The 144179-nt window shown below is 40.0% G+C and overlaps 1 protein-coding gene, 16 pseudogenes and 2 gene segments (V, D, J or C); 5 read left to right on the top strand and 14 right to left on the bottom strand.

The window, feature by feature from the left end:
* Positions 1-4184: 4184 nt before the first annotated feature.
* Positions 4185-8763, bottom strand: LOC146313503 (Ig kappa-b4 chain C region pseudogene; annotated as a pseudogene).
* Positions 8764-12369: 3606 nt separating this feature from the next.
* On the bottom strand, positions 12370-12880 carry LOC146313502 (Ig kappa-b4 chain C region pseudogene; annotated as a pseudogene).
* A 4353-nt stretch (positions 12881-17233) lies between these two features.
* LOC146313501 (immunoglobulin kappa variable 4-1-like) lies at positions 17234-20558 on the top strand. The segment is given in 4 exon segments: positions 17234-17285; positions 17393-17418; positions 18545-18774; positions 20315-20558. Coding segments are annotated over 4 exon segments (552 nt in total).
* A 1042-nt stretch (positions 20559-21600) lies between these two features.
* On the bottom strand, positions 21601-27196 carry LOC146313500 (Ig kappa-b4 chain C region pseudogene; annotated as a pseudogene).
* Positions 27197-31320: 4124 nt separating this feature from the next.
* On the bottom strand, positions 31321-32072 carry LOC146313499 (Ig kappa-b4 chain C region pseudogene; annotated as a pseudogene).
* Positions 32073-33111: 1039 nt separating this feature from the next.
* Positions 33112-35423, bottom strand: LOC146313498 (Ig kappa-b4 chain C region pseudogene; annotated as a pseudogene).
* A 4859-nt stretch (positions 35424-40282) lies between these two features.
* Positions 40283-41244, bottom strand: LOC146313497 (Ig kappa-b4 chain C region pseudogene; annotated as a pseudogene).
* Positions 41245-47065: 5821 nt separating this feature from the next.
* On the bottom strand, positions 47066-47560 carry LOC146313496 (Ig kappa-b4 chain C region pseudogene; annotated as a pseudogene).
* A 20285-nt stretch (positions 47561-67845) lies between these two features.
* On the bottom strand, positions 67846-68339 carry LOC146313495 (Ig kappa-b4 chain C region pseudogene; annotated as a pseudogene).
* Positions 68340-88574: 20235 nt separating this feature from the next.
* Positions 88575-89323, bottom strand: LOC146313494 (Ig kappa-b4 chain C region pseudogene; annotated as a pseudogene).
* A 1433-nt stretch (positions 89324-90756) lies between these two features.
* LOC146313493 (Ig kappa-b4 chain C region pseudogene) lies at positions 90757-91096 on the bottom strand (annotated as a pseudogene).
* Positions 91097-95409: 4313 nt separating this feature from the next.
* Positions 95410-95843, bottom strand: LOC146313492 (Ig kappa-b4 chain C region pseudogene; annotated as a pseudogene).
* Positions 95844-103033: 7190 nt separating this feature from the next.
* Positions 103034-105896, top strand: LOC146313491 (uncharacterized). Its single transcript, XM_084739479.1, has 2 exons — positions 103034-103387; positions 105570-105896. The coding sequence occupies exons 1-2, from the start codon at positions 103034-103036 to the stop codon at positions 105894-105896; spliced, it is 681 nt and encodes a 226-aa protein (XP_084595605.1).
* A 7009-nt stretch (positions 105897-112905) lies between these two features.
* On the bottom strand, positions 112906-113408 carry LOC146313490 (Ig kappa-b4 chain C region pseudogene; annotated as a pseudogene).
* A 3706-nt stretch (positions 113409-117114) lies between these two features.
* LOC146313489 (Ig kappa-b4 chain C region pseudogene) lies at positions 117115-119075 on the bottom strand (annotated as a pseudogene).
* A 14679-nt stretch (positions 119076-133754) lies between these two features.
* Positions 133755-134245, top strand: LOC146313488 (Ig kappa chain V region 3547-like). The segment is given in 2 exon segments: positions 133755-133799; positions 133916-134245. Coding segments are annotated over 2 exon segments (375 nt in total).
* Positions 134246-140738: 6493 nt separating this feature from the next.
* Positions 140739-141317, top strand: LOC146313487 (immunoglobulin kappa variable 6D-21 pseudogene; annotated as a pseudogene).
* Positions 141318-142588: 1271 nt separating this feature from the next.
* On the bottom strand, positions 142589-142954 carry LOC146313486 (Ig kappa-b4 chain C region pseudogene; annotated as a pseudogene).
* A 172-nt stretch (positions 142955-143126) lies between these two features.
* Positions 143127-144179, top strand: part of LOC146313485 (Ig kappa chain V region 3547 pseudogene) — a 3109-nt pseudogene continuing 2056 nt past the window's right edge.

Below are 144179 nucleotides of genomic sequence, written 5' to 3'. Positions count from 1 at the left end.
ATCAACATCCGTCCCTCTGAAATGAAGCCCACAAAACCATGACGCTGCTTTATGTTTTTGTCTCTGTGTCCTCAGAGTCCAGAGGTCAGGTTACAGTGACTCAGTCTGGAGCAGTGAGCTCTGCTGTGGGACGCTCCGTCTCCATCACATGTAGGACCAGTCAGAGGGTTAATGGTGGGAGTGCTTTATCCTGGTACCAACAGAGAGATGGAGAAACTCCTAAACTCCTCATTTACCGTGCTACCAATCGAGAATCAGGGATTCCAGCTCGTTTTACAGGACGTGGATCAAACTCTGACTTCACTCTGACCATCAGTGGAGTCCAGACTGAAGATGCAGCAGTTTACTACTGTCAGAGTTTTCATATCATCAACAGTCAGTGGGTGTTCACACAGTGAAAAACCGTCGTACAAAAACCTCCTTCAGCTGAAGAGGAACTGATGTGACTCAACAGCTGCACAGAATGAAAACACTATTGGTTTGATAAAATACAGTTAGGTGAAATAAAATATTACAACAAACATTTTAGCAATAAAACAACATTTGTGTTTCTGTAAAATATATATTTAATTGCATTTTTCTTACAACTTTATTTTTTATTGTAAATGTAATTTTCTTGTCACAACAGTAGTACATGTTTGGCTCCTCAAACACTAAACTCTTAGGAACATTTTAACACATAATAAATAAATCAATACTTTTAAAAATGAATATTCAGTGATTGCTAAATTAAATAATTTGTTTACTTTCATAAAGAAATAAAATCACAGGTCTATTTTAATCTAATATCAAGTAGTGAAATTGGTTGATTTTGTTGGCAGAAAGCAACAGAGACACTGTTCTACAGTCTCCTGACATGTCAAGTCTTTTTTTTTGTCTGAATTTAATGTTACTTGATGGAAAATCTCATCATGTTATGCAGATGATACCCTGCTTTTTATGTTTAATTCCTAGATACAAATTAACAAGAACAAAATACATGGATCTTATTCAAGTGTGGACTTTAGTTATAACAGACAGTTTTCTGATGGTCTAATCATAAAGTTACCAAAAATAAAAAGATAAAACCGTAATGACAGTAGAAAAATATTGACAGTTTTAAACTGTTAGAAAACAAACCTTGGAAAACTGGGCCTGTTACTGTTGTGGTTTTTCTGCGGTAATCTGAATAATTTTCCTAATAAATAATACATATTGAATAAAGGAAGTCCAAAGACATGTCTCTATTTGAATGATACAATCTTTATTGTTTTAAAATGTTGAAACCATCAACACAAGAAAGAATTTGTTAATATTGAAACATGTCAAGAGAAAGAGAGAACCAGAGAGAGACAGAGAGCAGTATGAGAATAAAACCAGCAGCAGAGTCCCAGTGAGTCAGGTCAGGACTGGGAACACTGGTCTGGAACAGGGTGGGGACGACTCGACCCACTGCAGAGACAGAGATTAATAAAGTTTATATGAGGTGAACTAAACTCCATCCTGTTGGTTGCAGCAGAGGAGACTTCTAGTTCTGTTGATCTTCCTCAGACTGGATGAAACTGGTCTGAGAAGTTTCACTTCCCTCGCTGAGCTCGGTAACCATGGCAACAGACAAGCATCGCTGCTCAACCATGGCAACAGACAAGTTTTGTTACTAAAGATAAAAAGCTTTAAAAAAAAGCACACATTTACTGCACTGGGTAATCTTTAATTAACGAAGTAAAATGTTTTAGTTTGTGTTTAATGAGAAATGTTTAACATTACATCAAGTAATATGAATACCTCTTTCAGTAAAATAAATAAAAATAAAATATTTCTAAAGAAAAACTGGTCACACTTTATTTTCATTACACAAATAAGACATCACAAACTGTATTTTATATCAAATTGGACAAAAACTTGAAATATGCTTTTTATTCAACAGTAATCAGCAGATTAGTGAAGACCGATGCCAACTTCTTTGAACAAAATCACACTGTCTGTCTACAGTATTATATGATCACAGTCAGACAAACTAGTCCTCCACCTTCCTTTACAGGACAGTTGTATTGTAATATGTCCCAAATTATCCTGTCATGAAGTCTAATAAGGGTCATATTATTTCTAGTTTACATCTAATTTTATACAAAGTACAGCTTGATAGATCTTATTTGTGTGTTTTTGGATGTACAGTATCTAATCAGGGTATAGTTGTATTTGTTTAATGTCTAATAAAGAATACATCTAATATTTATCTGATTTGACACAAAGTGCGGCTTGTTTCATCTTTTAGTGCAGTGAAAAATGAAGTAGGACAGAAAATTAAAAGTGATACATAACATTTTCTTCTGTAAACTGACTGATATTTTCATAATCATCATCCTGAGAGTAATCCAAGTCCCTGTTGGAGTCAGTCAGAACATTTCCATAGAGAGTGACTTTGCATCAGCAGCACCATGCTCCAGTGCTCTGGGAGAGTTTATAGTCCTGAGAGTTGAAGACTGGATGACTGACAGCTGTCCTTCATGACAACAGAAGACACAGAAATCCTCCTCATCAAAAACATGACTTTGATCTGTGTCCTCATCTGGACTCTCCTCTGCTGCTGCTTCACAGGTAAAGTCCAGAGAATCAAACTCCTCTCCTCTATCAACATCCGTCCCTCTGAAATGAAGCCCACAAAACCATGACGCTGCTTTATGTTTTTGTCTCTGTGTCCTCAGAGTCCAGAGGTCAGTATACAGTGACTCAGTCTGGAGCAGTGAGCTCTGCTGTGGGACGCTCCGTCTCCATCACATGTAGGACCAGTCGGGATGTTTATGTTTCAGGCAGCGACCACTGTTTAGCCTGGTACCAACAGAGAGATGGAGAAACTCCTAAACGGCTCATTTACTATGCTAACAGACGAGTATCAGGGATTCCAGATCGTTTTACAGGCAGTGGATCAAACTCTGACTTCACTCTGACCATCAGTGGAGTCCAGACTGAAGATGCAGCAGTTTACTACTGTCAGAGTTTTCACTACATCAACAGTCAGAATGTGTTCACACAGTGAAAAACCGTCGTACAAAAACCTCCCTCAGTCAGACTGAACAGAAACTGAACTGACTGCTGCAGCTGGAAGCTACTGCAGAGACTGATACACTTCACTGAGGACACACACACACACACACACACACACACACACACACTCACACACACACACCTGACTGGTTAGATGACTGTAGTTCTTCTCTTCTATCTGTAAAAAATGATTTATTGGCAGAAAAAATAAATAAATAACTGCATGACAGTTGTATTAACAGCAATATAACCTTTAATTTTAAACCTGTATTGATGTAAAACCAATGAGAAAGGACAGATGTGAAGGACACCATATTGCATTAACTCAGCTTCTGTAAAAATGACCTTTCATTTTTTAACACAAACTCCTGTCAGCTTTAAGATCCCACAACTAAACAGTGACCCTGTTAGGCTGCATTGACAGAGCTGTCAGATATGACATGTACTTAATCCATTCTTCTTTTTAATCATTATCTAATGTTATAATATACAACTGGTCTCACACAGCAAAACCCAGTCTCTGTGCATTTGTTGTATCTCTTGTGACCATTTAAGACAACAACATCAGACACTGCTGATGAGACAGAGAGTCAGTCTTCAAATGTGAGTCTTTGCCATGTCATTAGTCCAACTGGATAGTTCCAAAGTTTTAAAGCCACAGACTCAAACACACTGTAAACTTGACCTTTAAACCTGTCATGATGTAAAACCAACAAGTTTTGGTCAAAGCAGAAGAGGACAGAAAGGACAGATGTGAGGGACACATGTGGCACAGATTCATTTTCTCCTTTCATCTTTTAACAGCAGCTCCTTCCTTCTTTAGGAAACCACAACTGAACAGACACTGATAGGCTGCCCTGATGTCGACATAATCCCTTTATTTCTTTTAAAAATCATCAGACAAATGTCATGAAATTCTACTGATGTGACCATGAGAGAAACACAGTCACTGTGGATTTAAGTTCCAGTGTGTAAGATTCAGGGTGATCTATTGGCAGACTACTGCAGAAACCAGATGTCAGCTGATACATCATTTCTTCCTAAAATAATCCTCTGACATTAATGTCACTGAGAAAAACTGTGAGCAATGAAACCGATCTACTTTTTCATTTAAGACAGCAGTCATTCTGATAAAAATGTGTCTGGACACCACTGGTTTGATGAAATAGTCTTTATTGTTTTAACAAGCAGAGAATATCAGCAATACAGCCAGTAACACAAATCACACTTTAAAATCATCGTGAAACAGGAGGAGAGATAGAAAGGACTATTACTTTATGCAGATGACACCCTGCTTTCTGTTTATAACCCTGTAAATCATTGTTATATTTAGATTTTTAAACTTCAGACAATGAGAATAATTTCTAGGTATAAATTCTTCTTCAGGGACAGATGTTAGTAATAACAGATATGATCACCATCAAAACAGTGAATACGTCTAATAAAGTATATTGTTACTGGAGTTTAATAGACATAGATATAGATAAAACTGGAACAATTACAAAATAAGATCCACAGTTTTACAATCATTAACTAGTAATCTGGGAACCAGAGTTTTTATGGCTGAGATTTCAGCATTGATCTAATTAATATATAAGTCAAAGAAATAAAGTCAAAAGACGTGGCTTTTATGATACACATGATAAAATATTTATTGTTTTAAATGTTGAAACCATCAACACAAGCAAGAAAATTTTAAAGTTGAAACATGTCAAGAGAAAGAGGACAAGACAGAGAGCAGACAGAGAGCAGTATGAGAGTAAAACCAGCAGCAGAGTCCCAGTGAGTCAGGTCAGGACTGGGAACACTGGTCTCTCTTCAGTGTCTCTGAGAGTGGAGTCTGGGAGCCCTGGGTGGCCTCACAGGTCACAGAGCACACCTTCCTCCACTGGTCTGCAGGGAGCCTCAGGGTGCTGCTCCAGCTGTAGCGGCCGTCCTTCTCCAGCACCCCGGGGCTCCTGCTCTCCTCCCAGCTGCTGCTGCTGCTGCTGCCGTCCACCTTCCAGGACAGACTCCAGTCTGAGGGGAAGCCCTTGTTGGCCAGACACATGAGCGTGGCCTTCCCCTGCCGCAGCTCCTCACTGGAGGGGGGCAGCACCGTCAGGGTGGGACGAGCATCACCTAGGAGACACCAATCAGCTTAGAGGACAGGGACCACACAGCTGTCAACCAACCAGCAGACACTTGGACACCTTTACTGTGTGAGAGTTGATTTTCTCCTTTAAGGAGTTTCTGTCAGATGTTTTTTCTGCTCCACCAGTCACTCACTCACACATTGTTTCACTTCCCTTTAAGAAGCCTCTCATGCATATCAGCACAGAGAGAATCATCATACAGAATGAGATGAAATATATCAAACTACACTGACAAGAAAATATATAAAACTTTGGACTGAAAATCAGCAAAAGTCTCAACTATACATTACTTTAATGTATTTAGTGGAACCATAAAAAACGCAAGAAAATTCACAGGCTCTGATTAAATTTTCATGATCTGGATTTAAATCATCATCAACAAACTGTTCAAAACATTTTTTTAAAATCTGAAACAATAAATGACACAATGAACAGATGTTACACATTTCGAATTAACAAATTTTCTTTGAAGAATTTAATCTTACTTCCTTTAAAAAAACAGTTATTACTGACACAGAAAATTAAAAACTAATCATGATGAACATTTTTCCAGTAAGACTAAAGTCTTATCTATCCTTTAGTTAAGGTTGTTAAAATTTCAGTATGACAGGAATGTCTAAAGAAATATAAACTGAAATAAAACTGCTCTGAGTTCAACTCAATGATAAAGGAGGAGAAATACGAGTATCAATGAAAAACATGTTAGAATAAAAGAAGATATATTTATCTTGATAAAACATCCAAAATACTAATTCAAAATATAAATTTAACGTAATTTTCTGTCGTATTTGTTAATAAACTTACTTCCAACATCCAGTCTGGTTCCTCCACCGAACGTGTACCACAGTGATACAAAGTCATTGAGCCGCCGTACAAAAACCTCTGACTGTAGAGAGACACGGCTCTCTGACTTTGACACAAACAAACTCTACAAAAACGTCCCCAGTTTACCCAGTTTATGATGAGTAATAACTGGTTAAAGTGTTAAAAACCAGTTCACAAATATTCATTATGTAATGAACCATTTTTTCTCTTTAAATGTTAAACATCTACAATCAATATCAGTTTCTCTTTCAGTCAACAAAAATGAAAGAAAATATTGAAAAGAAAAACTCACCAATAAATCCTGACAAATATAAATAATTATTATAAACATGTTTATTGTTGATCGTGATGAATAAAACAGTATTTTTTATCCCACTGTGACGTTGGTCTCGTAGTGAATTAGGTGGAATTCATAAAATATTCTGGATGAAAATTTGTTCATCAAACTCAAACAAAGTCACATAAAAATGAGCACTGACACATTTCTAATCAATAGACTGATAAAGTGATTGATCCATTGATAAACATCATCCTGAGAGTAATCCAAGTCCCTGTTGGAGTCAGTCAGAGCATTTCCATAGAGAGTGACTTTGCATCAGCAGCACCATGCTCCAGTGCTCTGGGAGAGTTTATAGTCCTGAGAGTTGAAGACTGGATGACTGACAGCTGTCCTTCATGACAACAGAAGACACAGAAATCCTCCTCATCAAAAACATGACTTTGATCTGCGTCCTCATCTGGACTCTCCTCTGCTGCTGCTTCACAGGTAAAGTCCAGAGAATCAAACTCCTCTCCTCTATCAACATCCGTCCCTCTGAAATGAAGCCCACAAAACCATGACGCTGCTTTATGTTTTTGTCTCTGTGTCCTCAGAGTCCAGAGGTCAGTATACAGTGACTCAGTCTGGAGCAGTGAGCTCTGCTGTGGGACGCTCCGTCTCCATCACATGTAGGACCAGTCAGGATGTTTATGTTTGGAGCGGATTGTTCTCAAGCTCTTATGCATTATCCTGGTACCAACAGAGAGATGGAGAAACTCCTAAACTCCTCATTTACACTGCTAGCACTCGAGTATCAGGGATTCCAGATCGTTTTACAGGCAGTGGATCAAACTCTGACTTCACTCTGACCATCAGTGGAGTCCAGACTGAAGATGCAGCAGTTTACTACTGTCAGAGTTTTCATGAAATCCACAGTGTGTGGGTGTTCACACAGTGAAAAACCGTCGTACAAAAACCTCCTTCAGCTGAAGAGGAACTGATGTGACTCAACAGCTGCACAGAAACTGAACTGACTGCTGCAGCTGGAAGCTACTGCAGAGACTGATACACTTCACTGAGGACACACACACACACACACACACACACACACACACACACACACACATTGTTCTAATGAATTGTTATAAGTTCTGATCTGATTTTCCAAATAATTAAGAGGAATCAACATGGGACTCCAAGAGGATTACATGTTTAGGTATTGTTGCTTTAACATTGAGTTGAAATGAAAAATGTCTTTTTAAGTCTCAGTCATGACCTTTGACCTCAGCTTCATTCTAGATCACAACATCTTTAAAGACACAGCATGAGATACCTTCATGATCAAAAATGGTTCAAACAGAACCTGAATATCCTTTAAATTGTGGAAGTTATTCTTAAAACACAAAGATCCATAGACACAAACACAACACATTCAATGACAAAAAAAAGGATCTTCCCTGAAATAAAATAAGTTTCTCGTGACTTGAATCTAAGCCTCATATTTGATAATTGTTAAACAGTGAAAAGAAAATATGAGAGCATAGATCAGCATCATGGACAAATCTAACCCAAAACCATCTACATCCTTCAAACTACATGAAATATAATACAATATTTAAATGATCAAAATAAATTTCATTATCAACTGGAAACATGAGACAAACGATACAAATAACCTTCTTGATAAAAGTAAAACTAGCAAGTTAATTTCATCATGATCTTCACTGATCCTTTTTGCCCACTTTAATTTACCTGCTTTTTCTCACCACTGTAAACTGAAGACATCATCATTTTGTAGTTATGGACTTTAATAAACAGATTTTTTACATAAAATGATCTCTAACAGAGAAAACACCCTTCATCATATTCTAGTATTCTCTCAACAGTTTCAGTTGGTAGAAAGAATAAGGCAACTGAAAGTCATATGAAGATGTTCAAGATGTTCAAATCCCGGTTATGATATTTTAATTTACCATCCATCAGGCCCTGACAGCTGATTTTTAAATTACTTCAATGACTTTTTCTAAACAAGATTTCATTAATCTGGTTATTAATATGAAAACTTCTTCTAGTCCACGTGACGTTGTACCCACTTCTTTGTTTAAAAAACGTTATGGGTTCCATTGGTCCTTGTCTGCTCTTTATAATCAATAACTTGATATCTGATCAGGTCCAACCTTATTTAAAAGAAGCTGCTCATCAAACACTTCTCAGAAACACAAACCTTGATTCTTCTTTGCTCCAGAACTACAGGTCTGTTTCTAAGTTACCTTTTATAGCTACAGTTTTAGAAAACATGGTTTCTAATCTGTCTTAGATGAGCTCAACATTTTGGAGTTTCAGTCTGGTTTCAGTCAGTTGTATTCAACAGAAACAGCTCTTCTCAAATGATCTGTTGATACACGGTGATGCAGGAGGATGTTCTGTGTTGGTTCTATTAGATCTTACTGCTGCTTGGTTGAGGCTCAGGCAGTGGGTGGGTATCTCTGCATCAGCTTTGCAGTGGTTCTCTGCTTTCATTTGTGACATTAAAATAAAGACACTGAAGAAAACAATAAACACAGTGTTTTCTGTGTGTGGTACTGTTTGTCTCATGCAGTGCAACACATCTCCTTCACACAGAGTTGATCAGATTGCTGATTGTGGCCTGTGGGATGTTGGTCCTCTCCTCTTCAGTAGCTGTGTGAAATTACTGGATGTTGGCGGGAAGTGGAACACGCTGCTGTAAACTCCGACCCAGAGCCTCCCAAACATGTTCAATGAGTGACGTGTGTGCTGAGTCTGCAGGTCGTACAAGAACTGGGATGTTTTCAGCTTTCAGAAATAATTTACAGATCCTTGGTGACCATTTGGCCACTCAAGTCAGTTATGAAGATGAGTCAGGTCAAAACATCAGTGAGGATGATTAACACACAGATGAACTTCTCTGAGATGGTTTCTAACAGTTTGTGCAGAAATTCTTTGGTTGTTCAAATGAACTGTTGCATCAGCTGTCTGGTTATAGTAGTTATTCAAATTGCTCAACAGACAACTGTTAGCAACAAAGTTTAATCTCATCTGAAAAGTCTACAGAGGACATTTAAATCATAAAAGTCCACAGGAAACAACATTTATGGGGTTCATATAGGCATTATAGGAGTTTACAGTAGACTAACAATATTCACCATCAAATAAATATTTGACTGGATGCATGAGCTGAAAAAACAACCTCACAGTTCCAGTTACAATCAGTTTTTTATGATCTGAATAAAGTTAAAAAGATGATTATTAAGATCTGGAATAAATGTCTTAAATATTTTTGAATCTGAAAGATTTAGTTCATGTAAGTTCATATTCATACTGTAGCACCAGGGATTTACTGTGAGTTGTCTGTAAACTCAGACCAGGATGACCTCAGTACCCTGACCTTAATGAAGTCTCTCAGGACATTAACTGGTGATTCAAAGAGTTAGTTTTTTATCATCTGTTCTCAATGGAGCAATGAGTACTGCTGTTAAAAATACTGAGTTGGAGTCATAGACTGGATATGTCAGTTTTTCTAAATTGATTTGGCTCATTTCTCACAACAGTCTTAATATTTTCGAAACTGTAACTGCAAATGTCGCATCTGTTTCATGAGACGACACAACTCTATTGCATGTTGGCAAAAGGTAGTAAGTCGCCCGAAACATTTGATTTATGCTTCAAAACTGTGTTACTGTGTCAGTAAATTTGCCATACACACCAAAATGAAAAGTTATTTTGTCATCATGTGAGCCGTACGGCTCAAAAGACTTTGGCTAAATGCAAATATTTATCAGAGAGTGACTTTGCATCAGCAGCACCATGCTCCAGTGCTCTGGGAGAGTTTATAGTCCTGAGAGTTGAAGACTGGATGACTGACAGCTGTCCTTCATGACAACAGAAGACACAGAAATCCTCCTCATCAAAAACATGACTTTGATCTGCGTCCTCATCTGGACTCTCCTCTGCTGCTGCTTCACAGGTAAAGTCCAGAGAATCAAACTCCTCTCCTCTATCAACATCCGTCCCTCTGAAATGAAGCCCACAAAACCATGACGCTGCTTTATGTTTTTGTCTCTGTGTCCTCAGAGTCCAGAGGTCAGGTCACAGTGACTCAGTCTGGAGCAGTGAGCTCTGCTGTGGGACGCTCCGTCTCCATCACATGTAGGACCAGTCAGAATGTTTATGTTGCGGGCAGCAGCCACTGTTTACACTGGTACCAACAGAGAGATGGAGAAAGTGCAAAACTGCTTATTAAGTATGCCAATCAGCGAGAATCAGGGATTCCAGCTCGTTTTACAGGCAGTGGATCAAACTCTGACTTCACTCTGACCATCAGTGGAGTCCAGACTGAAGATGCAGCAGTTTACTACTGTCAGAGTCTTCACTACCCCAACAGTCAGTGGGTGTTCACACAGTGAAAAACCGTCGTACAAAAACCTCCCTCAGTCAGACTGAACAGAAAATGAACTGACTGCTGCAGCTGGAAGCTACTGCAGACTGATACACTTCACTGAGGACACACACACACACACACACACACACACACACACACACCTCGCTCCCTGTGATGTTTATGTCGTTATCAGAGGTTGATCACAAATGTCCTCACTTGTCCACACAGGCAGTGCAGACGTCAACCTGCTGTACATGTGTGGAACATGTCCTCCAACTGAACTCCAGACAGAAGCATAAACAGAACTAATAGATGTCCATGATACACACAGTCAAGTCTGTATGCAGCACAGTTTGTCAGTGTCTTTCAGCATTGTTTCCAAATATCAGTCCAAAGATAACTAATCCTAAACACCTTCAGGCGTACAGGCCTCTCACAGCCACAGAGCAACACAAAGGGTTGAAGGACAGTTGAAAAGATCAGTGTCTGTGATCTTCCCTGTATACAGGACATTTACAGACGTCACTTCATTTAAAAGGCCCACAGAATCATCAAGGAGCCCAGACACCCCAATAATGGACTTTTTCAGCTGCTGCCTTGTTGCAGGCGTTATCACAGCCTCAGAACCAGGACCAACAGGCTCTGTGACTCTTTCTGTCATCAAGCAGTTAGACTCATGAACACTACCTAACAATAACCTGACATTACCTGGATTAGACACTGAAGCTACACTGATATTGTTTTTACTCACTTTTATTACTGCTGAAAGTTCTTAGTATATTTATACTGAATAGTGAATTTGATGATGCACTTTATAAAGCTTGATGGTGCAGTTTGTTCTATGGAACCGAGCTCTTCATCTTAAGGACCGTCTACAAACATCTGGAGGAGTCTATGGTCCATGTCTCGCTTTAGTTTGCTGACTTTTCTTTGACCAACACGCAGTGACTGGCTGTTTATCTGAAACTGTAGAAATATGCACTGACTGAACTCAGCGGTGTGTCTTATCCCTGTAACTGTTTAGCATTGACACTGACAGCTGCAGAAGGTGTGAGGACGGTCTGTACCTTGTCATATGTCAGGGGACACTGCTGTCTCTCCTTCAGGGTTCAGAACAGGACCATATCTGACACCCTCTGTCTTACAAGTGTCATGTTGTTTTGTTGTCAGGACTTTGTGTACTTTTTTCAACTGTTCATTTATTTATTTGCATATTTATTATCAGTAAACATCTACATTTTTAATCTTATAATGTTGGTATGTTTTAGTTGTTATTATCAGTGTTTTTCTTTCTTCCTGTGTACTGTGTGTATATCTTTGATCTGGTTGCTGAGCTGCTGAATAAAAAAAGGCTCTGACAGAAAAATAAAGTTCTACTGGCTGATTGAAAACAAATGCAAACAAATATTTCAATATAAATTCATTATGAAAAATTCACTAAACAAAGATATATGTTTACTTCACTGTTCTTTCCTTTCATGACTAAAACTCTGACTGTGTTCATCAGAAAATCCATCTTCATCTCAGACATCTGTTCATTCACACCAACAAAAAATAATCTTGTATGCAGATGACATCCTATTATAGATCATAAGATTGTCATCTTCCCTTCTTGTAGTTATTGATCAGATCTTACAAATAAGCCATGACACAATTTCTGGATTTAACAGAACTATTAAGACAGACACATCTCTTACTTTTACTATAACAAAGATGAAAACAACTGATTCAATGAACTGGACTTTATTATTTTGAATTCTTAAAATTACAATAAGCAAAGAAAATCTTTATCAATGAAACATGTATTTAGAGAGTTAGTGAAGGAAAGAAAGAGATCAACAGAGAGAGACAGAGTTACAGAGAGCAGACAGAGAGCGGTATGAGAGTAAAACCAGCAGCAGAGTCCCAGTGAGTCAGGTCAGGACTGGGAACACTGGTCTCTCCTCAGTGTCTCTGAGAGTGGAGTCTGGGAGCCCTGGGTGGCCTCACAGGTCACAGAGCCCACCTTCCTCCACTGGTCTGCAGGGAGCCTCAGGGTGCTGCTCCAGCTGTAGCGGCCGTCCTTCTCCAGCACAACGCGGCTCCTGCTCTCCTCCCAGCTGATGCTGCTGCTGCCGTCCACCTTCCAGGACAGACTCCAGTCTGAGGGGAAGCCCTTGTTGGCCAGACACATGAGCGTGGCCTTCCCCTGCTGCAGCTCCTCACTGGAGGGGGGCAGCACCGTCAGGGTGGGACGAGCATCACCTAGGAGACACCAATCAGCTTAGAGGACAGGGACCACACAGCTGTCAATCAACCAGCAGACACTTGGACACCTTTACTGTGTGAGAGTTGATTTTCTCCTTTAAGGAGTTTCTGTCAGATGTTTTTTCTGCTCCACCAGTCACTCACTCACACATTGTTTCACTTCCCTTTAAGAAGCCTCTCATGCATATCAGCACAGAGAGAATCATCATACAGAATGAGATGAAATATATCAAACTACACTGACAAGAAAATATACAAAACTTTGGACTGAAAATCAGCAAAAATCTCAACTATACATTACTTTAATGTATTTAGTGGAACCATAAAAGATGCAAGAAAATTCACAGACTCTGATTAAATTTTCATGATCTGGATTTAAATCATCATCAACAAACTGTTCAAAAGATTTTTTTTAAATTTGAAACAATAAATGACACAATGAACAGATGTTACACATTTCAAATTAACAAATTTTAACTTCACTCGGTTCAGTTTTCTTTGAAGAATTTAATCTTACTTCCTTTGAAAACAGTTATTACTGACACAGAAAATTAAAAACTAATCATGGTGAACATTTTTCCAGTAAGATTAAAGTTTTATCTATCCTTTAGTTAAGGTTGTTAAAACTTCAGTATGACAGGAATGTCTAAAGAAATATAAACTGAAATAAAACTGCTCTGAGTTCAACTCAATGATAAAGGAGGAGAAATACGAGTATCAATGAAAAACATGTTAGAATAAAAGAAGATATATTTATCTTAATAAAACATCCAAAATACTAATTCAAAATATGAATTTAACATAATTTTCTGTAATATTTGTTAATAAACTTACTTCCAAACTCCAGTCTGGTTCCTCCACCAAAAGTCCACCACAGTGATACAAACTCATTGAGCCGCCGTACAAAAACCTCTGACTGTAGAGAGACACGGCTCTCTGACTTTGACACACTGAAATAAACCTAACAGCCCTCAAGATGAAGCCTCATGATTAAGGTTTGAAATTTACTGTCTGGCTGAATATTTTATATTTATTGCAATTAATTTTTTAACTTTCTATTGTTGAAGCAAACATAGGCAGTGCAAAATATGATTAGAAAATGAACATTTTTATGGAAAAGTAACTATTTTCCAAATTATGTTGAATTACAAGGTGATAAAAAGAAAAAGTAACTCCAAAAATTAACGAAAATGGTAAAAATTTGACTTACTTCCAATATCCAGTCTGGTTCCTCCACCGAACGTGTACCACAGTGATACAAACTCATTGAGCCGCCGTACAAAAACCTCTGACTGTAGAGAGACACGGCTCTCTGACTTTGACACAAACAAACTCAACAAAAACATCCCCAGTTCACCCAGTTTATGATGAGTAATAACTGGTTAAAGTGTTTAAAACCAGTTCACAAATATTCATTATGTAATGAAACTTTTTTCTCATTAAATGTTAAACATCTACAAACAATATCAGTTTCTCTTTCAGTGAAAGAAATTGAAAGAAAATATTGAAAAGAAAAACTCACCAATAAATCCTGACAAATATAAATAATTATTATAAACATGTTTATTGTTGATCGTGATGAATAAAACAGTATTAGACAAACAAAGTCACATAAAAATGAACACTGACACATTTCTAATCAGTAGACTGATAGACTGATTGATCCATTGATAAACATCATCCTGAGAGTAATCCAAGTCCCTGTTGGAGTCAGTCAGAGCATTTCCATAGAGAGTGACTTTGCATCAGCAGCACCATGCTCCAGTGCTCTGGGAGAGTTTATAGTCCTGAGAGTTGAAGACTGGATGACTGACAGCTGTCCTTCATGACAACAGAAGACACACAAATCCTCCTCATCAAAAACATGACTTTGATCTGCGTCCTCATCTGGACTCTCCTCTGCTGCTGCTTCACAGGTAAAGTCCAGAGAATCAAACTCCTCTCCTCTATCAACATCCGTCCCTCTGAAATGAAGCCCACAAAACCATGACGCTGCTTTATGTTTTTGTCTCTGTGTCCTCAGAGTCCAGAGGTCAGTATACAGTGACTCAGTCTGGAGCAGTGAGCTCTGCTGTGGGACGCTCCGTCTCCATCACATGTAGGACCAGTCAGAATGTTTATAATGGGAACCATTTAGCCTGGTACCAACAGAGAGATGGAGAAACTCCTAAATTGCTCATCTATGCTGCTAGCACTCGAGTATCAGGGATTCCAGATCGTTTTACAGGCAGTGGATCAAACTCTGACTTCACTCTGACCATCAGTGGAGTCCAGACTGAAGATGCAGCAATTTACTACTGTCAGAGTTTTCACTACCCCAACAGTCAGAATGTGTTCACACAGTGAAAAACCGTCGTACAAAAACCTCCCTCAGTCAGACTGAACAGAAACTGAACTGACTGCTGCAGCTGGAAGCTACTGCAGAGACTGATACACTTCACTGAGGACACACACACACACACACACACACACACCCCTGATTGTTCAGATGACTGCTGTTCATCTACTTTTAAATATTAAATATAGTTGAGGACAAAATTATTAGCCCCCCTATGAAATTTAAAGTTTTTTTTCCAAATTTTCCCAAGTTCTTTTTTAACAGAGTGAGGAGTTTTTATCATAGCATTTATAAACATAGTAGTTTTCTTTAGAAAGCATATATTTCTATTTGCACACAATAACAGAGTAATTTAAAAAAAATACCAGGGTCAATATTATCAGCCCCTTTAAGATCTGACCTTTTCATTGAGCCATAGCACAAACCACTGCTGTGCAATGATGTGCTTTAACTTTGTGATGCTCAAAGCTTGTAAAATCAAGTAAGTTTATTCTGAGGGTTATCTTCCAGTTTACACACAGTATAAAAACTTCAGCAAAGGTTTGAGCTGTCACTCGATAAAGCATCATGCCAAAAACAAAATAAATCAGTTTACACTTGGGAAAAAGAATTGTTGATGCTCACAAAGCAGGAGAAGGATGTACAAAGTTATCACAGCATTTCCAAGTGTCAAGAACTGAAGTGAGAAGTATCATCGAGAAATTCAAAGAGAGCCACACTGTACACAACAAGCCTGGCACAGGTAGGACGACAAAGATTTCAAAGACTGGAAAAAAAAAAAAAAAAAAAAAAACTAGTGAGAGACGTGTCTAAAGACCCCAGAACAACTGCCAAGACACTAGTGAAGGACTTAACCAAGTTGAGAATTGTAGTCTCAAAGAAGACCGTCACTAGAACCCTGCACAGGAACGGACTGAGAGGTTGCAGATCAAGAAAAACACCTTCAAGCCAGACTGAAGTGTGCTAAGGACAACCTGGAGAAAAATTATGCATACTGGAAGCGTGTCCTTTGGGCAGATGAGACCAAACTAGAGCTGTTTGGCCACAGAGACATTGCTTATATTTGGAGAAAGAAGAGAGAGGCGTATAACCCAAAGAACACCATCTCCACAGTGAAACATGGTGGTGGGAGTATTATGCTGTGGGGATGCTTCAGTGCATCTGGGACTGGGAATCTGGTCAAGGTGGAAGGAATCATGAAGAAAGAAGGATATGTGTAGATTTTGAAAGAAAACCTCAAGCGGTCAGCAAAAAAACTGGTTCTGGGTCGTCTCTTTGTCTTTCAACAACGACCCAAAACATACGTCGCTCCTGGTGAAGAACCACCTTCAGAAGACCAAAGTGAACGTTACTGACTGGCCTGCGCAAAGTCCTGACTTTAATCCCATTGAAAATCTGTGCGATGAACTGAAGACCAAGGTCCATGCCAGAAGACCATCGAAGGAGCTTCAGAGATTCACCAAAGATGAATGACTTGAGACTTGATGAAATCTACAACAAATGACTGCAGGCTGTTGTTCAGCGAAAAGAATACACAACTGACTATTCCCATCAGGGGGGTTAATAATTTTGACCCTGGTAGGTTTTGGTTTTTGTGAAATAATTTTGTTTCTGTGTGCAAACTAAAATAATTTAAGGATCAAAAATTAAAACTACATTTTTGGAAAAGCTGTGTTAAAAATTCCTTGTTCTGTTTAACAGCACTTGGGAAATACTTGAAAAAAAATAAAAATTTAGGTAATAATTTCATCCTCATCTGTAAGAGAAAAAAGTAACTGCATGACACTTTTATTGATCAGATTACACAGACTCCTCACTGGAGGGGTGGGACGAGCATCACCTAGGAAAAACCAGTCATCTTAGATTTCCATAGAGAGTGACTTTGCATCAGCAGCACCATGCTCCAGTGCTCTGGGAGAGTTTATAGTCCTGACAGTTGAAGACTGGATGACTGACAGCTGTCCTTCATGACAACAGAAGACACAGAAATCCTCCTCATCAAAAACATGACTTTGATCTACGTCCTCATCTGGACTCTCCTCTGCTGCTGCTTCACAGGTAAAGTCCAGAGAATCAAACTCCTCTCCTCTATCAACATCCGTCCCTCTGAAATGAAGCCCACAAAACCATGACGCTGCTTTATGTTTTTGTCTCTGTGTCCTCAGAGTCCAGAGGTCAGATCACAGTGACTCAGCCTGGAGCAGTGAGCTCTGCTGTGGGACGCTCCGTCTCCATCACATGTAGGACCAGTCAGGATGTTCATGTTTGGAGCGGAGTGTTCACAAGCTCTCATGCATTATCCTGGTACCAACAGAGAGATGGAGAAATTCCTAAACTCCTCATTTACTCTGCTAGCACTCGAGAATCAGGGATTCCAGATCGTTTTACAGGCAGTGGATCAAACTCTGACTTCACTCTGACCATCAGTGGAGTCCAGACTGAAGATGCTGCAGTTTACTACTGTCAGAGTGCTCATGAAATCAACAGTCAGCGTGTGTTCACACAGTGAAAAACCATCGTACAAAAACCTCCCTCAGTCAGACTGAACAGAAACTGAACTGACTGCTGCAGCTGGAAGCTACTGCAGAGACTGATACACTTCACTGAGGACACACACACACACACACACACACACACACACGCACACACACCCTAAGTAGATTGAAAATCGTTGCTTAAACAAACAATGTACATGTAACAAAACAATTTTAATGACAAAAAAGAATCTGTGAGGAAATTAAATTACTTTTCCCTTCAATTCTCACCATCCATTTATATCCCATTAAAATCTCATGTTCTGATCAAAAACAGCTGAGCTGAGACGGTTGATTAGAAAAGTTTTGGCCCTGATCTTTGATTTCTGCATCATAATGATCACAATTAACTCATTTTTTTCACAGATCAGTATCATGAAGCACACTGATCTGCCATCTGCAAGAGCCCCTGAACTGCCCCCATCAACTGCCCTATGTGAGTTCATGCTGCCAACGGAAAATCACATCTTTAGACTCATAACCCAGTCCAATACTTCCACATGCCAACTGGATCCAATGCCCACAACCCTTGTTAAAGCATGTCTGCCCTCAATCATCCCTCTGATAACCTCCATCATCAGCTCCTCTTTGTCCACTGGTACAGTTCCTCCCTCACTGAAAGCTGCCTTAATCAAACCAACACGGAAAAAACCTGGACTTGACTCTACAGATCAGAACAACTGCTGGCCCATATCTAATCTTCCATTCATCTCCAAAATCATTGAGAAAGTAGTTGCACTCCAACTTCAAAGCTACCTTGAAAACAATAACCTCTGTGAACAGTTCCAATCAGGCTTCCACACTAAACACAGCACAGAAACTGCCCTGGTCAAGATCACCAACAACCTCCTCCTGGCAGCTGATTCTGGTCAGCTCTCTCTCCTCATCCTCCTAGACCTCACTGCTGCCTTTGATACAATATCCCATCAACTCCTCATGGACCGTCTTGCCAGTATTGGAATCAAGGGCACTGTGTTCAAATGGTTTACATCCTACCTTTCTGACAGATCACAGTTTGTACAAATTCAGAACTATAAATCAGAAAGCACAACAGTCCATGACGGAGTTCCACAAGGTTCAGTATTGGGGCCCCTCCTGTTCATCATCGACCTCCTCCCTCTTGGCAATATCTTCCAGCATTATGGTATTCATTTTCATTCCTACACTGATGACACACAGCTCTACTCATCCACTCTCTTTCAATAGCTGATGCCCCCATACCCATCTCCACACAAGTCAAGAGTCTTGGTGTTATCATGGACAGTACCCTCTCCTTCTCCAGCCATATAAACAATGTATCACAGACTGCCTTTTTCCATCTATGAAACATCTCCAGACTACACCCTGCCTTAACACAGCACTCTACTGACATCCTTGTCAATGTCCTGGTCACCTCTCGCATGGACTACTGCAACGCAATCCTAACTGGTAACCCTAATAAACTCATCCACCGACCTCAACTCATCCAAAACTCTGCAGCACAGATCATTACCTGCACAAAATCCACTGAACATGTAACTCCTCTGCTTATTCAGTTACACTGGCTCCCTGTATCACAACGCATCAACTTCAATATCCTTCTGCTAACCTCCAAAGACCTTCATAACCTGTCACCTGTCTATCTCACAGAACTCTTACCCATCTACACTCCACTTCGGCCACTTCGCTCTTCATCTGCTGATCTGCTAATAATACCACCTGTTAACCTCAGTACAGTGGGTGCCAGGGCCTTCTCTCACGCTGCACCTAAACTCTGGAACTCTTTTCCCCACCATATCCATACACTGGACTCTGTTGAAATAAAATTAAAACCACCCTTAAAACCCAAGTAAACTAACATACTTGTTCCAACTCCATTGATGGAATCTCATTTACCTCGTACAATTACTGATTTTAATTTATTTCTGCTCTATATGTTTTGCTACTGTCCTTTTTGATTGTATGATTTTTATGTGTGATCTATGCTGTTGTCATTTCTGATGTAAGGTGACCTTGAGTGTCATGAAAGGCAAAAGGCATGACAAAATTGCTGCTGCCAAGCTTTTAAACCAAGTGATACAAAAGGTGTCACGTAACATCAGTTTTGATTTCTTTACACTGGATTTCCTTCGAATTCAGGATCTTCAAATGTCTGCTCATGAAAGATGATATTCAAATACACAAACTGACTCACTTTCCATAGAGAGTGACTTTGCATCAGCAGCACCATGCTCCAGTGCTCTGGGAGAGTTTATAGTCCTGAGAGTTGAAGACTGGATGACTGACAGCTGTCCTTCATGACAACAGAAGACACAGAAATCCTCCTCATCAAAAACATGACTTTGATCTGCGTCCTCATCTGGACTCTCCTCTGCTGCTGCTTCACAGGTAAAGTCCAGAGAATCAAACTCCTCTCCTCTATCAACATCCGTCCCTCTGAAATGAAGCCCACAAAACCATGACGCTGCTTTATGTTTTTGTCTCTGTGTCCTCAGAGTCCAGAGGTCAGATCACAGTGACTCAGTCTGGAGCAGTGAGCTCTGCTGTGGGACGCTCCGTCTCCATCACATGTAGAACCAGTCAGAGGGTTAATGTTGGGAACTGTTTAGCCTGGTACCAACAGAGAGATGGAGAAACTCCTAAACTGATTATTAAGTATGCTAATCAGCGAGTATCAGGGATTCCAGCTCGTTTTACAGGCAGTGGATCAAACTCTGACTTCACTCTGACCATCAGTGGAGTCCAGACTGAAGATGCAGCAGTTTACTACTGTCAGAGTTTTCACTACCCCAACAGTCAGTATGTGTTCACACAGTGAAAAACCGTCGTACAAAAACCTCCCTCAGTCTCAGAAACTGAACTGACTGCTGCAGCTGGAAGCTACTGCAGAGTGATACACTTCACTGAGGACACACACACACACACACACACACACACACACACACACACACACACACACACACACACACACACACCTGACTGGTTAGATGACTGTAGTTCTTCTCTTCTGTTGCATAAACTCACAGCTTCTGTAAAAATGACCTCCTTTCATTTTTTAACACAAACTCCTGTCAGCTTTAAGATCCCACAACTAAACAGTGACCCTGTTAGGCTGCATTGACAGAGCTGTCAGATATGACATGTACTTAATCCATTCTTCTTTTTAATCATTATCTAATGTTATAATATACAACTGATCTCACACAGCAAAACCCAGTCTCTGTGCATTTGTTGTATCTCTTGTGACCATTTAAGACAACAACATCAGACACTGCTGATGAGACAGAAAGTCAGTCTTCAAATGTGAGTCTTTGCCATGTCATTAGTCCAACTGGATAGTTCCAAAGTTTTAAAGCCACAGACTCAAACACACTGTAAACTTGACCTTTAAACCTGTCATGATGTCAAACCAACAAGTTTAGGTCAAAGCAGAAGAGGACAGAAAGGACAGATGTGAGGGACACATGTGGCACAGATTCATTTTCTCCTTTCATCTTTTAACAGCAGCTCCTTCCTTCTTTAGGAAACCACAACTGAACAGACACTGATAGGCTGCCCTGATGTCGACATAATCCCTTTATTTCTTTTAAAAATCTTCAGACAAATGTCATGAAATTCTACTGATGTGACCATGAGAGAAACCCAGTCACTGTGGATTTAAGTTCCAGTGTGTAAGATTCAGGGTGATCTATTGGCAGACTACTGCAGAAACCAGATGTCAGCTGATACATCATTTCTTCCTAAAATAATCCTCTGACATTAATGTCACTGAGAAAAACTGTGAGAGATGAAACCGATCTACTGTTTCATTTAAGACAGCAGTCATTCTGATAAAAATGTGTCTGGACACCACTGGTTTGATGAAATAGTCTTTATTGTTTTAACAAGCAGAGAATATCAGCAATACAGCCAGTAACACAAATCACACTTTAAAATCATCGTGAAACAGGAGGAGAGATAGAAAGGACTATTACTTTATGCAGATGACACCCTGCTTTCTGTTTATAACCCTGTAAATCATTGTTATATTTAGATTTTTAAACTTCAGACAATGAGAATAATTTCTAGGTATAAATTCTTCTTCAGGGACAGATGTTAGTAATAACAGATAGCTTTATGATCACCGTGGAAACAGTGATTACGTCTAATAAAGTATATTGTTACTGGAGTTTAATAGACAGAGATATAGATAAAACTGGAACAATTACAAAATAAGATCCACAGTTTTACAATCATTAACTAGTAATCTGGGAACCAGAGTTTTTATGGCTGAGATTTCAGCATTGATCTAATTAATATATAAGTCAAAGAAATAAAGTCAAAAGACATGTGGCTTTTATGATACACATGATAAAATATTTATTGTTTTAAATGTTGAAACCATCAACACAAGCAAGAAAATTTTAAAGTTGAAACATGTCAAGAGAAAGAGAACAAGACAGAGAGCAGACAGAGAGCAATATGAGAGTAAAACCAGCAGCAGAGTCCCAGTGAGTCAGGTCAGGACTGGGAACACTGGTCTCTCCTCAGTGTCTCTGAGAGTGGAGTCTGGGAGCCCTGGGTGGCCTCACAGGTCACAGAGCCCACCTTCCTCCACTGGTCTGCAGGGAGCCTCAGGGTGCTGCTCCAGCTGTAGCGGCCGTCCTTCTCCAGCACCCCGGGGCTCCTGCTCTCCTCCCAGCTGCTGCTGCTGCTGCTGCCGTCCACCTTCCAGGACAGACTCCAGTCTGAGGGGAAGCCCTTGTTGGCCAGACACATGAGCGTGGCCTTCCCCTGCTGCAGCTCCTCACTGGAGGGGGGCAGCACCGTCAGGGTGGGACGAGCATCACCTAGGAGACACCAATCAGCTTAGAGGACAGGGACCACACAGCTGTCAATCAACCAGCAGACACTTGGACACCTTTACTGTGTGAGAGTTGATTTTCTCCTTTAAGGAGTTTCTGTCAGATGTTTTTTCTGCTCCACCAGTCACTCACTCACACATTGTTTCACTTCCCTTTAAGAAGCCTCTCATGCATATCAGCACAGAGAGAATCATCATACAGAATGAGATGAAATATATCAAACTACACTGACAAGAAAATATACAAAACTTTGTTCTGAAAATCAGCAAAAATCTCAATGTTACACGTTTCGAATTAACAAATTTTAACTTCACTCGGTTCAGTTTTCTTTGAAGAATTTAATCTTACTTCCTTTAAAAAAACAGTTATTACTGACACAGAAAATTAAAAACTAATCATGATGAACATTTTTCCAGTAAGATTAAAGTTTTATCTATCCTTTAGTTAAGGTTGTTAAAACTTCAGTATGACAGGAATGTCTAAAGAAATATAAACTGAAATAAAACTGCTCTGAGTTCAACTCAATGATAAAGGAGGAGAAATACGAGTATCAATGAAAAACATGTTAGAATAAAAGAAGATATATTTATCTTAATAAAACATCCAAAATACTAATTCAAAATATAAATTTAACATAATTTTCTGTAATATTTGTTCAGAAACTTACTTCCAAACTCCAGTCTGGTTCCTCCACCAAAAGTCCACCACAGTGATACAAACTCATTGAGCCGCCGTACAAAAACCTCTGACTGTAGAGAGACACGGCTCTCTGACTTTGACACACTGAAATAAACCTAACAGCCCTCAAGATGAAGCCTCATGATTAAGGTTTGAAATTTACTGTCTAGCTGAATATTTTACATTTATTGCAATTAATTTTTTAACTTTCTATTGTTGAAGCAAACTTAGGCAGTGCAAAATATGATTGGAAAATATACATTATTATGGAAAAGTAACTATTTTCCAAATTATGTTGAATTACAAGGTGATAAAAAGAAAAAGTAACTCCAAAAATTAACGAAAATGGTAAAAATCTGACTTACTTCCAAACTCCAGTCTGGTTCCTCCACCAAAAGTCCACCACAGTGATACAAACTCATTGAGCCGCCGTACAAAAACCTCTGACTGTAGAGAGACACGGCTCTCTGACTTTGACACAAACAAACTCAACAAAAACATCCCCAGTTTACCCAGTTTATGATGAGTAATAACTGGTTAAAGTGTTAAAAACCAGTTCACAAATATTCATTATGTAATGAACCATTTTTCTATTTAAATGTTAAACATCTACAAACAATATCAGTTTCTCTTACAATCAAATAAATTAAAAGAAAATATTGAAAAGAAAAACTCACCAATAAATCCTGACAAATATAAATAATTATTATAAACATGTTTATTGTTGATCGTGATGAATAAAACAATATTTTTTATCCCACTGTGACGTTGGTCTCGTAGTGAATTAGGTGGAATTCATAAAATATTCTGGATGAAAATTTGTTCATCAAACTCAAACAAAGTCACATAAAAATGAGCACTGACACATTTCTAATCAATAGACTGATAAAGTGATTGATCCATTGATAAACATCATCCTGAGAGTAATCCAAGTCCCTGTTGGAGTCAGTCAGAGCATTTCCATAGAGAGTGACTTTGCATCAGCAGCACCATGCTCCAGTGCTCTGGGAGAGTTTATAGTCCTGAGAGTTGAAGACTGGATGACTGACAGCTGTCCTTCATGACAACAGAAGACACAGAAATCCTCCTCATCAAAAACATGACTTTGATCTGCGTCCTCATCTGGACTCTCCTCTGCTGCTGCTTCACAGGTAAAGTCCAGAGAATCAAACTCCTCTCCTCTATCAACATCCGTCCCTCTGAAATGAAGCCCACAAAACCATGACGCTGCTTTATGTTTTTGTCTCTGTGTCCTCAGAGTCCAGAGGTCAGGTCACAGTGACTCAGTCTGGAGCAGTGAGCTCTGCTGTGGGACGCTCCGTCTCCATCACATGTAGGACCAGTCAGGATGTTCATGTTTGGAGCGGATTGTTCTCAAGCTCTCATGCATTATCCTGGTACCAACAGAGAGATGGAGAAACTCCTAAACTGCTCATTTACTCTGCTAGCACTCGAGCATCAGGGATTCCAGCTCGTTTTACAGGCAGTGGATCAAACTCTGACTTCACTCTGACCATCAGTGGAGTCCAGACTGAAGATGCAGCAGTTTACTACTGTCAGAGTTTTCATAGCATCAACAGTCAGTATGTGTTCACACAGTGAAAAACCGTCGTACAAAAACCTCCCTCAGTCAGACTGAACAGAAACTGAACTGACTGCTGCAGCTGGAAGCTACTGCAGAGACTGATACACTTCACTGAGGACACACACACACACACACACACACACACACACACACACACACACACTTTAAATTACCTTTTCAGTCAGAGCTGATGGGATTCATCCAAACATTACTGGACCAGAACACTCGGGGGCCAACCTATATCCTGCTCTTTTGATGGTGTTAGTACACTAACATCAGGCAAGTCATTACAAATGAATGATTTTATTATCAAGGAAAGCCTTGATTTTTTTTTTTTTTTTAATTAAAACTTGTTTAAATGAAAACAACAGTGCAGCAGTTCTTATTGAATCAGCTCCTCCAAACTCAGCTCAGCTTCATCGGCTCAGTTAGAGAACTTATGAAAGCAGGAGCAACTTTATTGAAGGATGTTTACCAGTGCAAACAGTTGTCATATGGGAAGTTTGAGTCTTTTGAATGTGTTGCACTGCAGTTGAGATCCTCATGTCAAGCAGTATTAGTAGCATTTACAGGCCCCCAAAATATAGTGCACACTTTGTTGATGACTTTGCTAAAGTATTGTCTGCTGCGTGTATTGATTTTAACTGTGTTGTTATAAGGGGTGATTTTAATATTTATATTGATAATCCTAAAGATGTCAGTGCAAAATAACTTTTATACATCCTGGACAACTTCTGACTTTCCCAGTGTGGAACAGATCCAACACATAATAAAGGACATATCTTAGATCTAATTGTCTCCAAAGGTCGAGACATTTCTCAGGTTGTGTTGACTGATGTTGCTTTTTCGGATCATTACTATGTTTTCTTTAAAATGGCCATCTCTGCTGACACCAGTAAAATTACAACAGAGGTGATCAGAAAATGCTATATCGACGAAAACACCTGTACACTAATCATCCAGGATTTTACACCCACAGCAGCTCTGCCCTCAGTCTCTGTCAGTGATCTGGTTCATAGTTTCAGTTCTAAAGCTATGAATATTATGGATGTCATTATTGTCTCTGTTAAGAAAAAAGCACCATGGAGGAATGCCACACGGCTAAAAGCTCAAAAAAGAGAAATCAAACTCCAGGTTCATTATGACGTCTATAAGGAGAGATTTAACACACATAACTTAAAATTAAAAAGGGCAAGGGAGTCCTTTTTCTTGGAGATTATCAACAAAAATAACAATGATGCAGGGACTTTATTCACTGTTGTTGACAGACTGACAAACACATCAGTGTCGGTCCCTCCTGAACTGCTTTTCACCAAAACATACAATGACTTTACTTCTTTTTTCACAGATAAGATTTTAGAGATAAGACAAACAGTCTAAGTCCAACACAATGGTTAATGCACCTATGCCTCATAAGACAACTCTGGTTAATTTTTTTCACTCCTGAGATTATGCAACTTTGACAGTTATTGTCAAAAACCCTTGGCCCCGCTACCTGCTGCCTTGAGACTCTGCCTACAAGCTTTTTTAAAGACGTTTTTAACTGCATAGCATCAGATATACTACAGATAGTCAACAGTTTTCTTCAGTCAGGCCTTTTTCCAACAGCCCTGAAGACCGCAGTCATTAAACCTCTTTTTAAAAGGCCTGGATGCCTCAGGAATAAATGACTACAGGTCAATACTGAACCTATGTTTTATAGGAAAGATCATTGAAAAGGTCGTTTTTCAGCAACTTAATTCCTTCTTGGTGCAAAACAATTTCTTAAATGCCTTTCAGTCTGGATTTTGAGCACATCACAGCACTAATACTGCACCTGAAAAAGTTTTAAATGACATTCATCTGAACAGTGATGCATCAAAGATTTGGATTCCGGTATTACTGGACCTCAGTGCTGCATTCGACACAGGTGACCATAAGATACAGCTCGACGCACTGGAAAAGTGGGTGGGACTTCCTGGCACTGTGCTAAATTGGTTTAAACCTTATTTACAAAACAGGGATTTCTTTGTGTCACTTGGCAATTATGAATCTGTGTAGACAAAAGTTACATGTTGAGTTCCTCAAGGGTCCATTCTTGCACCTCATCTGTTCAACATCCACATGCTCCCTCTGATCCCTCAGCCTACTACCACCTTAAAAACATGGCAAGAATTAGAGGATTTCTGTCTGAAGAAGATACAGAAAAACTTGTTCATGGTTTCATTTTCAGCAGGATGTTCTATTGTAACGGTGTCCTCACAGGTCTGAGTGAAAAAATAAATCAGAGAGCTGCAGCTCGTCCAGAACGCTGCTGCTAGAGTCCTCACCGACACCAAGAGAGTAGAGCACATTACACCAGCGCTTCATCACTGCACTGGCTTCCTGTGTGAAAGGATAGATTTAAAAATCTTGTTACTCGTATAGAAAGCAGTAAATGGTCTTGGTCTCTGATTTACTGGTATGTTATGAAGCACCCAGACCCCTCAGATCATCTGGAACAGGTTTACTCAGTTCACAGGATCAAAACCAAGCAAGGTGAAGCAGCCTTTAGTTTCTCTGCTCCCCACCTGTGGAACAAATTCCTGAATACTTGAGGTCGACTCATTTAAATCAGGGCTTAAAACATGACTGTTTAATACAGCTTACCAGTGAAGTAGATACATAAATTATGGTAAAGATCATCTGTGGCTATTGTTTTTATATTAAGGTTATGTTAGGTTATTTCAAGGTTACCCATGTATTTTTATGTTCTTGTGAAGTACCTTCAATAGCCTTGTGTCTGAATGGTGCTGTATAAGTAAACTTGTCTTGCCTGAACTCCACGTGTCACACGTGGTGAATTTATGACCCTGTTGGAGTCAGTCAGAACATTTCCATAGAGAGTGACTTTGCATCAGCAGCACCATGCTCCAGTGCTCTGGGAGAGTTTATAGTCCTGAGAGTTGAAGACTGGATGACTGACAGCTGTCCTTCATGACAACAGAAGACACAGAAATCCTCCTCATCAAAAACATGACTTTGATCTGCGTCCTCATCTGGACTCTCCTCTGCTGCTGCTTCACAGGTAAAGTCCAGAGAATCAAACTCCTCTCCTCTATCAACATCCGTCCCTCTGAAATGAAGCCCACAAAACCATGACGCTGCTTTATGTTTTTGTCTCTGTGTCCTCAGAGTCCAGAGGTCAGGTCACAGTGACTCAGCCTGGAGCAGTGAGCTCTGCTGTGGGACGCTCCGTCTCCATCACATGTAGGACCAGTCAGGATGTTAATTTTTTCAACAACCAATACCTTTTATCCTGGTACCAACAGAGAGATGGAGAAACTCCTAAACTGCTCATTTACTTTGCTAGCACTCGAGTATCAGGGATTCCAGCTCGTTTTACAGGCAGTGGATCAAACTCTGACTTCACTCTGACCATCAGTGGAGTCCAGACTGAAGATGCAGCAGTTTACTACTGTCAGAGTGAACATTGGATCAGTCAGTATGTGTTCACACAGTGAAAAACCGTCGTACAAAAACCTCCCTCAGTCAGACTGAACAGAAACTCAACTAACTGCTGCAGCTGGCTGTAGAGAATGAAGCTTCCCCTGCAGGCCAGAATGAAACACAGAGGCAATATACTGTAGTTTTACTTATAGAATAAGAGATGTTCTTGGGAATACTTCAGGTCAAGAATGTTATAATTCCTGTATCAGTATGGGACTATCAAAGTTTTACCAGTTTTACCAAAGAATAATAATGAGTGGTTTTGACCCACACCGGGTCTTCCTCATGTTTTCTCTGGATGTTTTTTTCTAGTTGCTCCTGTAAATGAACTTATTCAAAAGTTTAAGGTATAAAGGAGCAGCTTCAATTAAACTGCCTAAATCCAAGTCAGTGGCACAGAAAAAGAAAGGCATAGCCTTTTTCTTGATAAACAGCAAAAAAGTTCAACTTAAAAAAAAATAGCTATTATCAAGTTTCTTTCTTCACAGCTTCTCACCATCAGTTCTTATCTCATTATAGTTTCCTGTTTTATGTTCTGATTCACCAAATAATCAAGAGGAGACAACCTGGTAGAAACGATGATAAAGGTCTTGGTCATGACCTTTGACCTCAGCTTCATACTGAATAACAGCTGTTTCAATTACATGCATTGAAAAGAAAATATACAGATGTAGATCAGCACCAAAAATGTTTGAAACATTATTTTGCTGTAAATGTATTAACCTGTTAAGTTACAACATGTAAAGACGAGATGAAAAGTTTGGTTGGAGTTTCTGAGTATCTGAGTTCACTGCTAATCACTGCTTAACTTGGTGAAATCTGAACATTACAAACACATAAACATGTCAAACACACATTAATATTAAAACGATCAATAAAACATGTCAGTTAATTATCAGACTTTAAGATCGTCTCCATGTAAATATGTCAATACGTAGATGAATGTTGTCAGCAGTGAGGAGGAAACATCATGATATGTTGAGGACAGCTACAGTTGACTGACTCTGTGTGTTTGCATATGTGTCCTGCCTCTCTGCTCCCAGACGTTAAGAGACCAGTGTTGATCAGTGTCTGTCCAGGCCTTTCAGAGACACTGACACGCCGGCAGCACAATGATGATGTCACTGATTCTACTGCTGGCCACCCTGGGGCTCCTTGTTCAGGGTGAGACTCTCTTGTGAAAACTTTGCTTCAGGATGCAACCAGGTTCACCACAATGATGTTCTGCTGTGATGGAGAAACACTGAAACAAGCAGCATTGACCTTCTTCCATCTGTTCTCCATGTTAAAGAAATGATTCTCTTCTGTTTGGATGTTGATCATCTTTCAACAAACTTGATTTGTCTCAATAACCCTTCTCCTCTTTTTCATGTTTTCCAGGTTCATCAGGAGAAATCATCCTGACTCAGTCTCCTGAATCTCAGTCTGTTGTTCCAGGACAGACTGTCTCTATCAGATGTAAAGCCAGTTCAAGTATGGGTAGCTACCTTCACTGGTACCTTCAGAAAACTGGATAAACTCCTAAACTGCTAATCTCTTATGCGACAACCCGTCAGTCTGGAGTTTCAGACCATTTCAGTGGGAGTCAGTCTGGAACTGACTTCACTTTGACCATCAGTGGAGTTCAGACTGAAGATGCAGGAGTTTATTACTGTCAGCAGGGTGGTTACAGCTTCCCATTCACACAGTGAAAAATCGTTGTACAAAAACCTCCTTCAGCTGGAGAGGAAGTGATCTGACTCAACAGCTGCACAGAAATGAAAACACTATTGGTTTGCTGTAATATGGTTTATTCAATAATATTTAAAAACATACCCCAATAATAATGCCTTCGGCATTAGAATATTTTTTGTATTGTTGTTAAATGTAGTTTTTGATTTAGTTTTTAAAAGTTTCTTTTGTAAATGTAATTGTGATGAAAAACACAACCACAACTATATTATTGTAACTCTAAGGAACATTTTAACACCACAAATGAATAAATATAGGTACAAACATTCAATGAGTGCAAAATTAAATTTGCTTTTTGTTTTGAGAAAGTAAGAAACTTCATATTGTCAAACTATGTCATGCTGGTCACTATTGTTTAGTTGTGTTGATACATTTTATTGCAATCAAACACTCTGAGCATTTTGTCAAATTCTGTACAAACTATATTACAATTCACAGAGCAAAATTTAATCGTAAAACTTGAAATGATAAAATCCTAGAAATCATATTCTAAGTTAAACTCGGTCAAAATTAATTCAAAGAATATTTTTTACTTCAGTACAACAGCATGTGACAGTAGTTATTCTTGAGGAATCTGCATAAACAGCTGATTTTTAAACATTGTTTTAATAGAACATCAATGTTGCTGTAAGTAATGAAAAAAATAATCTGACAGACAGCAAGAAATTGTGATTTCAACCTTTTCTTGTAAAGTTTGTTGGTGAAGTTTAGTGTCTTATTGAAACATTCATAATCTCTGTAGTCAGATTCATGTTATATCACTTTGTGCAAACAATACCCTGCTTTTTATTTCTACATTTGTGTCATTATTACTTTTTTTGTCATTAATATTTAGTTTTTGAATTCAGTTATTCAAAAAACGTTCTAGGTGCAATTTAAAAACACAGGAACATAAGTCTTCTCCATTGGTAAACATTAGTATTAACAGATGTGTCTTGTTCCTGATGTTAAAATAGGCCAACTGGAATAACAGAAGAAAAATATATAAACTCTTAAAACCATTAAAAACTAATCTGGTAAATCTGACTTCCTACTGTTGTGACTTTTATGCATTAATCTGACTGATGTTCCTGATATATAACAGAAATAAAGACATGTTGATTTCATGACATACATGACAAAAGCTTTATTGTTTTAACATGTTGAAAACCTCAAAACAAGCAAGAACACATTAATGTTGAAAAATGCCATGAGAGAAAGAAAGAGCCCGACAGAGAGAGCAGACAGAGAGCAGTATGAGAGTAAAACCAGCAGCAGAGTCCCAGTGAGTCAGGTCAGGACTGGGAACACTGGTCTCTCCACAGTGTCTCTGAGAGTGGAGTCTGGGAGCCCTGGGTGGCCTCACAGGTCACAGAGCCCACCTTCCTCCACTGGTCTGCAGGGAGCCTCAGGGTGCTGCTCCAGCTGTAGCGGCCGTCCTTCTCCAGCACCCCGGGGCTCCTGCTCTCCTCCCAGCTGCTGCTGCTGCTGCTGCCGTCCACCTTCCAGGACAGACTCCAGTCTGAGGGGAAGCCCTTGTTGGCCAGACACATGAGCGTGGCCTTCCCCTGCTGCAGCTCCTCACTGGAGGGGGGCAGCACCGTCAGGGTGGGACGAGCATCACCTAGGAGACACCAATCAGCTTAGATTTCCATAGAGAGTGACTTTGCATCAGCAGCACCATGCTCCAGTGCTCTGGGAGAGTTTATAGTCCTGAGAGTTGAAGACTGGATGAGTGACAGCTGTCCTTCATGACAACAGAAGACAAAGAAATCCTCCTCATCAAAAACATGACTTTGATCTGCGTCCTCATCTGGACTCTCCTCTGCTGCTGCTTCACAGGTAAAGTCCAGAGAATCAAACTCCTCTCCTCTATCAACATCCGTCCCTCTGAAATGAAGCCCACAAAACCATGACGCTGCTTTATGTTTTTGTCTCTGTGTCCTCAGAGTCCAGAGGTCAGATCACAGTGACTCAGCCTGGAGCAGTGAGCTCTGCTGTGGGACGCTCCGTCTCCATCACATGTAGGACCAGTCAGGATGTTCATGGTGGGAGCTACTTACACTGGTACCAACAGAGAGATGGAGAAAAACCTAAACTCCTGATTAGGTATGCTAATCAACGAGTATCAGGGATTCCAGATCGTTTTACAGGCAGTGGATCAAACTCTGACTTCACTCTGACCATCAGTGGAGTCCAGACTGAAGATGCAGCAGTTTACTACTGTCAGAGTCTTCATATCATCAACAGTCAGTGGGTGTTCACACAGTGAAAAGTCGTCGTACAAAAACCTCCCTCAATCAGACTGAACAGAAACTGAACTGACTGCTGCAGCTGGAAGCTACTGCAGAGACTGATACACTTCACTGAGGACACACACACACACACACACACACACACACACACACACACACACACACTTGATTGGTTAGATGACTGCTGTTCTTCTCTTCTATCTGTAAAAACAGATTTACTGAAATAGAAAAGTAATTTAGATATATGGAATATGATAAAAAATAAATAACTGCATGACACTTGTATTATCAGACTTGATCATAACACAATTAAAAGAGACACAATAAAATAATCCACAAACAGCAAACCTTTAATTTTAAATCTGTCATGATGTCAAACCAACAAGTTTTGGTCAAAGCAGAAGAGGACAGAAAGGACAGATGTGAGGGACACATGTGGCACAGATTCATTTTCTCCTTTCATCTTTTAACAACAGCTCCTTCCTTCTTTAGGAAACCACAACTGAACAGACACTGATAGGCTGCCCTGATGTCGACATAATCCCTTTATTTCTTTTAAAAATCATCAGACAAATGTCATGAAATTCTACTGATGTGACCATGAGAGAAACCCAGTCACTGTGGATTTAAGTTCCAGTGTGTAAGATTCAGGGTGATCTATTGGCAGACTACTGCAGAAACCAGATGTCAGCTGATACATCATTTCTTCCTAAAATAATCCTCCGACATTAATGTCACTGAGAAAAACTGAGAAATGAAACCGATCTACTGTTTCATTTAAGACAGCAGTCATTCTGATAAAAATGTGTCTGGACACCACTGGTTTGATGAAATAGTCTTTATTGTTTTAACAAGCAGAGAATATCAGCAATACAGCCAGTAACACAAATCACACTTTAAAATCATCGTGAAACAGGAGGAGAGATAGAAAGGACTATTATTTTATGCAGATGACACCCTGCTTTCTGTTTATAACCCTGTAAATCATTGTTATATTTAGATTTTTAAACTTCAGACAATGAGAATAATTTCTAGGTATAAATTCTTCTTCTTCAGGGACAGATGTTAGTAATAACAGATAGCTTTATGATCACCACTGAAACAGTGAATACGTCTAATAAAGTATATTGTTACTGGAGTTTAATAGACATAGATATAGATAAAACTGGAACAATTACAAAATAAGATCCACAGTTTTACAATCATTAACTAGTAATCTGGGAACCAGAGTTTTTATGGCTGAGATTTCAGCATTGATCTAATTAATATATAAGTCAAAGAAATAAAGTCAAAAGACGTGGCTTTTATGATACACATGATAAAATATTTATTGTTTTAAATGTTGAAACCATCAACACAAGCAAGAAAATTTTAAAGTTGAAACATGTCAAGAGAAAGAGAACAAGACAGAGAGCAGACAGAGAGCAGTATGAGAGTAAAACCAGCAGCAGAGTCCCAGTGAGTCAGGTCAGGACTGGGAACACTGGTCTCTCCTCAGTGTCTCTGAGAGTGGAGTCTGGGAGCCCTGGGTGGCCTCACAGGTCACAGAGCCCACCTTCCTCCACTGGTCTGCAGGGAGCCTCAGGGTGCTGCTCCAGCTGTAGCGGCCGTCCTTCTCCAGCACCCCGGGGCTCCTGCTCTCCTCCCAGCTGCTGCTGCTGCTGCTGCCGTCCACCTTCCAGGACAGACTCCAGTCTGAGGGGAAGCCCTTGTTGGCCAGACACATGAGCGTGGCCTTCCCCTGCCGCAGCTCCTCACTGGAGGGGGGCAGCACCGTCAGGGTGGGACGAGCATCACCTAGGAGACACCAATCAGCTTAGACGACAGGGACCACACAGCTGTCAATCAACCAGCAGACACTTGGACACCTTTACTGTGTGAGAGTTGATTTTCTCCTTTAAGGAGTTTCTGTCAGATGTTTTTTCTGCTCCACCAGTCACTCACTCACACATTGTTTCACTTCCCTTTAAGAAGCCTCTCATGCATATCAGCACAGAGAGAATCATCATACAGAATGAGATGAAATATATCAAACTACACTGACAAGAAAATATATAAAACTTTGTTCTGAAAATCAGCAAAAGTCTCAACTATACATTACTTTAATGTATTTAGTGGAACCATAAAAGATGCAAGAAAATTCACAGACTGATTAAATTTTCATGATCTGGATTTAAATCATCATCAACAAACTGTTCAAAAGATTTTTTGAAATTTGAAACAATAAATGACACAATGAACAGATGTTACACGTTTCGAATTAACAAATTTTAACTTCACTTGGTTCAGTTTTCTTTGAAGAATTTAATCTTACTTCCTTTGAAAACAGTTATTACTGACACAGAAAATTAAAAACTAATCATGATGAACATTTTTCCAGTAAGATTAAAGTTTTATCTATCCTTTAGTTAAGGTTGTTAAAACTTCAGTATGACAGGAATGTCTAAAGAAATATAAACTGAAATAAAACTGCTCTGAGTTCAACTCAATGATAAAGGAGGAGAAATACGAGTATCAATGAAAAACATGTTAGAATAAAAGAAGGTATATTTATCTTAATAAAACATTCAAAATACTAATTCAAAATATTAATTTAACATAATTTTCTGTAATATTTGTTCAGAAACTTACTTCCAACATCCAGTCTGGTTCCTCCACCAAAAGTCCACCACAGTGATACAAACTCATTGAGCCGCCGTACAAAAACCTCTGACTGTAGAGAGACACGGCTCTCTGACTTTGACACACTGAAATAAACCTAACAGCCCTCAAGATGAAGCCTCATGATTAAGGTTTGAAATTTAATGTCTAGCCGAATATTTTATATTTATTGCAATTAATTTTTTAACTTTCTGTTGTTGAAGCAAACTTAGGCAGTGCAAAATATGATTGGAAAATATACATTTTTATGGAAAAGTAACTATTTTCCAAATTATGTTGAATTACAAGGTGATAAAAAGAAAAAGTAACTCCAAAAATTAACGAAAATGGTAAAAATTTGACTTACTTCCAATATCCAGTCTGGTTCCTCCACCGAACGTGTACCACAGTGATACAAACTCATTGAGCCGCCGTACAAAAACCTCTGACTGTAGAGAGACACGGCTCTCTGACTTTGACACAAACAAAACCAACAAAAACATCCCCAGTTTACCCAGTTTATGATGAGTAATAACTGGTTAAAGTGTCAAAAACCAGTTCACAAATATTCATTATGTAATGAACCATTTTTTCTCTTTAAATGTTAAACATCTACAAACAATATCAGTTTCTCTTACAGTCAAATAAATAAAAAGAAAATATTGAAAAGAAAAACTCACCAATAAATCCTGACAAATATAAATAATTATTATAAACATGTTTATTGTTGATCATGATGAATAAAACAATATTTTTTATCCCACTGTGACGTTGGTCTCGTAGTGAATTAGGTGGAATTCATAAAATATTCTGGATGAAAATTTGTTCATCAAACTCAAACAAAGTCACATAAAAATGAGCACTGACACATTTCTAATCAATAGACTGATAAAGTGATTGATCCATTGATAAACATCATCCTCAGAGTAATCCAAGTCCCTGTTGGAGTCAGTCAGAGCATTTCCATAGAGAGTGACTTTGCATCAGCAGCACCATGCTCCAGTGCTCTGGGAGAGTTTATAGTCCTGAGAGTTGAAGACTGGATGACTGACAGCTGTCCTTCATGACAACAGAAGACACAGAAATCCTCCTCATCAAAAACATGACTTTGATCTGCGTCCTCATCTGGACTCTCCTCTGCTGCTGCTTCACAGGTAAAGTCCAGAGAATCAAACTCCTCTCCTCTATCAACATCTGTCCCTCTGAAATGAAGCCCACAAAACCATGATGCTGCTTTATGTTTTTGTCTCTGTGTCCTCAGAGTCCAGAGGTCAGGTCACAGTGACTCAGTCTGGAGCAGTGAGCTCTGCTGTGGGACGCTCCGTCTCCATCACATGTAGGACCAGTCAGAGGGTTTATGTTGGGAGCGCTTTATCCTGGTACCAACAGAGAGATGGAGAAACTCCTAAACTCCTCATTTACTCTGCTACCAATCGAGAATCAGGGATTCCAGCTCGTTTTACAGGACGTGGATCAAACTCTGACTTCACTCTGACCATCAGTGGAGTCCAGACTGAAGATGCAGCAGTTTACTACTGTCAGAGTTATCATGAAATCAACAGTCAGTATGTGTTCACACAGTGAAAAACTGTCGTACAAAAACCTCCCTCAGCTGAAGAGGAACTGATGTGACTCAACAGCTGCACAGAATGAAAACACTATTGGTTTGATAAAATACAGTTAGGTGAAATAAAATATTACAACAAACCTTTCAGCAATAAAACAACATTTGTGTTTTTGTAAAATATATATTTAATTGCATTTTTCTTTCAACTTTATTTTTTATTGTAAATGTAATTTTCTTGTCACAACAGTAGTACATGTTTGGCTCCTCAAACACTAAATTCTTAGGAACATTTTAACACATAATAAATAAATCAATACTTTTTAAAATGAATATCCAGTGACTGCGAAATTAAATCATTTGTTTACTTTCATAAAGAAATAAAATCACAGGTCTATTTTAATCTAATATCAAGTAGTGAAATTGGTTGATTTTGTTGGCAGAAAGCAACAGAGACACTGTTCTACAGTCTCCTGACATGTCAAGTCTTTTTTTTTGTCTGAATTTAATGTTACTTGATGGAAAATCTCATCATGTTATGCAGATGATACCCGCTTTTTATGTTTAATTCCTAGACACAAATTAACAAGAACAAAATACATGGATCTTATTCAAGTGTGGACTTTAGTTATAACAGACAGTTTTCTGATGGTCTAATCATAAAGTTACCAAAAATAAAAGATAAAACTGGAATGACAGTAGAAGAATATTGACAGTTTTAAACTGTTAGAAAACAAACCTTGGAAAACTGGGCCTGTTACTGTTGTGGTTTTTCTGTTGTAATCTGAATAATTTTCCTAATAAATAATACATATTGAATAAAGGAAGTCCAAAGACATGTCTCTGTTTGAATGATACAATCTTTATTGTTTTAAAATGTTGAAACTATCAACACAAGAAAGAATTTGTTAATATTGAAACATGTCAAGAGAAAGAGAGAACCAGAGAGAGACAGAGAGCAGTATGAGAGTAAAACCAGCAGCAGAGTCCCAGTGAGTCAGGTCAGGACTGGGAACACTGGTCTGGAACAGGGTGGGGACGACTCGACCCACTGCAGAGACAGAGATTAATAAAGTTCATATGAGGTGAACTAAACTCCATCCTGTTGGTTGCAGCAGAGGAGACTTCTAGTTCTGTTGATCTTCCTCAGACTGGATGAAACTGGTCTGAGAAGTTTCACTTCCCTCTCTGAGCTCAGTAACCATGGCAACAGACAAGCATCACTGCTCAACCATGGCAACAGACAAGTTTTGTTACTAAAGATAAAAAGCTTTAAAAAAAAAGTACACATTTACTGCACTGGGTAATCTTTAATTAACAAAGTAAAATGTTTTAGTTTGTGTTTAATGTGAAATGTTTAACATTACATCAAGTAATATGAATACCTCTTTCAGTAAAATAAATTAAAATAAAATATTTCTAAAGAAAAACTGGTCACACTTTATTTTCATTACACAAATAAGACATCACAAACTGTACTTTATATCAAATTGGACAAAAACTTGAAATATGCTTTTTATTCAACAGTAATCAGCAGATTAGTGAAGACCGATGCCAACTTCTTTGAACAAAATCACACTGTCTGTCTACAGTATTATATGATCACAGTCAGACAAACTAGTCCTCCACCTTCCTTTACAGGACAGTTGTATTGTAATATGTCCCAAATTATCCTGTCATGAAGTCTAATAAGGGTCATATTATTTCTAGTTTACATCTAATTTTATACAAAGTACAGCTTGATAGATCTTATTTGTGTGTTTTTGGATGTACAGTATCTAATCAGGGTATAGTTGTATTTGTTTAATGTCTAATAAAGAATACATCTAATATTTATCTGATTTGACACAAAGTGCGGCTTGTTTCATTTTTTAGCGCAGTGAAAAATAAAGTAGGACAGAAAATTAAAAATGACACATAACATTTTCTTCTGTAAACTGACTGATATTTTCATAATCATCATCCTCAGAGTAATCCAAGTCCCTGTTGGAGTCAGTCAGAGCATTTCCATAGAGAGTGACTTTGCATCAGCAGCACCATGCTCCAGTGCTCTGGGAGAGTTTATAGTCCTGAGAGTTGAAGACTGGATGACTGACAGCTGTCCTTCATGACAACAGAAGACACAGAAATCCTCCTCATCAAAAACATGACTTTGATCTGCGTCCTCATCTGGACTCTCCTCTGCTGCTGCTTCACAGGTAAAGTCCAGAGAATCAAACTCCTCTCCTCTATCAACATCCGTCCCTCTGAAATGAAGCCCACAAAACCATGACGCTGCTTTATGTTTTTGTCTCTGTGTCCTCAGAGTCCAGAGGTCAGTATACAGTGACTCAGTCTGGAGCAGTGAGCTCTGCTGTGGGACGCTCCGTCTCCATCACATGTAGGACCAGTCGGGATGTTTATGTTTCAGGCAGCGACCACTGTTTAGCCTGGTACCAACAGAGAGATGGAGAAACTCCTAAACGGCTCATTTACTATGCTAACAGACGAGTATCAGGGATTCCAGATCGTTTTACAGGCAGTGGATCAAACTCTGACTTCACTCTGACCATCAGTGGAGTCCAGACTGAAGATGCAGCAGTTTACTACTGTCAGAGTTTTCACTACATCAACAGTCAGAATGTGTTCACACAGTGAAAAACCGTCGTACAAAAACCTCCCTCAGTCAGACTGAACAGAAACTGAACTGACTGCTGCAGCTGGAAGCTACTGCAGAGACTGATACACTTCACTGAGGACACACACACACACACACACACACACACACACACACCTGACTGGTTAGATGACTGTAGTTCTTCTCTTCTATCTGTAAAAAATGATTTATTGGCAGAAAAAATAAATAAATAACTGCATGACAGTTGTATTAACAGCAATATAACCTTTAATTTTAAACCTGTATTGATGTAAAACCAATGAGAAAGGACAGATGTGAAGGACACCATGTTGCATTAACTCAGCTTCTGTAAAAATGACCTCCTTTCATTTTTTAACACAAACTCCTGTCAGCTTTAAGATCCCACAACTAAACAGTGACCCTGTTAGGCTGCATTGACAGAGCTGTCAGATATGACATGTACTTAATCCATTCTTCTTTTTAATCATTATCTAATGTTATAATATACAACTGGTCTCACACAGCAAAACCCAGTCTCTGTGCATTTGTTGTATCTCTTGTGACCATTTAAGACAACAACATCAGACACTGCTGATGAGACAGAGAGTCAGTCTTCCAATGTGAGTCTTTGCCATGTCATTAGTCCAACTGGATAGTTCCAAAGTTTTAAAGCCACAGACTCAAACACACTGTAAACTTGACCTTTAAACCTGTCATGATGTCAAACCAACAAGTTTTGGTCAAAGCAGAAGAGAACAGAAAGGACAGATGTGAGGGACACATGTGGCACAGATTCATTTTCTCCTTTCATCTTTTAACAGCAGCTCCTTCCTTCTTTAGGAAACCACAACTGAACAGACACTGATAGGCTGCCCTGATGTCGACATAATCCCTTTATTTCTTTTAAAAATCATCAGACAAATGTCATGAAATTCTACTGATGTGACCATGAGAGAAACCCAGTCACTGTGGATTTAAGTTCCAGTGTGTAAGATTCAGGGTGATCTATTGGCAGACTACTGCAGAAACCAGATGTCAGCTGATACATCATTTCTTCCTAAAATAATCCTCTGACATTAATGTCACTGAGAAAAACTGTGAGAAATGAAACCGATCTACTTTTTCATTTAAGACAGCAGTCATTCTGATAAAAATGTGTCTGGACACCACTGGTTTGATGAAATAGTCTTTATTGTTTTAACAAGCAGAGAATATCAGCAATACAGCCAGTAACACAAATCACACTTTAAAATCATCGTGAAACAGGAGGAGAGATAGAAAGGACTATTACTTTATGCAGATGACACTCTGATTTCTGTTTATAACCCTGTAAATCATTGTTATATTTAGATTTTTAAACTTCAGACAATGAGAATAATTTCTAGGTATAAATTCTTCTTCTTCAGGGACAGATGTTAGTAATAACAGATAGCTTTTTGATCACCATTGAAACAGTGAATACGTCTAATAAAGTATATTGTTACTGGAGTTTAATAGACATAGATATAGATAAAACTGGAACAATTACAAAATAAGATCCACAGTTTTACAATCATTAAAAAGTAATCTGGGAACCAGAGTTTTTATGGCTGAGATTTCATCATTGATCTAATTTATATATAAGTCAAAGAAATAAAGTCAAAAGACATGCGGCTTTTATGATACACATGATAAAATATTTATTGTTTTAAATGTTGAAACCATCAACACAAGCAAGAAAATTTTAAAGTTGAAACATGTCAAGAGAAAGAGAACAAGACAGAGAGCAGACAGAGAGCAGTATGAGAGTAAAACCAGCAGCAGAGTCCCAGTGAGTCAGGTCAGGACTGGGAACACTGGTCTCTCCTCAGTGTCTCTGAGAGTGGAGTCTGGGAGCCCTGGGTGGCCTCACAGGTCACAGAGCCCACCTTCCTCCACTGGTCTGCAGGGAGCCTCAGGGTGCTGCTCCAGCTGTAGCGGCCGTCCTTCTCCAGCACCCCGGGGCTCCTGCTCTCCTCCCAGCTGCTGCAGCCGCTGCTGCCGTCCACCTTCCAGGACAGACTCCAGTCTGAGGGGAAGCCCTTGTTGGCCAGACACATGAGCGTGGCCTTCCCCTGCTGCAGCTCCTCACTGGAGGGGGGCAGCACCGTCAGGGTGGGACGAGCATCACCTAGGAGACACCAATCAGCTTAGATTTCCATAGAGAGTGACTTTGCATCAGCAGCACCATGCTCCAGTGCTCTGGGAGAGTTTATAGTCCTGAGAGTTGAAGACTGGATGACTGACAGCTGTCCTTCATGACAACAGCTGTCCTTCATGACAACAGAAGACACAGAAATCCTCCTCATCAAAAACATGACTTTGATCTGCGTCCTCATCTGGACTCTCCTCTGCTGCTGCTTCACAGGTAAAGTCCAGAGAATCAAACTCCTCTCCTCTATCAACATCCGTCCCTCTGAAATGAAGCCCACAAAACCATGACGCTGCTTTATGTTTTTGTCTCTGTGTCCTCAGAGTCCAGAGGTCAGATCACAGTGACTCAGTCTGGAGCAGTGAGCTCTGCTGTGGGACGCTCCGTCTCCATCACATGTAGGACCAGTCAGGATGTTCATGTTTGGAACAACTACCACCTTTTAGCCTGGTACCAACAGAGAGATGGAGAAACTCCTAAGGTGCTCATTTACTTTGCTAGCACTCGAGTATCAGGGATTCCAGCTCGTTTTACAGGCAGTGGATCAAACTCTGACTTCACTCTGACCATCAGTGGAGTCCAGACTGAAGATGCAGCAGTTTACTACTGTCAGAGTCTTCACTACCCCAACAGTCAGCGTGTGTTCACACAGTGAAAAACCGTCGTACAAAAACCTCCCTCAGTCAGACTGAACAGAAACTGAACTGACTGCTGCAGCTGGAAGCTACTGCAGAGACTGATACACTTCACTGAGGACACACACACACACACACACACACACACACACACACACACATTGTTATAATGAATTGTTATAAGTTCTGATCTGATTTTCCAAATAATTAAGAGGAATCAACCTGGGACTCCAAGAGGATTACATGTTTAGGTATTCTTTCTTTAACGTTGAGTTGAAATGAAAAATGTCTTTTTAAGTCTCAGTCATGACCTTTGACCTCAGCTTCATTCTAGATCACAACAGCTTTAAAGACACAGCATGAGATACCCTCATGATCAAAAATGGGTCAAACAGAACCTGAATATCCTTTAAATTGTGGAAGTTATTCTTAAAACACAAAGATCCATAGACACAAACACAACACATTCAATGACAAAAAAAAGGATCTTCCCTGAAATAAAATAAGTTTCTTGTGACTTGAATCTCAACCTTTATATTTGATAATTGTTAAACAGTGAAAAGAAAATATGAGAGCATAGATCAGCATCATGGACAAATCTAACCCAAAACCATCTACATCCTTCAAACTACATGAAATATAATACAATATTTAAATGATCAAAATAAATTTCATTATCAACTGGAAACATGAGACAAAAGATACAAATAACCTTCTTGAAAAAAAAGTAAAACTAGCAAGTTAATTTCATCATGATATTCACTGATCCTTTTTGCCCACTTTAATTTACCTGCTTTTTCTCACCACTGTAAACTGAAGACATCATCATTTTGTAGTTATGGACTTTAATAAACAGATTTTTTTACATAAAATGATCTCTAACAGAGAAAACACCCTTCATCATATTCTAGTATTCTCTCAACAGTTTCAGTTGGTAGAAAGAATAAGGCAACTGAAAGTCATACAAAAAGATGTTCAAATCCCGGTTATGATATTTTAATTTACCATCCATCAGGCCCTGACAGCTGATTTTTAAATTACTTCAATGACTTTTTCTAAACAAGATTTCATTAATCTGGTTATTAATATGAAAACTTCTTCTAGTCCACGTGACGTTGTACCCACTTCTTTGTTTAAAAAACGTTATGGGTTCCATTGGTCCTTGTCTGCTCTTTATAATCAATAACTTGTTGATATCTGATCAGGTCCAACCTTATTTAAAACAAGCTGTTGTTCAAAGACTTCTCAGAAACACAAACCTTGATTCTTCTTTGCTCCAGAACTACAGGTCTGTTTCTAAGTTACCTTTTATAGCTACAGTTTTAGAAAACATGGTTTCTAATCTGTCTTAGATGAGCTCAACATTTTGGAGTTTCAGTCTGGTTTCAGTCAGTTGTATTCAACAGAAACAGCTCTTCTCAAATGATCTGTTGATGCACAGTGATGCAGGAGGATGTTCTGTGTTGGTTCTATTAGATCTTACTGCTGCTTGGTTGAGGCTCAGGCAGTGGGTGGGTATCTCTGGATCAGCTTTGCAGTGGTTCTCTGCTTTCATTTGTGACATTAAAATAAAGACACTGAAGAAAACAATAAACACAGTGTTTTCTGTGTGTGGTACTGTTTGTCTCATGCAGTGCAACACATCTCCTTCACACAGAGTTGATCAGATTGCTGATTGTGGCCTGTGGGATGTTGGTCCTCTCCTCTTCAGTAGCTGTGTGAAATTACTGGATGTTGGCAGGAAGTGGAACACGCTGCTGTAAACTCCGACCCAGAGCCTCCCAAACATGTTCAATGAGTGACGTGTGTGCTGAGTCTGCAGGTCGTACAAGAACTGGGATGTTTTCAGCTTTCAGAAATAATTTACAGATCCTTGGTGACCATTTGGCCACTCAAGTCAGTTATGAAGTGCAGTCAGGTCAAAACATCAGTGAGGATGATTAACACACAGATGAACTTCTCTGAGATGGTTTCTAACAGTTTGTGCAGAAATTCTTTGGTTGTTCAAATGAACTGTTGCATCAGCTGTCTGGTTATAGTAGTTATTCAAATTGCTCAACAGACAACTGTTAGCAACAAAGTTTAATCTCATCTGAAAAGTCTACAGAGGACATTTAAATCATAAAAGTCCACAGGAAACAACATTTATGGGGTTCATATAGGCATTATAGGAGTTTCCAGTAGACTAACAATATTCACCATCAAATAAATATTTGACTGGATGCATGAGCTGAAAAAACAACCTCACAGTTCCAGTTACAGTCAGTTTTTTATCATCTGAATATGATTATTAAGATCTGGAATAAATGTCTTAAATATTTTTGAATCTGAAAGATTTAGTTCATGTAAGTTCATATTCATACTGTAGCACCAGGGATTTACTGTGAGTTGTCTGTAAACTCAGACCAGGATGACCTCAGTACCCTGACCTTAATGAAGTCTCTCAGGACATTAACTGGTGATTCAAAGAGTTAGTTTTATCATCTGTTCTCAATGGAGCAATGAGTACTGCTGTTAAAAATACTGAGTTGGAGTCATAGACTGGATATGTCAGTTTTTCTAAATTGATTTGGCTCATTTCTCACAACAGTCTTAATATTTTCGAAACTGTAACTGCAAATGTCGCATCTGTTTCATGAGACAAAACAACTCTATTGCATGTTGGCAACAGGTAGTCACCTGAAACATTTGATTTATGCTTCAAAACTGTGTTACTGTGTCAGTAAATTTGCCATACCAACCAAAATGAAAAGTTATTTTGTCATCATGTGAACCGTACGGCTCAAAAGACTTTGGCTAAATGCAAATATTTATCAGAGAGTGACTTTGCATCAGCAGCACCATGCTCCAGTGCTCTGGGAGAGTTTATAGTCCTGAGAGTTGAAGACTGGATGACTGACAGCTGTCCTTCATGACAACAGAAGACACAGAAATCCTCCTCATCAAAAACATGACTTTGATCTGCGTCCTCATCTGGACTCTCCTCTGCTGCTGCTTCACAGGTAAAGTCCAGAGAATCAAACTCCTCTCCTCTATCAACATCCGTCCCTCTGAAATGAAGCCCACAAAACCATGACGCTGCTTTATGTTTTTGTCTCTGTGTCCTCAGAGTCCAGAGGTCAGGTCACAGTGACTCAGTCGGGAGCAGTGAGCTCTGCTGTGGGACGCTCCGTCTCCATCACATGTAGGACCAGTCAGAATGTTTATGTTGCGGGCAGCAGCCACTGTTTACACTGGTACCAACAGAGAGATGGAGAAAGTGCAAAACTGCTTATTAAGTATGCCAACCAGCGAGAATCAGGGATTCCAGCTCGTTTTACAGGCAGTGGATCAAACTCTGACTTCACTCTGACCATCAGTGGAGTCCAGACTGAAGATGCAGCAGTTTACTACTGTCAGAGTCTTCACTACATCAACAGTCAGTGGGTGTTCACACAGTGAAAAACCGTCGTACAAAAACGTCCCTCAGTCAGACTGAACAGAAACTGAACTGACTGCTGCAGCTGGAAGCTACTGCAGAGACTGATACACTTCACTGAGGACACACACACACACACACACACACACACACACACACACACACCTCGCTCCCTGTGATGTTTATGTCGTTATCAGAGGTTGATCACAAATGTCCTCACTTGTCCACACAGTGCAGACGTCAACCTGCTGTACATGTGTGGAACATGTCCTCCAACTGAACTCCAGACAGAAGCATAAACAGAACTAATAGATGTCCATGATACACACAGTCAAGTCTGTATGCAGCACAGTTTGTCAGTGTCTTTCAGCATTGTTTCCAAATATCAGTCCAAAGATAACTAATCCTAAACACCTTCAGGCGTACAGGCCTCTCACAGCCACAGAGCAACACAAAGGGTTGAAGGACAGTTGAAAAGATCAGTGTCTGTGATCTTCCCTGTATACAGGACATTTACAGACGTCACTTCATTTAAAAGGCCCACAGAATCATCAAGGAGCCCAGACACCCCAATAATGGACTTTTTCAGCTGCTGCCTTGTTGCAGGCGTTATCACAGCCTCAGAACCAGGACCAACAGGCTCTGTGACTCTTTCTGTCATCAAGCAGTTAGACTCATGAACACTACCTAACAATAACCTGACATTACCTGGATTAGACACTGAAGCTACACTGATATTGTTTTTACTCACTTTTATTACTGCTGAAAGTTCTTTGTATATTTATACTGAATAGTGAATTTGATGATGCACTTTATAAAGCTTGATGGTGCAGTTTGTTCTATGTAACCAAGCTCTTCATCTTAAGGACCGTCTACAAACATCTGGAGGAGTCTATGGTCCATGTCTCGCTTTAGTTTGCTGACTTTTCTTTGACCAACACGCAGTGACTGGCTGTTTATCTGAAACTGTAGAAATATGCACTGACTGACCTCAGCGGTGTGTCTTATCCCTGTAACTGTTTAGCATTGACACTGACAGCTGCAGAAGGTGTGAGGACGGTCTGTACCTTGTCATATGTCAGGGGACACTGCTGTCTCTCCTTCAGGGTTCAGAACAGGACCATATCTGACACCCTCTGTCTTACAAGTGTCATGTTGTTTTGTCGTCAGGACATTGTGTACTTTTTTCAACTGTTTATTAATTTATTCACATATTTATTATCAGTAAACATATACATTTTTAATCTTATAATGTTGGTATGTTTTAGTTGTTATTATCAGTGTTTGTCTTTCTTCCTGTGTACTGTGTGTATATCTTTGATCTGGTTGCTGAGCTGCTGAAGAAAAAGGCTCTGACAGAAAAATAAAGTTCTACTGGCTGATTGAAAACAAATGCAAACAAATATTTCAATATAAATTCATTATGAAAAATTCACTAAACAAAGATATATGTTTACTTCACTGTTCTTTCTTTTCATGACTAAAACTCTGACTGTGTTCACCAGAAAATCCATCTTCATCTCAGACATCTGTTCATTCACACCAAGAAAAAATAATCTTGTATGCCGATGACATCCTATTATAGATCATAAGATTGTCATCTTCCCTTCTTGTAGTTAGTGATCAGATCTTACAAATAATCCATGACACAAATTCTGGATTAAACAGAATTATTAAAACAGACACATCTCTTACTTTTACTATAACAAAGATGAAAACAACTGATTCAATGAAGTGGATTTTATTATTTTGAATTCTTAAAATTACAATAAGCAAAGAAAATCTTTATCAATGAAACATGTATTTAGAGAGTTAGTGAAGGAAAGAAAGAGATCAACAGAGAGAGAGAGAGTTACAGAGAGCAGACAGAGAGCAGTATGAGAGTAAAACCAGCAGCAGAGTCCCAGTGAGTCAGGTCAGGACTGGGAACACTGGTCTCTCCTCAGTGTCTCTGAGAGTGGAGTCTGGGAGCCCTGGGTGGCCTCACAGGTCACAGAGCCCACCTTCCTCCACTGGTCTGCAGGGAGCCTCAGGGTGCTGCTCCAGCTGTAGCGGCCGTCCTTCTCCAGCACCCCGGGGCTCCTGCTCTCCTCCCAGCTGATGCTGCTGCTGCCGTCCACCTTCCAGGACAGACTCCAGTCTGAGGGGAAGCCCTTGTTGGCCAGACACATGAGCGTGGCCTTCCCCTGCTGCAGCTCCTCACTGGAGGGGGGCAGCACCGTCAGGGTGGGACGAGCATCACCTAGGAGACACCAATCAGCTTAGATTTCCATAGAGAGTGACTTTGCATCAGCAGCACCATGCTCCAGTGCTCTGGGAGAGTTTATAGTCCTGAGAGTTGAAGACTGGATGACTGACAGCTGTCCTTCATGACAACAGAAGACACAGAAATCCTCCTCATCAAAAACATGACTTTGATCTGCGTCCTCATCTGGACTCTCCTCTGCTGCTGCTTCACAGGTAAAGTCCAGAGAATCAAACTCCTCTCCTCTATCAACATCCGTCCCTCTGAAATGAAGCCCACAAAACCATGACGCTGCTTTATGTTTTTGTTTCTGTGTCCTCAGAGTCCAGAGGTCAGGTCACAGTGACTCAGTCTGGAGCAGTGAGCTCTGCTGTGGGACGCTCCGTCTCCATCACATGTAGGACCAGTCAGAGTTTTAGCTATTCACACTTTTATCAACAGAGAGATGGAGAAACTCCTAAACTCCTCATTTACTCTGGAAACAATCGAGCAGCAGGGATTCCAGATCGTTTTACAGGCAGTTGGTCAAAGCTTGATTTCACTCTGACCATCAGTGGAGTCCAGACTGAAGATGCAGCAGTTTACTACTGTCAGAGTGGACATGTTATTAACAGTCAGAATGTGTTCACACAGTGAAAAACCGTCGTACAAAAACCTCCCTCAGTCAGACTGAACAGAAACTGAACTGATTGCTGCAGCTGGAAGCTACTGCAGAGACTGATACACTTCACTGAGGACACACACACACACACACACACACACACACACACACACACACACACACACCCCTGATTGTTCAGATGACTGCTGTTCATCTACTTTTAAATATTAAATATAGTTGAGGACAAAATTATTAGCCCCCCTATGAAATTTAAAGTTTTTTTTCCAAATTTTCCCAAGTTCTTTTTTAACAGAGTGAGGAGTTTTTATCATAGCATTTATAAACATAGTAGTTTTCTTTAGAAAGCATATATTTCTATTTGCACACAATAACAGAGTAATTTAAAAAAAATACCAGGGTCAATATTATCAGCCCCTTTAAGATCTGACCTTTTCATTGAGCCATAGCACAAACCACTGCTGTGCAATGATGTGCTTTAACTTTGTGATGCTCAAAGCTTGTAAAATCAAGTAAGTTTATTCTGAGGGTTATCTTCCAGTTTACACACAGTATAAAAACTTCAGCAAAGGTTTGAGCTGTCACTCGATAAAGCATCATGCCAAAAACAAAATAAATCAGTTTACACTTGGGAAAAAGAATTGTTGATGCTCACAAAGCAGGAGAAGGATGTACAAAGTTATCACAGCATTTCCAAGTGTCAAGAACTGAAGTGAGAAGTATCATCGAGAAATTCAAAGAGAGCCACACTGTACAGAACAAGCCTGGCACAGGTAGGACGACAAAGATTTCAAAGACTGGAAAAAAAATAAAATAAATAAAATAGTGAGAGACGTGTCTAAAGACCCCAGAACAACTGCCAAGACACTAGTGAAGGACTTAACCAAGTTGAGAATTGTAGTCTCAAAGAAGACCGTCACTAGAACCCTGCACAGGAATGGACTGAGAGGTTGCAGATCAAGAAAAACACCTTCAAGCCAGACTGAAGTGTGCTAAGGACAACCTGGAGAAAGATCATGCATACTGGAAGCGTGTCCTTTGGGCAGATGAGACCAAACTAGAGCTGTTTGGCCACAGAGACATTGCTTATATTTGGAGAAAGAAGAGAGAGGCGTATAACCCAAAGAACACCATCTCCACAGTGAAACATGGTGGTGGGAGTATTATGCTGTGGGGATGCTTCAGTGCATCTGGGACTGGGAATCTGGTCAAGGTGGAAGGAATCATGGAGAAAGAACGGTATGTGTAGATTTTGAAAGAAAACCTCAAGCGGTCAGCAGAAAAACTGGGTCTGGGTCGTCTCTTTGTCTTTCAACAACGACCCAAAACATACGTCGCTCCTGGTGAAGAACCACCTTCAGAAGACCAGAGTGAACGTCACTGACTGGCCTGCGCAAAGTCCTGACTTTAATCCCATTGAAAATCTGTGCGATGAACTGAAGACCAAGGTCCATGCCAGAAGACCATCGAAGGAGCTTCAGAGATTCACCAAAGAAGAATGACTTGAGACTTGATGAAATCTACAACAAATGACTGCAGGCTGTTGTTCAGTGAAAAGAATACACAACTGACTATTCCCATCAGGGGGGTTAATAATTTTGACCCTGGTAGGTTTTGGTTTTTGTGAAATAATTTTGTTTCTGTGTGCAAACTAAAATAATTTAAGGATCAAAAATTAAAACTACATTTTTGGAAAAGCTGTGTTAAAAATTCCTTGTTCTGTTTAACAGCACTTGGGAAATACTTGAAAAAAAATAAAAATTTCATGGGGAGGTAATAATTTCATCCTCATCTATGAGAGAAAAAAGTAACTGCATGACACTTTTATTGATCAGATTACACAGACTCCTCACTGGAGGGGTGGGACGAGCATCACCCAGGAAACACCAGTCATCTTAGATTTCCATAGAGAGTGACTTTGCATCAGCAGCACCATGCTCCAGTGCTCTGGGAGAGTTTATAGTCCTGACAGTTGAAGACTGGATGACTGACAGCTGTCCTTCATGACAACAGAAGACACAGAAATCCTCCTCATCAAAAACATGACTTTGATCTGCGTCCTCATCTGGACTCTCCTCTGCTGCTGCTTCACAGGTAAAGTCCAGAGAATCAAACTCCTCTCCTCTATCAACATCCGTCCCTCTGAAATGAAGCCCACAAAACCATGATGCTGCTTTATGTTTTTGTCTCTGTGTCCTCAGAGTCCAGAGGTCAGATCACAGTGACTCAGTCTGGAGCAGTGAGCTCTGCTGTGGGACGCTCCGTCTCCATCACATGTAGGACCAGTCAGGATGTTCATGTTTATAACAACCAATACCACCGTTTAGCCTGGTACCAACAGAGAGATGGAGAAACTCCTAAAATGCTCATTTACTCTGCTAGCACTCGAGTATCAGGGATTCCAGCTCGTTTTACAGGCAGAGGATCAAAATCTGACTTCACTCTGACCATCAGTGGAGTCCAGACTGAAGATGCAGCAGTTTACTACTGTCAGAGTTTTCATAGCATCAACAGTCAGAATGTGTTCACACAGTGAAAAACCGTCGTACAAAAACCTCCCTCAGTCAGACTGAACAGAAACTGAACTGACTGCTGCAGCTGGAAGCTACTGCAGAGACTGATACACTTCACTGAGGACACACACACACACACACACACACACACACACACACACACACTATTAATTTTCACGGATTGTTATGAGTTCTGATTTGACTCTCCTAATAATCAAGAGGAACAAACCTGGGACAGTTAATGAGGAAAGTCTCAGTTGTGACCTTTGACCCCAGCTTCATACTGGATCACAGCTGTTTCACATACACCCATCAGACGTACCATTTTGATTATCTGCTTTATATTGTGTTGGTTCCTCTTTTGCTGCCAAAACAGCCCTGATGAGACATGGACTCCACTAGACCCCTGAAGGTGTGCTGTGGTATCCGGCACCAAGATGTTAGCAGCAGATCCTTTAAGTCCTGTAAGTTGTGAGGTGGGGCCTCCATTGATCGGACTTGATTGTCGAGCACATCCCACAGATGATCAATTCGATGTAGATCTGGGGAATTTGGAGGCCAAGTCAACACCTCAAACTGGTTGTTGTGCTCCTCAAACCATTCCTGAACCATTTTCCTTTGTGGCACGGAACATTATCCTGCTGAAAGAGGCCACAGCCATCAGGGAATATCGTTTCCATGACAGGGTGTACATTGGGGTGGTGAAAAAAATCGATTATTAATTAATCGTGATTATGTTATGGACGAGTATGAATCGATATTAAATTTTCAAAAATCGATTATTTTTTGCATTATTTTATTTTGCAAAATGTTATCCCATGGTCAACGGAAGTTGAACGTCACACAAGCGCGCCTAGTTCCAATTCGCAAGTGTGTGCAGCGGCCAGAGCGAGTGAGCCGTACGAGCAGGTGTGTGAAATGGACGAGAAACAAGCAACCAACCAGGGCTGCAACGGATCGCAGTTGATCCGTGTCCCGTACGGATCGCCCCCTACGGTTCGGCACGCATGTGATCCGCGGACCACATGTGAGCATCATAGTTTTACTGTCACTGTTATTTTTGTATAAGTTATAATATGCGAAATCTCAATGCAGAGTTGCAGTGAACAGACAGGACAGATGCTGCTGTGTGCAGCGCATCTCTGTGAAGAGCGACAGATTTAAAAACCGCCACATCACCTTGAGTGAAATCCAGACCGTATCCTTTTTCACTGATGTAACTCTGCTATCACCAAAGAAACAGATCATAAAACTGTGATGTTCATTGAAACTTTGGTGATATCAGCTGTCTTAACTTCTACACAGCTCCTCTCTGCTCACCGGTGCAGCTCTGTCTCACCCCGTCTGTGACACATTGTGTCTGCTGATTGATCGTGACTTCTAACCAATCAGATGTGCTGCTGTAGGCAGGACATTGAGCCAGACTACAGAGCGTAGTTGTGTATTATACTGTACAGTGTATAATGATCTGATATATCTGTAGTATATACATAGTACAGTACTGTATAAGTTTGAAGTTTTTAATATTATTACCATTATCATTACTATTTTCATTATTATTACATTACATAACTATGGTGATAATTACAGACAGACAAAGATCAAAGACAAGTGCATTTTTAAAATAATTTAACCCAAATCCCACCACTTTTTTTCTTTTTTGCACTGCACAGGAAGTGTTTTGAGTTGTTACTCAATAAAAGAGTTAAGTAATTCAGCAACTGAATGTTTTTTTAATGGTGCAATAACTTTGTGGTGTACTTTGGGTTACTGTTGTCAAATGGAAAATCAATAATCGTTAATCAAGAATCGTTAATAATCGAAAATCGGTTGGTAATCGAATCGGGACCTCAATAATCGTAATCGAATCGGATCGGGAAATCAGACAGATTAACCATCCCTAGGTGTACATGGTCTGCATCAATGCTTAGGTAGGTGGTACGTGTCAAAGTAACATCCACATGGATGGCAGGACACAAGGTTTCCCAGCAGAACGTTGCTGAAAGCATCACACTGCCTCTGCTGGCTTGCTTTCTTCCCATAGTGCATCCTTGTGCCATGATACATTTTTGTGATACTCTTACATAATTCAGAGATATAAAATTAAGCAGAATTTTTAGCTACAAATAAAGTTTATACAACATATGGACTTTCATCAAGAGCAGACTTGATGTGAGATAAATGGTTGATTGTCGTTCAAAATACTTCAATCATTATAGATGTTGTTACCAATTAAAACAGGTAACTCTACATTGCTGATGCATGTAACATAACTTCCGCAAGTCACGCAACTTAGTTTCACACAGGATATGAAGACCAGTCTCCTGTGTGAAAGTCCTGTATTTGATTGACTCATCCATCCATCCACCCCACCTCAAGTGGTTAAAATCGATGCTGCCAAGATTTTAAACCAAGTCTTACAAAATGCGTCATGTAACATGAGTTTTATTTTCTTTACATTCCCATCAGTTCAAAATCCACTTCAAGATTCTGATGATCTGTTACTGCAGCCCTGTTCTACCAGAAGGAATCTCAGGTCCTCAGATGTGGACTTGTTGCTTCACACATCAGGCTCAAGACAAAAAATAGAGACTGTGTTTGAGGTCATAGCTCCTAAATGTTGGAGCTCTCGCTGATTGAACTTGAGAATCTTTAAAAGGCAGCTCTTCTGTTTAATTTATTTTGCCTTATGTTTGTAGCTTGATGTCTGCACTTTCAGTCAGTAACACTGTCTTTTAATCGCTTTATTACCTGTTATTGTGAAGCACTTTGTGATTTCTGCTCATGAAAGATGATATTCAAATAAACAAACTTCCTTACTTTCCATAGAGAGTGACTTTGCATCAGCAGCACCATGCTCCAGTGCTCTGGGAGAGTTTATAGTCCTGAGAGTTGAAGACTGGATGACTGACAGCTGTCCTTCATGACAACAGAAGACACAGAAATCCTCCTCATCAAAAACATGACTTTGATCTGCGTCCTCATATGGACTCTCCTCTGCTGCTGCTTCACAGGTAAAGTCCAGAGAATCAAACTCCTCTCCTCTATCAACATCCGTCCCTCTGAAATGAAGCCCACAAAACCATGACGCTGCTTTATGTTTTTGTCTCTGTGTCCTCAGAGTCCAGAGGTCAGATCACAGTGACTCAGTCTGGAGCAGTGAGCTCTGCTGTGGGACGCTCCGTCTCCATCACATGTAGGACCAGTCAGGATGTTTATGTTGCAGGCAGCAGCCACTATTTACACTGGTACCAACAGAGAGATGGAGAAAGTGCAAAACTGCTTATTAAGTATGCCAACCAGCGAGAATCAGGGATTCCAGCTCGTTTTAAAGGCAGTGGATCAAACTCTGACTTCACTCTGACCATCAGTGGAGTCCAGACTGAAGATGCAGCAGTTTACTACTGTCAGAGTTTTCATGTCATCAACAGTCAGTATGTGTTCACACAGTGAAAAACCGTCGTACAAAAACCTCCCTCAGTCAGACTGAACAGAAACTGAACTGACTGCTGCAGCTGGAAGCTACTGCAGAGACTGATACACTTCACTGAGGACACACACACACACACACACACACACACACACACACACACACACACACGCACGCACGCACACACACACACACACACACGCACAACTAGTCACAAATGATTTATAATGTTCATTGTGTCTCCACCAGTGAACTTCAAACAGTTCACCTCAACAACCTGAAAGTTTCCTCAAATGAAGAGAACAGTTACAGTGAAGAAGCCCAATCAAATCATTAAAATCATCAGAATCAGCTCCACTGATGTAGAGACACAAACCAAATTCACAATATATGAAACATCACATTGAAATCTCTGGTCTCTCAGACTCTGTATGAGCGATGCAACAAATATTTTCTGTTGCAGAAACACTGACTCTGTCATAAACAGAATGTATTCTGAGATGTAATTCATACAGGACATGTCTCTTAACAAACTGTGATTGTTTACAAGCAGTAAATTGAATTTAGGTTTGGACACATTGTGCAGGTCCAGAATATTCGACCCCACCTGCATCAGAGTTGTGTTAAACCTGCCTGAACCAGACATGATTAAATTAGTTTCTTAAAAAAAAGAAGAGAAAGCTTCAGTTTGATGGGAACAGCTAGAACCAAACTAGATAGATAGATAGATAGATAGATATGTTTGACTTTCTGGTCTCCCCAAAACAAGAGATTTATCTTAAATTATCTTCATCTTGAAACTTTGTCTTACAAGAATTCCACATCTTTATTGACCAGATGGAGAAAATGTGATACATCAACACACAGCTCTGTATCATCTACATGTATTTGGAAATTAATGTCCCCAACCATTAAGCAACAGCAGAGTGTAAAGTCTTAATGACAGAGGAATTCTAAATTGATATAATTGATAATTTCTTATAATCCACAATTAATCTCAGGCCTTTTACAACATTGATCATGTTTGATCCTGTGTTGCAACATTACCTCTATGTGCACCTTAATGACTTTTATTGTAGTGTGTGGCAGTGACTTCTTGGCCAAATGTCTCTTGCAAAACAGTTTTGTCTTTATAAGACTTCTATGTCATTGAGTAAATGAAAAAGGAAACATTTTCAAAGCTTAAACAGATCAGTTTACAATTATAATATAGCACACTGTGTTTCTGTTAATATACATGTTCATTTGTGTCAGCAGTGAGGAGGAAACATCATGATATGTTGAGGACAGCTACAGTTGACTGACTCTGTGTGTTTGCATATGTGTCCTGCCTCTCTGCTCCCAGACATTAAGAGACCAGTGTTGATCAGTGTCTGTCCAGGCCTTTCAGAGACACTGACACGCCGGCAGCACAATGATGATGTCACTGATTCTACTGCTGGCCACCCTGGGGCTCCTTGTTCAGGGTGAGACTCTCTTGTGAAAACTTTGCTTCAGGATGCAACCAGGTTCACCACAATGATGTTCTGCTGTGATGGAGAAACACTGAAACAAGCAGCATTGACCTTCTTCCATCTGTTCTCCATGTTAAAGAAATGATTCTCTTCTGTTTGGATGTTGATCATCTTTCAACAAACTGGATTTGTCTCAATAACCCTTCTCCTCTTTTTCATGTTTTCCAGGTTCATCAGGACAAATCATCCTGACTCAGTCTCCAGTTCAGTCTGTCGTTCCAGGACAGACTGTCTCTATCAGATGTAAAGCCAGTCAGTCTCCTGGTTACTGCTTCAACTGGTACCTTCAGAAACCTGGAGAATCTCCTAAACTCCTCATTTATTGTACCTCAACACGTCAGTCTGGGATTCCAGATCGTTTCAGTGGGACAGGCTCTGGGACTGACTTCACTCTGACCATCAGTGGAGTCCAGACTGAAGATGCAGCAGTTTATTACTGTCAGAGCGGCAAGACTATCAACAGTCAAGTTGTATTCACACAGTGAAAAACCGTCGTACAAAAACCTCCCTCAGTCAGACTGAACAGAAACTGAACTGACTGCTGCAGCTGGAAGCTACTGCAGAGACTGATACACTTCACTGAGGACACACACACACACACATGCACACACACACACACACACACACACACACACACACACACACACACACACACACACACATTTATTCATTATAATTGTAATAAGTTCTGATCTTTTCCAATAATCAAAAGGAGCCAACTTGAGACATTTAATGAGAAAAATCTTAGTCATGAACTTTGACCTCAGCTTCATAATGGATCACAACTATTTCACATATATCACATCAGAATCCTTCATCATCAAAGCTCATGTAATCAAAACCTGTACAAAATCCTCAAATCATCCAAAACACTAATGTTTGGAGTTTTGGATGTTGGTTTCTTGATATGAGCAAAGAAAGAACTGAGGAACATGTCTGACCTCTATAAAGAGGAGGTTCTAATGACTTCTGAGGAAATATCTTTAATACACAACATCCATAAGAAGCACTTTTTTGAATATCTGCTGCTGAGGAGTTTCATGTCCTCTATGCAGAACCAGTCAGTGGTAATTTCTCCACTGTCATCCTTGGAAGAAATTATTACTAAAAATTGTAATAGTAATAGTTTAATTTCATTACAGTCCAGCTGGCTTCATCTGGGTCTAATGAGAGTTCAGTATCCAAATGTGATGCATGGAGGACAGACATAAAAGAGGACATTTCAAATGAAGATTGGAACACAGCCTGTAAGGAGGTTCAGACTCAAACAGACAGCACTAATTTAAAGCTACAACTGGTTGATGTGGACCTACATAAAATGTAATGAAGCTCAGGGAACACTTATACATCGTATCTGTGGATGGGAAAAAACAAGAAACTCTGGAGGGAGGTGATTGATAAAATTATAACAAGTTTGTCTGTGAATTTTCCATTAAATTCCAAAACAATATTGCTACACCTGCATCCAACACATCTGAAGTTGAGAATCAAACAATATGCATTTATTGATTTTACTGTACTGCAGGCAAAACCAGTGACTGTTTTTAACTGGAGGAAAACTGGTTCAACTACAACTGGTGCTTAGGATAATAAAATGGCACAATACATGTCATTAGAGAGAATAATGTACACTCTAAAAAACAAACTGCATGTTTATGAAGGAATCTGGAAGATATTTACGTTATAGAAAGGGAGATATAGGACAGCTTCTAGGAATCTGAGGTCATAAAACATCTTTTATTTTTATTTTTTTAAGATATATTTTTAGCTTGATGTTTATATTTGAAGTCTGTTACACTCTGTTTTAATTTCTTGTTACCCGTTATTGTGAAGCACTTTGTGATTTCTGCTCATAAAAGGTGATATTCAAATGAACAAACTTCCTTACTTTCCATAGAGAGTGACTTTGCATCAGCAGCACCATGCTCCAGTGCTCTGGGAGAGTTTATAGTCCTGAGAGTTGAAGACTGGATGACTGACAGCTGTCCTTCATGACAACAGAAGACACAGAAATCCTCCTCATCAAAAACATGACTTTGATCTGCGTCCTCATCTGGACTCTCCTCTGCTGCTGCTTCACAGGTAAAGTCCAGAGAATCAAACTCCTCTCCTCTATCAACATCCGTCCCTCTGAAATGAAGCCCACAAAACCATGACGCTGCTTTATGTTTTTGTCTCTGTGTCCTCAGAGTCCAGAGGTCAGGTCACAGTGACTCAGCCTGGAGCAGTGAGCTCTGCTGTGGGACGCTCCGTCTCCATCACATGTAGGACCAGTCAGGATGTTTATGTTTATAACAACAACCACTATTTAGCCTGGTACCAACAGAGAGATGGAGAAAGTGCAAAACTGCTTATTAAGCTTGCTAATCAACGAGTATCAGGGATTCCAGCTCGTTTTACAGGCAGTGGATCAAACTCTGACTTCACTCTGACCATCAGTGGAGTCCAGACTGAAGATGCAGCAGTTTACTACTGTCAGAGTTTTCACTACATCAACAGTCAGTATGTGTTCACACAGTGAAAAACCGTCGTACAAAAACCTCCCTCAGTCAGACTGAACAGAAACTGAACTGACTGCTGCAGCTGGAAGCTACTGCAGAGACTGATACACTTCACTGAGGACACACACACACACACACACACACACATTATAATCTCATGTTCTGATCAAAAACAGCTGAGTTGAAATGGTTGATCAGAAAAGTTTTGTCCCTCATCTTTGATTTCTGCCTCATAATGATCACAGTTAACTCATTGTTTTCACAGATCAGTATCATGATCAAAGGTCATCCAATAAAACTGTATATATTTCCTCAATAACACAATATATAATTTTACATAACCTCAAGGTTCTATGCTGGGTTCACTGCTGTTTGCATTGTACAAACAGCTTTCAGACAGACATCTGATCATTTTAAAGTTATCTTCTATTAACACATTGATCAGTAGCCCTACACTCCAAACTATGACACTGCAGGTATCCCTCTGCAGGAAAATGAGCAATAATAACTATGTACTGTCCAGATAGACTTTCAAAGTAAAGGCACAGAATCTACTTGGTTTGGTTCAGGAAAAGATCATGTTCTAGTTAAAATAAGTAACTCTACATTGTATGTACTGTATGTACTGTAACCTCATTGGAAATTAATAGAATAGGATAGAACAGAAAATATTTTATCATAACTAACATAAGTTAAGTAATTTGGTTTCACACAGGACATGAACACTTGTTTCTTGTGTGTAAAAAGTCCTGTGTTTGATTGACCATCCATCCACCCACCTACAACACACACAGACTTTCTTACTCTTTATACTCAGTCACCAGACTTAGACAGCACATCAAAACACAACACTAGAGGTGTGTCTCAAGACATTATGGTACAATTTTAAGCATAAAGGAACTGACCAAGCTACTGTATTCAAAGTGTTGGACAGGAACAAGGACAGGCTGCTCCTATCATTGTTATGCAGAAGATATTCAAGTCTGTACACTGTTTAAGACTCAATCTTTTCTCAAACTGTCTGCTCAACAAAACTGGTTTAACTTACCCTCCATAATCTTTGTGTTTCAGTGAGACAGGCTTTGAGTGTTGACCAGCAGGTAAATTATTTGTTTCACTCCTGTTTCCACAACCTCACATTTTCTAACTTCAGATCCATTGTGTCTCTATTTGAGATAGAAATCTTTATTCATGTCTTTATTTCCTCCCGTCTTTTTGACTGTAATCCCTTTTCTGCTGCCTTAACAAGGCAACTTTTCACCATTTACAAGTAGACAAAATTGCTGCTGCCAGGCTTTTAAACCAAGTGATACAAAAGGTGTCATGTAACACCAGTTTTGATTTCTTTACACTGGATTCTCTTCAAATTCAGGATCCAATTTAAGATTCCTGTGATCATGTTTAGAGCCTTGAATGGTCAGGTACCTGCCTTCATTAAAGAGCTACTGCTGCCCTGTTCTGAGGTTCTCTGATCAGAGTTTGTTGGTTGTTCCACACATCAGGATCAAGATAAGAGGAGACTCTGTGTTTAAAATCTCCTAAACTTTGGAGTTCTCTCTGATTGGACTTGGACTCGTCTAAAAGGCATCTCAAGAATAATCTGTTTCTTCTGTTTAATTTGTTTTGCCTCATTTTTAGCTGGATGTCTGCATTTTAAGTCTGTAACACACAACAGTCTTATTGTTCCTTTTTCTTTATTGTGAAGCACTTTGTGATTTCTGCTCATGAAAGATGGTATTCAAATAAAGAAAATGACTCACTTTCCATAGAGAGTGACTTTGCATCAGCAGCACCATGCTCCAGTGCTCTGGGAGAGTTTATAGTCCTGAGAGTTGAAGACTGGATGACTGACAGCTGTCCTTCATGACAACAGAAGACACAGAAATCCTCCTCGTCAAAAACATGACTTTGATCTGCGTCCTCATCTGGACTCTCCTCTGCTGCTGCTTCACAGGTAAAGTCCAGAGAATCAAACTCCTCTCCTCTATCAACATCCGTCCCTCTGAAATGAAGCCCACAAAACCATGACGCTGCTTTATGTTTTTGTCTCTGTGTCCTCAGAGTCCAGAGGTCAGGTCACAGTGACTCAGTCTGGAGCAGTGAGCTCTGCTGTGGGACGCTCCGTCTCCATCACATGTAGGACCAGTCAGAATGTTTATGCTTCAGGCAGCACCCACTTTTTAGCCTGGTACCAGCAGAGAGATGGAGAAACTCCTAAAATGCTCATTTACTATGCTAGCACTCGAGAATCAGGGATTCCAGCTCGTTTTACAGGCAGTGGATCAAACTCTGACTTCACTCTGACCATCAGTGGAGTCCAGACTGAAGATGCAGCAGTTTACTACTGTCAGAGTCTTCATAGCATCAACAGTCAGAATGTGTTCACACAGTGAAAAACCGTCGTACAAAAACCTCCCTCAGTCAGACTGAACAGAAACTGAACTGACTGCTGCAGCTGGAAGCTACTGCAGAGACTGATACACTTCACTGAGGACACATACACACACACACACACACACACACACACACACACACACATACGAAGTTGATTGTTTAAACAACAATGAAGAAATGTTCAAACAATGCACATGTAACAAAATTTTAATGACAATCTGGGAGGAAATTAAATTACTTTTCCCTTCAATTCTCACCATCCATTTATATCCCATTATAATCTCATGTTCTGATCAAAAAAAGCTGAGCTGAGACGGTTGATTAGAAAAGTTTTGGCCCTGATCTTTGATTTCTCCCTCATAATGATCACAATTAACTCATTTTTTTCACAGATCAGTATCATGAAGCACACTGATCTGCCATCTGCAAGAGCCCCTGAACTGCCCCCATCAACTGCCCTATGTGAGTTCATGCTGCCAACGGAAAATCACATCTTTTGACTCATAACCCAGTCCAATACTTCCACATGCCAACTGGATCCAATGCCCACAACCCTTGTTAAAGCATGTCTGCCCTCCATCATCCCTCTGATAACCTCCATCATCATCTCCTCTTTGTCCACTGGTACAGTTCCTCCCTCACTGAAAGCTGCCTTAATCAAACCAACACTGAAAAAACCTGGACTTGACTCTACAGATCAGAAAAACTGCTGGCCCATATCTAATCTTCCATTCATCTCCAAAATCATTGAGAAAGTAGTTGCACTCCAACTTCAAAGCTACCTTGAAAACAATCACCTCTGTGAACAGTTCCAATCAGGCTTCCACACTAAACACAGCACAGAAACTGCCCTGGTCAAGATCACCAACAACCTCCTCCTGGCAGCTGATTCTGGTCAGCTCTCTCTCCTCATCCTCCTAGACCTCACTGCTGCCTTTGATACAATATCCCATCAACTCCTCATGGACCGTCTTGCCAGTATTGGAATCAAGGGCTCTGTGTTCAAATGGTTTACATCCTACCTTTCTGACAGATCACAGTTTGTACAAATTCAGAACTATAATTTAGAAAGCACCACAGTCCATGACGGAGTTCCACAAGGTTCAGTATTGGGGCCCCTCCTGTTAATCATCGACCTCCTCCCTCTTGGCAATATCTTCCGGCATTATGGTATTCATTTTCATTCCTACGCTGATGACACACAGCTCTACGCATCCACTCTCTTTCAATAGCTGATGCCCCCATACCCATCTCCACACAAGTCAAGAGTCTTGGTGTTATCATGGACAGTACCCTCTCCTTCTCCAGCCATATAAACAATGTATCACAGACTGCCTTTTTCCATCTATGAAACATCTCCAGACTACGCCCTGCCTTAACACAGCACTCTACTGACATCCTTGTCAATGTCCTGGTCACCTCACGCATGGACTACTGCAACGCAATCCTAACTGGTATCCCTAATAAACTCATCCACCGACTTCAACTAATCTAAAACTCTGCAGCACAGATCATTACCTGCACAAAATCCACTGAACATGTAACTCCTCTGCTTATTCAGTTACACTGGCTCCCTGTATCACAACGCATCAACTTCAATATCCTTCTGCTAACCTTCAAAGCCCTTCATAACCTGTCACCTGTCTATCTCACAGATCTCTTACCCATCTACGCTCCACCTCGGCCACTTCGGTCTTCATCTGCTGATCTACTAATAATACCACCTGTTAACCTCAGTACAGTGGGTGCCAGGGCCTTCTCTCACGCTGCACCTAATCTCTGGAACTCTCTTCCCCACCATATCCATACACTGGACTCTTAAATTTAAAACCGCCCTTAAAAACTTTCTAAACTAACATATGTGCTCTAACTCCTTTGATGGAATCTCATTTACCTCGTACAGTTACTGATTTTAATTTATTTCTGCTCTATATGTTTTGTTGTCATTTCTGATGTAAGGTGACCTTGAGTGTCATGAAAGGCAAAAGGCATGACAAAATTGCTGCTGCCAAGCTTTTAAACCAAGTGATACAAAAGGTGTCACGTAACACCAGTTTTGATTTGTTTACACTGGATTTCCTTCGAATTCAGGATCTTCAAATTTCTGCTCATGAAAGTTGATATTCAAATAAACAAACTTCCTTACTTTCCATAGAGGGTGACTTTGCATCAGCAGCACCATGCTCCAGTGCTCTGGGAGAGTTTATAGTCCTGAGAGTTGAAGACTGGATGACTGACAGCTGTCCTTCATGACAACAGAAGACACAGAAATCCTCCTCATCAAAAACATGACTTTGATCTGCGTCCTCATCTGGACTCTCCTCTGCTGCTGCTTCACAGGTAAAGTCCAGAGAATCAAACTCCTCTCCTCTATCAACATCCGTCCCTCTGAAATGAAGCCCACAAAACCATGACGCTGCTTTATGTTTTTGTCTCTGTGTCCTCAGAGTCCAGAGGTCAGATCACAGTGACTCAGCCTGGAGCAGTGAGCTCTGCTGTGGGAGGCTCCGTCTCCATCACATGTAGGACCAGTCAGGATGTTTATGATGGGAACTATCTATACTGGCACCAGCAGAGAGATGGAGAATCTCCTAAACTGCTCATTTACTATGCTAGCACTCGAGTATCAGGAATTCCAGATCGTTTTACAGGCAGTGGATCAAACTCTGACTTCACTCTGACCATCAGTGGAGTCCAGACTGAGGATGCAGCAGTTTACTACTGTCACAGCTGGCACTACCCCAACAGTCAGTGGGTGGCCACACAGTGAAAAACCGTCGTACAAAAACGTCCCTCAGTCAGACTGAACAGAAACTGAACTGACTGCTGCAGCTGGAAGCTACTGCAGAGACTGATACACTTCACTGAGGACACACACACACACACACACACACACACACACACACACACACACACACACAAAGTGGATTGAACATCTCACATCGTTAACAGACAGTGAAAATGTATCAAAACAAAGCAGTGTCAGAGCAAATTAAATAACTTTCTCTCTATCAATTTATATCCCATTATAATCTCATGTTCTGATCAGAAACAGACAACCTGAGACAGTTGATGAGAAAAGTCTTGGTCCTGGTCTTTGATCTCAGTCTCATACAGGGTCACAGTTGTGTCCCATTATAAAACTCAATATCAGCTGGAATTTAAAAAAGACAAACAACATAAATGATCTACATGATAAAACTATAATTAGTAAGTCCACCTCAGCATGACCTTCATTCATCTGGTCCATTTTAATTCCACCTGTGTTGTCAAATCTCTGCAGACATTATCATGTTGTGTGTAGAGTTTAAAGAATGCAGATATTTATGATAAAATTACCCCTAACAAATAGAAAATGCACTTCACTATATTCTTACATTCATTTGATTTAAGTTTAGTTGAAGTAAAGATAATTATGGAATGAGGCATTGGTTATACATGATTAAAGGGGAACATACAAATTCCTTTCATGGTATTTTAATTTATCATCAACCTGGCCTTAACAGCTTCTTTTTCAGTTAATTAAGTAATGTTGTCATGACGACAGCTCAGTTATCTGGTTAATAATATAATAAATTTAGTCCTGTGACCTTGATATTGGACACTTTTCTTTGTTTCGAAAAATCTCTTGGTTCCATTGGTCCTTGTGTGTTCTCTGTATTCAATAACTCACTGATATCTGGTCACGTCTCAGCTGATTTTGAGCGAGCTGCTGTTTCAACCACTTCTCAATAAACAAATTCTGACCCTTCTGTGCTCCAGAACTACAGGCCAAGTTCTAAGTTACCTTTTATAGCTAAGATTTTAGAAAAAGTGGTTTTCGTCAGTTGCACTGAACAGAAACGGTTCTTCTCAGAGTCTCAGATGATCTGTTAGTGTATGATAATACAGGAGGATGTTCTGTTTTGGTTCTGTTAGATCTCAGTGCTGCTTGACTGAAGGGCTCAGGCAGTGTGTAGGTATTTGTGGATCAGCTGTGTTCTCCTCTTCACAGGATTTTCTCTGTTCAAAACTGTGTCACACCAACTGAATCTCTGTCTTGTGGTGTTCCACAAGGTTCTGTAGTGGGTCCACTGCTGTTTGCATTTTATATGCCTCCTTTCAGGGAGACATTAAGTCATTTTAAAGGTATCTCCTAATAACACATTAATAAGTGGCCCTACGCTTCAAACTATGACATTACAGATATCCCTCTGCAGTAAAATTAGCAAGAGTAAATATGCAACTTCTTGGTAGACTTTCAAAATAAAGGCACAAAAACTACTTGGTTAGGTTCAGGAAAAGATCGTGGTTCGATTAAAATAAGTAACTCTACATTGCTGAAGTCAACATACCTCATGTAACGTGATGTATCATAAGTTGTATGTATGTAACATAACTTGTGCAAGTAATGCAACTTGGTTTCACACAGGACATGAAGACCAGTGAAAGTCCTGTATTTGATCATCCATCCATCCACCCCACCTCAAGTGGTCAAAATTGGTGACCACACCTTTAAACCAAGTCTTAAAAAAGTGACATGTAACATGAATTTTATTTTGTTTACAATCCCCTCAAATTCAAAATCCACTTCAAGATTCTTATCGTCTGTTACTGCAGCCCTGTTCTAGCAGAAGGAATCTGAGATCCACTGAACAGGGTTTGTTGATTTTTCCACGTGTCAGGCTCGAGAAAAAAGGAGACTCTGTGTTTGAGGTTATAGATCCTAAACTTTGAAGTTCTCTCTGATTGAACTTGGACACTTTTAAAGGACAGCTCAAGAACCATTTGTTTCTTTTGTTTAATTTGTTTTACCTTTTTCTTGCTTGATGTCTGCAATTTCAGTCTGTTACACTGTCTTTTATTTTTTTTATTTGTCTGTTATTGTGAAGCACTTTGCGATTTCTGCCCATGAAAGTTGATATTCAAATGAACAAACTGACTGACTTTCCATAGAGAGTGACTTTGCATCAGCAGCACCATGCTCCAGTGCTCTGGGAGAGTTTATAGTCCTGAGAGTTGAAGACTGGATGACTGACAGCTGTCCTTCATGACAACAGAAGACACAGAAATCCTCCTCATCAAAAACATGACTTTGATCTGCGTCCTCATCTGGACTCTCCTCTGCTGCTGCTTCACAGGTAAAGTCCAGAGAATCAAACTCCTCTCCTCTATCAACATCCGTCCCTCTGAAATGAAGCCCACAAAACCATGACGCTGCTTTATGTTTTTGTCTCTGTGTCCTCAGAGTCCAGAGGTCAGTATACAGTGACTCAGTCTGGAGCAGTGAGCTCTGCTGTGGGACGCTCCGTCTCCATCACATGTAGGACCAGTCAGAATGTTTATAATGGGAACTATTTAGCCTGGTACCAACAGAGAGATGGAGAAAAACCTAAACTCCTCATTTACTATGCTAGCACTCGAGTATCAGGGATTCCAGCTCGTTTTACAGGCAGTGGATCAAACTCTGACTTCACTCTGACCATCAGTGGAGTCCAGACTGAAGATGCAGCAGTTTACTACTGTCAGAGTTTTCACTACCCCAACAGTCAGGATGTGTTCACACAGTGAAAAACCGTCGTACAAAAACCTCCCTCAGTCAGACTGAACAGAAACTGAACTGACTGCTGCAGCTGGAAGCTACTGCAGAGACTGATACACTTCACTGAGGACACACACACACACATACACACACACACACACACACACACACACACACACACACACACACACACACACACACACCTCGCTCCCTGTGATGTTTATGTCGTTATCAGAGGTTGATCACAAATGTCCTCACTTGTCCACACAGTGCAGACGTCAACCTGCTGTACATGTGTGGAACATTTCCTCCAACTGAACTCCAGACAGAAGCATAAACAGAACTAATAGATGTCCATGATACACACAGTCAAGTCTGTATGCAGCACAGTTTGTCAGTGTCTTTCAGCATTGTTTCCAAATACCAGTTCCAAAGATAACTAATCCTAAACACCTTCAGGCGTACAGGCCTCTCACAGCCACAGAGCAACACAAAGGGTTGAAGGACAGTTGAAAAGATCAGTGTCTGTGATCTTCCCTGTATACAGGACATTTACAGACGTCACTTCATTTAAAAGGCCCACAGAATCATCAAGGAGCCCAGACACCCCAATAATGGACTTTTTCAGCTGCTGCCTTGTTGCAGGCGTTATCACAGCCTCAGAACCAGGACCAACAGGCTCTGTGACTCTTTCTGTCATCAAGCAGTTAGACTCATGAACACTACCTAACAATAACCTGACATTACCTGGATTAGACACTGAAGCTACACTGATATTGTTTTTAGTCACTTTTATTACTGCTGAAAGTTCTTAGTATATTTATACTGAATAGTGAATTTGATGATGCACTTTATAAAGCTTGATGGTGCAGTTTGTTCTATGTAACCAAGCTCTTCATCTTAAGGACCGTCTACAAACATCTGGAGGAGTCTATGGTCCATGTCTCGCTTTAGTTTGCTGACTTTTCTTTGACCAACACGCAGTGACTGGCTGTTTATCTGAAACTGTAGAAATATGCACTGACTGACCTCAGCGGTGTGTCTTATCCCTGTAACTGTTTAGCATTGACACTGACAGCTGCAGAAGGTTTGAGGACGGTCTGTACCTTGTCATATGTCAGGGGACACTGCTGTCTCTCCTTCAGGGTTCAGAACAGGACCATATCTGACACCCTCTGTCTTACAAGTGTCATGTTGTTTTGTTTTCATTACCTTGTGTACTTTTTTTTTCAACTGTTCATTTATTTATTCGCATATTTATTATCAGTAAACATAAACATTTTTAATCTTATAATGTTGGTATGTTTTAGTTGTTATTATCAGTGTTTTTCTTCCTTCCTGTGTACTGTGTGTATATCTTTGATCTGGTTGCTGAGCTGCTGAATAAAAAGGCTCTGACAGAAAAATAAAGTTCTACTGGCTGATTGAAAACAAATGCAAACAAATATTTCAATATAAATTCATTATGAAAAATTCACTAAACAAAGATATATGTTTACTTCACTGTTCTTTCTTTTCATGACTAAAACTCTGACTGTGTTCACCAGAAAATCCATCTTCATCTCAGACATCTGTTCATTCACCCCAAGAAAAAATAATCTTGTATGCTGATGACATCCTATTATAGATCATAAGATTGTCATCTTCTCTTCTTGTAGTTATTGATCAGATCTTACAAATAATCCATGACACAAATTCTGGATTAAACAGAACTATTAAGACAGACACATCTCTTACTTTTACTATAACAAAGATGAAAACAACTGATTCAATGAAGTGGATTTTATTATTTTGAATTCTTAAAATTACAAAAAGCAAAGAAAATCTTTATCAATGAAACATGTATTTAGAGAGTTAGTGAAGGAAAGAAAGAGATCAACAGAGAGAGAGAGAGTTACAGAGAGCAGACAGAGAGCAGTATGAGAGTAAAACCAGCAGCAGAGTCCCAGTGAGTCAGGTCAGGACTGGGAACACTGGTCTCTCCTCAGTGTCTCTGAGAGTGGAGTCTGGGAGCCCTGGGTGGCCTCACAGGTCACAGAGCCCACCTTCCTCCACTGGTCTGCAGGGAGCCTCAGGGTGCTGCTCCAGCTGTAGCGGCCGTCCTTCTCCAGCACAACGCGGCTCCTGCTCTCCTCCCAGCTGATGCTGCTGCTGCCGTCCACCTTCCAGGACAGACTCCAGTCTGAGGGGAAGCCCTTGTTGGCCAGACACATGAGCGTGGCCTTCCCCTGCTGCAGCTCCTCACTGGAGGGGGGCAGCACCGTCAGGGTGGGACGAGCATCACCTAGGAGACACCAATCAGCTTAGAGGACGGGGACCACACAGCTGTCAATCAACCAGCAGACACTTGGACACCTTTACTGTGTGAGAGTTGATTTTCTCCTTTAAGGAGTTTCTGTCAGATGTTTTTTCTGCTCCACCAGTCACTCACTCACACATTGTTTCACTTCCCTTTAAGAAGCCTCTCATGCATATCAGCACAGAGAGAATCATCATACAGAATGAGATGAAATATATCAAACTACACTGACAAGAAAATATACAAAACTTTGAATTCAAAATTAGTCAAAACCTGAACTATACTTAATTATAAAGTATTAATTGAATCATGAACAACACTGAAATCTAGTGTTCATCCTGCATTTCAGTCATCATCATTACAAAACTGTTGAAGGATTTTCAAATTTTCAATGAATATTTGACAGAATTAAGAGAATTTGTGCATTTTAAAAACATCTTTGTCTTCAGTTTGTTCATTTTCTTTGAATAATTCAATCTTAATTCATTTAATAACAGTGATTATTGATGTAGAAATTTAAGACTGATCTTATTGTTGTTTAAATTAAAGCACAAAAGTAATGTGCAAAGAAATCTTTAGTTAAACTGTTCTGAGTTAGTCTCCACAGTAAAGGCACAAAAATACAAATGTCAAAAAATGCAACAAAGGTATATTTGTCTGACTGAAAAAATTTAAAATGTGAATTGAATACGTTACTTTTTAAAGAAATGAGTCACTGTACAAAAACCTCTGACTGTAGAGACACACGGCTCTCTGACTTTGACAGACTGAAATAAACCTAAAGCCCTCAGGATGAAGTCTTACTATTAAAGTTTGAAAAATGTTTTATCATTCTGCCAAATATTTTATATTTTGTGTCCATGGCAATCAATTTGTACATTTTTGTTTCTGAACTGAACTTGTCTGCAGAATATTGCTGCAACATGTCAACAGAAATAAGGAGAAATAACTATTTTTCCTGATATGCTGGATATAAAGGCAGAAAAACAGAAGAGTTCTCCCTAATATCATAGAAAATGGTAAAAATTTGACTTACTTCCAACATCCAGTCTGGTTCCTCCACCGAACGTGTACCACAGTGATACAAACTCATTGAGCCGCCGTACAAAAACCTCTGACTGTAGAGAGACACGGCTCTCTGACTTTGACACAAACAAACTCAACAAAAACATCCCCAGTTTACCCAGTTATGATGAGTAATAACTGGTTAAAGTGTGAAAAACCAGTTCACAAATATTCATTATTTAATGAACCATTTTTCTATTTAAATGTTAAACATCTACAAACAATATCAGTTTCTCTTACAGTCAACAAAAATGAAAGAAAATATTGAAAAGAAAAACTCACCAATAAATCCTGACAAATATAAATAATTATTATAAACATGTTTATTGTTGATCATGATGAATAAAACAGTATTTTTTATCCCACTGTGACGTTGGTCTCGTAGTGAATTAGGTGGAATTCATAAAATATTCTGGATGAAAATTTGTTCATCAAACTCAAACAAAGTCACATAAAAATGAGCACTGACACATTTCTAATCAATAGACTGATAAAGTGATTGATCCATTGATAAACATCATCCTGAGAGTAATCCAAGTCCCTGTTGGAGTCAGTCAGAGCATTTCCATAGAGAGTGACTTTGCATCAGCAGCACCATGCTCCAGTGCTCTGGGAGAGTTTATAGTCCTGAGAGTTGAAGACTGGATGACTGACAGCTGTCCTTCATGACAACAGAAGACACAGAAATCCTCCTCATCAAAAACATGACTTTGATCTGCGTCCTCATCTGGACTCTCCTCTGCTGCTGCTTCACAGGTAAAGTCCAGAGAATCAAACTCCTCTCCTCTATCAACATCCGTCCCTCTGAAATGAAGCCCACAAAACCATGACGCTGCTTTATGTTTTTGTCTCTGTGTCCTCAGAGTCCAGAGGTCAATATACAGTGACTCAGTCTGGAGCAGTGAGCTCTGCTGTGGGACGCTCCGTCTCCATCACATGTAGGACCAGTCAGAATGTTTATGTTGGGAACCGTTTAGCCTGGTACCAACAGAAAGATGGAGAAACTCCGAAATGGCTCATTTACGATGCGACCACTCGAGTATCAGGGATTCCAGCTCGTTTTACAGGCAGTGGATCAAACTCTGACTTCACTCTGACCATCAGTGGAGTCCAGACTGAAGATGCAGCAGTTTATTACTGTCAGAGTTTTCACTACCCCAACAGTCAGCGTGTGTTCACACAGTGAAAAATCGTCGTACAAAAACCTCCCTCAGTCAGACTGAACAGAAACTGAACTGACTGCTGCAGCTGGAAGCTACTGCAGAGACTGATACACTTCACTGAGGACACACACACACACACACACACACACACACACACACACACAGTTGTGTTTTTATCACTTCAGAGGACATTTTCAGAGGATTGATTTCCAGTAGATTCATCCTAACCGTGATCCAAGTCTTCAGCCACTAAAGTTAAAGATTTATGTTATGTGGACTTGTGTTTTGTCCCCATAAGGAAGGTGAGTCCCCAAAATGTGAGCATGTAAACAGATTATGTCCCCACAACATGAGTTAGGCTTAAACACTACAAAATTCTCATGTAATGTGTCTGTAATATCAGTCCATAGCCACATGAGATACTTCACAGGGATTAACAAGATGAAAGGTCAGAGTCTGATGTTTAGGAGAAATTTCCTCATGGTGACTCTGGGCGATCCAAAGCTGGTCCGATGAGTCAAGGAAAAAAGGGGAAAGAAATCTTTTTAAAGAACATGAATTATTAATATACATAAATGACCATAACAGCATTAAAGCTTGAATTTCACAACTACAACTGAAACAATAATTGTTTGATCCTGACTCACCCTGCTGTCCCATTCTGGAGCCCAAAAACGGTGCCCTGATTTTGCTCTGCAGCCACCGGATGAGGCGGTGATACCCCTAACTTTTTCAAAAAGTTATTATTATTAAATTTATTATTGTTATTGGTATTTGTATCAGAGTGAGTGACAGAAAAGGGCAGTACACAATTCCTTCATCTGCTATGCTCAATTAACTGACATATTTACTGTTGTTTTTTTTTACTTAAAATATATTTATTCTATTATTTTTATCCTGGATCAAAATATTTCAAATGTATTTTTCAGATGTCACATGTGGTGAATTTATGACCCTGTTGGAGTCAGTCAGAGCATTTCCATAGAGAGTGACTTTGCATCAGCAGCACCATGCTCCAGTGCTCTGGGAGAGTTTATAGTCCTGAGAGTTGAAGACTGGATGACTGACAGCTGTCCTTCATGACAACAGAAGACACAGAAATCCTCCTCATCAAAAACATGACTTTGATCTGCGTCCTCATCTGGACTCTCCTCTGCTGCTGCTTCACAGGTAAAGTCCAGAGAATCAAACTCCTCTCCTCTATCAACATCCGTCCCTCTGAAATGAAGCCCACAAAACCATGACGCTGCTTTATGTTTTTGTCTCTGTGTCCTCAGAGTCCAGAGGTCAGGTCACAGTGACTCAGTCTGGAGCAGTGAGCTCTGCTGTGGGACGCTCCGTCTCCATCACATGTAGGACCAGTCAGAGGGTTTATGGTGGGAGCTACTTATCCTGGTACCAACAGAGAGATGGAGAAACTCCTAAACTCCTCATTTACTATGCTAGCATTCAAGTATCAGGGATTCCAGCTCGTTTTACAGGCAGTGGATCAAACTCTGACTTCACTCTGACCATCAGTGGAGTCCAGACTGAAGATGCAGCAGTTTACTACTGTCAGAGTTATCATGAAATCAACAGTCAGCTTGTGTTCACACAGTGAAAAACTGTCGTACAAAAACCTCCCTCATCTGAAGAGGAACTGATGTGACTCAACAGCTGCACAGAATGAAAACACTATTGGTTTGATAAAATACAGTTAGGTGAAATAAAATATTACAACAAACCTTTCAGCAATAAAACAACATTTGTGTTTCTGTAAAATATATATTTAATTGCATTTTTCTTACAACTTTATTTTTTATTGTAAATGTAATTTTCTTGTCACAACAGTAGTACATGTTTGGCTCCTCAAACACTAAACTCTTAGGAACATTTTAACACATAATAAATAAATCAATACTTTTAGAAATGAATATTCAGTGATTGCTAAATTAAATAATTTGTTTACTTTCATAAAGAAATAAAATCACAGGTCTATTTTAATATAATATCAAGTAGTGAAATTGGTTGATTTTGTTGGCAGAAAGCAACAGAGACACTGTTCTACAGTCTCCTGACATGTCAAGTCTTTTTTTTTGTCTGAATTTAATGTTACTTGATGGAAAATCTCATCATGTTATGCAGATGATACCCTGCTTTTTATGTTTAATTCCTAGATACAAATTAACAAGAACAAAATACATGGATCTTATTCAAGTGTGGACTTTAGTTATAACAGACAGTTTTCTGATGGTCTAATCATAAAGTTACCAAAAATAAAAGATAAAACTGGAATGACAGTAGAAAAATATTGACAGTTTTAAACTGTTAGAAAACAAAACTTGGAAAACTGGGCCTGTTACTGTTGTGGTTTTTCTGCTGTAATCTGAATAATTTTCCTAATAAATAATACATATTGAATAAAGGAAGTCCAAAGACATGTCTCTATTTGAATGATACAATCTTTATTGTTTTAAAATGTTGAAACCATCGACACAAGAAAGAATTTGTTAATATTGAAACATGTCAAGAGAAAGAGAGAACCAGAAAGAGACAGAGAGCAGTATGAGAGTAAAACCAGCAGCAGAGTCGCAGTGAGTCAGGTCAGGACTGGGAACACTGGTCTGGAACAGGGTGGGGACGACTCGACCCACTGCAGAGACAGAGATTAATAAAGTTCATATGAGGTGAACTAAACTCCATCCTGTTGGTTGCAGCAGAGGAGACTTCTAGTTCTGTTGATCTTCCTCAGACTGGATGAAACTGGTCTGAGAAGTTTCACTTCCCTCGCTGAGCTCGGTAACCATGGCAACCGACAAGCATCGCTGCTCAACCATGGCAACAGAAAGTTTTGTTACTAAAGATAAAAAGCTTTAAAAAAAAAAGTACACATTTACTGCACTGGGTAATCTTTAATTAACAAAGTAAAATGTTTTAGTTTGTGTTTAGTGTGAAATGTTTAACATTACATCAAGTAATATGAATACCTCTTTCAGTAAAATAAATTAAAATAAAATATTTCTAAAGAAAAACTGGTCACACTTTATTTTCATTGCACAAATAAGACATCACAAACTGTACTTTATATCAAATTGGACAAAAACTTGAAATATGCTTTTTATTCAAAACTAATCAGCAGATTAGTGAAGACCGATGCCAACTTCTTTGAACAAAATCACACTGTCTGTCTACAGTATTATATGATCACAGTCAGACAAACTAGTCCTCCACCTTCCTTTACAGGACAGTTGTATTGTAATATGTCCCAAATTACCCTGTGAGGAAGTCTAATAAAGGTTATATTATTTCTAGTTTACATCTAATTTTATACAAAGTACAGCTTGATAGATCTTATTTGTGTGTTTTTGGATGTACAGTATCTAATCAGGGTATAGTTGTATTTGTTTAATGTCTAATAAAGAACATACTTCTAGTATATATCTGATTTGACACAAAGTGCTGCTTGTTTCTTCTGTAAACTGACTGATATTTTCATAATCATCATCCTGAGAGTAATCCAAGTCCCTGTTGGAGTCAGTCAGAGCATTTCCATAGAGAGTGACTTTGCATCAGCAGCACCATGCTCCAGTGCTCTGGGAGAGTTTATAGTCCTGAGAGTTGAAGACTGGATGACTGACAGCTGTCCTTCATGACAACAGAAGACACAGAAATCCTCCTCATCAAAAACATGACTTTGATCTGCGTCCTCATCTGGACTCTCCTCTGCTGCTGCTTCACAGGTAAAGTCCAGGGAATCAAACTCCTCTCCTCTATCAACATCCGTCCCTCTGAAATGAAGCCCACAAAACCATGACGCTGCTTTATGTTTTTGTCTCTGTGTCCTCAGAGTCCAGAGGTCAGTATACAGTGACTCAGTCTGGAGCAGTGAGCTCTGCTGTGGGACGCTCCGTCTCCATCACATGTAGGACCAGTCAGGATGTTTATACTTGGAGCAGCAACCACTATTTATCCTGGTACCAACAGAGAGATGGAGAAAAACCTAAACTGCTCATTTACTATGTTAGCACTCGAGTATCAGGGATTCCAGATCGTTTTACAGGCAGTGGATCAAACTCTGACTTCACTCTGACCATCAGTGGAGTCCAGACTGAAGATGCAGCAGTTTACTACTGTCAGAGTTTTCACTACCCCAACAGTCAGCGTGTGTTCACACAGTGAAAAACCGTCGTACAAAAACCTCCCTCAGTCAGACTGAACAGAAACTGAACTGACTGCTGCAGCTGGAAGCTACTGCAGAGACTGATGCACTTCACTGAGGACACACACACACACACATACACACACACACACACACACACACACACACACACACACACCTATTCATTTTAACTGATTGTTATGAGTTTTGATCTGACTCTTCAATTAATCTAGAGGAGCAAACCTGGGACAGTTAGTCAGAAAAGTCTCAGTCGTGACCTTTGACCTCAGCCTCATACTGGATCCATGCTGTTTCACATTCACCGATCAGACATTTTGACCACCTGCTTAATATTGTGTTGGTCCCTCTTTTGCTGCCAAAACAGCCCTGACCATTAAGGCATGGACTCCACTAGACCCCTGAAGGTGTGTGTGTTGTCATCTCTTTCATTGAGCTTGTTATTGAAAACATTCCTGCGGTTAAAATCTCAGATCACAGTCGTGTGGTTTCACTTCATGCTGATGATATCCTGCTCTTTGTTTATAATCACAGCGATACATTTTTGTGATATTCTTACATTTATTCAGAGATATAAAACTAACCTTAATCTTGAGGTACAATTAAAGTTTGTACAAGATATGGACCCTCATCAAGAGCAGACTGCAGTGATATGAGGGAAATGGGTGATTGTCTTTCAAAATGCTTCAATCATTATAGATGTTGAAGTTAACATACCTCATATAACGTTACGAATCATAAGTTAGTGTATGTAACATGACTTCCGCAAGTCATGGAACTTGGTTTCAGACACGAAGACCAGTCTCCTGTGTGAAAGTCCTGTATTTGATTGACTCATCCATCCATCCATCCCACCTCAAGTGGTTAAAATCGACGCTACCAGGATTTTAAACCAACTCTTACAAAAGGTGTCTTGTAACATGAGTTTTATTTTCTTTATATTCCCATCAGTTCAAAATCCACTTCCAGATTCTTATGATCTGTTACTGCAGCCCTGTTCTGCCAGAAGGAATCTCAGGTCCTCAGATCTGGACTCCTAAATGTTGGAGCTCTCTCTGATTGGACTTGAGAATCTTTAAAAGGCAGCTCTTCTGTTTAATTCATTTTGCCTCAAATTTGTAGCTTGATGTCTGCACTTTGAGTCAGTAACACTGTCTTTTAATTGCTTTATTACCTGTTATTGTGAAGCACTTTGATGATGTGACATCTGCTCATGAAAGATGATATTCAAATGAACAAACTTCCTTACTTTCCATAGAGAGTGACTTTGCATCAGCAGCACCATGCTCCAGTGCTCTGGGAGAGTTTATAGTCCTGAGAGTTGAAGACTGGATGACTGACAGCTGTCCTTCATGACAACAGAAGACACAGAAATCCTCCTCATCAAAAACATGACTTTGATCTGCGTCCTCATCTGGACTCTCCTCTGCTGCTGCTTCACAGGTAAAGTCCAGAGAATCAAACTCCTCTCCTCTATCAACATCCGTCCCTCTGAAATGAAGCCCACAAAACCATGACGCTGCTTTATGTTTTTGTCTCTGTGTCCTCAGAGTCCAGAGGTCAGGTCACAGTGACTCAGTCTGGAGCAGTGAGCTCTGCTGTGGGACGCTCCGTCTCCATCACATGTAGGATCAGTCAGAATGTTTATAATGGGAACTATCTACACTGGTACCAACAGAGAGATGGAGAATCTCCTAAACTGCTCATCAAGCTCGCCAATCAGAGAGTATCAGGGATTCCAGATCGTTTTACAGGACGTGGATCAAACTCTGACTTCACTCTGACCATCAGTGGAGTCCAGACTGAAGATGCAGCAGTTTACTACTGTCAGAGTTATCACTGGATCAACAGTCAGAATGTGTTCACACAGTGAAAAACCGTCGTACAAAAACCTCCCTCAGTCAGACTGAACAGAAACTGAACTGACTGCTGCAGCTGGAAGCTACTGCAGAGACTGATACACTTCACTGAGGACACACACACACACACACACACACACGAAATAATTCTATGAAGAGGATCAAATATTTCACCACTGTTGCTTTAAAGTTGAGATGAAATGGCAAATTTCTTCTCAACCACTTTAGCTCACATACCTGTTTATACTGAGAACCTATTTGAAAATGTGTAACAAACAACAGTGAAAAATCACTTTTATTTTCTCATATGAAAATTCAATCATGTTTTTCCTGTAAAACAAAATATAACATTTGATTACACAGACTTGAATCAACAAAGTTCAAAGAATAATATTATGACACCAACCCATCAATTAATGTTCAAGTCTTTGTGGCACAGAGCAGAGATTCATTAGTTACAGAGTTAGTAACATCATGGCATGTCAGGTTTTGACCTGCTAACTTTTCAATGCTCAAATCAAATTACTCCAAACATTATGAAACTTATTTCCCACCTGTGTATCCAGTTTTACTCAGAAATACATCTGGATACAGAAGATAGATGCTCTCAAAATGACATTTCATCTGGACTTTAATGACCAACAAACATGAATTAAAACAAGTTCAATGACAATAAATCTTCCTGGAAATCAAAATGACTTTTTCCATCACAGCTTGTCACTCTACATTCATATCCTCTTACAATCCCATGTTTTTTTGTTTTATCTGACTGTTCTAAATAATCTCGAGGAGCCAAGTTGTAACTGTTAATGACAAAAGTCTTGGTGATGACCTTTGACCTCAACTTCGTATGAAATTAAAACAGTTTCAAACATGTCCATTTAAAGGAAAAGACAACGCATCAGAAAGCTTCATGATCACAGTTGGCCCAAACAAAACTTGTACATCCCTTAAATTTCAGAAAGTGCCACCAGATTTCAACATCGTCTCCATGTAAATATGTCAATATGTAGATGAATGTTGTCAGCAGTGAGGAGGAAACATCATGATATGTTGAGGACAGCTACAGTTGACTGACTCTGTGTGTTTGCATATGTGTCCTGCCTCTCTGCTCCCAGACGTTAAGAGGACAGTGTTGATCAGTGTCTGTCCAGGCCTTTCAGAGACACTGACACGCCGGCAGCACAATGATGATGTCACTGATTCTACTGCTGGCCACCCTGGGGCTCCTTGTTCAGGGTGAGACTCTCTTGTGAAAACTTTGCTTCAGGATGCAACCAGGTTCACCACAATGATGTTCTGCTGTGATGGAGAAACACTGAAACAAGCAGCATTGACCTTCTTCCATCTGTTCTCCATGTTAAAGAAATGATTCTCTTCTGTTTGGATGTTGATCATCTTTCTCCAAACTGGATTTGTCTCAATAACCCTTCTCCTCTTTGTCATGTTTTCCAGGTTCATCAGGAGAAATCAGCGTGACTCAGTCTCCTGGATCTCAGTCTGTTGTTCCAGGACAGACTGTCTCTATCAGATGTAAAGTCAGTCAAAGCACAAGTTACTGCTTCCAATGGTACCTTCAGAAACCTGGAGAATCTCCTAAACTCCTCATCAGGTGTACCTCATCACATCAGTCTGGGGTTCCACATCGTTTCAGTGGGACAGGCTCTGGGACTGACTACACTTTGACCATCAGTGGAGTCCAGACTGAAGATGCAGCAGTTTACTACTGTCAGAGTCTTCATATCATCAACAGTCAGTGGGTGTTCACACAGTGAAAAACCGTCGTACAAAAACCTCCCTCAGTCAGACTGAAAAGAAACTGAACTGACTGCTGCAGCTGGAAGCTACTGCAGAGACTGATACACTTCACTGAGGACACACACACACACACACACACACACACACACACACACACATTATAATCTCATGTTCTGATCAAAAACAGCTGAGTTGAGATGATTGATCAGAAAAGTTTTGTCCCTGATCTTTGATTTGTGCCTCATAATGATCACAGTTAACTCATTGTTTTCACAGATCAGTATCATGATCAAAGCTCATCCAATAAAACTGTATATATTTCCTCAATAACACAATATATAATTTTACATAACCTCAAGGTTCTATGCTGGGTTCTCTGCTGTTTGCATTGTACAAACAGCTTTCAGACAGACATCTGATCATTTTAAAGTTATCTTCTATTAACACATTGATCAGTAGCCCTACACTCCAAACTAGGACACTGCAGGTATCCCTCTGCAGGAAAATGAGCAATAATAAATATGCAATGTCCAGATAGACTTAACATACTTAATTTAATGTACTGTAACTTTATTGGAAGCTGTCAACTGTAATTCCCTTTTGTGCTGCCTTAACAAAACATTCTTTGACCGTTCACAAGTGGGCGAAATTTCTGCCACCAAGCTTTTAAACCAAGTCTAAAGGTGTCATGTAACACCAGTTTTGATTTCTTTACACTGGATTTTCATCAAATTCGTGATCCAATTTAAGTTTCCTGTGATCATGTTTAGAGCCTTGAATGGTCAAGAACCTGCCTACATTAAAGAGCTACTGCTGCCCTGTTCTGAGGTTCTCTGATCAGAGTTTGTTGGTTGTTCCACACTTCAGGCTCAAAACAAAAGGAGACTCTGTGTTTAAAATCTCCTAAACTTTGGAGTTCTCTCTGATTGGACTTGGACTCGTCTAAAAGGCATCTCAAGAATAATCTGTTTCTTCTGTTTAATTTGTTTTGCCTCATTTTTAGCTGGATGTCTGCATTTTAAGTCTGTAACACACAACAGTCTTATTGTTCCTTTTTCTTTATTGTGAAGCACTTTGTGATTTCTGCTCATGAAAGATGGTATTCAAATAAACAAAATGACTCACTTTCCATAGAGAGTGACTTTGCATCAGCAGCACCATGCTCCAGTGCTCTGGGAGAGTTTATAGTCCTGAGAGTTGAAGACTGGATGACTGACAGCTGTCCTTCATGACAACAGAAGACACAGAAATCCTCCTCATCAAAAACATGACTTTGATCTGCGTCCTCATCTGGACTCTCCTCTGCTGCTGCTTCACAGGTAAAGTCCAGAGAATCAAACTCCTCTCCTCTATCAACATCCGTCCCTCTGAAATGAAGCCCACAAAACCATGACGCTGCTTTATGTTTTTGTCTCTGTGTCCTCAGAGTCCAGAGGTCAGTATACAGTGACTCAGTCTGGAGCAGTGAGCTCTGCTGTGGGACGCTCCGTCTCCATCACATGTAGGACCAGTCAGAATGTTTATAATGGGAACCATTTAGCCTGGTACCAACAGAGAGATGGAGAAAAACCTAAATTGCTCATCTATGCTGCTAGCACTCGAGTATCAGGGATTCCAGATCGGTTTACAGGCAGTGGATCAAACTCTGACTTCACTCTGACCATCAGTGGAGTCCAGACTGAAGATGCAGCAGTTTACTACTGTCAGAGTTTTCACTACCCCAACAGTCAGTATGTGTTCACACAGTGAAAAACCGTCGTACAAAAACCTCCCTCAGTCAGACTGAACAGAAACTGAACTGACTGCTGCAGCTGGAAGCTACTGCAGAGACTGATACACTTCACTGAGGACACACACACACACACACACACACACACACACACACACACACACACACACACACCTGATTGTTCAGATGACTGCTGTTCATCTACTTTTAAATATTAAATATAGTTGAGGACAAAATTATTAGCCCCCCTATGAAATTTAAAGTTTTTTTTCCAAATTTTCCCAAGTTCTTTTTTAACAGAGTGAGGAGTTTTTATCATAGCATTTATAAACATATTAGTTTTCTTTAGAAAGCATATATTTCTATTTGCACACAATAACAGAGTAATTTAAAAAAAATACCAGGGTCAATATTATCAGCCCCTTTAAGATCTGACCTTTTCATTGAGCCATAGCACAAACCACTGCTGTGCAATGATGTGCTTTAACTTTGTGATGCTCAAAGCTTGTAAAATCAAGTAAGTTTATTCTGAGGGTTATCTTCCAGTTTACACACAGTATAAAAACTTCAGCAAAGGTTTGAGCTGTCACTCGATAAAGCATCATGCCAAAAACAAAATAAATCAGTTTACACTTGGGAAAAAGAATTGTTGATGCTCACAAAGCAGGAGAAGGATGTACAAAGTTATCACAGCATTTCCAAGTGTCAAGAACTGAAGTGAGAAGTATCATCGAGAAATTCAAAGAGAGCCACACTGTACAGAACAAGCCTGGCACAGGTAGGACGACAAAGATTTCAAAGACTGGAAAAAAAAAAAAAAAAAAAAAAAACTAGTGAGAGACGTGTCTAAAGACCCCAGAACAACTGCCAAGACACTAGTGAAGGACTTAACCAAGTTGAGAATTGTAGTCTCAAAGAAGACAGTCACTAGAACCCTGCACAGGAATGGACTGAGAGGTTGCAGATCAAGAAAAACACCTTCAAGCCAGACTGAAGTGTGCTAAGGACAACCTGGAGAAAGATCATGCATACTGGAAGCGTGTCCTTTGGGCAGATGAGACCAAACTAGAGCTGTTTGGCCACAGAGACATTGCTTATATTTGGAGAAAGAAGAGAGAGGCGTATAACCCAAAGAACACCATCTCCACAGTGAAACATGGTGGTGGGAGTATTATGCTGTGGGGATGCTTCAGTGCATCTGGGACTGGGAATCTGGTCAAGGTGGAAGGAATCATGAAGAAAGAAGGATATGTGTAGATTTTGAAAGAAAACCTCAAGCGGTCAGCAGAAAAACTGGGTCTGGGTCGTCTCTTTGTCTTTCAACAACGACCCAAAACATACGTCGCTCCTGGTGAAGAACCACCTTCAGAAGACCAAAGTGAACGTTACTGACTGGCCTGCGCAAAGTCCTGACTTTAATCCCATTGAAAATCTGTGCGATGAACTGAAGACCAAGGTCCATGCCAGAAGACCATCGAAGGAGCTTCAGAGATTCACCAAAGACGAATGACTTGAGACTTGATGAAATCTACAACAAATGACTGCAGGCTGTTGTTCAGCGAAAAGAATACACAACTGACTATTCCCATCAGGGGGGTTAATAATTTTGACCCTGGTAGGTTTTGGTTTTTGTGAAATAATTTTGTTTCTGTGTGCAAACTAAAATAATTTAAGGATCAAAAATTAAAACTACATTTTTGGAAAAGCTGTGTTAAAAATTCCTTGTTCTGTTTAACAGCACTTGGGAAATACTTGAAAAAAAATAAAAATTTAGGTAATAATTTCATCCTCATCTGTAAGAGAAAAAAGTAACTGCATGACACTTTTATTGATCAGATTACACAGACTCCTCACTGGAGGGGTGGGACGAGCATCACCTAGGAAAAACCAGTCATCTTAGATTTCCATAGAGAGTGACTTTGCATCAGCAGCACCATGCTCCAGTGCTCTGGGAGAGTTTATAGTCCTGACAGTTGAAGACTGGATGACTGACAGCTGTCCTTCATGACAACAGAAGACACAGAAATCCTCCTCATCAAAAACATGACTTTGATCTACGTCCTCATCTGGACTCTCCTCTGCTGCTGCTTCACAGGTAAAGTCCAGAGAATCAAACTCCTCTCCTCTATCAACATCCGTCCCTCTGAAATGAAGCCCACAAAACCATGACGCTGCTTTATGTTTTTGTCTCTGTGTCCTCAGAGTCCAGAGGTCAGATCACAGTGACTCAGCCTGGAGCAGTGAGCTCTGCTGTGGGACGCTCCGTCTCCATCACATGTAGGACCAGTCAGGATGTTTATGTTTGGAGCGGAGTGTTCACAAGCTCTCATGCATTATCCTGGTACCAACAGAGAGATGGAGAAATTCCTAAACTCCTCATTTACGTTGCTAGCACTCAAGAATCAGGGATTCCAGATCGTTTTACAGGCAGTGGATCAAACTCTGACTTCACTCTGACCATCAGTGGAGTCCAGACTGAAGATGCTGCAGTTTACTACTGTCAGAGTTTTCACTACATCAACAGTCAGTGGGTGTTCACACAGTGAAAAACCGTCGTACAAAAACCTCCCTCAGTCAGACTGAACAGAAACTGAACTGACTGCTGCAGCTGGAAGCTACTGCAGAGACTGATACACTTCACTGAGGACACACACACACACACACACACACACACACGCACACACACCCTAAGTAGATTGAAAATCGTTGCTTAAACAAACAATGTACATGTAACAAAACAATTTTAATGACAAAAAAGAATCTGGGAGGAAATTAAATTACTTTTCCCTTCAATTCTCACCATCCATTTATATCCCATTAAAATCTCATGTTCTGATCAAAAACAGCTGAGCTGAGACGGTTGATTAGAAAAGTTTTGGCCCTGATCTTTGATTTCTGCATCATAATGATCACAATTAACTCATTTTTTTCACAGATCAGTATCATGAAGCACACTGATCTGCCATCTGCAAGAGCCCCTGAACTGCCCCCATCAACTGCCCTATGTGAGTTCATGCTGCCAACGGAAAATCACATCTTTAGACTCATAACCCAGTCCAATACTTCCACATGCCAACTGGATCCAATGCCCACAACCCTTGTTAAAGCATGTCTGCCCTCAATCATCCCTCTGATAACCTCCATCATCATCTCCTCTTTGTCCACTGGTACAGTTCCTCCCTCACTGAAAGCTGCCTTAATCAAACCAACACGGAAAAAACCTGGACTTGACTCTACAGATCAGAACAACTGCTGGCCCATATCTAATCTTCCATTCACCTCCCAAATCATTGAGAAAGTAGTTGCACTCCAACTTCAAAGTTACCTTGAAAACAATAACCTATGTGAACAGTTCCAATCAGGCTTCCACACTAAACACAGCACAGAAACTGCCCTGGTCAAGATTACCAACAACCTCCTCCTGGCAGCTGATTCTGGTCAGCTCTCTCTCCTCATCCTCCTAGACCTCACTGCTGCCTTTGATACAATATCCCATCAACTCCTCATGGACCGTCTTGCCAGTATTGGAATCAAGGGCTCTGTGTTCAAATGGTTTACATCCTACCTTTCTGACAGATCACAATTTGTACAAATTCAGAACTATAAATCAGAAAGCACAACAGTCCATGACGGAGTTCCACGAGGTTCAGTATTGGGGCCCCTCATGTTCATCATCAACCTCCTCCCTCTTCGCAATATCTTCTGGCATTATGGTATTCATTTTCATTCCTACGCTGATGACACACAGCTCTACATATCCACTCTCTTTCAATAGCTGATGCCCCCATACCCATCTCCACACAAGTCAAGAGTCTTGGTGTTATCATGGACAGTACCCTCTCCTTCTCCAGTCATATAAACAATGTATCACAGACTGCCTTTTTCCATCTATGAAACATCTCCAGACTACGCCCTGCCTTAACACAGCACTTTGCTGACATCCTTGTCAATGTCCTGGTCACCTCACGCATGGACTACTGCAACGCAATCCTAACTGGTAACCCTAATAAACTCATCCACCGACCTCAACTCATCCAAAACTCTGCAGCACAGATCATTACCTGCACAAAATCCACTGAACATGTCACTCCTCTGCTTATTCAGTTACACTGGCTGCCTGTATCACAACGCATCAACTTCAATATCCTTCTGCTAACCTTCAAAGCCCTTCATAACCTGTAACCTGTCTATCTCACAGATCTCTTACCCATCTGCGCTCCACTTCAGCCACTTCGCTCTTCATCTGCTGATCTACTAATAATACCACCTGTTAACCTCAGTACAGTGGGTGCCAGGGCCTTCTCTCACGCTGCACCTAAACTCTGGAACTCTTTTCCCCACCATATCCATACACTGGACTCTGTTGAAAAATTTAAAACCGCCCTTAAAAACTTTCTAAACTAACATACTTGCTCCAACTCCTTTGATGGAATCCCATTTACCTAGTACAGTTACTGATTTTAATTTATTTCTGCTCTATATGTTTTGCTACTGTCCTTTTTGATTGTATGATTTTTATATGTGATCAATGCTGTTGTCATTTCTGATGTAAGGTGACCTTGAGTGTCATGAAAGGACAAAGGCATGACAAAATTGCTGCTGCCAAGCTTTTAAACCAAGTGATACAAAAGGTGTCACGTAACATCAGTTTTGATTTCTTTACACTGGATTTCCTTCCAATTCAGGATCTTCAAATGTCTGCTCATGAAAGATGATATTCAAATAAACAAACTGACTTACTTTCCATAGAGAGTGACTTTGCATTAGCAGCACCATGCTCCAGTGCTCTGGGAGAGTTTATAGTCCTGAGAGTTGAAGACTGGATGACTGACAGCTGTCCTTCATGACAACAGAAGACACAGAAATCCTCCTCGTCAAAAACATGACTTTGATCTGCGTCCTCATCTGGACTCTCCTCTGCTGCTGCTTCACAGGTAAAGTCCAGAGAATCAAACTCCTCTCCTCTATCAACATCCGTCCCTCTGAAATGAAGCCCACAAAACCATGACGCTGCTTTATGTTTTTGTCTCTGTGTCCTTAGAGTCCAGAGGTCAGGTCACAGTGACTCAGTCTGGAGCAGTGAGCTCTGCTGTGGGACGCTCCGTCTCCATCACATGTAGGACCAGTCAGGATGTTTATGTTCATAACAACAACCACTATTTATCCTGGTACCAACAGAGAGATGGAGAAAAACCTAAACTGCTCATTTACTTTGCTAGCACTCGAGCATCAGGGATTCCAGATCGTTTTACAGGCAGTGGATCAAACTCTGACTTCACTCTGACCATCAGTGGAGTCCAGACTGAAGATGCAGCAGTTTATTACTGTCAGAGTCTTCATAGCATCAACAGTCAGAATGTGTTCACACAGTGAAAAACCGTCGTACAAAAACCTCCCTCAGTCAGACTGAACAGAAACTGAACTGACTGCTGCAGCTGGAAGCTACTGCAGAGACTGATACACTTCACTGAGGACACACACACACACACACACACACACACACATGAAATAATTCTATGAAGAGGATCAAATATTTCACCACTGTTGCTTTAAAGTTGAGATGAAATGACAAATGTCTGCTGGCTGTAGAGAATGCAGCTTCCCCTGCAGGCGAGAATGAAACACAGAGGCAATATACTGTAATTTTACTTATAGAATAAGAGATGTTCTTGGGAATACTCCAGTTCAAGAATGTTATAATTCCTGTATCAGTATGGGACTATCAAAGTTTTACCAGTTTTACCAAAGAATAATAATGAGTGGTTTTGACCCACACTGGGTCTTCCTCATGTTTTCTCTGGATGTTTTTTCTAGTTGCTCCTGTAAATGTAAAAGTTAAAGGTATAAAGGAGCAGCTTCAATTAAACTGCCTAAATCCAAGTCAGTGGCACAGAAAAAGAAATGCATAGCCTTTTTCTTGATAAACGGCAAAAAAGTTCAATTTAAAAAAAATACCCAGTATCAAGTTTCTTTCTTGATCACAGCTTCTCACCATCAGTTCTTATCTCATTATAGTTTCCTGTTTTATGTTCTGATTCACCAAATAATCAAGAGGAAACAACCTGGTAGAAACAATGATAAAGGTCTTGGTCATGACCTTTGACCTCAGCTTCATACTGAATAACAGCTGTTTCAATTATATGCATTGGAAAGAAAATATACAGATGTAGATCAGCAAACATTATTTTGCTGTAAATGTATTAACCTGTTAAGTTACAACATGTAAAGACAAGATGAAAAGTTGGTTGAAGTTTCTGAGTATCTGAGTTCACTGCTAATCACTGCTTAACTTGGTGAAATCTGAACATTACAAACACATAAACATGTCAAACACACATTAATATTAAAACGATCAATAAAACATGTCAGTTAATGATCAGACTTTAAGATCCTCTTCATGTAAATATGTCAATATGTAGATGAATGTTGTCAGCAGTGAGGAGGAAACATCATGATATGTTGAGGACAGCTACAGTTGACTGACTCTGTGTGTTTGCATATGTGTCCTGCCTCTCTGCTCCCAGACGTTAAGAGACCAGTGTTGATCAGTGTCTGTCCAGGCCTTTCAGAGACACTGACACGCCGGCAGCACAATGATGATGTCACTGATTCTACTGCTGGCCACCCTGGGGCTCCTTGTTCAGGGTGAGACTCTTGTGAAAACTTTGCTTCAGGATGCAACCAGGTTCACCACAATGATGTTGTGCTGTGATGGAGAAACACTGAAACAAGCAGCATTGACCTTCTTCCATCTGTTCTCCATGTTAAAGAAATTATTCTCTTCTGTTTGGATGTTGATCATCTTTCAACAAACTTGATTTGTCTCAATAACCCTTCTCCTCTTTTTCATGTTTTCCAGGTTCATCAGGAGAAATCATCCTGACTCAGTCTCCTGAATCTCAGTCTGTTGTTCCAGGACAGACTGTCTCTATCAGATGTAAAGCCAGTTCAAGTATGGGTAGCTACCTTCACTGGTACCTTCAGAAAACTGGATAAACTCCTAAACTGCGTATCTCTTATGCGACAACCCGTCAGTCTGGAGTTTCAGACCATTTCAGTGGGAGTCAGTCTGGAACTGACTTCACTTTGACCATCAGTGGAGTTCAGACTGAAGATGCAGGAGTTTATTACTGTCAGCAGGGTGGTTACAGCTTCCCGTTCACACAGTGAAAAATCGTTGTACAAAAACCTCTTTCAGCTGGAGAGGAAGTGATCTGACTCAACAGCTGCACAGAAATGAAAACACTATTGGTTTGCTGTAATATGGTTTATTCAATAATATTTAAAAACATACCCCAATAATAATGCCTTCGGCATTAGAATATTTTTTGTATTGTTGTTAAATGTAGTTTTTGATTTAGTTTTTAAAAGTTTCTTTTGTAAATGTAATTGTGATGAAAAACACAACCACAACTATATTATTGTAACTCTAAGGAACATTTTAACACCACAAATGAATAAATATAGGTACAAACATTCAATGAGTGCAAAATTAAATTTGCTTTTTGTTTTGAGAAAGTAAGAAACTTCATATTGTCAAACTATGTCATGCTGGTCACTATTGTTTAGTTGTGTTGATACATTTTATTGCAATCAAACACTCTGAGCATTTTGTCAAATTCTGTACAAACTATATTACAATTCACAGAGCAAAATTTAATCGTAAAACGTGAAATGATAAAATCCTAGAAATCATATTCTAAGTTAAACTCGGTCAAAATTAATTCAAAGAATATTTTTTACTTCAGTACAACAGCATGTGACAGTAGTTATTCTTGAGGAATCTGCATAAACAGCTGATTTTTAAACATTGTTTTAATAGAACATCAATGTTGCTGTAAGTAATGAAAAAAATAATCTGACAGACAGCAAGAAATTGTGATTTCAACCTTTTCTTGTAAAGTTTGTTGGTGAAGTTTAGTGTCTTATTGAAACATTCATAATCTCTGTAGTCAGATTCATGTTATATCACTTTGTGCAAACAATACCCTGCTTTTTATTTCTACATTTGTGTCATTATTACTTTTTTTGTCATTAATATTTAGTTTTTGAATTCAGTTATTCAAAAAACGTTCTAGGTGCAATTTAAAAACACAGGAACATAAGTCTTCTCCATTGGTAAACATTAGAATTAACAGATGTGTCTTGTTCCTGATGTTAAAATAGGCCAACTGGAATAACAGAAGAAAAATATATAAACTCTTAAAACCATTAAAAACTAATCTGGTAAATCTGACTTCCTACTGTTGTGACTTTTATGCATTAATCTGACTGATGTTCCTGATATATAACAGAAATAAAGACATGTTGATTTCATGACATACATGACAAAAGCTTTATTGTTTTAACATGTTGAAAACCTCAAAACAAGCAAGAACACATTAATGTTGAAAAATGCCATGAGAGAAAGAAAGAGCCCGACAGAGAGAGCAGACAGAGAGCAGTATGAGAGTAAAACCAGCAGCAGAGTCCCAGTGAGTCAGGTCAGGACTGGGAACACTGGTCTCTCCACAGTGTCTCTGAGAGTGGAGTCTGGGAGCCCTGGGTGGCCTCACAGGTCACAGAGCCCACCTTCCTCCACTGGTCTGCAGGGAGCCTCAGGGTGCTGCTCCAGCTGTAGCGGCCGTCCTTCTCCAGCACAACGCGGCTCCTGCTCTCCTCCCAGCTGATGCTGCTGCTGCCGTCCACCTTCCAGGACAGACTCCAGTCTGAGGGGAAGCCCTTGTTGGCCAGACACATGAGCGTGGCCTTCCCCTGCTGCAGCTCCTCACTGGAGGGGGGCAGCACCGTCAGGGTGGGACGAGCATCACCTAGGAGACACCAATCAGCTTAGATTTCCATAGAGAGTGACTTTGCATCAGCAGCACCATGCTCCAGTGCTCTGGGAGAGTTTATAGTCCTGAGAGTTGAAGACTGGATGAGTGACAGCTGTCCTTCATGACAACAGAAGACAAAGAAATCCTCCTCATCAAAAACATGACTTTGATCTGCGTCCTCATCTGGACTCTCCTCTGCTGCTGCTTCACAGGTAAAGTCCAGAGAATCAAACTCCTCTCCTCTATCAACATCCGTCCCTCTGAAATGAAGCCCACAAAACCATGACGCTGCTTTATGTTTTTGTCTCTGTGTCCTCAGAGTCCAGAGGTCAGATCACAGTGACTCAGCCTGGAGCAGTGAGCTCTGCTGTGGGACGCTCCGTCTCCATCACATGTAGGACCAGTCAGGATGTTCATGGTGGGAGCTACTTACACTGGTACCAACAGAGAGATGGAGAAAAACCTAAACTCCTGATTAGGTATGCTAATCAACGAGTATCAGGGATTCCAGATCGTTTTACAGGCAGTGGATCACACACACACACACACACACACACACACACACACACACACACTTGATTGGTTAGATGACTGCTGTTCTTCTCTTCTATCTGTAAAAACAGATTTACTGAAATAGAAAAGTAATTTTGATATATGGAATATGATAAAAAATAAATAACTGCATGACACTTGTATTATCAGACTTGATCATAACACAATTAAAAGAGACACAATAAAATAATCCACAAACAGCAAACCTTTAATTTTAAATCTGTCATGATGTAAAACCAACAAGTTTAGGTCAAAGCAGAAGAGGACAGAAAGGACAGATGTGAGGGACAAATGTGGCACAGATTCATTTTCTCCTTTCATCTTTTAACAGCAGCTCTTTCCTTCTTTAGGAAACCACAACTGAACAGACACTGATAGGCTGCCCTGATGTCGACATAATCCCTTTATTTCTTTTAAAAATCATCAGACAAATGTCATGAAATTCTACTGATGTGACCATGAGAGAAACCCAGTCACTGTGGATTTAAGTTCCAGTGTGTAAGATTCAGGGTGATCTATTGGCAGACTACTGCAGAAACCAGATGTCAGCTGATACATCATTTCTTCCTAAAATAATCCTCTGACATTAATGTCACTGAGAAAAACTGTGAGAAATGAAACCGATCTACTGTTTCATTTAAGACAGCAGTCATTCTGATAAAAATGTGTCTGGACACCACTGGTTTGATGAAATAGTCTTTATTGTTTTAACAAGCAGAGAATATCAGCAATACAGCCAGTAACACAAATTACACTTTAAAATCATCGTGAAACAGGAGGAAAGATAGAAAGGACTATTACTTTATGCAGTTGACACCCTGATTTCTGTTTATAACCCTGTAAATCATTGTTATATTTAGATTTTTAAACTTCAGACAATGAGAATAATTTCTAGGTATAAATTCTTCTTCTTCAGGGACAGATGTTAGTAATAACAGATAGCTTTATGATCACCACTGAAACAGTGAATACGTCTAATAAAGTATATTGTTACTGGAGTTTAATAGACATAGATATAGATAAAACTGGAACAATTACAAAATAAGATCCACAGTTTTACAATCATTAACTAGTAATCTGGGAACCAGACTTTTTATGGCTGAAATTTCAGCATTGATCTAATTAATATATAAGTCAAAGAAATAAAGTCAAAAGACATGTGGCTTTTATGATACACATGATAAAATATTTATTACCATCAACACAAGCAAGAAAATTTTAAAGTTGAAACATGTCAAGAGAAAGAGAACAAGACAGAGAGCAGACAGAGAGCAATATGAGAGTAAAACCAGCAGCAGAGTCCCAGTGAGTCAGGTCAGGACTGGGAACACTGGTCTCTCCTCAGTGTCTCTGAGAGTGGAGTCTGGGAGCCCTGGGTGGCCTCACAGGTCACAGAGCCCACCTTCCTCCACTGGTCTGCAGGGAGCCTCAGGGTGCTGCTCCAGCTGTAGCGGCCGTCCTTCTCCAGCACCCCGGGGCTCCTGCTCTCCTCCCAGCTGCTGCTGCTGCTGCTGCCGTCCACCTTCCAGGACAGACTCCAGTCTGAGGGGAAGCCCTTGTTGGCCAGACACATGAGCGTGGCCTTCCCCTGCTGCAGCTCCTCACTGGAGGGGGGCAGCACCGTCAGGGTGGGACGAGCATCACCTAGGAGACACCAATCAGCTTAGATTTCCATAGAGAGTGACTTTGCATCAGCAGCACCATGCTCCAGTGCTCTGGGAGAGTTTATAGTCCTGAGAGTTGAAGACTGGATGACTGACAGCTGTCCTTCATGACAACAGAAGACACAGAAATCCTCCTCATCAAAAACATGACTTTGATCTGCGTCCTCATCTGGACTCTCCTCTGCTGCTGCTTCACAGGTAAAGTCCAGAGAATCAAACTCCTCTCCTCTATCAACATCCGTCCCTCTGAAATGAAGCCCACAAAACCATGACGCTGCTTTATGTTTTTGTCTCTGTGTCCTCAGAGTCCAGAGGTCAGTATACAGTGACTCAGTCTGGAGCAGTGAGCTCTGCTGTGGGACGCTCCGTCTCCATCACATGTAGGACCAGTCAGGATGTTCATGGTGGGAACTGGTTAGCCTGGTACCAACAGAGAGATGGAGAAAAACCTAAACTGCTCATTTACCATGCTAGCATTCGAGTATCAGGGATTCCAGCTCGTTTTACAGGCAGTGGATCAAACTCTGACTTCACTCTGACCATCAGTGGAGTCCAGACTGAAGATGCAGCAGTTTACTACTGTCAGAGTTTTCACTACCCCAACAGTCAGCGTGTGTTCACACAGTGAAAAACCGTCGTACAAAAACCTCCTTCAGTCAGACTGAACAGAAACTGAACTGACTGCTGCAGCTGGAAGCTACTGCAGAGACTGATACACTTCACTGAGGACACACACACACACACACACACACACACACACACACACCTATTCATTTTAACCGATTGTTATGAGTTCTGATCTGACTCTTCAATTAATCTAGAGGAGCAAACCTGGGACAGTTAGTCAGAAAAGTCTCAGTTGTGACCTTTGACCTCAGCCTCATACTGGATCACAGCTGTTTCACATTCACCGATCAGACATTTTGACCACCTGCTTAATATTGTGTTGGTCCCTCTTTTGCTGCCAAAACAGCCCTGACCATTAAGGCATGGACTCCACTAGACCCCTGAAGGTGTGTGTGTTATCATCTCTTTCATTGAGCTTGTTATTGAAAACATTCCTGCGGTTAAAATCTCAGATCACAGTCGTGTGGTTTCACTTCATGCTGATGATATCCTGCTCTTTGTTTATAATCACAGCGATACATTTTTGTGATATTCTTACATTTATTCGGAGATATAAAACTAACCTTAATCTTTAGTTACAAATAAAGTTTGTACAACATATGGACCTTCATGAAGAGCAGACTGCAGTGATATGAGGGAAATGGGTGATTGTCTTTCAAAATGCTTCAATCATTATAGATGTTGAAGTTAACATACCTCATCTAACGTTACGAATCATAAGTTAATGTATGTAACATGACTTCCGCAAGTCATGGAACTTGGTTTCAGACACAAAGACCAGTCTCCTGTGTGAAAGTCCTGTATTGATTGACCCATCCATCCATCCACCCCACCTCAAATGGTTAAAATCGATGCTACCAGGATTTTAAACCAAATCTTACAAAAGGTGTCTTGTAACATGAGTTTTATTTTCTTTATATTCCCATCAGTTCAAAATCCACTTCCAGATTCTTATGATCTGTTACTGCAGCCCTGTTTTACCAGAAGGAATCTCAGGTCCTCTGATCTGGACTCCTAAATGTTGGAGCTCTTTCTGATTGGACTTGAGCATCTTTAAAAGGCAGCTCTTCTGTTTAATATATTTTGCCTCAAATTTGTAGCTTGATGTCTGCACTTTGAGTCAGTAACACTGTCTTTTAATTGCTTTATTACCTGTTATTGTGAAGCACTTTGATGATGTGACATCTGCTCATGAAATATGATATTCAAATAAACAAACTTACTTACTTTCCATAGAGAGTGACTTTGCATCAGCAGCACCATGCTCCAGTGCTCTGGGAGAGTTTATAGTCCTGAGAGTTGAAGACTGGATGACTGACAGCTGTCCTTCATGACAACAGAAGACACAGAAATCCTCCTCATCAAAAACATGACTTTGATCTGCGTCCTCATCTGGACTCTCCTCTGCTGCTGCTTCACAGGTAAAGTCCAGAGAATCAAACTCCTCTCCTCTATCAACATCCGTCCCTCTGAAATGAAGCCCACAAAACCATGACGCTGCTTTATGTTTTTTTCTCTGTGTCCTCAGAGTCCAGAGGTCAGGTCACAGTGACTCAATCTGGATCAGTGAGCTCTGCTGTGGGACGCTCCGTCTCCATCACATGTAGGACCAGTCAGAATGTTTATAGTGGGAACTCTTTGGCCTGGTACCAACAGAGAGATGGAGAAACTCCTAAACTGATTATTAAGTATGGTAATGTGCAAGTATCAGGGATTCCAGCTCGTTTTACAAGCAGTGGATCAAACTCTGACTTCACTCTGACCATCAGTGGAGTCCAGACTGAAGATGCAGCAGTTTACTACTGTCAGAGTCTTCACTACATCAACAGTCAGTATCTGTTCACACAGTGAAAAACCGTCGTACAAAAACCTCCCTCAGTCAGACTGAACAGAAACTGAACTGACTGCTGCAGCTGGAAGCTACTGCAGAGACTGATACACTTCACTGAGGACACACACACACACACACACACACACACACACACACACACACACACACACACACACACACACACACACCTCGCTCCCTGTGATGTTTATGTCGTTATCAGAGGTTGATCACAAATGTCCTCACTTGTCCACACAGTGCAGACGTCAACCTGCTGTACATGTGTGGAACATGTCCTCCAACTGAACTCCAGACAGAAGCATAAACAGAACTAATAGATGTCCATGATACACACAGTCAAGTCTGTATGCAGCACAGTTTGTCAGTGTCTTTCAGCATTGTTTCCAAATATCAGTCCAAAGATAACTAATCCTAAACACCTTCAGGCGTACAGGCCTCTCACAGCCACAGAGCAACACAAAGGGTTGAAGAACAGTTGAAAAGATCAGTGTCTGTGATCTTCCCTGTATACAGGACATTTACAGACGTCACTTCATTTAAAAGGCCCACAGAATCATCAAGGAGCCCAGACACCCCAATAATGGACTTTTTCAGCTGCTGCCTTGTTGCAGGCGTTATCACAGCCTCAGAACCAGGACCAACAGGCTCTGTGACTCTTTCTGTCATCAAGCAGTTAGACTCATGAACACTACCTAACAATAACCTGACATTACCTGGATTAGACACTGAAGCTACACTGATATTGTTTTTAGTCACTTTTATTACTGCTGAAAGTTCTTAGTATATTTATACTGAATAGTGAATTTGATGATGCACTTTATAAAGCTTGATGGTGCAGTTTGTTCTATGTAACCAAGCTCTTCATCTTAAGAACCGTCTACAAACATCTGGAGGAGTCTATGGTCCATGTCTCGCTTTAGTTTGCTGACTTTTCTTTGACCAACACGCAGTGACTGGCTGTTTATCTGAAACTGTAGAAATATGCACTGACTGACCTCAGCGGTGTGTCTTATCCCTGTAACTGTTTAGCATTGACACTGACAGCTGCAGAAGGTGTGAGGACGGTCTGTACCTTGTCATATGTCAGGGGACACTGCTGTCTCTCCTTCAGGGTTCAGAACAGGACCATATCTGACACCCTCTGTCTTACAATTGTCATGTTGTTTTGTTTTCATTACCTTGTGTACTTTTTTTTTCAACTGTTTCATTTATTTATTCGCATATTTATTATCAGTAAACATAAACATTTTTAATCTTATAATGTTGGTATGTTTTAGTTGTTATTATCAGTGTTTGTCTTTCTTCCTGTGTACTGTGTGTATATCTTTGATCTGGTTGCTGAGCTGCTGAATAAAAAGGCTCTGACAGAAAAATAAAGTTCTACTGACTGATTGAAAACAAATGCAAACAAATATTTCAATATAAATTCATTATGAAAAATTCACTAAACAAAGATATATGTTTACTTCACTGTTCTTTCCTTTCATGACTAAAACTCTGACTGTGTTCATCAGAAAATCCATCTTCATCTCAGACATCTGTTCATTCACACCAAGAAAAAATAATCTTGTATGCTGATGACATCCTATTATAGATCATAAAATTGTCATCTTCTCTTCTTGTAGTTATTGATCAGATCTTACAAATAATCCATGACACAAATTCTGGATTAAACAGAACTATTAAGACAGACACATCTCTTACTTTTACTATAACAAAGATGAAAACAACTGATTCAATGAAGTGGATTTTATTATTTTGAATTCTTAAAATTACAAAAAGCAAAGAAAATCTTTATTAATGAAACATGTATTTAGAGAGTTAGTGAAGGAAAGAAAGAGATCAACAGAGAGAGAGAGAGTTACAGAGAGCAGACAGAGAGCAGTATGAGAGTAAAACCAGCAGCAGAGTCCCAGTGAGTCAGGTCAGGACTGGGAACACTGGTCTCTCCTCAGTGTCTCTGAGAGTGGAGTCTGGGAGCCCTGGGTGGCCTCACAGGTCACAGAGCCCACCTTCCTCCACTGGTCTGCAGGGAGCCTCAGGGTGCTGCTCCAGCTGTAGCGGCCGTCCTTCTCCAGCACAACGCGGCTCCTGCTCTCCTCCCAGCTGATGCTGCTGCTGCCGTCCACCTTCCAGGACAGACTCCAGTCTGAGGGGAAGCCCTTGTTGGCCAGACACATGAGCGTGGCCTTCCCCTGCTGCAGCTCCTCACTGGAGGGGGGCAGCACCGTCAGGGTGGGACGAGCATCACCTAGGAGACACCAATCAGCTTAGAGGACGGGGACCACACAGCTGTCAATCAACCAGCAGACACTTGGACACCTTTACTGTGTGAGAGTTGATTTTCTCCTTTAAGGAGTTTCTGTCAGATGTTTTTTCTGCTCCACCAGTCACTCACTCACACATTGTTTCACTTCCCTTTAAGAAGCCTCTCATGCATATCAGCACAGAGAGAATCATCATACAGAATGAGATGAAATATATCAAACTACACTGACAAGAAAATATACAAAACTTTGAATTCAAAATTAGTCAAAACCTGAACTATACATAATTATAAAGTATTAACTGGAATCATGAACAACACTGAAATCTAGTGTTCATCCTGCATTTCAGTCATCATCATTACAAAACTGTTGAAGGATTTTCAAATTTTCAATGAATATTTGACAGAATGAAGAGAATTTGTGCATTTTAAAAACATCTTTGTCTTCAGTTTGTTCATTTACTTTGAATTATTCAATCTTAATTCATTTAATAACAGTGATTATTGATGTAGAAATTTAAGACTGATCTTATTGTTGTTTAAATTAAAGCACAAAAGTAATGTGCAAAGAAATCTTTAGTTAAACTGCTCTGAGTTAGTCTCCACAGTAAAGGCGCAAAAATACAAATGTCAAAAAATGCAACAAAGGTATATTTGTCTGACTGAAAAAATTAAAAATGTGAATTGAATATGTTACTTTTTAAAGAACTGAGTCACTGTACAAAAACCTCTGACTGTAGAGACACACGGCTCTCTGACTTTGACAGACTGAAATAAACCGAAAGCCCTCAGGATGAAGTCTTACTATTAAAGTTTGAAAAATGTTTTATCATTCTGCCAAATATTTTATATTTGGTGTCCATGGCAATCAATTTGTACATTTTTGTTTCTGAACTGAACTTGTCTGCAGAATATTGCTGCAACATGTCAACAGAAATTAGGAGAAATAACGATTTTTCCTGATATGCTGGATATAAAGGCAGAAAAACAGAAAAGTTCTCCCTAATATCATAGAAAATGGTAAAAATTTGACTTACTTCCAATATCCAGTCTGGTTCCTCCACCGAACGTGTACCACAGTGATACAAACTCATTGAGCCGCCGTACAAAAACCTCTGACTGTAGAGAGACACGGCTCTCTGACTTTGACACAAACAAACTCAACAAAAACATCCCCAGTTTACCCAGTTTATGATGAGTAATAACTGGTTAAAGTGTGAAAAACCAGTTCACAAATATTCATTATGTTATGAACCATTTTTTCTCTTTAAATGTTAAACATCTACAAACAATATCAGTTTCTCTTTCAGTCAACAAAAATGAAAGAAAATATTGAAAAGAAAAACTCACCAATAAATCCTGACAAATATAAATAATTATTATAAACATGTTTATTGTTGATCGTGATGAATAAAACAATATTTTTTATCCCGCTGTGACGTTGGTCTCGTAGTGAATTAGGTGGAATTCATAAAATATTCTGGATGAAAATTTGTTCATCAAACTCAAACAAAGTCAAATAAAAATGAGCACTGACACATTTCTAATCAATAGACTGATAAAGTGATTGATCCATTGATAAACATCATCCTGAGAGTAATCCAAGTCCCTGTTGGAGTCAGTCAGAGCATTTCCATAGAGAGTGACTTTGCATCAGCAGCACCATGCTCCAGTGCTCTGGGAGAGTTTATAGTCCTGAGAGTTGAAGACTGGATGACTGACAGCTGTCCTTCATGACAACAGAAGACACAGAAATCCTCCTCATCAAAAACATGACTTTGATCTGCGTCCTCATCTGGACTCTCCTCTGCTGCTGCTTCACAGGTAAAGTCCAGAGAATCAAACTCCTCTCCTCTATCAACATCCGTCCCTCTGAAATGAAGCCCACAAAACCATGACGCTGCTTTATGTTTTTGTCTCTGTGTCCTCAGAGTCCAGAGGTCAGTATACAGTGACTCAGCCTGGAGCAGCGAGCTCTGCTGTGGGACGCTCCGTCTCCATCACATGTAGGACCAGTCAGAATGTTCATGGTGGGAACTGGTTAGCCTGGTACCAACAGAGAGATGGAGAAACTCCTAAACTGCTCATTTACCTTGCGACCACTCGAGTATCAGGGATTCCAGATCGTTTTACAGGCAGTGGATCAAACTCTGACTTCACTCTGACCATCAGTGGAGTCCAGACTGAAGATGCAGCAGTTTACTACTGTCAGAGTTATCATTACATCAACAGTCAGTATGTGTTCACACAGTGAAAAACCGTCGTACAAAAACCTCCCTCAGTCAGACTGAACAGAAACTGAACTGACTGCTGCAGCTGGAAGCTACTGCAGAGACTGATACACTTCACTGAGGACACACACACACACACACACACACACACACACACACACACACACACACACACACACACACACACACACACACATTGTTATAATGAATTGTTATAAGTTCTGATCTGATTTTCCAAATAATTAAGAGGAATCAACCTGGGACTCCAAGAGGATTACATGTTTAGGTATTGTTGCTTTAACGTTGAGTTGAAATGAAAAATGTCTTTTTAAGTCTCAGTCATGACCTTTGACCTCAGCTTCATTCTAGATCACAACATCTTTAAAGACACAGCATGAGATACCTTCATGATCAAAAATGGGTCAAACAGAACCTGAATATCCTTTAAATTGTGGAAGTTATTCTTAAAACACAAAGATGCATCCCTGAAATAAAATAAGTTTCTCGTGACTTGAATCTCAGCCTCATATTTGATAATTGTTAAACACAGTGAAAAGAAAATATGAGAGCATAGATCAGCATCATGGACAAATCTAACCCAAAACCATCTACATCCTTCAAACTACATGAAATATAATACAATATTTAAATGATCAAAATAAATGTCATTATCAACTGGAAACATGAGACAAAAGATACAAATAACCTTCTTGATAAAAGTAAAACTAGCAAGTTAATTTCATCATGATCTTCACTGATCCTTTTTGCCCACTTTAATTTACCTGCTTTTTCTCACCACTGTAAACTGAAGACATCATCATTTTGTAGTTATGGACTTTAATAAACAGATTTTTTACATAAAATGATCTCTAACAGAGAAAACACCCTTCATCATATTCTAGTATTCTCTCAACAGTTTCAGTTGGTAGAAAGAATAAGGCAACTGAAAGTCATATGAAGATGTTCAAGATGTTCAAATCCCGGTTATGATATTTTAATTTACCATCCATCAGGCCCTGACAGCTGATTTTTAAATTACTTCAATGACTTTTTCTAAACAAGATTTCATTAATCTGGTTATTAATATGAAAACTTCTTCTAGTCCACGTGACATTGTACCCACTTCTTTGTTTAAAAAACGTTATGGGTTCCATTGGTCCTTGTCTGCTCTTTATAATCAATAACTTGTTGATATCTGATCAGGTCCAACCTTATTTAAAACAAGCTGCTCATCAAACACTTCTCAGAAACACAAACCTTGATTCTTCTTTGCTCCAGAACTACAGGTCTGTTTCTAAGTTACCTTTTATAGCTACAGTTTTAGAAAACATGGTTTCTAATCTGTCTTAGATGAGCTCAACATTTTGGAGTTTCAGTCTGGTTTCAGTCAGTTGTATTCAACAGAAACAGCTCTTCTCAAATGATCTGTTGATGCACGGTGATGCAGGAGGATGTTCTGTGTTGGTTCTATTAGATCTTACTGCTGCTTGGTTGAGGCTCAGGCAGTGGGTGGGTATCTCTGGATCAGCTTTGCAGTGGTTCTCTGCTTTCATTTGTGACATTAAAATAAAGACACTGAAGAAAACAATAAACACAGTGTTTTCTGTGTGTGGTACTGTTTGTCTCATGCAGTGCAACACATCTCCTTCACACAGAGTTGATCAGATTGCTGATTGTGGCCTGTGGGATGTTGGTCCTCTCCTCTTCAGTAGCTGTGTGAAATTACTGGATGTTGGCGGGAAGTGGAACACGCTGCTGTAACCTCCGACCCAGAGCCTCCCAAACATGTTCAATGAGTGACGTGTGTGCTGAGTCTGCAGGTCGTACAAGAACTGGGATGTTTTCAGCTTTCAGAAATAATTTACAGATCCTTGGTGACCATTTGGCCACTCAAGTCAGTTATGAAGTGCAGTCAGGTCAAAACATCAGTGAGGATGATTAACACACAGATGAACTTCTCTGAGATGGTTTCTAACAGTTTGTGCAGAAATTCTTTGGTTGTTCAAATGAACTGTTGCATCAGCTGTCTGGTTATAGTAATTATTCAAATTGCTCAACAGACAACTGTTAGCAACAAAGTTTAAACTCATCTGAAAAGTCTATAGAGGACATTTAAATCATAAAAGTCCACAGGAAACAACATTTATGGGGTTCATATAGGCATTATAGGAGTTTACAGTAGACTAACAATATTCACCATCAAATAAATATTTGACTGGATGCGTGAGCTGAAAAAACAACCTCAGTTCCAGTTACAGTCAGTTTTTTATGATCTGAATAAAGTTAAAAAGATGATTATTAAGATCTGCAATAAATGTCTTAAATATTTTTGAATCTGAAAGATTTAGTTCATGTAAGTTCATATTCATACTGTAGCACCAGGGATTTACTGTGAGTTGTCTGTAAACTCAGACCAGGATGACCTCAGTACCCTGACCTTAATGAAGTCTCTCAGGACATTAACTGGTGATTCAAAGAGTTAGTTTTATCATCTGTTCTCAATGGAGCAATGAGTACTGCTGTTAAAAATACTGAGTTGGAGTCACAGACTGGATATGTCAGTTTTTCTAAATTGATTTGGCTCATTTCTCACAACAGTCTTAATATTTTCGAAACTGTAACTGCAAATGTCGCATCTGTTTCATGAGACAACACAACTCTATTGCATGTTGGCAACAGGTAGTAAGTCGCCCGAAACATTTGATTTATGCTTCAAAACTGTGTTACTGTGTCAGTAAATTTGCCATACCAACCAAAATGAAAAGTTATTTTGTCATCATGTGAACCGTACGGCTCAAAAGACTTTGGCTAAATGCAAATATTTATCAGAGAGTGACTTTGCATCAGCAGCACCATGCTCCAGTGCTCTGGGAGAGTTTATAGTCCTGAGAGTTGAAGACTGGATGACTGACAGCTGTCCTTCATGACAACAGAAGACACAGAAATCCTCCTCATCAAAAACATGACTTTGATCTGCGTCCTCATCTGGACTCTCCTCTGCTGCTGCTTCACAGGTAAAGTCCAGAGAATCAAACTCCTCTCCTCTATCAACATCCGTCCCTCTGAAATGAAGCCCACAAAACCATGACGCTGCTTTATGTTTTTGTCTCTGTGTCCTCAGAGTCCAGAGGTCAGGTCACAGTGACTCAGTCTGGAGCAGTGAGCTCTGCTGTGGGACGCTCCGTCTCCATCACATGTAGGACCAGTCAGGATGTTTATAGTGGGAACTATTTATCCTGGTACCAACAGAGAGATGGAGAAACTCCTAAACTTCTCATTTACCTTGCGACCACTCAAGTATCAGGGATTCCAGCTCGTTTTACAGGCAGTGGATCAAACTCTGACTTCACTCTGACCATCAGTGGAGTCCAGACTGAAGATGCAGCAGTTTACTACTGTCACAGCTGGCACTACATCAGCAGTCAGTGGGTGGCCACACAGTGAAAAACCGTCGTACAAAAACCTCCCTCAGTCAGACTGAACAGAAACTGAACTGACTGCTGCAGCTGGAAGCTACTGCAGAGACTGATACACTTCACTGAGGACACACACACACATAGAGCACACCTCTATCAAAGCAGGTTCTTTGCAGATGACATCTTGTTATACATCACAATTTTTTCATCCTCCCTTCTTTCAGTCCCAAATCTGATCACCGATCAAAGCAGGATTATTATTCTTTTATATGTACAGCAAAGTTCAATCCACAGTTTTAGTGCACAGAGTTTACATTTCAGCATATGAAAATATTAACTGACATAAATCCTCTGACTAAGATCTAACATACTGGGCCACATGGTCCCTACAAAGGAGAGAGCATGAAGTAATTATTTCTTAGAAACAGAACAATATAAGAGAAGAACTTAAGCTTACAATGACATAGATAATCAGTAAGATCAGCAGTGTCGGTGTGCATGAGTAGAGATGTGAGTACATGTAATGTTGTAAAAAGCAGCATTTTGTCTTTTTTTTCTCCCACAATAAATAAACTGTTTCCTGATCTAAAAGAATACTGTCAGGTGTTGAAACTGTTCTCAAATCTGTGGACATTGACACCAGTCTGTTTGACAGCTGATACAGCTGTGGTGCTCTTCATAAGTAACTGTCAGCTTTAAATCACTAACAAGCAGAGGAAGACAGAGAACAAGGCAGGTGGGTTCATGCAGGCAGAATAAACAAGGCTGGACAGATGAGGATGCAAGTGAGATAATCTGGAGGAGAACCAGTGGAAATGAACCTGCATGTATATTACTGAGCTGATCAGGGGAAATAGGAAACAACTGAGTGAGTGAGTGAGAAGATCAGGTGGTGGAAACGAGGAGTAAAGAGTTACTGCAGGACAGGAAGAGGAGGGGCCGGATCTGGAATAACATGAGAGTAAGTAAAAGAGCAATGCAACAGAATGGAAAAACAGATGTGAAACAACAGCTGCACAAAAACGGAGACACTTTAGAAATTTACACTAAAGTCGATATAAAACAAAAACACTGTCAGTAAATACAGTTTATACTGTATTAAATTAAAATGGTAGTTTGTTGAAATATGAATTTTAAATATTTGTTTTCATGGCCAGACACATGAGCCTGGCTTTTCCCTGCTGCAGCTCCTCACTGGAGGGGGGCAGCACCGTCAGGGTGGGACGAGCATCACCTAGGAGACACCAATCATCTTAGATTTCCATAGAGAGTGACTTTGCATCAGCAGCACCATGCTCCAGTGCTCTGGGAGAGTTTATAGTCCTGAGAGTTGAAGACTGGATGACTGACAGCTGTCCTTCATGACAACAGAAGACACAGAAATCCTCCTCATCAAAAACATGACTTTGATCTGCGTCCTCATCTGGACTCTCCTCTGCTGCTGCTTCACAGGTAAAGTCCAGAGAATCAAACTCCTCTCCTCTATCAACATCCGTCCCTCTGAAATGAAGACCACAAAACCATGACGCTGCTTTATGTTTTTGTCTCTGTGTCCTTAGAGTCCAGAGGTCAGGTCACAGTGACTCAGTCTGGAGCAGTGAGCTCTGCTTTGGGACGCTCCGTCTCCATCACATGTAGGACCAGTCAGGATGTTTATGTTTATAACAACAACCACTATTTAGCCTGGTACCAACAGAGAGATGGAGAAAGTGCAAAACTGCTTATTAAGCTTGCTAATCAACGAGTATCAGGGATTCCAGCTCGTTTTACAGGCAGTGGATCAAACTCTGACTTCACTCTGACCATCAGTGGAGTCCAGACTGAAGATGCAGCAGTTTACTACTGTCAGAGTTTTCACTACATCAACAGTCAGCATGTGTTCACACAGTGAAAATTTGTCGTACAAAAACCTCCCTCAGTCAGACTGAACAGAAACTGAACTGACTGCTGCAGCTGGAAGCTACTGCAGAGACTGATACACTTCACTGAGGACACACACACACACACACACACACACACACACACACACACACACACACACCCTAAGTAGATCAATGACAAAAAAGAATCTGAGAGGAAATTAAATTACTTTTCCCTTCAATTCTCACCATCCATTCATATCCCATTATAATCTCATGTTCTGATCAAAAACAGCTGAGTTGAGATGATTGATCAGAAAAGTTTTGTCCCCGATCTTTGATTTCTGCCTCATAATGATCACAGTTAACTCATTGTTTTCACAGATCAGTATCATGATCAAAGCTCATCCAATAAAACTGTATATATTTCCTCAATAACACAATATATAATTTTACATAACCTCAAGGTTCTATGCTGGGTTCACTGCTGTTTGCATTGTACAAACAGCTTTCAGACAGACATCTGATCATTTTAAAGTTATCTTCTATTAACACATTGATCAGTAGCCCTACACTCCAAACTATGACACTGCAGGTATCCCTCTGCAGGAAAATGAGCAATAATAACTATGTACTGTCCAGATAGACTTTCAAAGTAAAGGCACAGAATCTACTTGGTTTGGTTAAGGAAAAGATCATGTTCTAGTTAAAATAAGTAACTCTACATTGTAACTTAACATACCTAATGTAATGTACTGTAACCTCATTGGAAATTAATAGAATAGGATAGAACAGAAAATATTTTATCATAACTAACATAAGTTAAGTAATTTGGTTTCACACAGGACATGAACACTTGTTTCTTGTGTGTAAAAAGTCCTGTGTTTGATTGACCATCCATCCACCCACCTACAACACACACAGACTTTCTTACTCTTTATACTCAGTCACCAGACTTAGACAGCACATCAAAACACAACACTAGAGGTGTGTGTCAAGACATTATGGTACAATTTTAAGCATAAAGGAACTGACCAAGCTACTGTATTCAAAGTGTTGGACAGGAACAAGGACAGGCTGCTCCTATCATTGTTATGCAGAAGATATTCAAGTCTGTACACTGTTTAAGACTCAATCTTTTCTCAAACTGTCTGCTCAACAAAACTGGTTTAACTTACCCTCCATAATCTTTGTGTTTCAGTGAGACAGGCTTTGAGTGTTGACCAGCAGGTAAATTATTTGTTTCACTCCTGTTTCCACAACCTCACATTTTCTAACTTCAGATCCATTGTGTCTCTATTTGAGATAGAAATCTTTATTCATGTCTTTATTTCCTCCCGTCTTTTTGACTGTAATCCCTTTTCTGCTGCCTTAACAAGGCCACTTTTCACCATTTACAAGTAGACAAAATTGCTGCTGCCAGGCTTTTAAACCAAGTGATACAAAAGGTGTCATGTAACACCAGTTTTGATTTCTTTACACTGGATTCTCTTCAAATTCAGGATCCAATTTAAGATTCCTGTGATCATGTTTAGAACCTTGAATGGTCAGGTACCTGCCTTCATTAAAGAGCTACTGCTGCCCTGTTCTGAGGTTCTCTGATCAGAGTTTGTTGGTTGTTCCACACATCAGGATCAAGATAAGAGGAGACTCTGTGTTTAAAAGCTCCTAAACTTTGGAGTTCTCTCTGATTGGACTTGGACTCGTCTAAAAGGCAAGAGGTCAAGAATAATCTGTTTCTTCTGTTTAATTTGTTTTGCCTCATTTTTAGCTGGATGTCTGCATTTTAAGTCTGTAACACACAACACTCTTATTGTTCCTTTTTCTTTATTGTGAAGCACTTTGTGATTTCTGCTCATGAAAGATGGTATTCAAATAAAGAAAATGACTCACTTTCCATAGAGAGTGACTTTGCATCAGCAGCACCATGCTCCAGTGCTCTGGGAGAGTTTATAGTCCTGAGAGTTGAAGACTGGATGACTGACAGCTGTCCTTCATGACAACAGAAGACACAGAAATCCTCCTCGTCAAAAACATGACTTTGATCTGCGTCCTCATCTGGACTCTCCTCTGCTGCTGCTTCACAGGTAAAGTCCAGAGAATCAAACTCCTCTCCTCTATCAACATCCGTCCCTCTGAAATGAAGCCCACAAAACCATGACGCTGCTTTATGTTTTTGTCTCTGTGTCCTCAGAGTCCAGAGGTCAGGTCACAGTGACTCAGTCTGGAGCAGTGAGCTCTGCTGTGGGACGCTCCGTCTCCATCACATGTAGGACCAGTCAGAATGTTTATGCTTCAGGCAGCACCCACTTTTTAGCCTGGTACCAGCAGAGAGATGGAGAAACTCCTAAACTCCTCATTTACCGTGCTAGCACTCGAGTATCAGGGATTCCAGCTCGTTTTACAGGCAGTGGATCAAACTCTGACTTCACTCTGACCATCAGTGGAGTCCAGACTGAAGATGCAGCAGTTTACTACTGTCAGAGTCTTCATAGCATCAACAGTCAGGATGTCATCACACAGTGAAAAATCGTCGTACAAAAACCTCCCTCAGTCAGACTGAACAGAAACTGAACTGACTGCTGCAGCTGGAAGCTACTGCAGAGACTGATACACTTCACTGAGGACACACACACACACACACACACACACACACACAAACACACACACTAAGTGGTTTGATCATTTTTTCATTGTTGCTTAAACAAACAACGTATCAAAACAGTTTTCATGACAAAAAAGAATCTGGGATGGATCAACTTTCTTTCTCCTTCACCTCTGAATATCCATATAAATCGCACTATGATCTCATGTTCTGATCAGAAACAGACAACTTCAGACAGTTGATTAGAAACGTCTAGGTCCCGATCTTTAATTTCAGCCTCATACTGATCACAGTGGACTCACATTTTTCATAGATCATAGATCATCATGATCAAAGCTCAGGCAGTAAAACTGTATACATTTCCTCAATCACAGACCATATCATTTTACATATATAAACTTAAAAAAGTAAATAACAACTACAATTTGATAAGAGATAAAAGACATAAGAGATAACAGTGAAGGGTTCCTCTTCATTTTTTCATTTTATTTTACTTTTTTTTTACTACAAGAGCTCACCAATCCACCAATCTATTATTTCCATTGGTCCTTGTGTGCTCTTTACATTCAACACGTCATTGACTTCTGGTCATGTCTCAGTTTACTTGCTGTTTTAACCACTTCTCAAAAAACAAATTTTGACCCATGTGCTCCAGAACTACAGGGACGTTTCTAGGTTACCTTTCATAGCTACAGTCTTTAAGGTGTTTGATAATCTGTTTTAGATGAGCTCATCATTTTGGACTTACAGTCTGGTTTTCGTCAGTTGCACTGAACAGAAACGGTTCTTCTCAGAGTCTCAGGTCATCTGTTAGTGTATGATAATACAGGAGGATGTTCTGTTTTGGTTCTATTAGATCTCAGTGCTGCTTGACTGAAAGGCTCAGGCAGTGTGTAGATATCTGTGGATCAGCTGTGTTCTCCTCTTCACAGGATTTTCTTTGTTCAACACTGTGTCTCACCAACTGAATCTCTGTCTTGTGGTGTTCCACAAGGTTCTGTAGTGAGTCCACTGCTGTTTGCATTTTATATGCCTCCTTTCAGGGAGACATTAAGTCATTTTAAAGGTATCTCCTAATAACACATTAATAAGTGGCCCTATGCTTCAAACTATGACATTACAGATATCCCTCTGCAGTAAAATTAGCAAGAGTAAATTTGCAACTTCTGGGTAGACTTTCAAAATAAAGGCACAAAAACTACTTGGTTAGGTTCAGGAAAAGATCATAGTTTGATTAAAATAAGTAACTCTACATTGCTGAAGTCAACATACCTCATGTAACGTGACGTGTATCATAAGTTGTATGTATGTAACATAACTTGTGCAAGTAATGCAACTTGGTTTCACACAGGACATGAAGACCAGTGAAAGTCCTGTATTTGATTTATCCATCCATCCACCCCACCTCAAGTGGTCAAAATTGATGACCACACCTTTAAACCAAGTCTTAAAAAAGTGACATGTAACATGAATTTTATTTTGTTTACATTCCCCTCAAATTCAAAATCCACTTCAAGATTCTTATGGTCTGTTACTGCAGCCCTGTTCTACCAGAAGGAATCTGAGATCCACTGATCAGGGTTTGTTGATTTTTCCACGTGTCAGGCTCGAGAAAAAAGGAGACTCTGTGTTTGAGATTATAGCTCCTAAACTTTGAAGTTCTCTCTGATTGGACTTGGACACTTTTAAAGGACAGCTCAAGAACCATTTGTTTCTTTTGTTTAATTTGTTTTACCTTTTTCTTGCTTGATGTCTGCAATTTCAGTCTGTTACACTGTCTTTTATTTTTTTATTTGTCTGTTATTGTGAAGCACTTTGCGATTTCTGCCCATGAAAGTTGATATTCAAATGAACAAACTGACTGACTTTCCATAGAGAGTGACTTTGCATCAGCAGCACCATGCTCCAGTGCTCTGGGAGAGTTTATAGTCCTGAGAGTTGAAGACTGGATGACTGACAGCTGTCCTTCATGACAACAGAAGACACAGAAATCCTCCTCATCAAAAACATGACTTTGATCTGCGTCCTCATCTGGACTCTCCTCTGCTGCTGCTTCACAGGTAAAGTCCAGAGAATCAAACTCCTCTCCTCTATCAACATCCGTCCCTCTGAAATGAAGCCCACAAAACCATGACGCTGCTTTATGTTTTTGTCTCTGTGTCCTCAGAGTCCAGAGGTCAGTATACAGTGACTCAGTCTGGAGCAGTGAGCTCTGCTGTGGGACGCTCCGTCTCCATCACATGTAGGACCAGTCAGGATGTTTATAATGGGAACCACTTAGCCTGGTACCAACAGAGAGATGGAGAAACTCTTAAACTGCTCATTTACTATGCTAGCACTCAAGCATCAGGGATTCCAGCTCGTTTTACAGGCAGTGGATCAAACTCTGACTTCACTCTGACCATCAGTGGAGTCCAGACTGAAGATGCAGCAGTTTACTACTGTCAGAGTTTTCACTACCCCAACAGTCAGCGTGTGTTCACACAGTGAAAAACCGTCGTACAAAAACCTCCCTCAGTCAGACTGAACAGAAACTGAACTGACTGCTGCAGCTGGAAGCTACTGCAGAGACTGATACACTTCACTGAGGAAACACACACACACACACACACACACACACACACACACACACACACCCTGAGTAGACTGAAAATCGTTGCTTAAAGAAACAATATATCCCATTATAATCTCACGTTCTGATCAAAAACAGCTGAGCTGAGACGGTTGATTAGAAAAGTTTTGGCCCTGATCTTTGATTTCTTCCTCATAATGATCACAATTAACTCATTTTTTTCACAGATCAGTATCATGAAGCACACTGACCTGCCATCTGCAAGAGCCCCTGAACTGCCCCCATCAACTGCCCTATGTGAGTTCATGCTGCCAACGGAAAATCACATCTTTAGACTCATAACCCAGTCCAATACTTCCACATGCCAACTGGATCCAATGCCCACAACCCTTGTTAAAGCATGTCTGCCCTCCATCATCCCTCTGATAACCTCCATCATCAGCTCCTCTTTGTCCACTGATACAGTTCCTCCCTCACTGAAAGCTGCCTTAATCAAACCAACACTGAAAAAACCTGGACTTGACTCTACAGATCAGAACACCTGCTGGCCCATATCTAATCTTCCATTCACCTGCCAAATCATTGAGAAAGTAGTTGCACTCCAATTTCAAAGCTACCTTGAAAACAATAACCTCTGTGAACAGTTCCGATCAGGCTTCCACACTAAACACAGCACAGAAACTGCCCTGGTCAAGATCACCAACAACCTCCTCCTGGCAGCTGATTCCGGTCAGCTCTCTCTCCTCATCCTCCTAGACCTCACTGCTGCCTTTGATACAATATCCCATCAACTCCTCATGGACCGTCTTGCCAGTATTGGAATCAAGGGCACTGTGTTCAAATGGTTTACATCCTACCTTTCTGACAGATCACAGTTTGTACAAATTCAGAACTATAAATCAGAAAGCACAACAGTCCATGACGGAGTTCCACGAGGTTCAGTATTGGGGCCCCTCCTGTTCATCATCAACCTCCTCCCTCTTGGCAATATCTTCCAGCATTATGGTATTCATTTTCATTCCTACGCTGATGACACACCGCTCTACTCATCCACTCTCTTTCAATAGCTGATGCCCCCATACCCATCTCCACACAAGTCAAGAGTCTTGGTGTTATCATGGACAGTACCCTCTCCTTCTCCAGCCATATAAACAATGAATCACAGACTGCCTTTTTCCATCTATGAAACATCTCCAGACTACGCCCTGCCTTAACACAGCACTCTGCTGACATCCTTGTCAATGTCCTGGTCACCTCACGCATGGACTACTGCAACGCAATCCTAACTGGTAACCCTAATAAACTCATCCACCGACTTCAACTCATCCAAAACTCTGCAGCATGGATCATTACCTGCACAAAATCCACTGAACATGTAACTCCTCTGCTTATTCAGTTACACTGGCTCCCTGTATCACAACGCATCAACTTCAATATCCTTCTGCTAACCTTCAAAGCCCTTCATAACCTGTCACCTGTCTATCTCACAGAACTCTTACCCATCTACACTCCACCTCGGCCACTTCGGTCTTCATCTGCTGATCTACTAATAATACCACCTGTTAACCTCAGTACAGTGGGTGCCAGGGCCTTCTCTCACGCTGCACCTAAACTCTGGAACTCTTTTCCCCACCATATCCATACACTGGACTCTTAAATTTAAAAAAGCCCTTAAAAACTTTCTAAACTAAAATACTTTCTCTAACTCCATTGATGGAATCTCATTTACCTCGTACAGTTACTGATTTTAATTTATTTCTGCTCTATATGTTTTGCTACTGTCCTTTTTGATTGTATGATTTTTATATGTGATCAATGCTGTTGTCATTTCTGATGTAAGGTGACCTTGAGTGTCATGAAAGGCAAAAGGCATGACAAAATTGCTGCTACCAAGCTTTTAAACCAAGTGATACAAAAGGTGTCACGTAACACCACTTTTGATTTCTTTACACTGGATTTCCTTCCAATTCAGGATATTCAAATTTCTGCTCATGAAGTTGATATTCAAATAAACAAACTGAGTTACTTTCCATAGAGAGTGACTTTGCATCAGCAGCACCATGCTCCAGTGCTCTGGGAGAGTTTATAGTCCTGAGAGTTGAAGACTGGATGAGTGACAGCTGTCCTTCATGACAACAGAAGACACAGAAATCCTCCTCATCAAAAACATGACTTTGATCTGCGTCCTCATCTGGACTCTCCTCTGCTGCTGCTTCACAGGTAAAGTCCAGAGAATCAAACTCCTCTCCTCTATCAACATCCGTCCCTCTGAAATGAAGCCCACAAAACCATGACGCTGCTTTATGTTTTTGTCTCTGTGTCCTCAGAGTCCAGAGGTCAGGTCACAGTGACTCAGCCTGGAGCAGTGAGCTCTGCTGTGGGACGCTCCGTCTCCATCACATGTAGGACCAGTCAGAATGTTTATAATGGGAACTGGTTAGCCTGGTACCAACAGCAAGATGGAGAAACTCCTAAACTGCTCATTTACGGTGCTACCAATCGAGTATCAGGGATTCCAGCTCGTTTTACAGGCAGTGGATCAAAGTCTGACTTCACTCTGACCATCAGTGGAGTCCAGACTGAAGATGCAGCAGTTTACTACTGTCACAGCTGGCACTACATCAGCAGTCAGTGGGTGGCCACACAGTGAAAAACCGTCGTACAAAAACGTCCCTCAGTCAGACTGAACAGAAACTGAACTGACTGCTGCAGCTGGAAGCTACTGCAGAGACTGATACACTTCACTGAGGACACACACACACACACACACACACACACACACACACCTCTTTCCCTGTGATGTTTATGTCGTTATCAGAGGTTGATCACAAACATCCTTGCTTCTCCACACAGGCAGTGCAGACGTCAACCTGCTGTACATGTGTGGAACATTTCCTCCAACTGAACTCCAGACAGAAGCATAAACAGAACTAATAGATGTCCATGATACACACAGTCAAGTCTGTATGCAGCGCAGTTTGTCAGTGTCTTTCAGCATTGTTTCCAAATATCAGTCCAAAGATAACTAATCCTAAACACCTTCAGGCGTACAGGCCTCTCACAGCCACAGAGCAACACAAAGGGTTGAAGGACAGTTGAAAAGATCAGTGTCTGTGATCTTCCCTGTATACAGGACATTTACAGACGTCACTTCATTTAAAAGGCCCACAGAATCATCAAGGAGCCCAGACACCCCAATAATGGACTTTTTCAGCTGCTGCCTTGTTGCAGGCGTTATCACAGCCTCAGAACCAGGACCAACAGGCTCTGTGACTCTTTCTGTCATCAAGCAGTTAGACTCATGAACACTACCTAACAATAACCTGACATTACCTGGATTAGACACTGAAGCTACACTGATATTGTTTTTACTCACTTTTATTACTGCTGAAAGTTCTTAGTATATTTATACTGAATAGCGAATTTGATGATGCACTTTATAAAGTTTGATGGTGCCGTTTGTTCTATGTAACCAAGCTCTTCATCTTAAGGACCGTCTACAAACATCTGGAGGAGTCTATGGTCCATGTCTCGCTTTAGTTTGCTGACTTTTCTTTGACCAACACGCAGTGACTGGCTGTTTATCTGAAACTGTAGAAATATGCACTGACTGACCTCAGCGGTGTGTCTTATCCCTGTAACTGTTTAGCATTGACACTGACAGCTGCAGAAGGTGTGAGGACGGTCTGTACCTTGTCATATGTCAGGGGACACTGCTGTCTCTCCTTCTGGGTTCAGAACAGGACCATATCTGACACCCTCTGTCTTACAAGTGTCATGTTGTTTTGTTTTCATTACCTTGTGTACTTTTTTCAACTGTTCATTTATTTATTCGCATATTTATTATCAGTAAACATAAACATTTTTAATCTTATAATGTTGGTATGTTTTAGTTGTTATTATCAGTGTTTGTCTTTCTTCCTGTGTACTGTATGTATATCTTTGATCTGGTTGCTGAGCTGCTGAATAAAAAGGCTCTGACAGAAAAATAAAGTTCTACTGACTGATTGAAAACAAATGCAAACAAATATTTCAATATAAATTCATTATGAAAAATTCACTAAACAAAGATATATGTTTACTTCACTGTTCTTTCCTTTCATGACTAAAACTCTGACTGTGTTCATCAGAAAATCCATCTTCATCTCAGACATCTCTTCATTCACACCAAGAAAAAATAATCTTGTATGCCGATGACATCCTATTATAGATCATAAGATTCTCATCTTCCCTTCTTGTAGTTATTGATCAGACCTTACAAATAATCCATGACACAAATTCTGGATTAAACAGAATTATTAAGACAGACACATCTCTTACTTTTACTATAACAAAGATGAAAACAACTGATTCAATGAAGTGGACTTTATTATTTTGAATTCTTAAAATTACAATAAGCAAAGAAAATCTTTATCAATGAAACATGTATTTAGAGAGTTAGTGAAGGAAAGAAAGAGATCAACAGAGAGAGAGAGAGTTACAGAGAGCAGACAGAGAGCAGTATGAGAGTAAAACCAGCAGCAGAGTCCCAGTGAGTCAGGTCAGGACTGGGAACACTGGTCTCTCCTCAGTGTCTCTGAGAGTGGAGTCTGGGAGCCCTGGGTGGCCTCACAGGTCACAGAGCCCACCTTCCTCCACTGGTCTGCAGGGAGCCTCAGGGTGCTGCTCCAGCTGTAGCGGCCGTCCTTCTCCAGCACAACGCGGCTCCTGCTCTCCTCCCAGCTGATGCTGCTGCTGCCGTCCACCTTCCAGGACAGACTCCAGTCTGAGGGGAAGCCCTTGTTGGCCAGACACATGAGCGTGGCCTTCCCCTGCTGCAGCTCCTCACTGGAGGGGGGCAGCACCGTCAGGGTGGGACGAGCATCACCTAGGAGACACCAATCAGCTTAGAGGACGGGGACCACACAGCTGTCAATCAACCAGCAGACACTTGGACACCTTTACTGTGTGAGAGTTGATTTTCTCCTTTAAGGAGTTTCTGTCAGATGTTTTTTCTGCTCCACCAGTCACTCACTCACACATTGTTTCACTTCCCTTTAAGAAGCCTCTCATGCATATCAGCACAGAGAGAATCATCATACAGAATGAGATGAAATATATCAAACTACACTGACAAGAAAATATACAAAACTTTGTTCTGAAAATCAGCAAAAGTCTCAACTATACATTACTTTAATGTATTTAGTGGAACCATAAAAGATGCAAAAAAAAATTCACAGACTGATTAAATGTTCATGATCTGGATTTAAATCATCATCAACAAACTGTTCAAAAGATTTTTTTAAAATCTGAAACAATAAATGACACAATGAACAGATGTTACACGTTTCGAATTAACAAATTTTAACTTCACTCGGTTCAGTTTTCTTTGAAGAATTTAATCTTACTTCCTTTGAAAACAGTTATTACTGACACAGAAAATTACAAAACTAATCATGATGAACATTTTTACAGTAAGATTAAAGTTTTATCTATCCTTTAGTTAAGGTTGTTAAAATTTCAGTATGACAGGAATGTCTAAAGAAATATAAACTGAAATAAAACTGCTCTGAGTTCAACTCAACGATAAAGGAGGAGAAATACGAGTATCAATGAAAAACGTCAGAATAAAAGAAGATATATTTATCTTAATAAAACATCCAAAATACTAATTCAAAATATAAATTTAACGTAATTTTCTGTAATATTTGTTCAGAAACTTACTTCCAACATCCAGTCTGGTTCCTCCACCGAACGTGTACCACAGTGATACAAACTCATTGAGCCGCCGTACAAAAACCTCTGACTGTAGAGAGACACGGCTCTCTGACTTTGACACAAACAAACTCAACAAAAACATCCCCAGTTTACCCAGTTTATGATGAGTAATAACTGGTTAAAGTGTTAAAAACCAGTTCACAAATATTCATTATGTAATGAACCATTTTTCTCTTTAAATGTTAAACATCTACAAACAATATCAGTTTCTCTTACAATCAAATAAATTAAAAGAAAATATTGAAAAGAAAAACTCACCAATAAATCCTGACAAATATAAATAATTATTATAAACATGTTTATTGTTGATCATGATGAATAAAACATTTTTTTTTTATCCCACTGTGACGTTGGTCTCGTAGTGAATTAGGTGGAATTAATAAAATATTCTTGATGAAAATTTGTTCATCAAACTCAAACAAAGTCACGTAAAAATGAGCACTGACACATTTCTAATCAATAGACTGATAAAGTGATTGATCCATTGATAAACATCATCCTGAGAGTAATCCAAGTCCCTGTTGGAGTCAGTCAGAGCATTTCCATAGAGAGTGACTTTGCATCAGCAGCACCATGCTCCAGTGCTCTGGGAGAGTTTATAGTCCTGAGAGTTGAAGACTGGATGACTGACAGCTGTCCTTCATGACAACAGAAGACACAGAAATCCTCCTCATCAAAAACATGACTTTGATCTGCGTCCTCATCTGGACTCTCCTCTGCTGCTGCTTCACAGGTAAAGTCCAGAGAATCAAACTCCTCTCCTCTATCAACATCCGTCCCTCTGAAATGAAGCCCACAAAACCATGACGCTGCTTTATGTTTTTGTCTCTGTGTCCTCAGAGTCCAGAGGTCAGATCACAGTGACTCAGTCTGGAGCAGTGAGCTCTGCTGTGGGACGCTCCGTCTCCATCACATGTAGGACCAGTCAGGATGTTTATATTTATAACAACACCAACCACTGTTTAGCCTGGCACCAACAGAGAGATGGAGAAACCCCGAAACGGCTCATCTATTGGGCAACTTCTCGAGGATCAGGGATTCCAGCTCGTTTTACAGGCAGTGGATCAAACTCTGACTTCACTCTGACCATCAGTGGAGTCCAGACTGAAGATGCAGCAGTTTACTACTGTCAGAGTTATCATTACATCAACAGTCAGAGTGTGTTCACACAGTGAAAAACCGTCGTACAAAAACCTCCCTCAGTCAGACTGAACAGAAACTGAACTGACTGCTGCAGCTGGAAGCTACTGCAGAGACTGATACACTTCACTGAGGACACACACACACACACACACACACACACACACACCTGACTGGTAAGATGACTGTAGTTCTTCTATCTGTAAAAAATGATTTACTGACAGAAAAAAAAATAAATAGGATTCAAGGATTCAAGGATTCAAGGTACTTTATTGTCATACCAGCTCACCTTTACAGTTTATGGTACGAAATTGGTACTCGGGTCCAGGATTGAGCCATAAATAATTAAAAACAAAGTATTTAAAGAGCGCAAATAAGGCAAGAGAAGAATATACACAAGACAATATACGGTAAGGCAAATATACAAGTAAGACTTGTATATTTGAAAATAACTGCATGACAGTTGTATTAACAGCAATGTAACCTTTAATTTTAAACCTGTATTGATGTAAAACCAATGAGAAAGGACAGATGTGAAGGACACCATGTTGCATTAACTCAGCTTCTGTAAAAATGACCTCCTTTCATTTTTTAACACAAACTCCTGTCAGCTTTAAGATCCCACATCGAAACAGTGACCCTGTTAGGCTGCATTGACAGAGCTGTCAGATATGACATGTACTTAATCCATTCTTCTTTTTAATCATTATCTAATGTTATAATATACAACTGATCTCACACAGCAAAACCCAGTCTCTGTGCATTTGTTGTATCTCTTGTGACCATTTAAGACAACAACATCAGACACTGCTGATGAGACAGAGAGTCAGTCTTCAAATGTGAGTCTTTGCCATGTCATTAGTCCAACTGGATAGTTCCAAAGTTTTAAAGCCACAGACTCAAACACACTGTAAACTTGACCTTTAAACCTGTCATGATGTCAAACCAACAAGTTTAGGTCAAAGCAGAAGAGGACAGAAAGGACAGATGTGAGGCACAAAATGTGGCACAGATTCATTTTCTCCTTTCATCTTTTAACAGCAGCTCTTTCCTTCTTTAGGAAACCACAACTGAACAGACACTGATAGGCTGCCCTGATGTCGACATAATCCCTTTATTTCTTTGAAAAATCATCAGACAAATGTCATGAAATTCTACTGATGTGACCATGAGAGAAACCCAGTCACTGTGGATTTAAGTTCCAGTGTGTAAGATTCAGGGTGATCTATTGGCAGACTACTGCAGAAACCAGATGTCAGCTGATACATCATTTCTTCCTAAAATAATCCTCTGACATTAATGTCACTGAGAAAAACTGTGAGAAATGAAACCAATCTACTTTTTCATTTAAGACAGCAGTCATTCTGATAAAAATGTGTCTGGACACCACTGGTTTGATGAAATAGTCTTTATTGTTTTAACAAGCAGAGAATATCAGCAATACAGCCAGTAACACAAATCACACTTTAAAATCATCGTGAAACAGGAGGAGAGATAGAAAGGACTATTACTTTATGCAGATGACACTCTGATTTCTGTTTATAACCCTGTAAATCATTGTTATATTTAGATTTTTAAACTTCAGACAATGAGAATAATTTCTAGGTATAAATTCTTCTTCAGGGACAGATGTTAGTAATAACAGATAGCTTTATGATCATTGAAACAGTGAATACGTCTAATAAAGTATATTGTTACTGGAGTTTAATAGACATAGATATAGATAAAACTGGAACAATTACAAAATAAGATCCACAGTTTTACAATCATTAACTAGTAATCTGGGAACCAGAGTTTTTATGGCTGAGATTTCAGCATTGATCTAATTAATATATAAGTCAAAGAAATAAAGTCAAAAGACGTGGCTTTTATGATACACATGATAAAATATTTATTGTTTTAAATGTTGAAACCATCAACACAAGCAAGAAAATTTTAAAGTTGAAACATGTCAAGAGAAAGAGAACAAGACAGAGAGCAGACAGAGAGCAGTATGAGAGTAAAACCAGCAGCAGAGTCCCAGTGAGTCAGGTCAGGACTGGGAACACTGGTCTCTCCTCAGTGTCTCTGAGAGTGGAGTCTGGGAGCCCTGGGTGGCCTCACAGGTCACAGAGCCCACCTTCCTCCACTGGTCTGCAGGGAGCCTCAGGGTGCTGCTCCAGCTGTAGCGGCCGTCCTTCTCCAGCACCCCGGGGCTCCTGCTCTCCTCCCAGCTGCTGCTGCTGCTGCTGCCGTCCACCTTCCAGGACAGACTCCAGTCTGAGGGGAAGCCCTTGTTGGCCAGACACATGAGCGTGGCCTTCCCCTGCCGCAGCTCCTCACTGGAGGGGGGCAGCACCGTCAGGGTGGGACGAGCATCACCTAGGAGACACCAATCAGCTTAGAGGACAGGGACCACACGGCTGTCAATCAACCAGCAGACACTTGGACACCTTTACTGTGTGAGAGTTGATTTTCTCCTTTAAGGAGTTTCTGTCAGATGTTTTTTCTGCTCCACCAGTCACTCACTCACACATTGTTTCACTTCCCTTTAAGAAGCCTCTCATGCATATCAGCACAGAGAGAATCATCATACAGAATGAGATGAAATATATCAAACTACACTGACAAGAAAATATACAAAACTTTGTTCTGAAAATCAGCAAAAATCTCAACTATACATTACTTTAATGTATTTAGTGGAACCATAAAAGATGCAAGAAAATTCACAGACTGATTAAATTTTCATGATCTGGATTTAAATCATCATCAACAAACTGTTCAAAAGATTTTTTTAAAATTTTAAACAATAAATGACACAATGAACAGATGTTACACGTTTCGAATTAACAAATTTTAACTTCATTCGGTTCAGTTTTCTTCGAAGAATTTAATCTTACTTCATTTGAAAACAGTTATTACTGACACAGAAAATTATAAAAACTAATCATGGTGAACATTTTTCCAGTAAGATTAAAGTTTTATCTATCCTTTAGTTAAGGTTGTTAAAACTTCAGTATGACAGGAATGTCTAAAGAAATATAAACTGAAATAAAACTGCTCTGAGTTCAACTCAATGATAAAGGAGAAGAAATACGAGTATCAATGAAAAACATGTTAGAATAAAAGAAGATATATTTATCTTAATAAAACATCCAAAATACTAATTCAAAATATAAATTTAACACGATTTTCTGTAGTATTTGTTCAGAAACTTACTTCCAAACTCCAGTCTGGTTCCTCCACCAAAAGTCCACCACAGTGATACAAAGTCATTGAGCCGCCGTACAAAAACCTCTGACTGTAGAGAGACACGGCTCTCTGACTTTGACACACTGAAATAAACCTAACAGCCCTCAAGATGAAGCCTCATGATTAAGGTTTGAAATTTACTGTCTAGCCGAATATTTTATATTTATTGCAATTCATTTTTTAACTTTCTATTGTTGAAGCAAACTTAGGCAGTGCAAAATATGATTGGAAAATATACATTATTATGGAAAAGTAACTATTTTCCAAATTATGTTGAATTACAAGGTGATAAAAAGAAAAAGTAACTCCAAAAATTAACGAAAATGGTAAAAATTTGACTTACTTCCAATATCCAGTCTGGTTCCTCCACCGAACGTGTACCACAGTGATACAAAGTCATTGAGCCGCCGTACAAAAACCTCTGACTGTAGAGAGACACGGCTCTCTGACTTTGACACAAACAAACTCAACAAAAACATCCCCAGTTTACCCAGTTTATGATGAGTAATAACTGGTTAAAGTGTGAAAAACCAGTTCACAAATATACATTATTTAATGAACCATTTTTCTATTTAAATGTTAAACATCTACAAACAATATCAGTTTCTCTTACAATCAAATAAATTAAAAGAAAATATTGAAAAGAAAAACTCACCAATAAATCCTGACAAATATAAATAATTATTATAAACATGTTTATTGTTGATCGTGATGAATAAAACAGTATTTTTTATCCCACTGTGACGTTGGTCTCGTAGTGAATTAGGTGGAATTCACAAAATATTCTGGATGAAAATTTGTTCATCAAACTCAAACAAAGTCACATAAAAATGAGCACTGACACATTTCTAATCAATAGACTGATAAAGTGATTGATCCATTGATAAACATCATCCTGAGAGTAATCCAAGTCCCTGTTGGAGTCAGTCAGAGCATTTCCATAGAGAGTGACTTTGCATCAGCAGCACCATGCTCCAGTGCTCTGGGAGAGTTTATAGTCCTGAGAGTTGAAGACTGGATGACTGACAGCTGTCCTTCATGACAACAGAAGACACAGAAATCCTCCTCATCAAAAACATGACTTTGATCTGCGTCCTCATCTGGACTCTCCTCTGCTGCTGCTTCACAGGTAAAGTCCAGAGAATCAAACTCCTCTCCTCTATCAACATCCGTCCCTCTGAAATGAAGCCCACAAAACCATGACGCTGCTTTATGTTTTTGTCTCTGTGTCCTCAGAGTCCAGAGGTCAGGTCACAGTGACTCAGTCTGGAGCAGTGAGCTCTGCTGTGGGACGCTCCGTCTCCATCACATGTAGGACCAGTCAGAATGTTTATGCTTCAGGCAGCACCCACTATTTATCCTGGTACCAACAGAGAGATGGAGAAACTCCTAAACTCCTCATTTACCGTGCTACCAATCGAGAATCAGGGATTCCAGCTCGTTTTACAGGACGTGGATCAAACTCTGACTTCACTCTGACCATCAGTGGAGTCCAGACTGAAGATGCAGCAGTTTACTACTGTCAGAGTTTTCATATCATCAACAGTCAGTGGGTGTTCACACAGTGAAAAACCGTCGTACAAAAACCTCCCTCAGCTGAAGAGGAACTGATGTGACTCAACAGCTGCACAGAATGAAAACACTATTGGTTTGATAAAATACAGTTAGGTGAAATAAAATATTACAACAAACCTTTCAGCAATAAAACAACATTTGTGTTTCTGTAAAATATATATTTAATTGCATTTTTCTTACAACTTTATTTTTTATTGTAAATGTAATTTTCTTGTCACAACAGTAGTGCATGTTTGGCTCCTCAAACACTAAACTCTTAGGAACATTTTAACACATAATAAATAAATCAATACTTTTAAAAATGAATATTCGGTGATTGCTAAAATTAAATAATTTGTTTACTTTCATAAAGAAATAAAATCACAGGTCTATTTTAATCTAATATCAAGTAGTGAAATTGGTTGATTTTGTTGGCAGAAAGCAACAGAGACACTGTTCTACAGTCTCCTGACATGTCAAGTCTTTTTTTTGTCTGAATTTAATGTTACTTGATGGAAAATCTCATCATGTGATGCAGATGATACCCTGCTTTTTATGTTTAATTCCTAGATACAAATTAACTAGAACAAAATACATGGATCTTATTCAAGTGTGGACTTTAGTTATAACACACAGTTTTCTGATGGTCTAATCATAAAGTTACCAAAAATAAAAGATAAAACTGGAATGACAGTAGAAAAATACTGACAGTTTTAAACTGTTAGAAAACAAACCTTGGAAAACTGGGCCTGTTACTGTTGTGGTTTTTCTGCTGTAATCTGAATAATTTTCCTAATGAATAATACATATTGAATAAAGGAAGTCCAAAGACATGTCTCTGTTTGAATGATACAATCTTTATTGTTTTAAAATGTTGAAACTATCAACACAAGAAAGAATTTGTTAATATTGAAACATGTCAAGAGAAAGAGAGAACCAGAGAGAGACAGAGAGCAGTATGAGAGTAAAACCAGCAGCAGAGTCCCAGTGAGTCAGGTCAGGACTGGGAACACTGGTCTGGAACAGGGTGGGGACGACTCGACCCACTGCAGAGACAGAGATTAATAAAGTTTATATGAGGTGAACTAAACTCCATCCTGTTGGTTGCAGCAGAGGAGGCTTCTAGTTCTGTTGATCTTCCTCAGACTGGATGAAACTGGTCTGAGAAGTTTCACTTCCCTCTCTGAGCTCAGTAACCATGGCAACAGACAAGCATCGCTGCTCAACCATGGCAACAGACAGGTGTCAGGACTAAAGATAAAAAGCACTGCACTGAGCAATCTTTAATAAACAAAGTAAAATGTTTTAGTTTGTGTTCAATGTGAAATGTTTAACATTACATCAAGTAATATGAATACCTCTTTCAGTAAAATAAATTAAAATAAAATATTTCTAAAGAAAAACTGGTCACACTTTATTTTCATTACACAAATAAGACATCACAAACTGTACTTTATATCAAATTGGACAAAAACTTGAAATATGCTTTTTATTCAAAAGTAATTAGCAGATTAGTGAAGACCGATGCCAACTTCTTTGAACAAAATCACACTGTCTGTCTACAGTATTATATGATCACAGTCAGACAAACTAGTCCTCCACCTTCCTTTACAGGACAGTTGTATTGTAATATGTCCCAAATTATCCTGTCATGAAGTCTAATAAGGGTCATATTATTTCTAGTTTACATCTAATTTTATACAAAGTACAGCTTGATAGATCTTATTTGTGTGTTTTTGGATGTACAGTATCTAATCAGGGTATAGTTGTATTTGTTTAATGTCTAATAAAGAATACATCTAATATTTATCTGATTTGACATAAAGTGCGGCTTGTTTCATTTTTTAGTGCAGTGAAAAATAAAGTAGGACAGAAAATTAAAAATGACACATAACATTTTCTTCTGTAAACTGATTGATCCATTGATAAACATCATCCTCAGAGTAATCCAAGTCCCTGTTGGAGTCAGTCAGAGCATTTCCATAGAGAGTGACTTTGCATCAGCAGCACCATGCTCCAGTGCTCTGGGAGAGTTTATAGTCCTGAGAGTTGAAGACTGGATGACTGACAGCTGTCCTTCATGACAACAGAAGACACAGAAATCCTCCTCATCAAAAACATGACTTTGATCTGCGTCCTCATCTGGACTCTCCTCTGCTGCTGCTTCACAGGTAAAGTCCAGAGAATCAAACTCCTCTCCTCTATCAACATCCGTCCCTCTGAAATGAAGCCCACAAAACCATGACGCTGCTTTATGTTTTTGTCTCTGTGTCCTCAGAGTCCAGAGGTCAGGTCACAGTGACTCAGTCTGGAGCAGTGAGCTCTGCTGTGGGACGCTCCGTCTCCATCACATGTACGACCAGTCAGGATGTTTATGCTTCAGGCAGCACCCACTATTTATCCTGGTACCAACAGAGGGATGGAGAAAAACCTAAACTGCTCATTTACCGTGCTAGCATTCGAGTATCAGGGATTCCAGCTCGTTTTACAGGCAGTGGATCAAACTCTGACTTCACTCTGACCATCAGTGGAGTCCAGACTGAAGATGCAGCAGTTTACTACTGTCAGAGTTTTCATGTCATCAACAGTCAGTGGGTGTTCACACAGTGAAAAACCGTCGTACAAAAACCTCCCTCAGTCAGACTGAACAGAAACTGAACTGACTGCTGCAGCTGGAAGCTACTGCAGAGACTGATACACTTCACTGACGACACACACACACACACACACACACACACACACACACACACACACACACACACACACACAGACAGACACCATTACTCACACTTGAACCAAAACTTCAAACTTTGACTGTAAGAACAAATATTAACCTTCAGAATCCCTCGGAAATTCGATAAATGATCAAAATGTTATCACGTTCTACTGATGAAGATGAAAGTTGTCCTCACAAAGACAAAAGTAACAAAACACACACACATGCACTGACACACAGACACACTTCTTGCAGAATTTAATTACAAAAGTACATGGGAAAAATTTCACTGAATGTTTGCATAATTAATTTACTACATAAGTGAAAATCTAACTGCATTCATCAACAAATCCAACAGTTTCTCAGAAAGCTGTTGATTGACATTAAAATAAATAACCTTCTTTGCCGATAACATCCCATTATACATAATTAAATTATCATCTTCCCTTCTTTAAGTTATAATCAAATTTCAGAATTAATCCATGATGAAATTTCTGGATATCATGCAGCTATTATCACCAAAACATTTGTTACTTTTACAAAACATAATAAATAAAAACAACTGAAAATAACTGATCTGATGAACTGATTTTTATTGTATTGAAATAATTAAAATTCCAACAAGCTTTATCAATCAAGCATGTAATTGACCTTTCACTAAGCCCCGCCTCCTTAGTTACTGTTGCCAAGTTGACCGAGCTTTCCATTGTCACTCTGCATTTATGCAGTTTACAGTGATGACGGTGGCAGATTTAACATCAAAATTGTATTCAGACTAAAACCTGCAGCAGAGTCCCAGTGAGTCAGGTCTGGACTGGGAACACTGGTCTCTCCTCTGAACTATAAATCACTTTAAATTATTTCGTGGAACCATAAACACAAAATGAAAGAAATTAACTGTCATCAAATGTTATTCATGTGATTTTCAATCATCATCATCAAACTGTTCAAAAGATTTTTCACAGTTTCAAATCTCTGTTTTTCTTTTCACTCAGTTCAGTTTTGTTTGAATAAATTAATCTTAAGTGCATGAAAAACAGTTGTCACGAATGTGCAAAACATTAACGCAATTTCTACAATTTTATCATCAGATTTAAAGTTTTCTGCACTTCAACAATTTTTAAATTTCAGTTTCAAAGGAAACTGTAGCAAAAAGTTTTAGCAAATCTGTAGCAATCTGCTGTGTAAAATAAACTCTATTTGAAGGACCCATCCATCCATCCAATCATCCATCCATCCATCCATCTGTTACTGCAGCCTTGTTCTACTAGAAGGAATCTGAAGTCCTCTGATCAGGGTTCATTGGTTTGAAGCTCAATCTGATTGGATTTGGATACATTTAAGAGGCAGCATGAGAAGCATTTGTTTCTTCTCTTTAATGTGTTTTGCCTTCTTTCTAGCTTGATGTCTACACTTGAAGTCTGTAATGCTGTCTTTTATTGTGAAGTACTTTGTGATTTCTGCTTATGAAAGATGATATTCAAATCAACAAACTGACTTATTTTCCATAGAGAGTGACTTTGCATCAGCAGCACCATGCTCCAGTGCTCTGGGAGAGTTTATAGTCCTGAGAGTTGAAGACTGGATGACTGACAGCTGTCCTTCATGACAACAGAAGACACAGAAATCCTCCTCATCAAAAACATGACTTTGATCTGTGTCCTCATCTGGACTCTCCTCTGCTGCTGCTTCACAGGTAAAGTCCAGAGAATCAAACTCCTCTCCTCTATCAACATCCGTCCCTCTGAAATGAAGCCCACAAAACCATGACGCTGCTTTATGTTTTTGTCTCTGTGTCCTCAGAGTCCAGAGGTCAGATCACAGTGACTCAGTCTGGAGCAGTGAGCTCTGCTGTGGGACGCTCCGTCTCCATCACATGTAGGACCAGTCAGAATGTTTATAGTGGGAATTATCTACACTGGTACCAACAGAGAGATGGAGAAAAACCTAAACTCCTGATTAGGTATGCTAATCAGCGAGTATCAGGGATTCCAGATCGTTTTACAGGCAGTGGATCAAACTCTGACTTCACTCTGACCATCAGTGGAGTCCAGACTGAAGATGCAGCAGTTTACTAGTGTCAGAGTTTTCACTACCCCAACAGTCAGTATGTGTTCACACAGTGAAAAACCGTCGTACAAAAACCTCCCTCAGTCAGACTGAACAGAAACTGAACTGACTGCTGCAGCTGGAAGCTACTGCAGAGACTGATACACTTCACTGAGGACACACACACACACACACACACACACACACACACACACACACACACACAGACAAACACACACACACATTTTACAAATTGAGCAAATTATCTTGTATGAAAATTACTTAATCAGTCACAACTTCTCACCATTTATTTATTTTCATCTAAAATTCCATGTTTTCATCAGACTTTCCAAATACTCAAAATCCTGGGACAGTTAAAGAAAATAAAAGTCCTGGTCACAGGGGCGGGGCCTCCATGGTGGCACGGAGGGGCACCCGCTCCCCTGCAATCTGATTGGCCACCCCTTGTGCTGCCCCAATGGTCATTGATTTGTGGTAATCATTGTGTAAAGTTTGTTACCACTGCAACATGTTAAAACGTGTTAAAAAAAAAACGTTTAAAATCCAGTTAAATGAAAATATAAACACGCTTCAAAAGCTTCAGAAACCTTCATCATCAAAGCTCGTTCAAACAAAACCTGTACAAAATCTTCAAATCATACAAAACTCTCATCACTCTCTCAACATATCACTGCCCATCCTATAGTTCTTAATATGGTTCATGTTTGGTACGAGGTAAAGAAATATTTGAATATATCCAACTCCTTGTCACAGTTTAGTCCAATCTGGAGCAACATTTGATTTAAACCAGGCAAGCTTCATTACAGTCCAGCTGGCTTCATCTGGGTCTAATGAGAGTTCAGTATCCAAATGTGATGCATGGAGGACAGACATAAAAGAGGACATTTCAAATGAAGATTGGAACACAGCCTGTAAGGAGGTTCAGACTCAAACAGACAGCACGAATTTAAAGCTACAACTGGTTGATGTGGACCTACATAAAATGTAATGAAGCTCAGGGAACACTTATACATCGTATCTGTGGATGTGAAAAAACAAGAAACTCTGGAGGGAGGTGATTGATAAAATTATAACAAGTTTGTCTGTGAATTTTCCATTAAATTCCAAAACAATATTGCTACACCTGCATCCAACACATCTGAAGTTGAGAATCAAAGAATATGCATTTATTGATTTTACTATACTGCAGGCAAAACCAGTGACTGTTTTTAACTGGAGGAAAACTGGTTCAACTACAACTGGTGCTTAGGATAATAAAATGGCACAATACATGTCATTAGAGAGAATAATGTACATTCTAAAAAACAAACTGCATGTTTATGAAGGAATCTGGAAGATATTTACATTATAGAAAAGGAGATATAGGACAGCTTATAGGAGTCTGAGGTCATCTGATCAGAGTTTGTTGGTTGTTCTTCACTTCAAGCTCAAGACAAAAGGAGACTGAATGTTTGAGATCAGAACTCCTACTGACACAGGCAACTGAAGACCCATTTCTTTCTTATGTTTAATTTGTTTTGCCTTGCGTGTTTAGCTTGATGTCTCCTTTTTAAGTCTGAAACACCGTGTTTTATTTGTCTTTTGGTGTTTTATTGTGAATCACTTCATGATGTCAGTCCATGAAAGTTGATATTCAAATGAACAAACTTCCTTACTTTCCATAGAGAGTGACTTTGCATCAGCAGCACCATGCTCCAGTGCTCTGGGAGAGTTTAAAGTCCTGAGAGTTGAAGACTGGATGACTGACAGCTGTCCTTCATGACAACAGAAGACACAGAAATCCTCCTCATCAAAAACATGACTTTGATCTGCGTCCTCATCTGGACTCTCCTCTGCTGCTGCTTCACAGGTAAAGTCCAGGGAATCAAACTCCTCTCCTCTATCAACATCCGTCCCTCTGAAATGAAGCCCACAAAACCATGACGCTGCTTTATGTTTTTGTCTCTGTGTCCTCAGAATCCAGAGGTCAGGTCACAGTGACTCAGTCTGGAGCAGTGAGCTCTGCTGTGGGACGCTCCGTCTCCATCACATGTAGGACCAGTCAGGATGTTTATGTTGCGGGCAGCAGCCACTGTTTACACTGGTACCAACAGAGAGATGGAGAAACTCCTAACCTGCTTATTAAGTATGCCAATCAGCGAGTATCAGGGATTCCAGATCGTTTTACAGGCAGTGGATCAAACTCTGACTTCACTCTGACCATCAGTGGAGTCCAGACTGAAGATGCAGCAGTTTACTACTGTCAGAGTTTTCACTACATCAACAGTCAGCATGTGTTCACACAGTGAAAAACCGTCGTACAAAAACCTCCCTCAATCAGACTGAACAGAAACTGAACTGACTGCTGCAGCTGGAAGCTACTGCAGAGACTGATACACTTCACTGAGGACACACACACACACACACACACACACATAGAGCACACCTCTATCAAAGCAGGTTCTTTGCAGATGACATCTTGTTATACATCACAATTTTTTCATCCTCCCTTCTTTCAGTCCCAAATCTGATCACCGATCAAAGCAGGATTATTATTCTTTTATATGTACAGCAAAGTTCAATCCACAGTTTTAGTGCACAGAGTTTACATTTCAGCATATGAAAATATTAACTGACATAAATCCTCTGACTAAGATCTAACATACTGGGCCACATGGTCCCTACAAAGGAGAGAGCATGAACTAATTCTTTCTTAGAAAAAGAACAATATAAGAGAAGAACTTAAGCTTACAATGACATAGATAATCAGTAAGATCAGCAGTGTCGGTGTGCATGAGTAGAGATGTGAGTAAATGTAATGTTGTAAAAAGCAGCATTTTGTCTTTTCTTCTCCCACAATAAATAAACTGTTTCCTGATCTAAAAGAATACTGTCAGGTGTTGAAACTGTTCTCAAATCTGTGGACATTCACACGAGTCTGTTTGACAGCTGATACAGCTGTGGTGCTCTTCATAAGTAACTGTCAGCTTTAAATCACTAACAAGCAGAGGAAGACAGAGAACAAGGCAGGTGGGTTCATGCAGGCAGAACAAACAAGGCTGGACAGATGAGGATGCAAGTGAGATAATCTGGAGGAGAACCAGTGGAAATGAACCTGCATGTATATTACTGAGCTGATCAGGGGAAATAGGAAACAACTGAGTGAGTGAGTGAGAAGATCAGGTGGTGGAAACGAGGAGTAAAGAGTTACTGCAGGACACGAAGGATGGTCCAGATCTGGAATAACATGAGAGTAAGTAAAAGAGCAATGCAACAGAATGGAAAAACAGATGTGAAACAACAGCTGCACAAAAACGGAGACACTTTAGAAATTTACACTAAAGTCGATATAAAACAAAAACACTGTCAGTAAATACAGTTTATACTGTATTAAATTAAAATGGTAGTTTGTTGAAATATGAATTTTAAATATTTGTTTTCATGGCCAGACACATGAGCCTGGCTTTTCCCTGCTGCAGCTCCTCACTGGAGGGGGGCAGCACCGTCAGGGTGGGACGTGCATCACCTAGGAGACACCAATCATCTTAGATTTCCATAGAGAGTGACTTTGCATCAGCAGCACCATGCTCCAGTGCTCTGGGAGAGTTTATAGTCCTGAGAGTTGAAGACTGGATGAGTGACAGCTGTCCTTCATGACAACAGAAGACACAGAAATCCTCCTCATCAAAAACATGACTTTGATCTGCGTCCTCATCTGGACTCTCCTCTGCTGCTGCTTCACAGGTAAAGTCCAGAGAATCAAACTCCTCTCCTCTATCAACATCCGTCCCTCTGAAATGAAGCCCACAAGACCATGACGCTGCTTTATGTTTTTGTCTCTGTGTCCTTAGAGTCCAGAGGTCAGTATACAGTGACTCAGTCTGGAGCAGTGAGCTCTGCTGTGGGACGCTCCGTCTCCATCACATGTAGGACAAGTCAGGATGTTTATACTTGGAGCAGCTACCACTATTTATCCTGGTACCAACAGAGAGATGGAGAAAAACCTAAACTGCTCATTTACCGTGCTAGCACTCGAGTATCAGGGATTCCAGCTCGTTTTACAGGCAGTGGATCAAACTCTGACTTCACTCTGACCATCAGTGGAGTCCAGACTGAAGATGCAGCAGTTTACTACTGTCAGAGTTTTCACTACCCCAACAGTCAGCATGTGTTCACACAGTGAAAAACCGTCGTACAAAAACCTCCCTCAGTCAGACTGAACAGAAACTGAACTGACTGCTGCAGCTGGAAGCTACTGCAGAGACTGATACACTTCACTGAGGACACACACACACACACACACACACACACACACACAAAGTGGATTGAACATCTCACATCGTTAACAGACAGTGAAAATGTATCAAAACAAAGCAGTCTCAGAGCAAATTAAATAACTTTCTCTCTATCAATTTACATCCCATTATAATCTCATGTTCTGATCAGAAACAGACAACCTGAGACAGTTGATGAGAAAAGTCTTGGTCCTGGTCTTTGATCTCAGTCTCATACAGGGTCACAGTTGTGTCCCATTATAAAACTCAATATCAGCTGGATATTAAAAAAGACAAACAACATAAATGATCTACATGATAAAACTATAATTAGTAAGTCCACCTCAGCATGACCTTCATTCATCTGGTCCATTTTAATTCCACCTGTGTTGTCACATCTCTGCAGACATTATCATGTTGTGTGTAGAGTTTAAAGAATGCAGATATTTATGACAAAATTACCCCTAACAAATAGAAAATGCACTTCACTATATTCTTACATTCATTTGATTTAAGTTTAGTTGAAGTAAAGATAATTATGGAATGACATTGGTTATACATGATTAAAGGGGAACATACAAATTCCTTTCATGGTATTTTAATTTATCATCAACCTGGCCTTAACAGCTTCTTTTTCAGTTAATTAAGTAATGTTGTCATGACGACAGCTGAATAATCTGGTTAATAATATAATAAATTTAGTCCTGTGACCTTGATATTGGACACTTTTCTTTGTTTCGAAAAATCTCTTGGTTCCATTGGTCCTTGTGTGTTCTCTATATTCAATAACTCACTGATATCTGGTCACGTCTCAGCTGATTTTGAGCGAGCTGCTGTTTCAACCACTTCTCAATAAACAAATTCTGACCCTTCTGTGCTCCAGAACTACAGGCCAAGTTCTAAGTTACCTTTTATAGCTAAGATTTTAGAAAAAGTGGTTTTCATCAGTTGCACTGAACAGAAACGGTTCTTCTCAGAGTCTCAGATGATCTGTTAGTGTATGATAATACAGGAGGATGTTCTGTTTTGGTTCTGTTAGATCTCAGTGCTGCTTCACTGAAAGGCTCAGGCAGTGTGTAGATATCTGTGGATCAGCTGTGTTCTCCTCTTCACAGGATTTTCTCTGTTCAAAACTGTGTCTCACCAACTGAATCTCTGTCTTGTGGTGTTCCACAAGGTTCTGTAGTGGGTCCACTGCTGTTTGCATTGTACATGCCTCCTTTCAGGGAGACATTAAGTCATTTTAAAGGTATCTCCTAATAACACATTAATAAGTGGCCCTTCGCTTCAAACTATGACACTACAGATATCCCTCTGCAGTAAAATTAGCAAGAGTAAATATGCAACTTCTGGGTAGACTTTCAAAATAAAGGCTCTAATGGTCAAAATTGATGACCACACCTTTAAACCAAGTCTTAAAAAAGTGACATGTAACATGAATTTTATTTTGGTTACATTCCCCTCAAATTCAAAATCCACTTCAAGATTCTTATGGTCTGTTACTGCAGCCCTGTTCTACCAGAAGGAATCTGAGATCCACTGATCAGGGTTTGTTGATTTTTCCACGTGTCAGGCTCGAGAAAAAAGGAGACTCTGTGGTTGAGGTTATAGCTCCTAAACTTTGAAGTTCTCTCTGATTGGACTTGGACACTTTTAAAGGACAACTCAAGAACCATTTGTTTCTTTTGTTTAATTTGTTTTACCTTTTTCTTGCTTGATGTCTGCAATTTAAGTTGGTTACACTATCTTTTATTTTTTTATTTGTCTGTTATTGTGAAGCACTTTGTGATTTCTGCCCATGAAAGTTGATATTCAAATACACAAACTGACTTACTTTCCATAGAGCGTGACTTTGCATCAGCAGCACCATGCTCCAGTGCTCTGGGAGAGTTTATAGTCCTGAGAGTTGAAGACTGGATGACTGACAGCTGTCCTTCATGACAACAGAAGACACAGAAATCCTCCTCATCAAAAACATGACTTTGATCTGCGTCCTCATCTGGACTCTCCTCTGCTGCTGCTTCACAGGTAAAGTCCAGAGAATCAAACTCCTCTCCTCTATCAACATCCGTCCCTCTGAAATGAAGCCCACAAAACCATGACGCTGCTTTATGTTTTTGTCTCTGTGTCCTCAGAGTCCAGAGGTCAGGTCACAGTGACTCAGTCTGGAGCAGTGAGCTCTGCTGTGGGACGCTCCGTCTCCATCACATGTAGGACCAGTCAGAATGTTTATGTTGCGGGCAGCAGCCACTGTTTAGCCTGGTACCAACAGAGAGATGGAGAAACTCCTAACCTGCTTATTAAGTATGCCAATCAGCGAGAATCAGGGATTCCAGATCGTTTTACAGGACGTGGATCAAACTCTGACTTCACTCTGACCATCAGTGGAGTCCAGACTGAAGATGCAGCAGTTTACTACTGTCAGAGTTTTCATGTCATCAACAGTCAGTGGGTGTTCACACAGTGAAAAACCGTCGTACAAAAACCTCCCTCAGTCAGACTGAACAGAAACTGAACTGACTGCTGCAGCTGGAAGCTACTGCAGAGACTGATACACTTCACTGAGGACACACACACACACACACACACACACACACACACACACACACCCCTGATTGTTCAGATGACTGCTGTTCATCTACTTTTAAATATTAAATATAGTTGAGGACACAATTATTAGCCCCCCTATGAAATTTAAAGTTTTTTTTCCAAATTTTCCCAAGTGCTTTTTAACAGAGTGAGGAGTTTTTATCATGGCATTTATAAACATATTAGTTTTCTTTAGAAAGCATATATTTCTATTTGCACACAATAACAGAGTAATTTTAAAAAAAATACCAGGGTCAATATTATCAGCCCCTTTAAGATCTGACCTTTTCATTGAGCCATAGCACAAACCACTGCTGTGCAATGATGTGCTTTAACTTTGTGATGCTCAAAGCTTGTAAAATCAAGTAAGTTTATTCTGAGGGTTATCTTCCAGTTTACACACAGTATAAAAACTTCAGCAAAGGTTTGAGCTGTCACTCGATAAAGCATCATGCCAAAAACAAAATAAATCAGTTTACACTTGGGAAAAAGAATTGTTGATGCTCACAAAGCAGGAGAAGGATGTACAAAGTTATCACAGCATTTCCAAGTGTCAAGAACTGAAGTGAGAAGTATCATCGAGAAATTCAAAGAGAGCCACACTGTACAGAACAAGCCTGGCACAGGTAGGACAACAAAGATTTCAAAGACTGGAAAAAAAAAAAAAAAAAAAAAAAACTAGTGAGAGACGTGTCTAAAGACCCCAGAACAACTGCCAAGACACTAGTGAAGGACTTAACCAAGTTGAGAATTGTAGTCTCAAAGAAGACAGTCACTAGAACCCTGCACAGGAATGGACTGAGAGGTTGCAGATCAAGAAAAACACCTTCAAGCCAGACTGAAGTGTGCTAAGGACAACCTGGAGAAAGATCATGCATACTGGAAGCGTGTCCTTTGGGCAGATGAGACCAAACTAGAGCTGTTTGGCCACAGAGACATTGCTTATATTTGGAGAAAGAAGAGAGAGGCGTATAACCCAAAGAACACCATCTCCACAGTGAAACATGGTGGTGGGAGTATTATGCTGTGGGGATGCTTCAGTGCATCTGGGACTGGGAATCTGGTCAAGGTGGAAGGAATCATGAAGAAAGAAGGGTATGTGTAGATTTTGAAAGAAAACCTCAAGCGGTCAGCAGAAAAACTGGGTCTGGGTCGTCTCTTTGTCTTTCAACAACGACCCAAAACATACGTCACTCCTGGTGAAGAACCACCTTCAGAAGACCAAAGTGAACGTCACTGACTGGCCTGCGCAAAGTCCTGACTTTAATCCCATTGAAAATCTGTGCGATGAACTCAAGACCAAGGTCCATGCCAGAAGACCATCGAAGGAGCTTCAGAGATTCACCAAAGACGAATGACTTGAGACTTGATGAAATCTACAACAAATGACTGCAGGCTGTTGTTCAGCGAAAAGAATACACAACTGACTATTCCCATCAGGGGGGTTAATAATTTTGACCCTGGTAGGTTTTGGTTTTTGTGAAATAATTTTGTTTCTGTGTGCAAACTAAAATAATTTAAGGATCAAAAATAAAACTAGATTTTTGGAAAAGCTGTGTTAAAAATTCCTTGTTCTGTTTAACAGCACTTGGGAAATACTTGAAAAAAAATAAAAAATTCATGGGGAGGTAATAATTTCATCCTCATCTGCAAGAGAAAAAAGTAACTGCATGACACTTTTATTGATCAGATTACACAGACTCCTCACTGGAGGGGTGGGACGAGCATCACCTAGGAAACACCAGTCATCTTAGATTTCCATAGAGAGTGACTTTGCATCAGCAGCACCATGCTCCAGTGCTCTGGGAGAGTTTATAGTCCTGAGAGTTGAAGACTGGATGACTGACAGCTGTCCTTCATGACAACAGAAGACACAGAAATCCTCCTCATCAAAAACATGACTTTGATCTGCGTCCTCATCTGGACTCTCCTCTGCTGCTGCTTCACAGGTAAAGTCCAGAGAATCAAACTCCTCTCCTCTATCAACATCTGTCCCTCTGAAATGAAGCCCACAAAACCATGACGCTGCTTTATGTTTTTGTCTCTGTGTCCTCAGAGTCCAGAGGTCAGTATACAGTGACTCAGCCTGGAGCAGTGAGCTCTGCTGTGGGACGCTCCGTCTCCATCACATGTAGGACCAGTCAGGATGTTTATGTTGCGGGCAGCAGCCACTGTTTAGCCTGGTACCAACAGAGAGATGGAGAAAAACCTAAACTCCTCATTTACTATGCTACCAATCGAGCATCAGGGATTCCAGCTCGTTTTACAGGCAGTGGATCAAACTCTGACTTCACTCTGACCATCAGTGGAGTCCAGACTGAAGATGCAGCAGTTTACTACTGTCAGAGTTTTCACTACCCCAACAGTCAGAGTGTGTTCACACAGTGAAAAACCGTCGTACAAAAACCTCCCTCAGTCAGACTGAACAAAAACTGAACTGACTGCTGCAGCTGGAAGCTACTGCAGAGACTGATACACTTCACTGAGGACACACACACACACACACACACACACACACACACACACACACACACACACACACACACACACACATTTCATCAAGCAGAATTAAAATGTAACCATTTTTGCTTTAACCACCAATGAACATCAAAACAAAAACTTGTATAAAATCAAATTATCTTCTCTATCACAATTTTTCAGTATCCGTTCATATTATCATCCCATGTTCTCATAAATAATAAAGAGCAGCCAACCTGGAAATGTTAATGACAAATGTCTAAGTCATAAGTTTTGACCTCTGCTTCATACTGGATCACAATTATTTCAATATATATTCACTTAATGACATCAAGACACAGATCAGTATAAGGGATGGTCAAAAGAACATTTTCACTGTAATATATATAATAAAGGACAGACAAATAGCAGTTTTAATTGCAACAACATACCTAAGTGACTTTATTCATTCTTTTTATATTAGCTCTTGAATGTTGGTTGGTTTCATCAAAAAATCCACTTTTCAGAAAAGAAATGGAGAAGGAAGCATTTTTGGGAAAAGGACATTTTCAAGCAGAATATCGACTTCACATTTTCTTTTTGTTTTTTTATCACTTCATGTTAAATGTGTGACATCACTGTCATCAGTGTGGTTAACATCAGCTGTGTGTTTGTCCCCTGCCTGAAACACTGTCTGAGAATCCTGGGGGCTGGAGAGCTCTCAGCCACGGCTGCGCTGCGGGTTACAGGGTCAGCGGTGTGAGCAGCCTCGCTGTATCACAGCTGCTGTGGAGGTCTGGGGGCTTTAGCACGAGCAGCCCCACTCTGTACCCAGACTCTGTGGCCAGATCATGATGCTCTCTGACCCACAGATCTGCAGCTGAGCACCATGTTTTCATGCTAAATAACACCATCTTCTTCTTCTGCTACTCAATTCCAACGGTTCCTTCATCTTAGAGTTACAAATGTTTGTCAAATGATGCGTCACAGCGTCCCATACCATCTCACAGTGAAGACAGTAATTTCTGGAATATCTCCTCATTGGCAGGGAAGCGTTGTGTCTTAAATGACGAGATGTATCGTCAATGGCAGGGAAAGAGTTAATATGAAAACTTCTTCTGGTCCCCGTGACAGTGTACCCACTTCTTTGTTAAAAAAAAAAGTTATTGGTTCCATTGGTCCTTGTGTGCTCTTTATAATCAATAACTTGATCTGATCAGGTCCAACCATATTAAAAGCAAGCTGCTGTTCAAACACTTCTCAGAAACACAAACCTTGATTCTTCTTTGCTCCAGAACTACAGGTCTGTTTCTAAGTTACCTTTTATAGCTACAGTTTTAGAAAACATGGTTTCTAATCTGTCTTAGATGAGCTCAACATTTTGGAGTTTCAGTCTGGTTTCAGTCAGTTGTATTCAACAGAAACAGCTCTTCTCAAATGATCTGTTGATGCACGGTGATGCAGGAGGATGTTCTGTGTTGGTTCTATTAGATCTTACTGCTGCTTGGTTGAGGCTCAGGCAGTGGGTGGGTATCTCTGCATCAGCTTTGCAGTGGTTCTCTGCTTTCATTTCACACAAAACTTTCCCAGTTACAGTTCATAACTATGACTCATCGACTGAATCTCTGCCTTGTGATGTTCCACAAGGTTCTGTCCTGGATCTGATGCTCATCGTATTGAACATGATTCTTCTCAGACAGATGACATTGATTATATTTTTCAAACAACCCTTGAAATGTAATAGAACTTTCTATCCGTTGAAATTCAAGATTCATTTCATGTGCTACTATTTGACTTGTGCTCTTTTAGTGTGAAGCACTTCGTGATTTCTGCCCATGAAAGATGATATTCAAATAAACAAACTTGCTTACTTTCCATAGAGAGTGACTTTGCATCAGCACCACCATGCTCCAGTGCTCTGGGAGAGTTTATAGTCCTGAGAGTTGAAGACTGGATGACTGACAGCTGTCCTTCATGACAACAGAAGACACAGAAATCCTCCTCATCAAAAACATGACTTTGATCTGCGTCCTCATCTGGACTCTCCTCTGCTGCTGCTTCACAGGTAAAGTCCAGAGAATCAAACTCCTCTCCTCTATCAACATCCGTCCCTCTGAAATGAAGCCCACAAAACCATGATGCTGCTTTATGTTTTTGTCTCTGTGTCCTCAGAGTCCAGAGGTCAGGTCACAGTGACTCAGTCTGGAGCAGTGAGCTCTGCTGTGGGACGCTCCGTCTCCATCACATGTAGGACCAGTCAGGATGTTTATGTTTATAACAACCAATACCACTATTTAGCCTGGTACCAACAGAGAGATGGAGAACCTTCCAAACTGCTTATTAAGCTTGCTAATCAGCGAGTATCAGGGATTCCAGCTCGTTTTACAGGCAGTGGATCAAACTCTGACTTCACTCTGACCATCAGTGGAGTCCAGACTGAAGATGCAGCAGTTTACTACTGTCAGAGTTTTCATGTCATCAACAGTCAGTGGGTGTTCACACAGTGAAAAACCGTCGTACAAAAACCTCCCTCAGTCAGACTGAACAGAAACTGAACTGACTGCTGCAGCTGGAAGCTACTGCAGAGACTGATACACTTCACTGAGGAAACACACACACACACACACACACACACACACACACCCTAAGTAGATTGAAAATCGTTGCTTAAAGAAACAATGTACATGTAACAAAACAATTTTAATGACAAAAAAGAATCTGGGAGGAAATTAAATTACTTTTCCCTTCAATTCTCACCATCCATTCATATCCCATTATAATCTCATGTTCTGATCAAAAACAGCTGAGATGAGACAGCTGATTAGAAAAGTTTTGGCCCTGATCTTTGATTTCTGCCTCATAATGATCACAATTAACTCATTGTTTTCACAGATCAGTATCATGAAGCACACTGATCTGCCATCTGCAAGAGCCCCTGAACTGCCCCCATCAACTGCCCTATGTGAGTTCATGCTGCCAACGGAAAATCACATCTTTAGACTCATAACCCAGTCCAATACTTCCACATGCCAACTGGATCCAATGCCCACAACCCTTGTTAAAGCATGTCTGCCCTCCATCATCCCTCTGATAACCTCCATCATCAGCTCCTCTTTGTCCACTGGTACAGTTCCTCCCTCACTGAAAGCTGCCTTAATCAAACCAACACTGAAAAAACCTGGACTTGACTCTACAGATCAGAACAACTGCTGGCCCATATCTAATCTTCCATTCATCTCCAAAATCTCTGAGAAAGTAGTTGCACTCCAACTTCAAAGCTACCTTGAAAACAATAACCTCTGTGAACAGTTCCAATCAGGCTTCCACACTAAACACAGCACAGAAACTGCCCTGGTCAAGATCACCAACAACCTCCTCCTGGCAGCTGATTCCGGTCAGCTCTCTCTCCTCATCCTCCTAGACCTCACTGCTGCCTTTGATACAATATCCCATCAACTCCTCATGGACCGTCTTGCCAGTATTGGAATCAAGGGCACTGTGTTCAAATGGTTTACATCCTACCTTTCTGACAGATCACAGTTTGTACAAATTCAGAACTATAAATCAGAAAGCACAACAGTCCATGAGGGAGTTCCATGAGGTTCAGTATTGGGGCCCCTCCTGTTCATCATCAACCTCCTCCCTCTTGGCAATATCTTCTGGCATTATGGTATTCATTTTCATTCCTACGCTGATGACACACAGCTCTACGTATCCACTCTCTTTCAATAGCTGATGCCCCCATACCCATCTCCACACAAGTCAAGAGTCTTGGTGTTATCATGGACAGTACCCTCTCCTTCTCCAGCCATATAAACAATGTATCACAGACTGCCTTTTTCCATCTATGAAACATCTCCAGACTACGCCCTGCCTTAACACAGCACTCTACTGACATCCTTGTCAATGTCCTGGTCACCTCACGCATGGACTACTGCAACGCAATCCTAACTGGTAACCCTAATAAACTCATCCACCGACTTCAACTCATCCAAAACTCTGCAGCACAGATCATTACCTGCACAAAATCCACTGAACATGTGACTCCTCTGCTTATTCATTTACACTGGCTCCCTGTATCACAACGCATCAACTTCAATATCCTTCTGCTAACCTTCAAAGCCCTTCATAACCTGTCACCTGTCTATCTCACAGATCTCTTACCCATCTACACTCCACCTCGGCCACTTCGGTCTTCATCTGCTGATCTACTAATAATACCAGCTGTTAACCTCAGTACAGTGGGTGCCAGGGCCTTCTCTCATGCTGCACCTAAACTCTGGAACTCTTTTCCCCACCATATCCATACACTGGACTCTGTTGAAAAATTTAAAACCGCCCTTAAAAACTTTCTAAACTAACATACTTGCTCTAACTCCTTTGATGGAATCTCATTTACCTAGTACAGTTACTGATTTTAATTTATTTCTGCTCTATATGTTTTGCTACTGTCCTTTTTGATTGTATGATTTTTATATGTGATCAATGCTGTTGTCATTTCTGATGTAAGGTGAACTTGAGTGTCATGAAAGGACAAAGGCATGACAAAATTGCTGCTGCCAAGCTTTTAAACCAAGTGATACAAAAGGTGTCACGTAACACCAGTTTTGATTTCGTTACACTGGATTTCCTTCCAATTCAGGATCTTCAAATGTCTGCTCATGAAAGTTGATATTCAAATAAACAAACTGACTCACTTTCCATAGAGAGTGACTTTGCATCAGCAGCACCATGCTCCAGTGCTCTGGGAGAGTTTATAGTCCTGAGAGTTGAAGACTGGATGACTGACAGCTGTCCTTCATGACAACAGAAGACACAGAAATCCTCCTCATCAAAAACATGACTTTGATCTGCGTCCTCATCTGGACTCTCCTCTGCTGCTGCTTCACAGGTAAAGTCCAGAGAATCAAACTCCTCTCCTCTATCAACATCCGTCCCTCTGAAATGAAGCCCACAAAACCATGACGCTGCTTTATGTTTTTGTCTCTGTGTCCTCAGAGTCCAGAGGTCAGGTCACAGTGACTCAGTCTGGAGCAGTGAGCTCTGCTGTGGGACGCTCCGTCTCCATCACATGTAGGACCAGTCAGGATGTTAATTTTTTCAACAACCAATACCTTTTAGCCTGGTACCAACAGAGAGATGGAGAAACTCCTAAACTGCTCATTTACTATGCTAGCACTCGAGTATCAGGGATTCCAGCTCGTTTTACAGGCAGTGGATCAAATTCTGACTTCACTCTGACCATCAGTGGAGTCCAGACTGAAGATGCAGCAGTTTACTACTGTCAGAGTGAACATTGGATCAGTCAATATGTGTTCACACAGTGAAAAACCGTCGTACAAAAACCTCCCTCAGACTGAACAGAAACTCAACTAACTGCTGCAGCTGGCTGTAGAGAATGCAGCTTCCCCTGCAGGCCAGAATGAAACACAGAGGCAATATACTGTAGTTTTACTTATAGAATAAGAGATGTTCTTGGGAATATTTCAGGTCAAGAATGTTATAATTCCTGTATCAGTATGGGACTATCAAAGTTTTACCAGTTTTACCAAAGAATAATAATGAGTGGTTTTGACCCACACCGGGTCTTCCTCATGTTTTCTGTGGATGTTTTTTCTAGTTGCTCCTGTAAATGAACTTATTCAAAAGTTAAAGGTATAAAGGAGCAGCTTCAATTAAACTGCCTAAATCCAAGTCAGTGGCACATAAAAAGAAATGCATAGCCTTTTTCTTGATAAACAGCAAAAAAGTTCAATTTAATAAAAATAGCTATTATCAAGTTTCTTTCTTGATCACAGCTTCTCACCATCAGTTCTTATCTCATTATAGTTTCCTGTTTTATGTTCTGATTCACCAAATAATCAAGAGGAGACAACCTGGTGGAAACAATGATAAAGGTCTTGGTCATGACCTTTGACCTCAGCTTCATATGGAATAACAGCTGTTTCAATTATATGCATTGAAAAGAAAATATACAGATGTAGATCAGCACCAAAAATGTTTGAAACATTATTTTGCTGTAAATGTATTAACCTGTTAAGTTATAACATGTAAAGATGAGATGAAAAGTTTGGTTGGAGTTTCTGAGTATCTGAGTTCACTGCTAATCACTGCTTAACTTGGTGAAATCTGAACATTACAAACACATAAACATGTCAAACACACATTAATATTAAAACGATCAATAAAACATATCAGGGATCTATCAGCCTTTTCAACATCGTCTCCATGTAAATATGTCAATATGTAGATGAATGTTGTCAGCAGTGAGGAGGAAACATCATGATATGTTGAGGACAGCTACAGTTGACTGACTCTGTGTGTTTGCATATGTGTCCTGCCTCTCTGCTCCCAGACGTTAAGAGACCAGTGTTGATCAGTGTCTGTCCAGGACTTTCAGAGACACTGACACGCCGGAAGCACAATGATGATGTCACTGATTCTACTGCTGGCCACCCTGGGGCTCCTTGTTCAGGGTGAGACTCTCTTGTGAAAACTTTGCTTCAGGATGCAACCAGGTTCACCACAATGATGTTCTGCTGTGATGGAGAAACACTGAAACAAGCAGCATTGACCTTCTTCCATCTGTTCTCCATGTTAAAGAAATGATTCTCTTCTGTTTGGATGTTGATCATCTTTCAACAAACTGGATTTGTCTCAATAACCCTTCTCCTCTTTTTCATGTTTTCCAGGTTCATCAGGAGAAATCATCCTGACTCAGTCTCCTGGATCTCAGTCTGTTGTTCCAGGACAGACTGTCTCTATCAGATGTAAAGCCAGTTCAAGTATGGGTAGCTACCTTCACTGGTACCTTCAGAAAACTGGAGAAACTCCTAAACTGCTAATCTCTTATGCGACAACCCGTCAGTCTGGAGTTTCAGACCATTTCAGTGGGAGTCAGTCTGGAACTGACTTCACTTTGACCATCAGTGGAGTTCAGACTGAAGATGCAGGAGTTTATTACTGTCAGCAGGGTGGTTACAGCTTCCCGTTCACACAGTGAAAAATCGTTGTACAAAAACCTCCTTCAGCTGGAGAGGAAGTGATCTGACTCAACAGCTGCACAGAAATGAAAACACTATTGGTTTGCTGTAATATGGTTTATTCAATAATATTTAAAAACATACCCCAATAATAATGCCTTCGGCATTAGAATATTTTTTGTATTGTTGTTAAATGTAGTTTTTGATTTAGTTTTTAAAAGTTTCTTTTGTAAATGTAATTGTGATGAAAAACACAACCACAACTATATTATTGTAACTCTAAGGAACATTTTAACACCACAAATGAATAAATATAGGTACAAACATTCAATGAGTGCAAAATTAAATTTGCTTTTTGTTTTGAGAAAGTAAGAAACTTCATATTGTCAAACTATGTCATGCTGGTCACTATTGTTTAGTTGTGTTGATACATTTTATTGCAATCAAACACTCTGAGCATTTTGTCAAATTCTGTACAAACTATATTACAATTCACAGAGCAAAATTTAATCGTAAAACTTGAAATTATAAAATCCTAGAAATTATATTCTAAGTTAAACTCGGTCAAAATTAATTCAAAGAATATTTTTTACTTCAGTACAACAGCATGTGACAGCAGTTATTCTTGAGGAATCTGCATAAACAGCTGATTTTTAAACATTGTTTTAATAGAACATCAATATTGCTGTAAGTAATGAAAAAAATAATCTGACAGACAGCAAGAAATTGTGATTTCAACCTTTTCTTGTAAAGTTTGTTGGTGAAGTTTAGTGTCTTATTGAAACATTCATAATCTCTGTAGTCAGATTCATGTTATATCACTTTGTGCAAACAATACCCTGCTTTTTATTTCTACATTTGTGTCATTATTACTTTTTTTGTCATTAATATTTAGTTTTTGAATTCAGTTATTCAAAAAACGTTCTAGGTGCAATTTAAAAACACAGGAACATAAGTCTTCTCCATTGGTAAACATTAGTATTAACAGATGTGTCTTGTTCCTGATGTTAAAATAGGCCAACTGGAATAACAGAAGAAAAATATATAAACTCTTAAAACCATTAAAAACTAATCTGGTAAATCTGACTTCCTACTGTTGTGACTTTTATGCATTAATCTGACTGATGTTCCTGATATATAACAGAAATAAAGACATGTTGATTTCATGACATACATGACAAAAGCTTTATTGTTTTAACATGTTGAAAACCTCAAAACAAGCAAGAACACATTAATGTTGAAAAATGCCATGAGAGAAAGAAAGAGCCCGACAGAGAGAGCAGACAGAGAGCAGTATGAGAGTAAAACCAGCAGCAGAGTCCCAGTGAGTCAGGTCAGGACTGGGAACACTGGTCTCTCCTCAGTGTCTCTGAGAGTGGAGTCTGGGAGCCCTGGGTGGCCTCACAGGTCACAGAGCCCACCTTCCTCCACTGGTCTGCAGGGAGCCTCAGGGTGCTGCTCCAGCTGTAGCGGCCGTCCTTCTCCAGCACCCCGGGGCTCCTGCTCTCCTCCCAGCTGCTGCTGCTGCTGCTGCCGTCCACCTTCCAGGACAGACTCCAGTCTGAGGGGAAGCCCTTGTTGGCCAGACACATGAGCGTGGCCTTCCCCTGCTGCAGCTCCTCACTGGAGGGGGGCAGCACCGTCAGGGTGGGACGAGCATCACCTAGGAGACACCAATCAGCTTAGATTTCCATAGAGAGTGACTTTGCATCAGCAGCACCATGCTCCAGTGCTCTGGGAGAGTTTATAGTCCTGAGAGTTGAAGACTGGATGACTGACAGCTGTCCTTCATGACAACAGAAGACACAGAAATCCTCCTCATCAAAAACATGACTTTGATCTGCGTCCTCATCTGGACTCTCCTCTGCTGCTGCTTCACAGGTAAAGTCCAGAGAATCAAACTCCTCTCCTCTATCAACATCCGTCCCTCTGAAATGAAGCCCACAAAACCATGACGCTGCTTTATGTTTTTGTCTCTGTGTCCTCAGAGTCCAGAGGTCAGATCACAGTGACTCAGTCTGGAGCAGTGAGCTCTGCTGTGGGACGCTCCGTCTCCATCACATGTAGGACCAGTCAGGATGTAGCTGGTGGGAGCGCTTTATCCTGGTACCAACAGAGAGATGGAGAAAAACCTAAACTCCTCATTTATGCTGCTAGCACTCGAGAATCAGGGATTCCAGCTCGTTTTACAGGACGTGGATCAAACTCTGACTTCACTCTGACCATCAGTGGAGTCCAGACTGAAGATGCAGCAGTTTATTACTGTCAGAGTCTTCATATCATCAACAGTCAGCTTGTGTTCACACAGTGAAAAACCGTCGTACAAAAACCTCCCTCAGCTGAAGAGGAACTGATGTGACTCAACAGCTGCACAGAATGAAAACACTATTGGTTTGATAAAATACAGTTAGGTGAAATAAAATATTACAACAAACCTTTCAGCAATAAAACAACATTTGTCTTTCTGTAAAATATATATTTAATTGCATTTTTCTTACAACTTTATTTTTTATTGTAAATGTAATTTTCTTGTCACAACAGTAGTACATGTTTGGCTCCTCAAACACTAAACTCTTAGGAACATTTTAACACATAATAAATAAATCAATACTTTTAAAAATGAATATTCGGTGATTGCTAAAATTAAATAATTTGTTTACTTTCATAAAGAAATAAAATCACAGGTCTATTTTAATATAATATCAAGTAGTGAAATTGGTTGATTTTGTTGACAGAAAGCAACAGAGACACTGTTCTACAGTCTCCTGACATGTTAAGTCTTTTTTTTTTGTCTGAATTTAATGTTACTTGATGGAAAATCTCATCATGTTATGCAGATGATACCCCGCTTTTTATGTTTAATTAATAGATACAAATTAACA

This window comes from Lutjanus erythropterus, chromosome 16, assembly GCF_056507025.1.
Source record: "Lutjanus erythropterus isolate fLutEry1 chromosome 16, fLutEry1.hap2, whole genome shotgun sequence".
Lineage (NCBI taxonomy): Eukaryota > Metazoa > Chordata > Actinopteri > Lutjaniformes > Lutjanidae > Lutjanus > Lutjanus erythropterus.
This window is presented reverse-complemented; position numbering and strand designations above follow the sequence as displayed.

Coding starts and splice junctions, on each gene's coding strand:
- LOC146313491 (XM_084739479.1), top strand. CDS start 103,034: ATGACGCTGCTTTATGTTTTTGTCTCTGTGTCCTTAGAGTCCAGAGGT. Junction 103,388..105,569: donor ACTACATCAACAGTCAGCAT/GTGTTCACACAG, acceptor TCCTCAGAGTCC/AGAGGTCAGGTCACAGTGAC.